Source organism: Salvelinus fontinalis, chromosome 17 (genome assembly GCF_029448725.1).
Source record: "Salvelinus fontinalis isolate EN_2023a chromosome 17, ASM2944872v1, whole genome shotgun sequence".
Classification (NCBI taxonomy): domain Eukaryota; kingdom Metazoa; phylum Chordata; class Actinopteri; order Salmoniformes; family Salmonidae; genus Salvelinus; species Salvelinus fontinalis.
The window spans coordinates 20,620,100-20,763,683 of NC_074681.1; the positions used below are offsets into that span (position 1 = coordinate 20,620,100).

The 143,584-nt window shown below is 43.6% G+C and overlaps 5 protein-coding genes across 12 annotated transcripts; 4 read left to right on the forward strand and 1 right to left on the reverse strand.

Annotated features, from left to right (window-relative positions):
- Window positions 1-28,547: 28,547 nt before the first annotated feature.
- Window positions 28,548-46,194, forward strand: LOC129813939 (nuclear receptor ROR-beta-like). Of its 2 annotated transcripts, XM_055866594.1 has the most exons (10): window positions 28,548-28,972; window positions 29,735-29,833; window positions 39,034-39,119; window positions 39,328-39,469; window positions 40,974-41,489; window positions 41,763-41,890; window positions 41,979-42,111; window positions 42,709-42,816; window positions 42,954-43,177; window positions 43,945-46,194. In XM_055866594.1, the coding sequence occupies exons 4-10, from the start codon at window positions 39,361-39,363 to the stop codon at window positions 44,107-44,109; spliced, it is 1,383 nt and encodes a 460-aa protein (XP_055722569.1). In that variant the 5' UTR covers window positions 28,548-28,972; window positions 29,735-29,833; window positions 39,034-39,119; window positions 39,328-39,360; the 3' UTR covers window positions 44,110-46,194. The 2 variants fall into 2 exon arrangements, with proteins under 2 accessions (XP_055722569.1, XP_055722568.1); XM_055866593.1 differs by lacking the exon at window positions 29,735-29,833.
- A 2,615-nt stretch (window positions 46,195-48,809) lies between these two features.
- On the forward strand, window positions 48,810-73,352 carry LOC129813940 (endophilin-A2-like). Of its 2 annotated transcripts, XM_055866596.1 has the most exons (9): window positions 48,810-49,212; window positions 64,740-64,808; window positions 64,936-65,152; window positions 65,353-65,486; window positions 65,601-65,759; window positions 67,128-67,231; window positions 67,371-67,501; window positions 67,632-67,679; window positions 68,838-73,352. In XM_055866596.1, the coding sequence occupies exons 1-9, from the start codon at window positions 49,168-49,170 to the stop codon at window positions 69,020-69,022; spliced, it is 1,092 nt and encodes a 363-aa protein (XP_055722571.1). In that variant the 5' UTR covers window positions 48,810-49,167; the 3' UTR covers window positions 69,023-73,352. The 2 variants fall into 2 exon arrangements, with proteins under 2 accessions (XP_055722571.1, XP_055722572.1); XM_055866597.1 differs by lacking the exon at window positions 67,632-67,679.
- An 8,486-nt stretch (window positions 73,353-81,838) lies between these two features.
- On the forward strand, window positions 81,839-103,770 carry LOC129813938 (semaphorin-4E-like). 5 transcript variants are annotated; one of them, XM_055866591.1, is made up of 15 exons: window positions 81,839-82,509; window positions 94,700-95,080; window positions 95,372-95,517; window positions 96,462-96,521; window positions 96,660-96,758; window positions 96,860-96,959; window positions 97,319-97,429; window positions 97,627-97,778; window positions 97,908-98,083; window positions 101,035-101,191; window positions 101,404-101,626; window positions 101,712-101,827; window positions 101,925-102,088; window positions 102,213-102,265; window positions 102,338-103,770. In XM_055866591.1, exons 2-15 carry the CDS (start codon window positions 94,972-94,974, stop codon window positions 103,009-103,011), a joined length of 2,340 nt encoding a protein of 779 aa, XP_055722566.1. In that variant the 5' UTR covers window positions 81,839-82,509; window positions 94,700-94,971; the 3' UTR covers window positions 103,012-103,770. The 5 variants fall into 5 exon arrangements, with proteins under 5 accessions (XP_055722566.1, XP_055722567.1, XP_055722563.1 ...); XM_055866592.1 differs by lacking the exon at window positions 81,839-82,509 and adding an exon at window positions 92,725-93,104 and having other exon boundaries at window positions 94,314-95,080; window positions 101,964-102,088; XM_055866588.1 differs by lacking the exon at window positions 81,839-82,509 and adding an exon at window positions 92,727-93,104 and having other exon boundaries at window positions 94,314-95,080.
- A 345-nt stretch (window positions 103,771-104,115) lies between these two features.
- LOC129813937 (splicing factor Cactin-like) lies at window positions 104,116-112,386 on the reverse strand. The gene is made up of 10 exons (XM_055866587.1): window positions 112,000-112,386; window positions 110,379-111,063; window positions 110,140-110,235; window positions 109,877-110,022; window positions 109,540-109,702; window positions 107,810-107,924; window positions 107,342-107,534; window positions 107,094-107,213; window positions 106,649-106,989; window positions 104,116-106,543 (listed from the first exon to the last, which is right to left on the reverse strand). The coding sequence occupies exons 1-10, from the start codon at window positions 112,287-112,289 to the stop codon at window positions 106,053-106,055; spliced, it is 2,640 nt and encodes an 879-aa protein (XP_055722562.1). The 5' UTR covers window positions 112,290-112,386; the 3' UTR covers window positions 104,116-106,052.
- Window positions 112,387-112,907: 521 nt separating this feature from the next.
- Window positions 112,908-119,147, forward strand: LOC129813942 (ubiquitin-conjugating enzyme E2 R1-like). Of its 2 annotated transcripts, none has more exons than XM_055866599.1 (5): window positions 112,908-113,677; window positions 114,051-114,137; window positions 114,327-114,439; window positions 115,997-116,125; window positions 116,251-119,147. In XM_055866599.1, the coding sequence occupies exons 1-5, from the start codon at window positions 113,492-113,494 to the stop codon at window positions 116,462-116,464; spliced, it is 729 nt and encodes a 242-aa protein (XP_055722574.1). In that variant the 5' UTR covers window positions 112,908-113,491; the 3' UTR covers window positions 116,465-119,147. The 2 variants fall into 2 exon arrangements, with proteins under 2 accessions (XP_055722574.1, XP_055722575.1); XM_055866600.1 differs by having other exon boundaries at window positions 114,327-114,424.
- The last annotated feature ends 24,437 nt before the right edge of the window (window positions 119,148-143,584 follow it).

The window sequence follows — 143,584 nt, forward strand, 5'->3', positions numbered from 1 at the left end:
AAAGGGTAGTATGCAGTGCAATAGAGATTGCATCATCTGTGGATCTGTTGGGGCAGTATGCAAATTGGAGTGGGTCTAGGGTTTCTGGGATAATGGTGTTGATGTGAGCCATGACCAGCCTTTCAAAGCTCTTCATGGCTTCCGATGTGAGTGCTACAAGTCGGTAGTAATTTAGGCATGTTACCTTAGTGTTCTTGGGCACAGGTGGTCTGTTTGAAACATGTTGGTAATACAGACTCAGTCGGGGACATGTTGAAAATGTCAGTGAAGACACTTGCCAGCGTACATGTCCTGGTAATCTGTCTGGCCCAGCGGCCTTATGAATGTTGACCTGTTTTAGGTCTTACTCAAGTCGGCTACGGAGAGCGTGATCACACAGTCATCCAGAACAGCTAATGCGCTCATGCATGTTTCAGTGTTACTTGCCTCGAAGTGAGCATAGAAGTAATTTAGCTCGTCTGGTAGGCTTGTGTCACTGGGCAGCTCGTGGCTGTGCTTCCCTTTGTAGTCTGTAATAGTTTGCAAGCCCTGCCACATCCGACGAGCGTCAGTGCCGGTGTAGTACGATTCAATCTTAGTCCTGTATTGATGCTTTGCCTGTTTGATGGTTCGCCAGAGGGCATATTGGGATTTCTAATAAGCTTCCGGGTTAGAATCCTGCTCCTTGAAAGTGGCAGCTCTACCCTTTAGCTCAGTATGGATGTTGCCTGTAATCCATGGCTTTCCTGTTGGGGTATGTGCGTACAGTCATTGTGGGGACAACGTCATCGATGCACTTATTGATGAAGCCAGTGACTGATGTGTACTCCTCAAAGCCATCGGAAGAATCCCAGAACAGATTCCAGTCTGTGCTAGCAAAACAGTCCTGTAGCTTAGCATCTGCTTCATCTGACCACTTTTTTATTGACCGAGTCACTGGTACTTCCTGCTTTAGTTTTTGCTTGTAAGCAGGAATCAGGAGGATAGAATTAGGGTCAGATTTGCCAAATGGAGGGCGAGGGAGAGCTTTGTACGCGTCTCTGTGTGTGGAGTATAGGTGGTCTAGAGTTGTTTTCCCCTCTGGTTACACAGTTAACATGCTAGTAGAAGTTAGGTAAAATGGATTTAAGTTTCCCTGCATTACAGCTTTTCCCAATTGTTAACATACTACATCTCAGGTACTCAAAACTCTAAACACAAAACACAAAACTGTTAGCCAATTTCCCCAAACCCCACAGACATCTTGCAAAATGAAACACAGCAATCAAAATCATGTATTCCCTGCTCAAAAGGAAACTGCATACAAATGAGACACACACACACATGAAATTACTCTAACTTGGTGACAACCGAGATCACAATTCTGTGACATATTAAAAACACTACTATCAGAACCTATTGCATTGTAAAGACTAAGATGATGTTGTTATACTGTATTGTTTGTGTATTCAAACAAGAAACATTTTAGTTTTATATTTCAACATGACTCAATACATGTCAAACAGCATACTTTAAGCACACAAACAGTAAAAATGCAAACATACAGTAAATATATTTTGCATATGCAAAAGAAGAAAAATAGGCATATTTGTACTACAGTACCGTATGTTAGATAATTGTAAGCAATAGATAAAGAGAAATACAGTATAAGTACAGTAAAATCTAAATCATAAGTCAAGAAACAAATACTCCATTGCGTAAACAAAATCAGTCATGTCTTGAGTTTTGGTCCGTCTAGAGATTTTCACCTTCACCTCCACCTCTACCTCAACCTCCACCTCCAGCTCCACCTCCACTTCTACCTCCAGCTCCACCTCTACCTCCATCCCACCTCCACCTCCTCCTAGACCTCCACCAACTCCACCTCTACCTCAACCTCCACCTCCATCTCCACTTCTACCTCAACCTCCACCTCCATCTCCACTTCTACCTCCACCTCCACTTCTACCTCCAGCTCCATCCCACCTCCAGCTCCACCTCCAGCTCCACCTCCAACTTCTATCTCTACCTCCAGCTCAACCTCCATCCCTCCTCCATCCCACTTCTACCTCCACCTCCAGCTCCACCTCCATCCCACTTCTGATCCACCTCTACCTCCACCTCCAGCTCCATCTCCACCTCCATCCCACCTCCACTTCTACCTATATCTCCACCTCCACTTCTACCTCCACCTCCACCTCCAGCTCCACCTCCACTTCTACCTCCATCTCCACCTCCATCCCACCTCCATCTCCACCTCACCTCCACTTCCACGTCTACCTCTACTTCCATCCCAACTCCACCTCCACCAAACCTCTACCTCCAGCTCCATCTCCGCTTCTACATCCACCTCCATCCTACCTCCAGCTCCAGCTCCAACTCCATCCCATCTCTCTCTACCCATACCTCCACCTCCACTCCAGCTGGAGGTGGAGGTAGAGGTAGAGGGGGAGGTAGAAGTGGGATGGAGGTGGAGGTGGATGTGGAGGTGGAGGTAGAAGTGGAGGTAGAGGTGGCGGTGGGAAGGAGGTGGAAGTGGGATGGAGGTAGAGGTAGAGGTAGAGGTACCTCCACCTCCACCTCCAGCTCCACCTCCATCCCATCTTCACCTCCACCTCCATCCCATTTCTACCTCCACCTCCATTCCCCCTCCACCTCCACCTCCATCCCACCTCCACCTCTACCTATACCTTCACCAACATCCCCTCTCCACCTATACCTCCACCTCCACTTCTCCATTCCACCTCCACCTCCACCTCCACAATCCCACCCCCACCTCCACCTCTACCTCCACCTGCCAAGTTTGCTTCTATTGTTCTCCAAACAAAGGAGCACTCACCTTTGGCCTTTTTATCCATACCAAAGGTCTGATTGCAAAATGAACATTTACGCATGTTTGCACATATGAAAGTGAACAATTGCTAATTGAGCTTAGCTTGTTGAAACCTGTTGTTTTTCATTTGCACACAATATATTTTTGTTGTGAAAGCTATGCCAAAGGTGGAGAATTGTGTGTTGTGTTTTGCCAAATGTTTGTTATGTAATTGCAATCTGAATGTAAAAGAAAGCATGTGCCAATAGTATTGCAGATGTGGTTCTGGTTCTGCTAAATGAGTTAAAGGTTTGGGTGATTGTGCCTCATGGGCCAGTAGTATTGCAGATGTGGTTCTGGTTCTGCTAAATGAGTTAAAGGTTTGGGTGATTGTGCCTCATGGGCCAGTAGTATTGCAGATGTGGTTCTGGTTCTGCTAAATGAGTTAAAGGTTTGGGTGATTGTGCCTCATGGGCCAGTAGTATTGCAGATGTGGTTCTGGTTCTGCTAAATGAGTTAAAGGTTTGGGTGATTGTGCCTCATGGGCCAGTAGTATTGCAGATGTGGTTCTGGTTCTGCTAAATGAGTTAAATGTTTGGGTGATTGTGCCTCATGGGCCAGTAGTATTGCAGATGTGGTTCTGGTTCTGCTAAATGAGTTAAAGGTTTGGGTGATTGTGCCTCTTTGGCCAGTAGTATTGCAGATGTGGTTCTGGTTCTGCTGAATGAGTTAAAGATTTGGGTGATTGTGCCTCATGGGCCAGTAGTACTGCAGATGTGGTTCTGGTTCTGCTAAATGAGTTAAAGGTTTGGGTGATTGTGCCTCATGGGCCAGTAGTATTGCAGATGTGGTTCTGGTTCTGCTAAATGAGTTACAGGTTTGGGTGATTGTGCCTCATGGGCCAGTTTCAGTGTGGAAACAACTGGGAAAAACAGTACATGGATCAGTGTTAAATTTAGGGTAATGAAAATAATTAAACGTTTTAGTTTCAAGATTTAAGTTTGCACAAGTACAGTGAAATGCCTTTCTTTCAATCTTTAAACCCAACAAAGCAGTAATCAATATAAATGTAGTACTAAAATAACATAAGGTAGATCAAAAAAACACCCAAGAAATAAAAAAACAAGAACATGAGAAAGTAAGTAAGCTATATGCAGGGTCAATGCCAATACCATATTTACAATGTACAGGAGGGATGAGTGATGGTTGTAGATATGTATAGGGTAAGGTGACTAGGCATCAGGATATATGATAAACAGAGTAGCAGCAGTGTATAGGATGATTGTATGTGAGTGTGTGTGCGTGTGTGTAGAGTGTGTGCATGTTATGTGTCTTTGAGCATATTTTTGAGCATATTAAGTGTGTGTGTGTGTGTGTGTGTGTGTGTGTGTGTGTGTGTGTGTGTGTGTGTGTGTGTGTGTGTGTGTGTGTGTGTGTGTGTGTGTGTGTGTGTGTGTGTGTGTGTGTGTGTGTGTAGAGTCAGTATAAATATGTGTGCATGTTATGTGTCTTTGAGCATATTAAGTGTGTGTGTGTGTGTGTGTGTGTGTGTGTGTGTGTGTGTGTGTGTGTGTGTGTGTGTGTGTGTGTGTGTGTGTGTGTGTGTGTGTGTGTGTGTGTGTGTGTGTGTGTGTGTGTGTGTGTGTGTGTGTGTGTGTGTGTGTGTGTGTGTGTGTGTGTGTGTGTGTGTGTGTGTGTGTGTGTAGAGACAGTGTAAAAATGAAAATTCAGTCTGTGTCCATTTTGTTAGCTATATAGTGAAGTAAATTGCTGTTTTAGCAATTGGAGGGAAAATTGGACGGATAAATTACCTGTGACAAGCAGCCTTAAAGGAAATAGGTCCTGCTCTCAAAGTGTGTCACTCAGTGGCATGTATTCATGGGTGCCAAGGGAAGCCAGGCTTCCCCAAATATTTGACCAATAAATACATCCAAATGATTAAATAATTTTGCTTTCATCTCTCTGTGTTTTAATAATTTTCCGTCAATAATTTTCCTCTCTCAGTATGTGTAGCCCATGTATCTGATGATGTCTGGACCAATAGAGTACAAGATATTGCCGCCGTAGCATTTGATAGATTGATGCCAGCAAGTATTTGGCCAATCAGCGTTGATCTGAGCTCGAATGTGGGTTGTCCTGGCGCAGCAAAATGCCCCCCCAAGGCAGGCCAGTTTGGATTTGGCTTCAGACCAATCAAATCAATTGCCTTGCAAAATGTCATTTTCAGAAAAACGTTCTGTTTGTGTTGATGTCCTTCAGTAGCTAGCTTGCTAAATCGGCCCTTTCCTAAGCCACAGATGGAGATGGGGATTTGGACTTGTGGTTTTGACTTAACTCTCTGTACAGTCCAATGATAATGACTGTGATTCTGATCAACCATAAATGAATATGTTGTGCCACTGGACTGAGATGATTGAAGTTCAATATGTAGCCTAGTAGGCTCATTTTAACTAGCTAGCTAACTTAGCTGGTTCACTGTTGTCAATGCGAGGAAGTTAGGCTAGCAAGCATTTTATCTAGGTAGCCTATGACAACAAAAACTAAAGTGTACTGTATGATAGAGACATAGACTGTTTAGCCAACATGAAAGAAAGGAGGATGGCATTGACGATCAACTAGTCTACACACACACACACACACACACACACACACACACACACACACACACACACACACACACACACACACACAAACACAGAGAGATCAGTACCATGTTATTTAGCAACATTGATTGGACGAAATAATTTTTGGTATCTTTAAGTTTGTTTTCTGTGTATTAAACAAAGCATTAAGCCTTGTCGACTTGACGATGTTTAAATGTTTATGTTGAAATTGTGCTGAAATAGTGGAGACAGTGCTCCTGTTGTCTTTGTGCTGTTTTGCGGTAACTCTCTGTGGTTCTAAGTCAGTAGTTGTTAAGTAAACTGTCAGAAGCACTGACTTGTGTGATTGTCACGTTCGTCACAACGAGGAGACCAAGGCTCAGTGTGAGATGTATACATTCTTCTTTATTAAAACGAAGAACACTAAACAAACTAACAAAAATAACAAAACGAACGTGGCGCTATAAACACGAGTGCTGACATGGAACTACACATAGACAATAACCCACAAAACCAAAATGGAAAATGGCAACCTAAATAGGATCCCCAATCAGAGACAACGATAAACAGCTGTCTCTGATTGGGAACCAATTCAGGCCACCATAGACCTACATTTACCTAGACAATACCAAAACCCCATAGATATACAAAAACCCCTAGACGAGACAAAACACCCATACCACCCTCTTCACACCCTGACCTAACCAAAATAATAAAGAAAACAAAGATAACTACGGTCAGGGCGTGACAGTGATCATGCTGCAGGTTATGTAACTGTTTGCTACATGCAATATTTGCTTTGTGGACTCCACCTGACAGATGTTGCACTCCGGTTCTGTGATGAAACAAACATTATGTGTAGTTGTATTTATTCTACCACTGTGTGTCTTTTTGTTGTCACGGCCTTATTGTATATCACGGTGACGTGTGAAGAAATGGGTTATAGCTCAAACCACGCAATTATCAAAACAGGTTGTAACATGGCTTGGCTTGGCTTCCTCAGTCTTTTCCCCCCACACACCGCTACTGGTGTCACTGTGTAATCTTCTGTCCCTTTCCCTCTCTACCACTATTTCTTTTTCTCTCTCTCTCTCTCGCCCCCGATCCATGTATGGTTCGTTTAAATCATATCCGAACTTAAACAACGGAAAATGATAATCATTTCGGCTACATGAATTCATTTTTCTGTCGTCCACAATATTGAATTAATGAACAGAGACGTATGGGCACAGATAGAACAATGAGCCAGATATTTCACCGGATGTATAAATGTGAAGCACCCGGTTGGCGTTTCCACTCACTACCAAATATGGTATCTAGAGAAAACCCAGCGGCCGGCAGTGGGAGAGGATGGAACGAGATGGATTTTGGCCGACATTCTGGACATTTTCTCATCGATGAAACGTTTCATCTCTGTACAGTTTTCTGTTTCCAAAACTAGAATCTGTAGCAAGCAGTGTGGACTGCGTTTTGTAGACTTTACCCTTTGCCAAAGTTTTTTTTTAAGTGCGCTGTTTAGAAGGCGTGCAATGGCAAATTCCCGAATGGAAATATGTGCATAAATGCTAGAACGTGCCAATAGGATCTCATTAGCTTATGCTTAGCTCTGCCCACCTCTTTTCTTGTTTTACCCACTATGATTAATTTGCTCCCATTTGAAACGACAGGCTCTGGTCTATCTTGGGTTAGTAAAATCTTTGGTGTGGTCGTGGAGAGGAGGGGTTGCCACAGGATGCGTGTTCTACTTTGCTGATCATTACTCCAGCCAGCTAGCTTTCACCGGGTTAGTTAAACAATAAGGGCCAACAACAAATAATGTTAGTTAGTTAGCCAACTAGCTATAGCTGCCTTCCTTCAATGCTTGGTAGCTTTACTGACAGACAAGACAGGAGGGGTTACTAAGCTGACATATGGAATTGTTTTAGGATGGTCATACTATAGATCATTGAGCTATTTGATTTTACATTTTAGAACCCCTTTAGGTATCAAAAAATAATGTATATTTTTTTGTATAAAATATTGAATTTGGCCTTTACTACTATAGCCCAAAGAAACACATTGAATAACACATTCATAAATGGCAAAACATGTATCTTAAGGAATAAGATTTTAAAAGGGCCATCCTATATCTAGGAGATAAGAAAGCTCAGGAAATATTTACGTTTTTTTTGGCACATATTTAAATAACCATACCAAACGTAATATTTCATACTAATTAGTGTCCCGGATTTACATTTATTAGGTTTTGTCTAGTCTGTGAGACCAGGCTAGTAATGTGCATGCCCACTGGCATGTGGACACGCCCAACCACTGCCCCCAGCTATGGGTTAATAGCCAGTTAAAGAGCTCCAAGCATCAAAGGGTGGAATACAATGGCCGGAAGCAAATGTCAGGAGGATCTGTTCCCCCTGATCTACTCTGATGCTCCAGGACTTGGGCAGATTGAGGGGGGAAAAGACGGTAACTGTTACCCTCTAGTTTTCCAATTGTAAAAAGTATCAATTGTCCTTTTTTATTCCTATCCTTATTGCCATTTATATGCCTTGTTTCTATCAGTTATCATTCATGTTTGTTTTGGTCTGTTTTAAGCTGCCGGGAGGAAGAGGCCTCTTCCCTCAAGAGGGTTTAGAGGAAGATAGAGTAAGTGGTTCTTGCAGCTGACTCCCTTCCTGCAGTGGTGGCCTCTGTGTGTAGGTCACACTGTAATCGTTTGTCATTTATGTTTAATTTAGCTGATAGTCCTTGTACATCCAAAAGGACGTGTTAAAAACACAGATTTAGCAACATTAGAGACAAGAACTATAGAAAGTACAGTACTTTACTCCCTTGTTCAGCTTCCCAAGACAGGCCTGTGGTCCTAAATCATTTGTGGTCGAATCAGAGGAAAAGGTTCAAGTTTAATGGACACCTAAACCATGTTGTCCTGTCTTATTTGGTGAAAGCCAGTTGAAAGTAGGCTCAGCAAAGTATTGCATTCAGAAACCAGATCATACAGGCATAGTGTTACATTAACTTAGAACTTTATCCTTACAAATGTGTGGGGTGATCACATCAGAGCCAAAGCAAACTAGCAGTTACACTCATGGATAAAGTTCTTAACAGAAAAAGCATGGAAAATATACAATTCATTAAATAATAAATGTTATTTTATTCCACCAAATGTAACTCTTGCTGTTGCTATCGCAAAAGAGTTGATTGGTATTTGTTTCAGTGCAGCTCATACAAACAAAACTAGTAGGCAGTTAAAACAGTATCACAAAATAAAATACAAAACATCCATAAAAACAGAAGAGTATTGTCCTCACTAATGTGCCTGTGAGAGGAAGTTACTAGACTATTGAGACACAGCCACTGTGTGTATCCTTCACGTTAAGTCATGTTGGAAACTTAGGGGTCAGTGGTTTAAGAGTAAGGGGCTAAGGTGAGAGTAGGGGGTAATGGTAGGGTGTAGGGAAAGACTCATTTGTCACCTTTCTGTCCAGGGACTTGCATCTACATGTCCTCCTCCCACACTAGATCACTCTTCAGAAAACACTGGCTTATCATCCCTCAGCTCTGACACACAACACACATACACACAAACATGGAAATAGGGGAACATTACTAATAGTGTGTGTGTGTCTGTGTGTGTACCTGTGTACCTGTGTGTATTTGGGGCGGGAGCACCAAGAGCCTTATGTTGACGGGAGAGCCCACCTGCACACGGCTGGCCAGGTGCCTAAACAGGAACAGGATATGACATCACCCGGTTGTCCTGGGTTTCTCTGGTGTAAAATAACTTTGTGACAACTGCTGATGTAAAAAAGGCCAGATGGGACTCGTCTGAAGGCAACCTATACAAACGAATGCAAACGAATGGAAGTATGGTGGTAGTTTTGTGCCAACAAAAATAAGGGGTTTAAGGATTGGACCCTTTTTTTCAATTTCCGCCTAAAATGACATACCCAAATCTAACTGCCTGTAACTCAGGACCTGAAGCAAGGATATGCATATTCTTGATACCATTTGAATGGAAACACACTGAAGTTTGTGGAAATGTGAAATTAATGTAGGAGAACATAACACATTAGAGCTGGTAAAAGATAATACAAAGAAAAATACAAGGGTTTAAAGCTTTTTTTATCATCTTTGAAATGCAAGAGAAAGGCCACAATGTATTATTCCAGTTTAGGCACAATTAACATTTTAGCCACTAGATGGCAGCAGTGTATGTGCACAGTTTAGACTGATCCAATGAACCATTGCATTTCTGTTGGTTTGGTTTGTTAATACATTTTCAAGTTCATAACTGTGCACTCTCCTCAAACAATAGCATGGTATTATTTCACTGTAATAGCTACTGTAAATTGGACAGTGCAGTTAGATTAACAATAATTTAAGCTTTCTGCCCATATCAGATATGTCTATGTCCTGGGAAATGTTCTTGTTACTTACAACCTCATGTTAATCACATTAGCGCACGTTAACTCAACCGTCCCGCGGGTGGGGGGGGGGACACCACTCCTGTAGAGGTTGACCCTTTTAGCTAACCCTTCTCCTATGCCTTACCTTAACCCTTTAACCCAAATCCTTAACTTAACCCTAACACCTAACCCCTAAACCCTAACCCCTAGCCTAGCTAAAGCTAGCCATCTAGCCACCTAGCTAGATTTTGTAAGATATCATATGTTTAGAAAATTCGTAACATATACTACGTGTTGCAAATTCATAACATATTGTATATTTTGCAAATTCGTAACATACCATACGTAATGGGTGTGGTGGAAATGTAATATTCAGTACATACTGTACTGTTTTATAAGACCTACTATGCTGTTTCTACTTAGGGAATTGTCCATTGTTACATGTTAGTATTTTTTGCTGATACAGGCTTCTCTTACGTGACTTAGTCATAAGTCGGGGTGTACAGATAAGAGCCGTTTGGGTGCGACCTCAGTATGTGGGCTCCCGAGTGGCGCAGCGGTCCAAGGCTCTGCATCTCAAGCATCACTACGGTCCCTCGTCCGAATCCAGGCTGTCTCACATCCAGCCGTGATCGTGAGTCCAATAGGGCGGTGCGCGCCCAGCGTCGTCCGGGTTAGGGGTAGGCCGTCATTGTAAATAAGAATTTGTTCATACCCGACTTGCCTAGTTAAATGTAAAAGGTCTTTATAAACACATTTGATTGATTGGAGGTGAGGAGGCAGACTCTCCTTGAAGGAAGGCATCCAGCTAGTTTGCTAACTAACTACTTGTTGGTGGCCCGTATTATAACTAACCTGACGAAAGCTAGCTAACTGGAGTGATGGTCAGTTAACATTAGATAGTGAAAACTGTTAACACATGTATCCTGTTGCAGCCCCTCCTCTCAACGCCCACACCAACTGTTCATTAATTCAATCTTTTGGACTACATTAGAAAAATGGATTAATGCAATCAAAATGATTATCCGTTGTTGTTTAAGTCCGGATATTGTGTAACGGGTGTCGTAATCCTCCTCCTCAAACGAGGAGAGGAGAGAAGGATCGAAAGACCAAAATGCAGCGGGTTGTGAATACATAATGAATTTTAATAAACAAGACGAAACTAAACACACGAAGAACACTTGATACTTTACAAAACAACAAAACGAAGTAAACAGACCTGGACACGAACTTACATACAACGTGAAGAACGCACGAACAGGAACAGACTACAAATACCTAACGACAATGAAACAGTCCCGTATGGTGCGCACATACACTGACACGGAAGACAATCACCCACAAACAAACAGTGAGAACACCCTACCTTAATATGACTCTCAATTAGAGGAAAACGCAAAACACCTGCCTCTAATTAAGAGCCATACCAGGCAACCCAAAACCAACATAGAAACAGAAAACATAGACTGCCCACCCAAAACTCACGCCCTGACCATCACACACATACAAAACAACAGAAAACAGGTCAGGAACGTGACAGAACCCCCCCCCTCAAGGTGCGAACGCCGGGCGCACCAGTACAAAGTCCAGGGGAGGGTCTGGGTGGGCATCTGACCACGGTGGCGGCTCAGGCTCCGGACGCTGTCCCCACACCACCATAGTCACTCCCCGCTTCTGTATCCCCCTCCCAATGACCACCCTCCAACTAAAACCACCTAAATGAAGGGGCAGCACCGGGATAAGGGGCAGCACCGGGATAAGGGGCAGCACCGGGATAAGGGGTGGCAGGTCCGGGATAAGGGACTCTGGCAGGTCCGGGCTGAGGGACTCTGGCAGGTCCGGGCTGAGGGACTCTGGCAGGTCCGGGCTGAGGGACTCTGGCAGGTCCGGGCTGAGGGACTCTGGCAGGTCCGGGCTGAGTGGCAGCTCATGACTGTAGGGCAGCTCATGACTGTAGGGCAGCTCATGACTGTAGGGCAGCTCATGACTATAGGGCAGCTCATGACTATAGGGCAGCTCATGACTATAGGGCAGCTCATGACTATAGGGCAGCTCATGACTGTAAGGCAGCTCATGACTGTAAGGCAGCTCATGACTGTAAGGCAGCTCATGACTGGAGGGCAGCTCATGACTGGAGGGCAGCTCATGACTGGAGGGCAGCTCATGACTGAAGGGCGGCTCTAGCGGCTCCTGACTGACGGACGGCTCTAATGGCTCGTGGCAGACGGACGGCTCAGAAGGCGCTGTGCAGACGGATGGCTCAGACGGCGCTGGGCAGACAGATGGCTCAGACGGCGCTGGGCAGACAGATGGCTCAGACGGCGCTGGGCAGACAGATGGCTCAGACGGCGCTGGGCAGACAGATGGCTCAGACGACGCTGGGCAGACAGATGGCTCAGACGGCGCTGGGCAGACAGATGGCTCAGACGGCGCTGGGCAGACAGATGGCTCAGACGGCGCAGGGCAGACAAATGGCTCAGACGGCGCTGGGCAGACAGATGGCTCAGACGGCGCTGGGCAGACAGATGGCTCAGACGGCGCTGGGCAGACAGATGGCTCAGACGGCGCTGGGCAGACAGATGGCTCAGACGGCGCTGGGCAGACAGATGGCTCAGACGGAGCTGGGCAGACAGGCAGTGCAGAAGGCGTTGGGCAGACGGCCGACTCTGCCCTGCTGAGGCGCACAGTAGGCCTGGTGCGTGGTGCCGGAACTGGAGGTACCGGGATGACTGCACGCACTTCAAGGCTAGTGCGGGGAGCAGGGACAGGGCACACTGACTTCTCGAAGCGCACTATAGGCCTGGTGCGTGGTACCGGAACTGGAGGTACCGGGCTGAGGGCACGCACCTCCGGGCGAGTGCGGGGAGAAGGAACAGTGCGTACAGGGCTCTGGAGACGCACAGATGGCTTAGTGCGTGGTGCCGGAACTGGAGGCACTGGGCTGGAGACACGCACCATAGGGAGAGTGCGTGGAGGAGGAACATGGCTCTTAAAACGCACTGGAAGCCTGGTGCATGGTGTAGGCACTGGTGGTACTGGGCTGGGGCGAGGAGGTAGCGCCGGAAATACCGGACCGTGTAGGCGTACTGGCTCCCTTGAGCACTGAGCCTGCCCAACCTTACCTGGTTGCATGCTCCCCGTAGCCCGTCCAGTGCGGGGAGGTGGAATAACCCGCACTGGGCTGTGTTGGCGAACCGGGGACACCATGCGTAAGGCTGGTGCCATGTAAGCCGGCCCAAGGAGACGTACTGGTGGCCAGATATGTAGGGCCGGCCTCATGACATTTGGCTCAATGCCCAATCTAGCCCTACCAGTGCGGGGAGGTGGAATAACCCGCACTGGGCTATGCACCCGTACAGGAGACACCGTGCGCTCTACTGCGTAACATGGTGTCTGCCCGTACTCCCGCTCTCCACGGTTAGCCTGGGAAGTGGGCGCAGGTCTCCTACCTGCCCTCGGCCCACTACCTCTTAGCCCCCCCCAAGAAATTTTTGGGTAGTACTTGCGGGCTTCCAGCCTTGCTTCCGTGCTGCCTCCTCATAACGTCGCCTCTCCGCTTTCGCTGCCTCCAGCTCCGCTTTGGGGCGGTGACACTCCACTGGCTCTGCCCAGGGTCCTTTACCGTCCAGGATCTCTTCCCATGTCCAATCCTCCTTTTCCCACTGCTGCTGTCGTTGCTGTCCGTTAACCCGCTGCTTGATCTGGGTTTGGTGGGTGATTCTGTAACGGTGTCGTAATCCTCCTCCTCAAACGAGGAGAGGAGAGAAGGATTGAAAGACCAAAATGCAGCGGGTTGTGAATACATAATGAATTTTAATAAACAAGACGAAACTAAACACACGAAGAACACTTGATACTTTACAAAACAACAAAACGAAGTAAACAGACCTGGACACGAACTTACATACAACGTGAAGAACGCACGAACAGGAACAGACTACAAATACCTAACGACAACGAAACAGTCCCGTATGGTGCGCACATACACTGACACGGAAGACAATCACCCACAAACAAACAGTGAGAACACCCTACCTTAATATGACTCTCAATTAGAGGAAAACGCAAAACACCTGCCTCTAATTAAGAGCCATACCAGGCAACCCAAAACCAACACAGAAACAGAAAACATAGACTGCCCACCCAAAACTCACGCCCTGACCATCACACACATACAAAACAACAGAAAACAGGTCAGGAACATGACATATTGATTGAACGAATGGTACACGGATCAAAAATAAACCCTTTAATATACGTACATTTTTGTGACTTGTTGCGTTATAAAGAGTGTAGTATGGTTTGGTTGCGTTATAAATAGTGTAGTATGGTTTGGTTGCGTTTATAAATAGTGTAGTATGGTTTGGTTGCGTTTATAAATAGTGTAGTATGGTTTGGTTGCGTTATAAATAGTGTAGTATGGTTTGGTTGCGTTTATAAATAGTGTAGTATGGTTTGGTTGCGTTTATAAATAGTGTAGTATGGTTTGGTTGCGTTATAAATAGTGTAGTATGGTTTGGTTGCATTACTCAATAGTGTAGTACGTTTTAGAAGAAAAGTTTCTGTCATTGTTTAATAGTTTGTGATTACTGGCTAGTAGTGGCTACTGTGAATCTTACAGTAAATTTGAACTGCGGACCAAGAATGTCATGTTGCCAGCCATGACGAAAGGTAAGGCAAGGATGTAATGTGAATTGAAAAGTAGAATTCTCTTTCGCCACCAAGCCCCGTTGTGGAAACAGGGCCTATGTATAAAGCGTGTGAGACTATGGGTGCTGATCTAGGATCAGTTTTGCCTTTTATAGTAGATCATGATGAATAACATTACATGGACAGGGGGGACCTGATCCTAGATCAGCACTCCTAAACTTGAATACAGGTCTTAAGCTCCTCTCCCTAGTCAGTTTTGGCCTTATGCTGTTAATTTTAACAAGAAGGCAATTAGAACCAGGAGAACACAACAACAACAATAACAACAACACATTAGAGAATCTCTCTCTCTCTTCCCCTCTCTCGTATATGTGTGCAGGCAGTGGTGGAAAAAGTACCCAATTGTCACACTTGAGTAAAAGTAAAGATACCTTAATAGAAAATGACTCAAGTAAAAGTGAAAGTCACCCTGTAAAATACTAGAGTAAAAGCCTAAAAGTATTTGATTTTAAATATACTTAAGTATCAAAAGTAAATGTAATTTCAAAAATATACCTAAGTATCAAAAGTAAAAGTATAAATCATTTCAAATGCCTTATATTAAGCAAACTAGACTGCACCTGTTCTTTATTTAGGGATAGCCAGCAGCACACTCCAACACTCAGACATCATTTACAAACGAAGCACGTGTGTTTAATGAGTCTGCCAGATCAGAAGCAGTAGGCATAACCAGGGATGTTCTCTTGATAAGTGCATGAATATGACAATGTTTCTGTTCTGCTAAGCATTCAAAATGTAACGAGTACTTTTGGGTGTCAGGGAAAATGTATATAGTAGAAAGTACATTATTTTATTTAGGAATGTAGTGAAGTAAAAGTAAAAGTTGTCAAATATATAAATAGTGCAGTACAGATACCCTAAAAAACTACTTAAGTAGTAATTTAAAGTATTTTTACTTAAGTACCTTACACCACTGTGTGCAGGTCTCCTCTCCACATGTGTACATATAAACATAGTCTGCCCTGAGGTGTTGTTTGTGGACATGCAGGTAATTGCCACTCCCTGTGTAAACCGTTTTATAAAGCATTTAGAGACTGTTTAGATACATGGACAATATAGACACATGGACACGAGCCTTTGTATGGTGTGCTGTAGATATATGGACCTTACCCCTTCATTTAGGTCACATCAATGTTCCTGGAAGTATTACCTCAGGCCAAACCACTGACTGTGAGCTCAAAGCCAACTTAATTAGGCTTTCTACTATTCTGTTTATGTGTCGGTGCTTATGTGTGTACTCTATATGTGTGTGTGTGCACATGGAATGCACCCCAAGGGAATTGAGGTTTAGCTACTGTAAGTGTTTCATAATGTAAGCTGGTAGCTTTTACTGTACTTGACACTGTCCGGCTTTAGGATGTGTGACTGGCTCGATTACTTTAAACCCTGCAGCGCACTTACTCTCTTGCCCTGTTTATACCTGGCACTAACATGCATATTTTGTCTTGATCTTGTCCACATTCTGATTGAGCACACATTTTCAGGTATGCATATACACATGGTATTAAAAATGTGTCCACTGTGTCCGCGTTGTGACCAGATTTCCTGGTCCCTCCCTGTTTGCAAATTATTTGACAGATATTCATTCTAAATAATATGAATGTATTTATTTTAAGATGCGTATTGATGTCATCAGTCAATGGTGAAGCCTGTCAATGATTTTAGAAGGAGGGATACTGATGATTTCAATGGTTTCCTTCTCCAGATCCGTCTACACTTGTAAGATATCCAGACAAAATGTGTGTTTGACTACCGTCAAAGGTGGTCAGGAAGATTTGATCACAATGAGATCATAATGTGTACAGTGCATTCGGAAAGTACTCAGACCCTTTGACTTTTTCCACATTTTGTTACATTACAGCCTTATTCTAAAATGTATTAAAATGTTTTTTCCCCCTCATCAATCTACACACAATACCCCATAATGACAAAACAAAAACAGGTTTAGACATTTCTGCTAATTTATAAAAAATAAAAAACTGAAATAATACATTTTCATAATTATTCAGACCCTTTACTCAGTACTTTGTTGAAGCACCTTTGGCAGAGATTACAAGCTTGGCACACCTATATTTGGGGAGTTTATCCCATTCTTCTCGGCAGATCCTCTCAAGCTCAGTCAGGTTGGACTGGGAGCGTCGCTGCACAGCTATTTTCAGGTCTCTCCAGGGATGTTCATAATGTGTATTTATATCGTCAACCCCTGTCTACAAATGTGGGCACAATCAGGACTTGGTCACAATCAGGACAAAGGGCACATGTTTGCACCAGACATAAACGAAGCTTCTGTGTGTTACAGGTCAGGAGGTTAGTTACCGTGGATGAGCACGGCAGGGTGCTCCAACTCTCGTCCTGGAGAGCTATACTACTGGGTTTGTCCTTGTAATGCACATCTCAGGGACAGTGACAGTGAGGTAACGGATAGATGTAGGGAGAGAGGGGTGGGAACAGCGAATGAGAGGAGGAGAGAAGGACAGATTTTGGGAAGGAGAGAGTGGTGCATTTAGGAAGTAAGGGGAAGAGTGGATTTAGTTAGAAAGGGATGAGAGGAGTGCAGTAGAGGATTGAGATTATTGGATGATGGTGTGCCTTGGCTAGTACAATACAGTGGAGATTAGGATTATGACAGGGTGTGTTGCTGCAGGATTTTAGGAGTTTATAATGACGTAACAACAATCACAATAGGCATCATCACACTGTAGCAGATGGCAGTTTGTTGTTACTTAATCTCTAAACCAAAGATTTTCTCTTTCCCCAACAGCATAAGAACAAACGTATCAATGGCATTCAGTAAGACTTTCAAATCAAATGTTGTTTTATTTTTCACGTGCTTGGTAAACAACAGGTGTAGACTAACAGTGAAATGCTTACTTACGGGCTCTTTTCGAAATATGCAGAGTTAAAGATAAATATAAGAGACACATTAAAGTAAAGACAAAAAATATCAAATTAAAGTAAAGATAAAAAATCAATTGGAAATAGAAATAGCGACATGAGGAATACAAATAACATGGCTATATACAGGAAGTAGAACAAAACATGGCTATATACAGCAAGTAGAACATAAAATGGCTATTGACAGGGAGTAGAAAATAACTTGGCTATATACAGGAAGAAAAAAGAAGCAAAAACATTTGGTGTTCACCAAAAGGCATGTGGGAGACTCCCCAAACATATGGAAGAAGGTACTCTGGTCAGATGAGATTAAAATTGAGCTTTTTGGCCATCAAGGAAAACGCTATGTCTGGCGCAAACCCAACACCTCTCATCACACTGAGAACATCATCCCCACAGTGAAGCATGGTGGTGGTAGCATCATGCTGTGGGGATGTTTTTCATCGGCAGGGACTGGGAAACTGGTCAGAATTTAAGGAATGATGGATGGCGCTAAATACAGGAAAATTCTTGAGGGAAACCACAGGTGTCTTTTATACAGGAAACGAGTTCAAACAGGTGCAGTTAATACAGGTAATGAGTGGAGAACAGGAGGGCTTCTTAAAGAAAAACTAATAGGTCTGTGAGAGCCGGAATTCTTACTGGTTGGTAGGTGATCAAATACTTATGTCATGCAATAAAATGCTAATTAATTACTTAAAAATCATACAATGTGATTTTCTGGATTTTGGTTTTAGATTCCGTCTCTCACCGTTGAAGTATACCTATGATAAAAAATTACAGACCTCTACATGCTTTGTAAGTAGGAAAACCTGCAAAATCGACAGTGTATCAAATACTTGTTCTCCCCACTGTATGTGTCTCTAATATGGTCATACATTTGGCAGTTAGGAAGTGCAGCTCGGTTTCCGCCCATTTTGTGGGCAGTGTGCACATAGCATGTCTTCTCTTGAGAGCCAGGTCTGTCTTCGGCAGCTTCTCTCAATAGCAAGGCTATGTTCACTGAGTCTGTACATAGTCAAGGACTTCCTCAATTGTGTGTCAGTGACAGTGCTCTGTTTTTTTGTTAATTCCTTCCAATATGTCAAGTAATTATCTTTTGTTTTCTCATGATTTGATTGGGTCTAATTGTGTTGCTGTCCTGGGACCCTGTGGGATCTGTTTGTGTTTGTGAACAGAGCCCCAGGACCAGCTTGCTTAGGGGACTCTTCTCCAGGTTCATCTCTCTGTAGGTGGTGGGTTTGTTATGGAAGGTTTGGAAATTGCTTCAGTATGTGGTTGTAGAATTTAACGGCTCTTTTCTGGATGTTGATAATTAGCTGGTATCGGTCTAATTTTACTCTGCATGCATTATTTTGTGATTTACGTTGTACACAGAGGATATTTTTGCAGAATCTCAATTTGGTGTTTGTCCCACCTCACAACCATAAAGGGTTTATGGGTTCTATAACTGTTTAGAGTATTTTTCGGAAAATCTTAATTGGTATGTCAAATTTTATGTTCCTTTTGATGGCATAGAAGGCCGTTCCTGCCTTGTCTCTCAGATCAATCATAGCTTTGTGGAAGTTACCTGTGGGCGCTGATATTTAGGCCGAGTTATGTATATTTTTTTGTGTGGTCTAGGGAAACGGTGTCTAGATGGAATTTGTATTTGTGGTCCTTGCAACTGGACCTTTTTTGGAACACCATTATTTTTGTCTTACTGAGATTTGTTGTCAGGGCCCAGGTTTGACAAAATCTGTGCAGAAGATCTAGGTGCTGCTGTAGGCCCTACTTGATTGGTGACAGAAGCACCAGATCATCAGCCGGGTGCGGCAGACTGTTCTAGTGCCCCTGCCAATTCGTTGATATATATGTTGAACAGGGTAGAGCTTAAGCTGCATCCTTGTCTCATCCCCCGGCCCTGTGGAAAGAAATGTGTGTGTTTTTTGCCCATTTTAACCGCACACTTGTTGTTTGTGTATATGGATTTAATAATGTTGTATGTTTTTTTCTCTCTCGCTCTCCTCCTCCTCACTCTTGCTCTCCTCATGTCTCTCTCCCCTCTCCCTCCTCTCTCTCTCTCCCTCTCTATCTCTCTTCCTCCCCTCTCTCTCTCTCCTCCTCTTTCTCTCTCCCCTCTCTATCTCTCCTCCTCCTCTCTCTCCCCCTCTCTCTATCTCCTCCTTCTCTTTCTCACTCCTCTTTCCCTCTCCCCTCTCTCGCACTCTCTCCCTTTTCACTCACTCTCCCCCCTCTCTCTCCCCTCACTCTCTCTCTCTCTGGCTGTTTGATTGTCTGTCTTATCGTCAGTCTCTCCCTGTGGCTTTGATTTTCTCTCTCTACAGTATCGACCTGTGTAACTATCTATTACTAGAACTGTTTTTTTTTGTCAATATACATTTTATTTCATCAATATATTTGTCACTTAGTGGAGGGGGGCATCAACTGAGACACACCGCTGTATCTAGGTCAGTTGAGACACAGCCCACTCTCCCCTTTCTGTGCCTCTTACCCTCCCTTTCCTTTTCCCCTTCTTTCCCCTCTTTCTCTCCCTCTCTCCCCATTTTCTCAGTTCGCTGACTCTGACACAATGCAGACCTGCTGCAGAGTCACGATTCTTCATTTTCCTCTCTTTCTTTACTTGCTCAATCACAATAATGTAAACTAATATTTTATTTAGTTCAGTTAACCATGCTGCAACTGACGACGTAGACTTTTCAAAACAATCTTCTATAAAATGCACATTTAGAACCCTTTCGAAAAGCGTTCCATCCAAACTTCTCCTGTATTTCCAGTCTATTTTTGTAAAGTAAAAAAATTACATAATCTCCTCCCATCATCCATATTACATAATGGTGTGTTGGGGTTTGCTGTTTCTGGACAGACTCAGCGAGCGAGAGGGGAGAGAGAGAGATGGGGGGAGAGAGAGAGAGAGACAGGGGGAGAGAGAGAGAGCAAAAAGAGAGCGAGGCGAAGGTCAAATGCAAACCTCAGAAAGTTTGTCAATCACTCCTATTGTGTTTGGCCCATATTCCTTTAGGAGACTCCTTGTGTGTTGTGGCCACATACCCTTTAAATTCACCACTCAAAGGCCATAATTGCAGATATTGAGAAAACAGTTGGAAGCGCATCTAAAACAATACTGCTTATTGACACATGTAGATGTTGGTGTAATCTATTGAACGTACTCAGTTATCTAACAGATAAATATTGATCATAACATGTTACGTAAGCACTGGGTGTAATTTCCACTCACGACCACTAGGTGTCTCTATTTTCCCCTCTGTTACAGCCAAACGAGCTGCACTGTCAATCAGTCTATACATCCATCTAAATAAGATTCCAAGCAGAAATAAAAGGGGCCTTTATCAATAATCTGTGAATATACAATGTGTGCAAGCATACAGAGTATATAGTGAACATGTGGTATATTCTGATTGTGAATGTGATGTTTGGACAGAAATAGAATATCCGTCACACTGTCACACAGATTTAAACGTGGTATTGGAGGGATTGATGAAAGATAATAGTGAATGGATTAGACTGTGGACACAACTGAAAAATTGAAAGTGAAGCTTCAGCAAGTTGAAAGTTTCAGCAAAGAAGATGGAGCGATTTAAAGAGCTGTGAGGGACGAGGAGTCCATTTTCTGTCTCTGTGACAAGAAAAAGACAAAATGGCATACAGAAAACTACTGCAGGAGAGCGGATTAAAGAGGGAAAGATGGCACTTAACCCTAAGGCACTTAACCCTAAGTCGAACTGGAAAGAGCGTCTGCTAAAATGACAACATTTCACTAAACACTCCTACCACCCACTTCCTCTGAACAGAACAGAGGTGTGTGTTATGTATCTAAATGTGTGTATGTGTTACGTGTGTGTTACGTGTGTGTGTATCAATGCCTATCTATAGGTGGGTCAGGAGAATCACATGGCAGAGCATGCTGACTCCCAGCAGATAAACACACCGTCTAGTCTCCATGGTGAGCTCGCTATATCTTTCCTATGAATTCACGATTGTCTTTCATCCATCCATTTGTCATGTAATTTATAAGTTAGCACCATCAGCTTTTCCAACTCCCATCTACTGTATTCAATATTAATCGACACATCATACATTCGACTTATATTAAAGTGTGGGGGTGTGACTGTGAATATTTTTTCCATATGTTCCTCTCAATGTGGTGTTTGCCTTTGCATGTACCCACACACCAGCTTTATTCAATAACAAGGTAGAAGGGAGAGCGAGACAGACAGACAGACAGACAGACAGACAGACAGACAGACAGACAGACAGACAGACAGACTGAGTGAGTGAGTGAGTGAGTGAGTGAGTGAGTGAGTGAGTGAGTGAGTGAGGGAGGGAGGGAGTGAGGGAGGGAGGGAGGGAGGGAGGGAGGGAGGGAGGGAGTGAGGGAGTGAGTGAGTGAGTGAGTGAGTGAGTGAGTGAGGGAGTGAGGGAGTGAGTGAGTGAGTGAGTGAGTGAGTGAGTGAGTGAGTGAGTGAGTGAGTGAGTGAGTGAGGGAGTGAGGGAGTGAGGGAGTGAGTGAGTGGGTGAGTGAGTGAGTGAGTGAGTGAGTGAGTGAGTGAGTGAGTGAGTGAGTGAGTGAGTGAGTAGTCTGGCTATAGAGACCGGTCATCACAGGCAAACCTGGCTGCCCAGAAAGGACAGGCTGTGCTCACTCTGCTCCAGGGGAGAGGTAGAGACAGAGCTGCATTTCCTATTACACTGTGACAAATACTCAGAATCTTTCTTTCCCAAAATTATCATTCAGTACAAAGAATTTGAAACGGTAAAAGTTGAAGAAAAAATCTAATATTTAATGGTGAAAATCCAAAATGTGCAGTTTTGGCAGCCAAATATGTGTCCTCCTGCCACAACCTGAGGGACAGCCAGTGCAAACTGTTTTGGCTTCCCTACCATGTCATGTGGCTTCTCAGTCAGGTTGAGACTGGTCTACAACTATTGCTTTCATGTAATATTATTATTAATATTGTTGGAGCTGCTGTTAATGGTAATCCCATTTCCACTAAACTATTATTATTGCTGTTGGTCCCACCATTTTTGTTGTATGTATACTTTGACAACAGAAGTAATTTAACTTGCCATGTTAAAAAAAGTATATTGAATTAAAATTGAATTGAGAGATAGACAGAGAGAGAGCTGGAGAAGGAGAGAGACAGAAAGAGAAAGAGAGAGAAAGGGGGAGAGAGAGAGAAAGAGAGAGAAAGGGGGAGAGAGAGAGAGACTTTTTACCAAATTATCGTACGACAGACCACGCATTCATCCTGCACACCCTAATTGACAAACAAACAAACCAAAACAAAGGCAAAGTCTTCTTGTGCTTTGTTGATTTCAAAAAAGCTTTTGACTCAATTTGGCATGAGGATCTGCTATACAAATTGATGGAAAGTGGTGTTGGGATAAAAAAACATACAACATTATGAAATCCATGTTCACAGACAACAAGTGTGCGGTGAAAATGGGCAAAAAACACACATAATTTCTTTCCACAGGGCTGTGGGGTGAGACAGGGATGCAGCTTAAGCCCCACCCTCTTCAACATATATATCAACAAATTGGAGAGGGCTCTAGAACAGTCTGCAGCACCCGGGCTCACTCTACTCGAATCTGAAGTCAAATGTCTACTATTTGCTGACGATCTGGTGCTTCTGTCACCAACCAAGGAGGGCCTACAGCAGCACCTAGATCTTCTGCACAGATTTTGTCAGACCTGGGCCCTGACAGTAAATCTCAATAAGACAAAAATAATGGTGTTCAAAAAAGGTCCAGTTGCCAGGACCATAAATACAAATTCCATCTAGAGAAAACAAAAAGATAATTACTTGTCACATTGGAAATAATTAACACAAAATCAGAGCAAACTAGAATGCTATTTGGCCCTAAACAGAGAGTACACAGTGGCAGAATACCTGAGCATAGCCTTGCTATTGAGAAGGGCCGCTGTAGGCATACATGGCTCTCAAGAGAAGACAGGTTGTGTGTACACTGCCCAAAAAATGAGGTGGAAACTGAGCTGCACTTCCTAACCTCCTTCCAAATGTATGACCATATTAGAGACACATATTTCCCTCAGATTACACAGATCCACAAAGAATTCGAAAACAAACTCAATTCTGATCTACTAGGTGAAATACCACCGTGTGCCATCATAGAAGCATGATTTGTGAAAAGGGCAACCAGTGAAGAACAAACACCATTGTAAATACAACCCATATTTATGTTTATTTATTTTCCCTTTTGTACTTTAACTATTTGCACATCATTACAACACTGTATATAGACATAATACGACATGAAATGTCTTTATTCTTTTAGAACTTCTATGAGTGTAATGTTTACTGTTAATTGTATTGTTTATTTCACTTTTGTTTATTATCTTCTTCACTTGCTTTGGTAATGTAAACATTTGTTTCCCATGCCACTGAAGCCCTTAAATTGAATTGAGAGATAGAGATAGAGATAGAGAGAGGGCGAGCGAGAGGGAGACGGAGCGACGGAGAGAGAGTGAGAGTGGGGGAAAGGCAGAGAGACAGAGAGAGACTGTCTCCATGTTATCGTTTCAAGGTAGTCTGGACAGAGGAGAGAAAATAAGGGTGTGTTGTTCTATATGGTGTTGCCTTGTTCACGTCTGACTAGAGGGCTGTAGGTTACCTGCTTGAAGGGGGTTCATTACCATATAAATGCTGTAAAACTATAGAATACGTTGGTTACCACAATCTAGGGACTAGATTGGGCTCCCGAGTGACACTGCGTTGTAAGGCACTGCATCTCAGTGCAAGAGGCGTCACTACAGACCCTGGTTCGTATCCAGGCTGTACCACATCCGGCCGTGATTGGGAGTCCCATAGGGTGGTGCACAATTGGCCCAGCGTCGTCCAGGTTTGGCTGGGGTAGGCCGTCATTGTAAATAAGAATTTGTCTTTGAAAGACTTAGTTAAATAAAGGTTAAATAAAAAGTAAAAATTATAGGCCTACTTACTCCGTTGTACACTATAACTAGTTGTACAATGTGTTGTTATTGATATTTACTGTGTAGTTAGTTACATGTTAGTTACAATTGAATCTAACTGCATGGTATCTGTGCAATTTGGAGACTGAAAGCAACCATAACATTAGTGATTTGTGTGAAATAATAATGAAGCAATCACTGCAAGGCCTTAGTTTGGATAGGTAAGCACAGGACCAACTCTCCAGTCCAATGATCAAAACATTGTCGTTTGTCATATAATGTTTGTAATAAAAAAAAATATTTTCAGGAGAGTAGCAGTGTGGGGACACTGTGTTCTCTAGCTGTGTGTGTGTGTGTGTGTGTGTGTGTGTGTGTGTGTGTGTGTGTGTGTGTGTGTGTGTGTGTGTGTGTGTGTGTGTGTGTGTGTGTGTGTGTGTGTGTGTGTGTGTGTGTGTGTGTGTGTGTGTGTGTGTGTGTGTGTGTGTGTGTGTGTGTGTGTGTGTGTGTTATTGATGAGAGTTTGTGTTCCTACTGAACTCAACCATATCCATCTGATAAATCTTTACAATGGAACACCGAGTCACTGAGGAAAGAGAGAGGAAAATTGGAAAGAGAGGAGGGATATATGAAAGAGGAGGACGAGAGGAGAAGGACTGCAGAGTAAGAGCAGCTGAGGAAAGGAAGGAGGAGTGGAGTGCGTAAATTAGAGATGAAGAAGAAGAGAAGAGAAAATATGGGAGAGGGATTAACAGAATGAGAAAGAACTGGGAGAGGGATTAACAGAATGAGAGAGAAGTGGGAGAGGGATTAACAGAATGAGAGAGAAGTGGGAGAGAGATTAACAGAATGAGAGAGAAGTGGGAGAGAGATTAACAGAATGAGAGAGAAGTGGGAGAGGGATTAACAGAATGAGAGAGAAGTGGGAGAGGGATTAACAGAATGAGAGAAAAGTGGGAGAGGGATTAACAGAATGAGAGAGAGGTGGGAGAGGGATTAACAGACTGAGAGAGAGGTGGGAGAGAGATTAACAGAATGAAAGAGAAGTGGGAGAGAGATTAACAGAATGAGAGAGAAGTGGGAGAGAGATTAACAGAATGAGAGAGAAGTGGGAGAGAGATTAACAGAATGAAAGAGAAGTGGGAGAGGGATTAACAGAATGAGAGAGAAGTGGGAGAGAGATTAACAGAATGAGAGAGAAGTGGGAGAGAGATTAAAAAGAATGAGAGATAAGTGGGAGAGAGATTAACAGAATGAGAGAGAAGTGGGAGAGAGATTAACAGAATGAGAGAGAAGTGGGAGAGGGATTAACAGAATGAGAGAAAAGTGGGAGAGGGATTAACAGAATGAGAGAGAAGTGGGAGAGAGATTAACAGAATGAGAGAGAAGTGGGAGAGAGATTAACAGAATGAGAGAGAAGTGGGAGAGAGATTAACAGAATGAAAGAGAAGTGGGAGAGAGATTAACAGAATGAGAGAGAAGTGGGAGAGGGATTAACAGAATGAGAGAGAAGTGGGAGAGGGATTAACAGAATGAGAGAGAAGTGGGAGAGGGATTAACAGAATGAGAGAGAGGTGGGAGAGAGATAAACAGAATGAAAGAGAAGTGGGAGAGAGATTAACAGAATGAGAGAGAAGTGGGAGAGGGATTAACAGAATGATTAACAGAATGAGAGAGAAGTGGGAGAGAGATTATACCCCTGCGGATGGCAGGATCCTGACATAATCTCTGTGCAATATACACTCCCCAGAGTTCTGTTTGTGTGTGTGTGTGCTCAAACCAGTTCAAAACATTGCACCTTCCATTCCTTAAAGAATGTTCACCTACTTTTCACCACCCAATTCAAAACTCTTTCCCATTTGTCTAATGCAGCATCAGTGAAATTTCAATAAAATTGTTTGTCTCCTGGGATATGGAGAGGTCACTAAAAAAGAGAATATGAAAAACTCCAGACCCCTAAAATGGGTTGTGATCATGAGCCCTTAGCAGTTCTATCGCTGTTATTCATTCATTCTCTATAGATATAGTTCTGATATAGGCCATTGTCTACACATGATTTCATTCCTGATTTAAACTGATGGACAAACAGACAGAGCGACAAACAGACAGACAGAGCGACAGACAGAGCGACCGAGCTCTCTCTTCTCTGTCTCCATACAGTATCAAGCTATGCATCACTCAGTACTGGCATCACTAAGTACTGGCATCACTCAGTACTGGCATCACTCATCTGTTTATGTGATATCTGTTTTCCCTGTGACTGTCTGTCTGTCTGTTTGTCGCTCTGTCTATTTGTCTGTCTGTCTGTCGCAATGTCCATCTGTCTGTCTGTCGCTCTGTCTGTCTATCGCTCTGTCTATTTGTCTGTCTGTCTGTCGCAATGTCCATCTGTCTATCTGTCGCTCTGTCCATCTGTTTCTCTGTCGCTCTGCCTGTCTGTTTGTCACTCTGCGTGTCGGTCTGTCTCTCTGTCTGTCTCCCTGTCTGTCGCTATGTCCCTATGTATGTCTGTTTGTTTGTCTGTTGCTCTGTCCGTCTGTTTATCTGTCTGTCTGTTGCTCTGTCTGTCTGTCTGTTTATCAGTCTGTCTGTCGCTCTGTCTGTCTGTCTGCCAAATACGTCAGTGTCTGTTCTGTTTGGGTTATTTTGCAGCTGCTGATAATCTTCAAATAACACTCCCCCCCTCTCTCTCTCTGTCCTTCTGGTTCACTCTCTCTATCTCTCTCTCTCTCTCTCTCTGTCCTTCTGGTTCACTCTCTCTCTCTCTGTCCTTCTGGTTCCCTCTCCCTCTCTCTCTTTCTGTCCTTTTGGTTCCCTCTCTCTCTCTCTCTCTCTCTCTCTCTCTCTCTCTCTCTCTCTATCTCTGTCCTTCTGGTTCACTCTCTCTCTCTCTCTGTCCTTCTGGTTCACTCTCTCTCTCTCTGTCCATCTGGTTCCCTCTCCCTCTCTCTCTCTCTGTCCTTCTGGTTCCCTCTCCCTCTCTCTCTTTCTGTCATTCTGGTTCCCTCTCTCTCTCTCTCTCTCTCTCTCTCTCTCTCTCTCTCTCTGTCCTTCTGGTTCACTCTCTCTCATTTTCTATATTTTCTCTCTCTTTGCATATTTCTCCCTGTTTATTTCACTCTCTTTCTCTCCTTTTCAACAGACTAGAAAAACATGTCTGCTTGCATGCCTCCCAGTCATGTTGGAGACATCTCCCTCCCTCCCTCCCTGCCTCCCTCCCTCCCTCCCTCCCTCTGAGTTGTTATGTGGTTATGTAAGTCTTCAGAACAGTGTGTCACCACGGTTGTCAAGGGAGACAGAGAACAGAGGGGCTATGGAAGAGGGTCAGGAGAGAAGGGAGAGAGAGAGAATGAGAGCTGGAGGATAGAGAGAAATGAATGAAAGATACAGATGAGTGAAGTGAAAGAGAGATGTATGATTATGCTATAAAAGTTGGAACAATACACATGATGTAATATCAGTAACTGAAATGTAACATCTAAAGGAGATAGAAGACAGAAAGAGGAGATAAGGACAAGAGTTGCCTAGAAAAGAAGATCAGAGATATTAAATAAACATGAAACAATCATTTTTTTAAACACAGAAGGGATACATAGAGGAAGGAAATCAAGGGATGAAGCTGGAGGAAGGAAATAGAGGGGAGGTGGAAATGAACTAACTGTGGGTGTAGGGAAAACAGAGAGAGTGGAGGAGAGAGTCACATATAGAGAGAGTGGGAAAAGGAGGAGAGAAAGACACAGGTATAGATAGGGCTGAGGGTTGTGCGGCTGCAGGCTCCACGCACTCCAGTGTTGCTCCTCTAACCTACTTTGATGTATCTGCCGTCCCCCTGTTTCATAACTAAGCTGCCAGAACCTTGCATCACATAGCACAACCCACACTCAGCTCTAACACTGTGAACGGCACCGAATCAGAAGGAATCATCACAACATAATGTTTTTCTTATCATAACACTGCCCATTTTACCGTAACACAACATGTGATACAAGTGCAGAATAAACTGGTTAGTCTACATACTGTGTCGTCCGTGCCTTGCAAAAACAAATGCTGATTTATGAAAAACGAGGGCAAAAAAAATGTTTTTAAAACCCACATGACTAAATGAGAGTTAAAGTGTTAATTGTTGTTGTTGTTTACAGTGGGTCATAGATACGTCGTTATGTTCGCTCCATTCTGAACAGTTCCCATCTCCAATCCTCCTTAAAACTCGATCCCGCGTGTGCGCGGCCACGAGAACTACGAGGGGACCTCGGGAGTGAGTTCGTCCACGCGTCGAGAAGTAGGTTAGCAGGGTAGACTGAGAACCTTGCAAGAACCTTGGAACCTTGCAAGCCAAGCTAAACCACCGTGGGAGTATTCTGTCAAGAAGTTACCGAAATAGTGCATCGAGACAAACAGGAAAACATGCAACTTGAACTGTCGAATTTCTTTGCATTTAATTAACTGTCGCAAGACTCTCCTCGCTGATTTTTGCCTTATTTTCGGAAAAAGTCGTTTCTAGTTCATTAGGCTAAATAAGTTTTTTTTGCGTGCCAGCAAATGCTGGTCTTTCAACAGTTTTACAGATATTTGTATTCAGTTACAACCCACATGAAGTCAAATTCATTGATCCAGAAACGATAAATATTCAACATGAGAGGTAAATGAATTATTATCATTCATATTCAAATGACCATACTTTGTAGACTTTTCAATGTCTCATATATCCTATGTTCATTTTGCCGAGAAACAATGTATCGAAAGCTATTGAAATGTAAATAACTTTAGCTAAAAGTGCAACTGCTTTCCTTTTCAAGTGCGTAGGCTATCACCTTAATCGCTCCTTCTGCTTTAGCCTGCCTGGATTATCTGGTTTCTCTTGCCAGGTGCGCCACTGCCTCGGAATATTATAGGAATTCCTTGGCTGTAGGCTGGAGAGTTTTCTGTAACTAGTGAAAATGCTTATAATATATATATATTTTATTCATAATAAAATACTGTTTAAGTTAAATGTGTGAACAATGTTGTAAAGGGTTGTAAAGTCTGGTTAATTAGGCTGTTATACACAATTTATTGGTATACAGCCTGAAACATGTTTGTGCAAAATCGTTTAAATGTTCCTTACAAGCCTGAATGTTGAATAAAATTACATTTGAACTTACATCCCATGCTTAATACGGGCAAAACTAAATACATGTTGTTTTCAAATTGTCATAAAATTGTCTCAAATTGATTACAATTTCACTCATTGGATATAATATAATCGAATGAGTGATAATATATATAATATAACTCATATAATCGAACCGGCCCTGCATACAAATACCTTGGTATTTGGATTGACGATGATTTAACATTTAAAACATATGAATGAGCTTGTTAAGAAGCTAAGATTTAAATTGGGCTTTTTTTTCTTTTACAGAAACAAAGCTTACCTCACTATTCAACAGGAAGCAGATTTACAAATGAACCCTGCACAAAGAGCCTTTAGTCTCAATATGACTTCTCTGTTGAAATAAAGGTAAATAAACTCTACCTGTTGTCTGTGAGGGCTGTCTTTCAGCTGCTCGAAATTTGAGACAAAAATATCCACAGGAAAGTATTGTTTACTTGACTTTTTGGGGGATATTTGGTTTTCTTTCATCAATAGCAAATGAACCAAGCATCCCATGACAGTGAAAATGGAATATTCTCAATCAGGGAAGGATAGATAGTTTTTTTTAAATGTTACTTTTTTTTGATGATTGAAATCTGAATTGATTTTTTTTTTTTTTTACACCAACAAAAAATGTTCTCCATCCTCCCCCTGATTCAGAATATACCATTATCATAGAATGCTTGATTCAATAGCTTTTAACAAGAGAAAACTGAATAACCAATAAAAAACTAACTTTACCTTAGTGCCTAACCAACCAAATACCTACCAGCTCTAAAAAGTCAGGTTAACAATACTTTTCTGTCGATATTTTGTCTCAAATTTTGAGCAGCTGAAGGACAAGCCGCACATACAACTGGTAGAGTAAGTTCAATGTAATTTTATTCTTCACGTGCTTTGTAAACAACAGGTGTGGACTAACAATGAAATGCTTGCATAGGGGCCCTTCCCAAAAATTCAAAAAGAGAAATAAATTATAGAAAAGTGAAACACGTAATAATAGATACACAATGAGTAACGATAACTTGGCTATACACAAGGGGTACCATTTATATAACTAGGAATAAAGTGACAGATAGTAAACGGCGGCAGCAGCAGCGTATGTGATGAGTTAAAAACTTTATTGCAAAAAGGGTCAATGCAGATAGTCCAGGTAGCTATTTGGTTAACTATTTAGCTAACTAGCAGTCTTATGGCTTGGGGCAGAAGCTGTTCAGGGTCCTGCTGGTTCTAGACTTGGTGCATCGGTACCACTTGCAAAGGTGCCATCAAGGCAAAGGGTGGCTACTTTGAAGAATCTGAAATATAAAGTATATTTTGATTTGTTTAACACTTTTTTGGTTACTACATGATTCCGTATGTGTTATTTCATAGTTTTGATGTCTTCACTATTATTGTACAATGTAGAAAATAGTAAAAATTATGAAAAACCTGGATTATTTTTTTTTTTTTTACCGTTATTTTACCAGGTAAGTTGACTGAGAACACGTTCTCATTTGCAGCAACGACCTGGGGAATAGTTACAGGGGAGAGGAGGGGGATGAATGAGCCAATTGTAAACTGAATGAGTAGGTGTGTCGGAACTTTTGACTGATACTGTATATATCGTGAATCACCCATAGACCATATTGCCCTCCTCCCTATTGGCTGTCTCATTGTCATCAGTGATTTTTTACATTTTTTGTATTAAACTTTATTTAACTAGGCAAGTCAGTTAAGAACAAATAACTTATTTACAATGATGGCCTAGGAACAGTGGGTTAACTGCCTTGTTCAGGGGCAGAACGAAAGATTTTTACCTTGTCAGCTCGGGGATTCGATCTAGCAACTGGCCCAATGCTCTAACCACTAGGCTACCTGCCGCCCCAAATCAGATCAGGCCTACCACCATCATGTCGTTGGCAAAATTTATGATAGTGTTGGAGTTGTGGGTGAACAGGGAGTACAGGAGTGGACTAAACGCACACCCCTGAGGGGCCACTGTGTTAAGGGTCAGTGTGACGGATGTGTTGTTGCCTACCCTCACCACCTGGGAAGTCAAGGATCCAGTTGCAGAGGGAGGTGTTCAGTCCCAGGGCCCGTAGCTTAGTGATGAGCTTGGAGTGCACCATGGTGTTGAACGCTGAGATGCAGTCAATGGACAGCATTCTCACGTAGGTGTTCCTTTTGTCCACATCATCTGTGGATCTATTGGGGCGGTATACGAATTCAAGTGGGTCCAGGGTGTCTGGGATGATGGTGTTGATGTGAGCCATGACTATCCTTTTAAAGCATTTCTTGGCTACATATGTGAGTGCTACAGGGTGATAGTCATTTAGACAGGTTACATTGGCGTTCTTGGGCACAGGGACTATGGTAGTTTGCTTGAAACATGTTGGCATTACAGACTGGGTTAGGGAGAGGTTGAAAATGTCAGTGAAGACACTTGTCGGCTGGTCAGTGTATGCTCTGAGTATGCATCCTGGTAATCTGTCTGGCTCTGCGGCCTTGTGAACGTTAACCTGTTTAAAGGTCTTACTCACAGCGGCTAGGGAGAGCGTGATCACACAGTCTTCTAGAACAGCTGATGCTCTTACGCATGGTTCAGTGTTTCTTGGCTCCGAGGTATTTAGCTTGTCCGGTAGGACCGTGTCACTGGGTAGCTCGGGTGTGGGGGGAGGGGAGGGAGAGAGGGAGGGAAAGAAGGAGGGACGGAGAGCGAGAGGGAGGGAGGCAGAGAGAGAGAGAGACAGCCAAAATAGTTGACATGATTGAAAAAAATTCACAAACAGAAAGATTGTGATTAAAAAGTTCTGATTTGCGGCAATGTTCAGCTGTTGCTACTTTTGTTGCTGATTGTCTTCTCAAGATGCTGCCTCTAAAATTGCAACAATGTTACTGCAATCAAAAGGCATACCAAGACATGTTACAATTACAGTCTGCGGCTGTCTCAACAATGTAACAGCACAGTAACAGATAGACATATATTGCTATTGTAGCATATAAAATGTATATTTACTTTTATGAATTATAGTATTTAGTGTTTGTTTGGATTGGGGGCTTTTGGCATAGTGAGGGTACTCTGTTCCTAATCTGTTTGTAGGGGGGGGGGATTTTCTGGGCCTATAGAGGGTGGCTGGCAGGATATCGAAATGTAAACAACCCCAGTTCTTTGGCTCACTGGACTAAAAATACAATTTTAAGAAGTCTCTCGTTTGCTGAGACCTAAAGAGAATTCCTTTTGTTTTTTGTTTGTATAGTTTTTTTAAAACCTTTTGTTTGTCTACGGAATCATTTTGTCAAAGTATTTATTTTGCACTTTTTTTTTTATTGTTAATATTTTTATTGTGTGTTGTTATTCCTCTTTTTGTGATTACAGTGACTAGTTTTTCACTCTTTTACATGTCATTAACAATCTATCACCAGCACAGCTTCACACAGCTTCACACCTGTGCAGTAATCCCCCTCTAATGGATTTTAGTTCTACTTGGTAATATTTGCATTCCATGTCAGATCAGAGTTTATTTAAATACTTATTGCACAGCCAAAGTGCAAATAATCATTTGTTTTGTGAGTGGAGAGTGAGTTGTAAACTTACCTCCATTAGGAAATGATCTGTTACACTGTCCTTCACCTTGTGTGACACAACAGGCAACAACCTCCTAGGGACTTGACTAGAGGGGCCTTGTATGCAGCAATAACTGCTCATTATGTTTCATGTAATATGATACTGTTTGGTTAGCCTACAGAGGGGTGGCCTAGAAGGCAACACCATCTCTGTTTTCTATGGCCTCCTGCACTGATTTGAAAACACAGGAAATATGCAAGCAATATGAATACCTACTGGGAGTTGGCTTTCACAAGTCCAGTTCTTTCCCATCAGTGTTGGTTGAGGGAAATGGAGAGGAGAAAAGGAAGGAAGCCACTTCAGACAATTGGGACACACCCTAATGTTGAATGATTCATTTGTAATAGAGTTCCACTTCCCTCAGATCAAAGCTTTTCACAGGCATTACATAACATTTACTGTAACATGCCCTGCCCAGAACTGTAAAAAAAATAAGTAAAAGCACAAAAGTGGTTCAAGTTTGTTACTGGAGTTGAAAAGGTTTATTGAGCGCACTGTTGCCTGTCTGTTGCCTGTGTGTATTGTACTCATAAGCCTAAGTTAAATGTGTGAGTGTTAAGAGTCAATTAGAACGTCATCTTCTCAAAGTAGACCTTTGGTCGACATAGATTGTATTATCTCCCTCGTTCTATGTCTCTGTGTGTGCACTTGCGTGTTACTATGAAAAACGAAGTGAAATGTGGCTGGCTGGGTCGGTCAGGAGGATCGGTCACCGGTGAAAGGGAATTGATCTGGCAGCCAAAGCTGAGTGATGATGTCCCCAGTCTGTCGGCCCCTGACGACACCCAACTCTCACCAGTACTCCAGCTCTGCGTTCAACACCATAGTGCCCACAAAGCTCATCACTAATCTAAGGACCCTGGGACTAAACACCTCCCTCTGCAACTGGATCCTGGACTTCCTGACGGGTCGGCCCCAGGTGGTAAGGGTAGACAACCACACGTCTGCCATGCTGATCCTCAACACTGGGGCCCCTCAGGGGGGAGGTGCTTAGTCCCCTCCTGTACTCCCTGTTCACACACGACTGCGTGGCCAAGTACGACTCCAACAACACCATTAAGTTAGCTGACGACACAACAGCGGTAGGCCTGATTACCGACAACGATGAGAAAGCCTATAGGGAGGACATCAGAGACCTGGCAGTGTGGTGCCAAGACAACAACCTCTCCCTCAATGTGATCAAGACAAAGGAGCTGATCATGGACTACAGGAAAAGGTGGGCCGAACAGGCCCCCATTAACATCGATGGGGCTGTAGTGGAGCGGGTCGAGAGTTTCAAGTTCCTTGGTGTCCACATCACCAACGAACTATAATGGTAAAAACACACCAAGACAGTCGTGAAGAGGGCACGACAACACCTTATCCCTCTCAGGAGACTGAAAAGATTTGGCATGGGTCCCCAGATCCTATAAAAGTTCTACAGCTGCACCATCGAGAGCATCCTGACCGGTTGCATCACCGCCTGGTATGACAACTGCTCGGCATCTGACCGTAACACGCTATGGAGGGTAGTGTGTACGGCCCAGTACATCACTGGGGCCAAGCTTCCTGCCATCCAGGACCTATATACTAGGCGGTGTCAGAGGAAGGCCCAACATATTCACAAAGACTCCAGTCACCCAAGTCATAGACTGTTCTCTCTGCAACCGCACAGCAAGCGGTACCGGAGCGAAAAGTCTCGGACCAAAAGGCCATAAGACTGCTGACCAATTAATCAAATGGCCACCCGGACTATTTACATTGACACCCACCCCCCATTTGTTTTTACTCTGCTGCTACTCGCTGTTTATTATCTATGCATAGTCACTTTACCCCTACCTACATGTACAAATTACCTTGACTAACCTGTACCCCTGCACATTGACTCGGTACCGGTACCTCCTGTATATAGCCTTGTTATTGTTATTTTATTGTATTACTTTTTATAATTGTTTACTTGAGTTTATTTGGTAAATATTTTCTTAACTCTTTCTTGAACCGCGTTGTTGGTTAAGGGCTTGGAAGTAAGCATTTCACAGTAAGGTCTACATATTCGGTGCATGTGACAAATAAATTTGATTTGATCTTGTAGTGGTTACCACAGCATTTCTCAGTGCTTTATAATGCAAAATTGATTATTAATTATTTTGCAGAACATGTCATGCTTTAAAACAAGATGCAGTTCTGTAGATAAGGCTTCAGATGTCTCTTATTGTATCTCTCGCTTTAGCAAAGCAGAAGAGTCTAAATACATATGCTAATATTTGTTATGGCAGAACTGTTACAAATGGAGGTCTGTGTTATTCTGATCTTCTGACTTGCCTTAAACTGGGAACAAGAACCTAATTAGTTGAAGCAGAAGCTCAATTTCAGAGAGAGTAGTCAGATTAGATAGCAGATATGATACTGCCATACAGCTGATAGTTCATAGTCCTACTGGCACCAAGCCAGCTACAGTACAGTACCTAGTGGCTTTATGGATGTGTCCTTCGGTTGTCTTTCATTTCATCCCTTACGTAGTGTTTATCAAGTCTTCCCTCTCACTCACGCTTATCGAGCTGAAGAATATCAGTGGTAACTACAGTAATAAGAATCATTTTCATTTGAGCACTTTCAAACAACTGTTTAGAATTAAGATTTTTATTGTATCATTATTTATTTATTTTTTTGCTGAATATTAAGTAGACAGCTGTGCTTTGAGCTGTGCATTTCGGAGGCTCAGTCTAGTTGAGTTCCACCTTAAAACCTGGGGTAGAGAGCCCTATTCACACAGTGTGAAAGCGCCTGACTAGCCCCTGCTTACCCTCCCCTCAGTGAGAAAGTGTGTCAGTAGGACAGAATTGCATGACAGGCTACTGCGTCTGACTGATATCCCACACAACCAACCCCCGACAGGCCCTGCCCGCCCCCCAGCCAATGGGAGCTGCAGCGGCAGAGAGGAGGCGGGGCGGTAGCTAGAGTGACCTCCCCGAATGAGTATGTTTATGAAATGCTAGCAGACAAGAGTTATATAACTGAGCGAGTGTGTTTGTGAAATGCTCGCAGACAAGAGTTATATAACCGAGCGGAGGATTGGAGAGAAAAGAGAGGGCGAGGGCAGAAGGCAGGAGATACTTTTCCAATACATGCCTGCAGCTAGGGCTGGGCGATATGTCCTAAAAATCATGTTGTTTTTTCCCCTCAAATTTACGGACGATTCACGATATATATATATATATATATATTATTATTATATTATTATATATTGTTTAATGTTTTCTCCAAATAAGCTTTGTTGTACAATTAAAGGTGAAATACACTGCATTTCAAACAGTCAGCAATAATCTAATGAATACAGGACTTGTGAAATTATACATAGGCTAAATTATAAACCTTTCACAACCATAAGACCCACTAATAATGCTATTATTTTATCAACATAGTTTAACATGCTTTTTTTTGCAATAATCGTTGATCTGGCTTTAAAGTCAGTCTATGATAATGCCATTTTTTTTACAAATTTAACCAGAACCGTGCATTATGCACATTCACTAATAATAACTAACTTCTTGTAGCAGGCATTATAGAAAATTAACACAGGTGTCATGAATAATTTCTCAAACACAAGCCCATGTGCTAGTGAGTAGCCAGCTAATCTTTATATTTAAAGTTCAGTCAAATTTGATTTATTTGCTAGCTAACTTGGCAGAACTAGCTACCTAGGCATTTTAATAGTTATGAACACACTCTTCTGCCTGTCTCCAACTGTTTGAGTAGCATGCTAGCCTGTCCACTTTGTTCCCTTCTGTCTGTCTCCAACTGTTTGAGTAGCATGCTAGCCTGTCCACTTTGTTCCCTTCTGTCTGTCTCCAACTGTTTGAGTAGCATGCTAGCCTGTCCACTTTGTTCCCTTCTGTCTGTCTCCAACTGTTTGAGTAGCATGCTAGCCTGTCCACTTTGTTCCCTTCTGCCTGTCTCCAACTGTTTGAGTAGCATGCTAGCCTGTCCACTTTGTTCCCTTCTGTCTGTCTCCAACTGTTTGAGTAGCATGCTAGCCTGTCCACTTTGTTCCCTTCTGTCTGTCTCCAGCTGTTTGAACAGCATGCTAGCCTGTCCACTTTGTTCAGATGTTGAAATCAAGTGCCCTACCTTATTTCTCAGAATGCCAATTCAAACCAAATCAAATTGTATTTGTCACATGCACAGAATACAACCGGTGTAGACCTTACAGTGAAATGCTTACTTACAAGCCCTTAACCAACAATTAAGTTTTAACAAAAAGAAGTGTTAAGGAAGTATTTACTAAAATAAAATGAAGTAAAAAAATAAAGAAAAAAGAAAACATTTAAATTAATGAATTAAAAAGCAAAAATGACATAACAGTTGTGAGACAATATACAGTGGGTACCGGTACAGAGTCAATGTGCGGAGGCTATATACAGGGGGTACCGGTACAGAGTCAATGTGCGGAGGCTATATACAGGGGGTACCGGTACAGAGTCAATGTGCGGAGGCTATATACAGGGGGTACCGGTACAGAGTCAATGTGCGGAGGCTATATACAGGGGGTACCGGTACAGAGTCAATGTGCGGAGGCTATATACAGGGAGTACCGGTACAGAGTCAATGTAGAGGCTATATACAGGGGGTACCGGTACAGAGTCAATGTGGAGGCTATATACAGGGGGTACCGGTACAGAGTCAATGTGCGGAGGCTATATACAGGGGGTACCGGTACAGAGTCAATGTAGAGGCTATATACAGGGGGTACCGTTACAGAGTCAATGTGCGGAGGCTATATACAGGTGGTACCAGTACAGAGTCAATGCGGAGGCTATATACAGGTGGTACCAGTACAGAGTCAATGTAGAGGCTATATACAGGGGGTACCGGTACAGAGTCAATGTGCGGAGGCTATATACAGGTGGTACCAGTACAGAGTCAATGCGGAGGCTATATACAGGTGGTACCAGTACAGAGTCAATGTGGAGGCTATATGAGGCTGCTGTGAAGTAAAATAGCCAACCGGCTCCGTCTGTTTAAACTAAAACATGTTTTTCTTCACATACGACTGCCCTCCATTTTAGGCCCTTATATGGGCGAGGGAAAGATAGTGTGTGAGGGGACTGGGTTTCTGACACATGACTCTGTCTATTTCTGTCTTTCACCTCACTGGGTCCACAGACAGACTGACAGCATGAGAGACACACGGCCAGGTTTAGTTTCAAAGTCACTTCAATCAAATAATTTCCCCACTCTTTTTTATTGCATACTATGTTTACTTGTATTATTCTCTGTGCTGGGGCAATCTGTGTTAGTATGAAATATGGCACATAGATAAGGCATGATTAAAGTCAATATTTGTCCATTTGAATACCTTTCGGTCTGCTGCTATGACACTCAGAGCATGCAGGGCAGAGCCAACCTGACAGCCTGCCTCTCACTTCACAAGATGTTGATCATTGCCACATGCCAGGTGGAAACCTGTAAACCTGTTGCAAATGCCAATATTCAATCAATCAAACTGTATTTATAGAGCACATTTCTTACAAGGGATGCATTTTAAAGTGCTTAACAAATAAAATAGAGACGGTGAGAAAGATAACGCAAAAGGTTTTCTAAATGAGACATATTAAAATAGTCCTCCCTCCGTCGTATCAGAATCTTCCAGTGCTAGCCCTGCAGTGTGTCTATATAATGTATGTGTGAACGTTGCAACACATTATGCAATGAAATCTGGTCATGATCTGAGCTCTTGGCCGTGCCCCAAGAGAGATTGGCCTCAGCAGGGGTGTTACTCAATAGTGAGAGTTGTTTGTGTGTGGCCATATTAGTCCCAACCCATATCCTTATTTTGAGATCTACTAGCTGTAGACTTGGCAGGGCAGTAATATTTTTATGGATTCTCATTCGTTTTTAATACGGGTTTAATAACTCACTTGATGGGTTGAGCTTCACAGCTTTTGTAATATACCCCCCCCCCCCCTCTCTCTCTCTACAGCTCAAATAGAAATAATACCCTGCAAGATATGTGGGGACAAATCCTCAGGTATCCACTATGGTGTCATTACCTGCGAAGGTTGCAAGGTGAGCTAGTAGTAGTATTAGTTGGGTTTCTTCTTTACCTTTTTCATGTGTTCTTTAACAATATGAAACAAAGACAAGCTGCAATTGAAAATATCCTTAGTTGTGATCAATGAAATAATTATTCAATTTTGTAACATCTAGGTTTATGATACTGGAATTCTATACATTATGTAATCATTTGACTCATCCTTTGTGTTCCTTTGTGTAGGGATTCTTCCGCCGCAGCCAGCAGAACAATGCCATGTACTCGTGTTCCCGCCAGAGAAACTGTCTTATTGACCGAACCAACCGCAATCGCTGCCAACACTGCAGACTGCAGAAGTGTCTGGCTTTGGGCATGAGCCGGGATGGTGAGTCACACACACAGACGTGCGTGGAGCCCAGAAGAAAACTCATGACAAGTAGTCAACACTTGTTTCCACACAGATTTACTGTATATACAGTGCATTTGACTTTTCCCACATTTTGTTACGTTACAGCCTTACTCTAAAATGGATTAAATAAAAATAAAATGTCCTCTTCAATCTACACACAATAATCCATAATGACAAAGCGATAACAGGTTTTAAAAAAAAAAGAATTCAGACCCTTTGCTATGAGACTCGAAATTGAGGTCAGGTGCATCCAGTTTCCGTTGATTATCCTTGAGATGTTTCGACAACTTGATTGGAGTCCACCTGTGGTAAATTAAATTGATTAGACATGATTTGAAAAGGTACACACCTGTCTATATAAGGTCCCACAGTTGACAGTGCATGTCAGAGCGAAAACCAAGCCATGAGGTCAAGGGAATTATCCGTAGAGCGCCGAGACAGGATTGTGTCGAGGCACAGATCTGGGGAAGGGTACCAACAAATGTCTACAGCATTCAAGGTCTTCAAGAACATAGTGGCCTCCAGCATTCTTAAATGAAAGAAGTTTGTAACAACCAAGACTCTTCTTAGAGCTGGCCAAACTGAGAAATCAGGGGAGAAGGGCCTTGGTCAGGCAGGTGACCAAGAACCTGATGGTCACTCTGACAGAGCTCCAGAGTTCCTCTGTGGAGATGGGAGAACCTTCCAGAAGGACAACCATCTCTGCAGCACTTCACCAATCAGGCCTTTATGGTATAGTGGCCAGACGGAAGCCACTCCTCAGTAAAAGGCACATGACAGCCCACTTGGAATTTGCCAAAAGGCACCTAAAGGGCTCTCAGACCATGAGAAACAAGATTCTCTGGTCTGATGAAACCAAGATTGAACTCTTTGGCCTGAATGCCAAGCGCCACGTCTTGAGGAATCCAGGCACGCTCATCACCTGGCCGATACCATCCCTACGCTGAAGCATGGTGGTGGCAGCATCATGCTGTGGAGATGTTTTTCATCAGCAGGAACTGGGAGACTAGTTCCTGACTAGACTGAATGTTCTTGAGTGGCCCAGCCAGAGCCCGGACTTGAACCCGATTGCACATCTCTGAAGAGACCTGAAAATAGCTGTGCAGCGACGCTCCCCATCCAACCTGACAGCGCTTGAGAGGATCTGCAGAGATGAATGGGAGAAACTCCCAAAATACAGGTGTGCCAAGCTTGTAGCATCATATCCAAGAAGACGTGTGTCTGTAATCGCTGCCAAAGGTGCTTCAACAAAGTACTGAGTAACGGGTCTGAATACTTATGTAAATGTGATATTTAGTAAAAATGTATAAAAACCAGTTTTTGCTTTATCATTATGGAGTATTGCGTGTAGATTGCTAAGGGGGGAAAAAAATAAGGCTGTAATGTAACAAAATGTGGGAAAAGTGAAGGGGTCTGAATACTTTCCGAATGCACTGTATATAGATACTTACATTCTGATTCTTCTCTTGTCTCCCTCCAGCGGTGAAGTTTGGCCGTATGTCTAAGAAGCAGCGAGACAGCCTGTACTCTGAGGTTCAGAAGCACCAGAAGAACCAGGAGGTTCTGAACCAGGAGGTTATGAACCAGGGGTGTCTGAACCAGGGTTTGTCCCTGACCGGGGAAGATGTGGCAGGGGGAGACAGTGAGGGGGACAGGCACAGGGAGCTTAGTCACTCCTACAGCAGCGGCGGCTCCAGCTCCACCCTGAGTGACCTGGATGACATCCCCGACCTGTTTGACCTGCCCTTGACCCCGGAGGAGGCCCACAAGTACTGCAGCCTGGAGCTGCTGGGAGGCCACGGAGGAAGCACCGGGAACACCTCAAACTCTTCATCGTCATCATCCTCTAACAATTCGTCCAATCAGAACTCGCCGCAGCAGAATCTGCTGGATGTCACCGACGCCAATGGAATCAAACATGAGTACCAGATGTTGTCGCACACACAAGCCGCGCTGCTGGCGCCACTGGCCGATGACTGCACTCTTATGGAAAAAGGTACGAAATCTATTACTATTTCTATATCTAACATCACCATCAAAATTTCCCAATATCAAGTAAACATGTTATCTGTAGTGGTCTTGTATTCATATGGTCCTGTTTTGTTTCAGGGCGTATCACCCAGAGTGTTTTTCTGTTTCAGAGCGTATCACCCAGAGTGTTTTTCTGTTTCAGAGCGTATCACCCAGAGTGTTTTTCTGTTTCAGAGCGTATCACCCAGAGTGTTTTTCTGTTTCAGAGCGTATCACCCAGAGTGTTTTTCTGTTTCAGAGCGTATCACCCAGAGTGTTGTCAAGTCCCACTTGGAGACGAGTCAGTACAGTTCTGACGACCTGAAGAGGCTGACAAACAGTGGGATTCATTACTCACCTGAGGAGACCCGCAACTTCCAGTGCAAGGTGAAGACACACACACACACACACACTGCTACTCACTAATGTCTTGAATTATTGTTGTATTAAATTATAATTTCTCTATTTCTCCCAGTCTGAAGAGTTTATGTGGCAGCAGTGTGCCCACCACATCACCAATGCCATCCAGTACGTGGTGGAGTTTGCCAAACGCATCACTGGCTTCATGGACCTGTGTCAGAACGACCAGATCATTTTGCTCAAAGCAGGTTCGTACCTTTATACATGCACACATCCAGATTACACGTACCGCTCAAACCACTTTAGGACATGCACACACTGATTGTTATGTGAACGCTCTTTCTTACACACACATATACAAATAAACATGGATCAAACCCTATAACATTGAAGCACATTCCTGTAATGAGTGAAGAAATGGCAGAAGTCCTTTATCTTGTCCTTTTTTCCAACCTTTGTGCTCTTTATGTTTTTTACAAACCACACATCACTGCTCCGACCATTTCACTAAACCGTCTCTGAAACATCCATTTAACTAAACCGTCTCTGAAACATATTTATACCATTCAACAACCATTATATCTGCACACACACACGTTGATTTGACGATAACTCAATTAATGTTTGAAACCCCCTTTTGATAAGTTCTTGATAATCCGTATTGCCCTGCTGACTTTCAAATTGTTCAAATGACTTACATCTGTGATCCTCCAATCCGAAATGTTTAACTTTCCGTTGGGTGTTTTTTCTTCTGCATGTTGTAACATCTTCTGTGCTCTCGGTATCCCCCCTTCCACTCACTTCTCTTTCTCCATTTCTGTGGCTCTCGATGGTTGCCTTTGCAGGCTGTCTGGAGGTACTGTTGATCAGGATGTGCAGAGCGTTTAACGCTAACACCAACACCATGTTCTTTGATGGCAAGTTTGCTTCCGCCCAGCTCTTCAAAGCCCTCGGTAAGCGTCTCAGATAGGTTAGCCTGCCCCTTGTCTGATAACAGTATCAGCTTTATACATTCTAAATACTGTAACTACTCCAAATACAATTCAGTGGAACATGTGTGCATATCTAATATTGTGATTTTTCTCTGCAGGTTGCGATGACCTGGTCAGTGCCGTGTTTGACCTGGCTAAAGGTCTCTGCCGCCTGCAGCTGACCGATGAGGAGATGGCTCTGTTCAGCGCCGCAGTCCTTCTGTCCCCAGAGCGACCATGGCTGACCGACAGCCAGAAGGTCCGGAAGCTGCAGGAGAAGCTCTTCCTGGCTCTGCAACACAGTCTGCACATGAGCGGGGCCGCCGACGACAAACTAGACCAGGTAGAAGGGATCCAGATTTTGTCAAATTAACAGATTTGACTTTTTGTTGCAGGTTTGGAGAACAAATTTAGCAGGTTAAGAGAATGGGGTTAAGTTTAGGAAAATGGTTAGGGTTAGCCAAAATGCCCCAAAATTCTACTTTTGAGGTTAGTTTGATAAAAACTAGATCTCTTCTAGCCATGAGCGGGAATACTCAGCACACGGCACGATGACAGAACACAGCTTCTAGCCATGACCCAGTTGTCATTGGCTGAGATCCACCATATGGGAATCACTGGTGTAGCAGACGTCTCCTCTCCAAGAACTTTATGATACGGTCCTCTACAGAATATTCCAAACAGCTGCATAAGCATATTTTATGGGGCCTTAAGGCCTTGTGCTGTAGAGTAAACCAGTGGTTCCCCAACTCCAGTCCTCCAGTAACCCCAACAGTGCACATTTTTGTTGTAGAACCGTACAAGCACACCTGATTCAACTTGTCAACTAATCATCGAGCCCTCGACAAGTTGAATCAGGTGTTTGTCCAGGGCTGCAACTAAAATGTGTACTGTTGGGGGTTCTGGAGGACTGGAGCTGGGAAACGCTGCTGTAGACATTCTTTAAGACAAACAGTTAAACAGTCTAGTGTTGTAAGCCGGATCTATCCCTTGCAACTTAGCTTAAGTCCATACACATTTCATGTGTTCTCTGGATTTCTTCCATCCCACCATGTCCATAAATATTGAGTGTATTTTCCTGACTTATCCCGGTGTCCTCTTCTCCTGTAGATGGTGTCCAAGCTGCTGATGATGAAGTCCATCTGTAATCTCCACGTCAACAAGCTGGAGTTCTTCCGTCTGGTTCACCCCGAGACCGCATGCAGCTTCCCACCACTCTATCGGGAAGTGTTCGGGAGTGAGATCTCTCTACCCGACTCTACAAACAGCTCCTAGAGAGAAATATGGAGTGAATGTGTTAGAGGCAGGTTAAGAAAAGTGGGGAGATTGAGTGAGGGATATAAATATTGAACTCAGAAATAACCAGCAGTTAACTAGACAATCCAGGACTTAAAATACTCAGTTTCCCAGCATGCTGTGGCGTTATTCCTCCACTATCCTAGCAGGCCATGCATCTTACACTACAGACTTCACCTTCAGGGTCCTTTTGTACTGTAGCACTTTGGACAAACTAATGGGCAATATGCATATTCTACAGTGTGAACAAAGATCATTTAACATTAGGACATCGATGCTCCCCAAACCCGTCATGAATGTACCTCACTGACAACCACCAATGCACCAGCCAGAACCACACACCGAATGTACGTATTAACACTCTGGGACAGTTTGACTGGTTGAATTAGAATCATTGTAATGCTATGGTTCTACTCAACAGATACAGGGTTCTTTAATTTATAGTCCCAAAGACACAGTTATCAGTGGTACACATATGTAGACTGCATGTATGTTGGACATGTATGTTTTCACCAGCCCCATGAGACCAAGATTATCATTCAGTTATTTCTCTGTTACAAATGAGGATATAAACATGTATGACATGCCACACTACTTGGTCATGGCCTTATTGGTCAATTATTCTTTATTGATCGTCTGCCGACAGGTTTGTAGCAAACTCACAGGATGGTCACACACTCAGACGTAGGCACTTGTTCTGACAGTGTTTGGTGCTGCCCTTTGTAGACTTAAAAAATGCAATGAGAAACCTCAGTCGCTCACCTACTTCCCTTGAGAGAGAGAGAGTCAGGTTTCCATGGCAACACCCACCCCCATAGCAACCCAATGGGGTTACGCAATGTATGTCATTTGACCATTCGGGAGGCTGAACACTCTTTGCATAGTGAACACTGCCAAGGTAGGCAGCCCAATCACACGAAGGCAAAGGAGGGTCTCTAGTAGAATAGCCCAACATTGTCAATGAAACGGACTCTTGCCTCATGAGACCGCGCTGGGTGAAAGAAACAGCAGAAGACAGAACATAAGAAGAGACGAGGACACTTTATGAACTCTGAATAACAAAGTGACTTGAGGAGAACAGCTCCTCTGTGAGAGTCCTTAACCAGCAACATCCAGCCAATAGGAATAGTCTCCCATTCACTAATGCCTTGTCTTTGGGTTACAGTTAAATTGTCTGTGTGTAAACTCTCTTTGCTGGTTGGATCAACTGTATTATTTTTTGTACATTGATGTTTCCGTGTCATCTACTCCTCACCAAATGTCAAAGATCGTTCCTATCCACTATCCCACTGGGAGAGCACAAATCTAAGGATGGCCCGAGCTACCAGCTACCCCCCTGAGTTAGACATAATTTGTATAAGGTTTATGAGTCAGACAGGGCATCTCTTAACCCTTTGAGGAGCATGGACAGACAACATATCCTGATTCTACTTGTTCTTAATGAACTGTAAAGTTCCACAACAGAATACTGAGAATAAGGTTCTATGAACTCACTCCACAAAGGGCTAAAAGTGACTCGTAGCCACTCAGGGAGCTAGCTATGTTCTGTCAGTCTCTTCTAGCAGTGTCTTCTACTAGCAGTGTTTTCCTCTCACCTTGCAGCTAAGACAAGACCCATAACCTTGATCACTGTGTACGTAATCTTTGTCTGTGAATGTTACTCACACAGTGTCAGAGACCTTTCCCCTTTCTCAATATTATAACACAATCTGAATTTTACAAGACACAATCTAAAAAATATACATATTTTTAGAACATGTTATTCTTGGGATTTAATGTTGCTTTTGTTGTGAGTGTTATTTCTGTTGGTCTTTGATCTTTTTCTTTTCCTCCTGTTATGTCATCACATTTTTGTCTTGTAAAATAAGTGATCTATTTTTTTAAAGAAAACCTTAAAAAAAAACAGAAACTTTTTTTCCTCTCTATTCCCTGTAAGACAAAATGTACAATAGGTATATTGTCAGTCAAAGAGTAAACAAGTTACTCAGCTCAATGTATATTCTTGTATGTTGGAATACTTTACATGTGCTTTAAAGAATATAATAAAAGTATTTCTTTTGAATATGTGAAGTGTCTGTCTTAAAAATGTTAACTCTCTCATCACACACTTGGTTTAGTTACATAAAAAAGGATAATACCACTTACAGCATACAGAATAGTGGTAATAGTATGGAAACATTATTTGCCTAGATACCCCTTAATTTCAAAATCATATACTTGTTTCCGGGTAATACACCACATACAGTGCATTCGGAAATTATTTAGAACCCTTAATTTTTCCACATTTTGTTACGTTACAGCCTTATTCTAAAATGGATTTAAAAAATAATCCCCTAATCAATCTGCACATAATACCCCATAATGACAAAGCAAAGCTGTTCTTTTGAAATTTTTGAAAATGTATTAAAAATACAAAACTGAAATATCACATTTACATAAGTATTCAAACCCTTTACTCAGTACTTTGTTGACGAACCTTTGGTAGCGATTACAGCAGCAAGTCAGGGTGGCAGGTAGCCTAGTAGTTGGGCCAGTAACCAAAGGGTTGCTGGATCAAATCCACAAATCTGTTGTTCTGCCTGGTAGGCCATCATTGTAAATAAGAATTTGTTCTTAACTGACTTGCCTAGTTAAAACATTTGTTTAAGTATTCATGGGTATGACCCTACAAGCTTGGCACACCTGTATTTGGTGAGTTTCTCAAATGTAATCCATTTTAGAATAAGGCTGCAATGTAACAAAATGTGGAAAAAGTCAAGGGGTCTGAATACCTTCCAAATGTACAGTACATTGTGTGTAACCATAGCTACAAGAACAATATCTGAAAGGAACAAATAGATGTCAGTATTATCGTGATGGCTCCCCCTAGCTTTCCAATAAGCTCAGTGGAGTTTCTGCCATATTTCTCTCATGGATCCAGTCCATCCAGATCTGTGAACACTGAAGTGGTAGGAGCTGGATGATAGGGCTAGGGACCAAATGGAACCGGGCCTCAAATCAAATCTATTTGTCACATACACAGTTTACAGCAAGTATAAAAAGTGCAGCCAAATGGTTATGTGCTAGCTCCCTCAACAATGCAGTACGCTAATCAATAATCAACAATAATAACAATGAAAAGAGTTGAGAGTCTTATGTATAAGACATTAGCCTGGTCCCAGATCTGTTTGTGCTTTTACAAACTCCATTGTCATTGTTTTGGCATGCCATTTCCATAAGGAGTTGGCTAGAGAGCAGAGTCAGACTGGGACAAGGTTAAGAACACATCACACTCCTAACTGCAGAGGGGGACCTGGATCATTCAGGATGGCACCACATTGTAAAACGTATCGCGCTGAACAGACATGATTCTCTGCAATAAGAAAAGGTATAACATCAGCACCATACATTTTTGTATATATTCTGCAGCATTGTAAATATTGTACCTCTCTGAATAAGGCTCAAATGTTGCCAAAAACATTCACGCCTTGGGAAAGGAAAAGGAGCCGACTGGGAAAAATCCATTGTCCTCAGCAGAGCTGTCACTGACTGCCACCCCTGTGGCCCACAGCTAGTCCCTTCCCCGATGCCTCTTTTCCTTCTCCGGCAATGCTGTAGGGGGAGGGGATTGGGTAAAGGTGAAAGAAGATTCCCGTTGGCATCCACCTTTAATTCAAAAATACCGGTCCTCTCACAGATCTGCAGATAAAGAAGATGAGATTAGGAGAGGAATCGAATGCTTCTGAAATACAATAAGGGCCAGTTTCCTGGACACAGATCATTTCAATAGAGATTTTCAGTCCATGACTAGGTTTAGCCTAATCCGTGTCTGGGAAACTGTCCAGATGTCTTCAAAAAATAAATGGCCTGTCATCACATGGGGACATCACTGAAAATCAATCAGAGCAAATAAATTAGGATAGAATATCTTATCCCCTGAGTGTCTATAGACAAGCAGGCAGGCAGGCAGGCCTACAGAATCTGTTTCCAATCAATTACTTGTTTTCCCCGTTATCTGCTTGAAAAATAGCAGGAACTGCAAATCCAGTTTATATACACTTAACAATAATATAAACGCAACATGTAAAGTGTTGGTCACATGTTTCATGAGCTGAAAAAAAAAATAGCAGAAACTTTCCATATGTACAAAAAGCTTCTTTCTCTCAACTTTTGTGCACAAAATTGTTTATATCCCTGTTAGTGAGCATTTCTCCTTTGCTAAGATAATACATCCACCTGACAGGTGTTGCATATCAAGAAGCTGATTAAACAGCATTATAATTATTACACAGGTGCATCTTGTGCTGGGGACAATAAAAGACCATTTTAAAATGTGCATTTTTGTAGCACAACACAATGTCACAGATGTTGCAAGTTTTGAGGGAGCGTGCAGTTCACATGCTGACTGCAGGAATGTCCACCAGAGCTGTTGCCAGTGAATTGAATGTTAATTTCTCTACAATAAACTGCTTCCAACATCGTTTTAGAGAATTTGTCGGTACCTCCAATCGGCCTCACAACCACAGACCATGTGTAACCACGCCAGTTCATGGGGGGGTGCTGAGAAGTATTTTTGTCTATAATAAAGCCCTTTTGTGGGGAAAAACTCTATCTGATTGGCTGTGCCTGGCTCCCCAGTGGGTGGGCCTATGCCCTCCCAGGCCAATTTATGGTTGCACCCCTGCCCAGCCATGTGAATTCGATAAATTAGGTCCTTGTGAATTTATTTCAATTGACTGATTTTCTTATGTGAACTGTAACTCAGTAAAATATTTGAAATTGTTGCGTTTATATTTTTGTTCAGTATAGCAGAAGCTTCTATGCCTTGCAGGAAGTAGACTGGTTGCCAGGCAAGTTCCACTCGCAAAGGAAAACTAGCTTGAGGGAGAGTATGATCCACTGTTGAGGACTTAACTCCACGGTGAAGGAAGTTTAGTCTGCTGCGGAGAAAACGACGCAGAAGAAAAACTTAAGCGAGCTATTCCTATAATCAAACGTTCAGCAATTATTTAAAAGCAACTTGCACGTAAAGAAATAAGCTTATATCCTGCATCAAAAATGTCAGTCGCAGGCTTCAAGAAACAATTTTACAAAGCAAGCCAGGTCAGTGAACAACTTTTTACTTCGGCTAAAGTTATATTGTATGTTAGCTAGCTAAATTAGCTGGATAGCTAGCGACGTTAGCATTACTTGTGCAATATAGCCAACTAGTTAAATGTGCCTTTAGACAAGGAAATATCTGACCCAAATGTTTTATTTATTGGCTAAATGATTGAACTTTTACATTTGTTTAATGGCTAACCTACAGTGGCCTGAAAAGTCCTCGCAAAGTTAAATCTGCATAGTTCCAGTGAGTTGGCTATGCTAGTAGCTGGCTAGCTGTCAGTTCAGCACAACGTTACTTTGTCGTGTCGTAATTGACACATTGTTTCAATTTACTATAAAAACAGTGTTTGAAAACAGCGCCATTGTTTCGGTGTGTCATATCAATTTTTTTCTACGCAAACATAAACAAACTAACGTTAGTGAGTTTCGTATCAGAACGTTTACATGACTCATTTTAAATACTCCCCCCTCTCTTTCTCTGAGTTTAGCAAAACATTTTCTTCCTTGGAGGAATGGATAAAGCGGTGTAGACTAGAGGGGAATTAATCTAGCTGTATGTGATAAACCCTTTTAATTTGAGCTCAACCAATCAGTTATTTTGTGTCAGGATGATCTCATTTCATGGACATTGCATTACGATAACACAGTACCAGTCAAAAGTTTGGACAACTACTCATTCCAGGTTTTTTTTTTTTTTTTTTTTTTTTTTTACATTGTAGAATAACTGTGACGACATCAAAACTATGAAAAAACACACATGGAATCATGTAGTAACCAGAAAAGTATTAAACAAATCAAAATAGATTTCTGATTCTTCAAAATAGCCACTCTTTGCCTTGACAGCTCTGCACACTCTTGGCATTCTCTCAACCAGCTTCATGAGGTAGTCACCTGGAATGCATGTCAATTAACAGGTGTGCCTTGTTAAAAAAAAAATATTTGTGGAATTTCTTTCCTTAATGTGTTTGAGCCAATCAGTTGTGTTGTGACAACGTAGGCGTGGTATACAGAAGATAGCCCTATTTGGTAAAAGAGTCCATATTATGGTAAGAACAGCTCAAATAAGCAAAGAGAAACGACAGTCCATCATTACTTTAAGACATAAAAGTCAGTCAATCTGGAAAATTAAGAACTTTGGAAGTTTCTTCAAGTGCAGTTGCAAAAACCATCAAGCGCTATGATCAAACTGGCTCTCATGAGGACCGCCACAGGAAAGGAAGACCCAGAGTTACATCTGCTGCAGAGGATAAGTTCATAAGCGTTACCAGCCTCAGAAATTGCAGTCCAAATAAATGCTTCACGGAGTTCAAGTAACAGACACATCTCAATTATCGACTGCATTAATTAGGCCTTCATGGTCGAATTGCTGCAAAGAACCCACTACTAAAGGACACCAATAAGAAGAGACTTTATTGGGCCAAGAAATGGACATTAGACCGGTGGAAATCTCTCTTTTGGCCTGATGAGTCCAAATTTAGATTTTTGGTTCCAACCGCTGTGTCTTTGTGAGACGCAGAGTAGGTGAATGGATTATCTCCGCATGTCTAGTTCCCAACGTGAAGCGTGGGGGTGCTTTGCTGGAGAGGCTGTCAGGGATTTCTTTAGAATTCAAGGCACACTTAACCAGTATGGCTACCACAGCATTCTGCAGTGATACACCATCCCATCTGATTTGTGCTTAGTCCCACTATAATTTTGTTTTTCAACAGTACAAAGACCCAATACACCTCCAGTCTGTGTAAGTGCTATTTGACCAAGAAGAATAGGGATGGGGTGCTGCATCAGATGACCTGGCTTCCACAATTACCTGACCTCAACCCTTGGTTTGGGATGAGTTTGACCACAGAGTGAAGGAAAAGCAGCCAACAAGTGCTCAACATATGTGGGAACTCTTTCAAGAATGTTGGAAAAGCATTCCAGGTGAAGCTGGATGAGAGTGCCAAGAGTGTGCAAAGCTGTCATCAAGGCAAAGGGTGTCTAATTTGAAGAATCTTATATATACACTGCTCAAAAAAATAAAGGGAACACTTAAACAACACAATGTAACTCCAAGTCAATCACACTTCTGTGAAATCAAACTGTCCACTTAGGAAGCAACACTGATTGACAATAAATTTCACATGCTGTTGTGCAAATGGAATAGACAAAAGGTGGAAATTATAGGCAATTAGCAAGACACCCCCAAAAAAGGAGTCATTCTGCAGGTGGTGACCACAGACCACTTCTCAGTTCCTATGCTTCCTGGCTGATGTTTTGGTCACTTTTGAATGCTGGCGGTGCTCTCACTCTAGTGGTAGCATGAGACGGAGTCTACAACCCACACAAGTGGCCCAGGTAGTGCAGTTCATCCAGGATGGCAATGCGAGCTGTGGCAAAAAGGTTTGCTGTGTCTGTCAGCGTAGTGTCCAGAGCATGGAGGCGCTACCAGGAGACAGGCCAGTACATCAGGAGACGTGGAGGAGGCCGTAGGAGGGCAACAACCCAGCAGCAGGACCGCTACCTCCGCCTTTGTGCAAGGAGGTGCACTGCCAGAGCCCTGCAAAATGACCTCCAGCAGGCCACAAATGTGCATGTGTCAGCATATGGTCTCACAAGGGGTCTGAGGATCTCATCTCGGTACCTATTGGCAGTCAGGCTACCTCTGGCGAGCACATGGAGGGCTGTGCGGCCCCACAAAGAAATGCCACCCCACACCATGACTGACCCATCGCCAAACCGGTCATGCTGGAGGATGTTGCAGGCAGCAGAACGTTCTCCACGGCGTCTCCAGACTCTGTCACGTCTGTCACATGTGCTCAGTGTGAACCTGCTTTCATCTGTGAAGAGCACAGGGCGCCAGTGGCGAATTTGCCAATCTTGGTGTTCTCTGGCAAATGCCAAACGTCCTGCACGGTGTTGGGCTGTAAGCACATCCCCCACCTGTGGACGTCGGGCCCTCATACCACCCTCATGGAGTCTGTTTCTGACCGTTTGAGCAGACACATGCACATTTGTGGCCTGCTGGAGGTCATTTTGCAGGGCGCTGGCAGTGCACCTCCTTGCACAAAGGCGGAGGTAGCGGTCCTGCTGCTGGGTTGTTGCCCTCCTACGGCCTCCTCCACGTCTCCTGGAGGAGACACATGCACATTTGTGGCCTGCTGGAGGTCATTTTGCAGGGCTCTGGCAGTGCACCTCCTTGCACAAAGTCGGAGGTAGCGGTCCTGCTGCTGGGTTGTTGCCCTCCTACGGCCTCCTCCATGTCTCCTGATGTACTGGCCTGTCTCCTGGTAGCGCCTGCATGCTCTGGACACTACGCTGACAGACACAGCAAACCTTTTTGCCACAGTTCGCATTGATGTGCCATCCTGGATGAACTGCACTACCTGAGCCACTTGTGTGGGTTGTAGACTCCGTCTCATGCTACCACTAGAGTGAAAGCACCGCCAGCATTCAAAAGTGACCAAAACATCAGCCAGGAAGCATATGAACTGAGAAGTGGTCTGTGGTTACCACCTGCAGAATCACTCCTGTTTTGGGGGGTGTCTTGCTAATTGCCTATAATTTCCACCTTTTGTCTATTCCATTTGCACAACAGCATGTGCAATTTATTGTCAATCAGTGTTGCTTCCTAAGTGGACAGTTTGATTTCACAGAAGTGTGATTGACTTGGAGTTACATTGTGTTTTTTAAGTGTTCCCTTTATTTTTTTGAGCAGTGTATATATTCCAACACTTTTGGTTACTACACGATTCCATATGTTTTGATGTCTTCACTATTATTCTACTATGTAGAAAATAGTTTAAAAAAAAATAAAATAAAAAAAATAGAAACCATTGAATGAGTAGGTGTGTCAACTTTTGACTGGTACTGTATATAAGTATCTGTAGTTTGACCTATCTGTACCGCCTTCATTGTCATATCAATGGATCAATGTCATGAATAACACAGAATGCACCTCTGAAGTTACTCTCACTTGTCCGTTTGTTAGGAGGGACGCAGGGAAGGTTTGGTGTTTCTGGGAGGGAGATGGACATTCCATTCCCTCCAGTGCCACCACACTGGTCTCTTCCTTTCCCCCTCTCCCATTCCCTTCACCTGTCCATCTTCATGAGAAGTGATATGTGTTTGGAGTGATTGTGCCAATTTGCAGATGAGTCCATGATTGATGGTTCCATGGCTAGGCCTACCAGCCATGGCAGGTGTATTCCTCACTCACACACTGATTAGCACCTACTCGCCGGATACAAACATGCTTATTACCTTTATGTGGAATGTATCTCCTGTTTAGGAGGTACTTAACTTAACAGGTGTAAAATAAATGTCTGAAACTATATTCCTTACATACTGGTCTTGGGGGAAAGACTGTTGGGAGGTTCTCTTCTGCAATGTTCAACCAATCCAGTAAATGTGAAGGAGGAGTTAAGATGAAGTGTCGCCTTGTTAACGTCCAAAAGCGGATGTTGCTTCACAGGCTATATTTTTTTTTCATATCCCCTGAAAACCGGAGGCTAGGAAGTACTAGTGGTGTAACACAAATAAAAGGGTTGTTATTGCATTGGATGGATCTGAGATACATTATAGCCTTTGCAGATACTAATACGATCGGCCACAAGTGAAGTAGTTACAGAACAGGTTGTAAGTAGTCCTAAGGAAGTCATCTGACAGCTTTGAGAGGCCAATTTTTGACAGTTTCTATTTGATCTTTAGTAGTAAATACTCTCGAGGCCTCCATAATTAGTGATGTAACACAGCGTGTTGTGTGTGAACTGAAATGGCCTGACTGTCCCACTCACCTCACTACTATAGAATAGTCTGACTGGTTTTTGGGTAAATGGGCACGAAGGCACCTAGTAGGCAAGGCCTAGACACTCTCAAACCCCTGTCATTAAATATCTCTGGGAGAAATGAGGGCGTGGGTGTCTGAGTGTACTGACCCTTATTATGAGGCCATCTGCTATGTTATAGGGGCCTGTTTTGGAAATAGGTCAGTCTGTTGGTGTGTTGTTCACACAGCTGTGAGTGATTGTTTGGTGAGTTGTTCTCCTGACTCTGGTGTGCTTTGGAATCCTGGCAATGTTGCAGTAGTGCCCAAACCGGATTCCTGGGTTGTTATTAAGCCAGGAGAACAGACTCGGTCAACAGCCTGCCGGTAAACACACACTCATTTCCTCACATGGGATTATCTAATGGGTTGTTCCACTAATTTGGGGCCTTTTTTGAGAAGTGTTAAAAAAAGAGCACATGTTCAACTTCATAAACACATTTTCCCATCTTGAGGTTACATTTTTTTTAAAGATAGGGATGCACGATATATCGGTGAACATATCGAAATCGGACGATATTAGCGTAAAAATGCCTACATCGGTATCGGCCCGATGTATAGTTTAACGTCAAAGCTGACATGCATACCTGTAAGTACAATACGCAACGTAAAATTTCGCGCTACACTTGCAACACAGTATTCCTAACCTAGCCCACAATGTCTGCTGTGTGGATCGAGCAGTCATTTGAAAGAGTAAGAAAATTTCAGCGAGACAACTCAAAAGGCGAAATCCATTAACGCCAGGATAATGGAATTCATTGTCCTTGACAATCAACCTTTCTCTGTCGTGGGTGATGTTGGCTTTCGCGACTGATCGAGCACCGGTACACACTAACGTTACCAAGTGCGCTATTTTTCAGATGTTGCCCTACTAGAGTTACACTGTAATAGCGGCACTGCTATTAGCTTCACGACATTCTATGGAACGCCGTTTAGGTCGTTGCGTGTCAAAGATACATGTCAAATAACACTATTCGGCAATAACAGTTCTATTATAGAATGTTTTGTGTTCTAAATTTGCTCTTGCAAGCCAAGTGCCACCACTACTATCAGTAGCTCTATCAAAGCTGTACAAAAACGTCTGCAAACAAGCAAACACCGGCCACGAACGATGTGTTTACAATACAGCTTTGGTAATAAAGCATTATTTGTTCGACCGCAACTTCTGGGGTAGCTAGCTAGCTTTAGATTGTTACCTAGCTAGCACCAACACAACCAGCCTGAAAACAATGACCAGTAGAAACTGCAGTCATTTTCATTATTCTTAGCAATGATTTAGGAATTCTTGTGTTTAAGTATTAGGGAGATAGTCACTTGTTGTTCGCCTATTGAAATTGAACTTCAGTTCATGAAAATAAATAGCTAGCCAGCTACTTAACCCTGTTGCCCAAAGCTAACGTTATAAGCACCCAGCTAGCTTCATCTGGCTAGTGATGCTCGACCAGACCGGATTATGTGTTGTGAAGCTAGCCACAATAAGGATTCGACACAATAGTGGAATTTGCATTTTGCCTTCAAAATAAAAGTACCTCTTTGAAAGTAATGTAGAAGGTTAGAATTGGTGGAATCATGCCATATTTAGACTAGATAATGTTATACAAGGTTGGAATGCGAAGCAATGAACTGGGGTATCAGTCTACTCAGTGACACCAACAGAACACAACTGAAGAGTTTTCACAAATATTTGCGTTGTAGTTTTTATCACGGGACTGTGACTGTGTGAAATCACCTCTCCAGTCAGCCTATTGTGTGTGTGTATTGACGTTCATGTTGCACTGTACAGCTTGCCCTGGGGTTCAATGAAATGGGGTATCAGTCTACTCAATAGCCAAGCAATTTTTTCCCTACGTCCTCCTCAGTTATCAGACTCCAAAACATTTGTGCAGTATTGTTTTTTCTCGGGAATAGTGTTCAATACACATAGGTTGACAATAAATGTGGCTCAATTCACAGTTGTTTCAGAGTCCCGCAATAAGAGCTACAACGCTAATGTTCTCTGGGTGTCACTGAGTAGACTGATACCCTGTGTCATTGATCCACAATCCATAGGTAAGGCTGTAAAGTGAAATATGTATGCCCCCAATGCAATTCTAAAGTAAAATAAATCCAGTGTGATTTCAGCAGATTAACAAATTGTCTTTTGTTGATTTTATATAACATTCCAACCTTGTTTAGCATAATCTATTCAATTATGCCATAATTCTACTATTTGTATTCATTTGCATCACTGTCAATTACATACTTTTATTTTGAAGGCTAACTGCAAAGTCTGCTATTGTGGCTAATCCTTATTGTGGTTAGCTTCACATAGATGGTTCTGACCAGCATTAATCAAATAAGAACTGTCTTATAAATGAGGGTTATTTTAGATGATGACACCTACCTATATAATTAGCTAGCTAACTATAGCTACTGAAACAGATTGTTTTGCTATGTTTTTGGGGAAGAACATTGTTTGCATCCATGAGCTCACCAGCTTTTTTTTTATGACCAGGACTGTAGGTACGTGGGAACTTTACCAGCATCATAGCATACGTATCAATGAATCATTGTGACATATGAAATACGAGTGATAGTGTAATCAATGTGTAATAACTACGTAAAAAATCGATGAACTCGTTAAATTGTGATGTGCAGTCATATTCAGGTCCTGATTGGTCAACAAGCTTATTTGACATGTCAAATAGTGTTATTTGACATGTGTCTTTTTTGACATGCAAAGACCCAAACTGCGTTCCATAGAAATCCTGGTTGAGAATGAAACGACTAAACAAATTAACAACGAAATAGTACAGCAAGTAAGTGAAAGAAATAGGTTTTACTGGTAATGGGGATATGCATAAATGCCAACAAAATAACTTTTTGGTCAGGTGTGTGTGTGTGTGTGTGTAACCTTAACTAGGCAAGTCAGTTAAGAACAAATTCTTATTTCCAATGACGACCAAACCCAGATGACACTGGGCCAATTGTGCGCCGCCTTATGGGACTCCCAATCACGGCCGGATGTGATACCGCCTGGATTCAAACCAGGGACTGTAGTGATGCCTCTTGCGCTGAGATGCAGTACCTTAGACCTGCGCCCGCGTGTGTGTGTGTTAACACTTTAACTGTTCTAGAATGCTTAAAAGGCCGCTCAAATTTTAAATATCGTTATTGTTTTTTTGGGGCAAGGAAAATATTGGTATCTGCTAAAAATGTAATATCGGTGCATCACAAAAAAATGACTAGTAATTGCCAACTAAAGAGGGTTGAAGATGTATTCTTAAAGCAGCCATGAATCCCCTTGTAACAGGGGGAATGGAAGCATGTTGTGTGCAACAGGGAGTGGCAATTGAATGCAAGCTTCATCCAGGCTAGAAATGTTCATTTCATTTTTTGATTAACAGGTTGATGTGTTGACACTCAGTTTTCCACCAGAAAATTGCCAGAAAGAGTAGAACCATCTGAACTGCTTTTATTCTGATTTGTCTTTTCTATTTTTATTTTTCAAATGTTTCAAAAAAAAATCTAATCATAAGGAATGGTTTTAACATATTGAAACCAAAGTTCAGTTTATGTAACAGGGTTGACCTTAAAATGAGGGACAGATGTAAAATGAATCACTAATCACATGAAATAAAAGAGAAATCTTCAGAAATCACTGTCAAAGCAAACAAAATAACTAGGACTTTACAGTAACCATGTTTCCATCCAACCTTTTTATGTGAGTAAAATACATGACAGCCCTGATGGAAACAGCAAATTTATCGGTAAACTTTCCAAATGTTGACAACTTTACGCTCGACAAGGTGGGATCTTTTTATTTGTAAAATTAAGTATGCAAGAAATTATGGTAAAAATGCCTTTTATGAGTAAACATTGTTATAATAACCATATGTTGTGTGGTCCTCCCACTATGACTCGGTAAAGCATGCAGTTTATTAGGCTACAGATTAAATGTTTTGATGAACTTCACAGCGTGCTGAAAGTGCACGGTGACGAGCTTGATGCTGCTTTACATTAAATATTGAGGGTCTTATTCTGCTGACATAATGATCGATGCTTGGCTGCCGTTTGACAAATAAAAAGGATCTTGCTCTTTTGTCTGAAATAGAAATCTCATCATGTAGCCTAGGTAGCCAGCACTGTATCTGCCAGCTGTTGGTTAGAGCGCACGCGCAAAGACCAGAGTGGGCTCATTCCCTATACATACAATTAATAATTTGTATATAACAAGTTGAAAACGCGATGAAAACAATAAATGTGCACCAATTGTCGGGAGAGAAGGCATTCTGGAGAGAGAAGTGCATTGTGAATCTGGGCGCAGCATGGTCAATCCGACATCTGCATTGGCCATGCAGCATTTATGGTGATACGGCCTCTGCAGAAGTCAGGGCATTCATACTTCTTGCGCTCCACGGAGCAGCGCAAAGCAGTTGTGAAGGAAGTTTTCAAGGAAATGAATGTGTTTATACAGGATGATTTGGCCTCTGCATGCCTCCGGAGGCTTCACAATTGGTCATACCCTCCATTTGGATCCACTGGCCACATTTTCACATCAAGCATAAATTGGCTTTTAGTCTAGGCCTCCAAGTGATTAGTTCACTGAGATAGGCGTGTATGTATGTGTGTGTGTAATATATATATATATCTCACACACACACACACACTACCGTTCAAAAGTTTGGGGTCACTTAGAAATGTCCTTGTTTTTGAAAGAAAAGGTTATTTTTTTGTCAATTTAAAATAACATCACTCCCTTCACAGAACAGTGCAAACTGGCTCTAACGAGAATGGACAGAGGAGTGGGAGGCCCTGGTGCACAACTGAACAAAGGGACAAGTACATTAGAAGGCCAGCATCCCATAGTCGCCTCTTCACTGTTGACATTGAGACTGGTGTTTTGCAGGTACTATTTAATGAAGCTGCCAGTTGAGGACTTGTGAGGTGTCTGTTTCTCAAACTAGATACTAATGTACTTGTCCTCTTGCTCAGTTGTGCACCGGGGCCTCCCACTCTTTCTATTCTGATTAGAGCCAGTTTGCACAGTTCAGTGAAGGGAGTAGTACACAGCGTTGTACGAGATCTTCAGTTTCTTGGCAATTTCTCGCATGGAATAGCCTTAATTTCTCAGAAGAAGAATAGACTGACGAGTTTCAGTAGACATTTCTTTGTTTCTGGCCATTTTGAGCCTGTAATCGAACCCACAAATGCTGATGCTCCAGAAACTCAACTAGTCTAAAGAATGCCAGTTTTATTGCTTTAAACAGCACAACCGTTTTCAGCTGTGCTAACATAATTGCAAAAGGGTTTTCTAATGATCAATTAGCATTTTTAAAGTAATAAACTTGGATTAGCTAACACAACGTGCCCTTGGAACACAGGAGTGACGGTTGCTGATAATGGGCCTCTGTACGCCTATATAGATATTCCATTAAAAATCAGCCGTTTCCAGCTACAATAGTCATTTACAACATTAACAATGTCTACACTGTATTTCTGATCAATTTGATGTTAATGGTAAAAAAATGGATAAAAAAACAAAAAAACAATGACATTTCTAAGTGACCCCAAACGTTTGAACGGTAATATATATTAACACTGCAAAAAAAAGAAACGTCCACTCACTGTCAACTGCGTTTAGTTTCAGCAAACGTAACGTGTAATTATTTGTATGAACATAACAAGATTAATCAACTGAGACATAAACTGAACAAGTTCCACAGACTAACAGAAATTGAATGTGTCCCTGAACAAAGGGGGGGACTTACTGATAAGTCAGTATCTGGTGTGGCCATCAGCTGCATTTAAGTTCTGCAGTACATCTCCTCCTCATGGACTGCACCAGATTTGCCAGTTCTTGCAGTGAGATGTTACCCCACACTTCCACCAAGGCACCTGCAAGTTCCCGGACATTTCTGGGGGGAATGGCCCTAGCCCTCATCCTCCAATCCAACAGGTCCCAGACGTTCTCAATGGGATTGAGATCCGGTCTCTTCGCTGACCATGGCAGAACACTAACATTCCTGTATTGCAGAAAATCATGCACAGAATGAGCAGTATGGCTGGTGGCATTGTTGTGCTGGAGGGTCATGTCAGGATGAGCCTGCAGGAAGGGTACTACATGAGGGAGGAAGATTTCTTCCCTGTAACGCACAACGTTGAGATTGCCTGCAATGACATCAAGCTCAGTCCGATGATGCTGTGACACACCGCCCAAGACCATGACGGACCTCCCAACTCCAAATCAATCCTGCTCCAGAGTACAGCCCTCGGTGTAATGCTCATTCCTTCTACGATAAACGCGAATCCGACCATCACCCCTGGTGAGACAAAACCGCGACTCGTCAGTGAAGAGCACTTTTTGCCAGTCCTGTCTGGTCCAGCGACGGTGGGTTTGTGCCCATAGGCAACGTCGTTGCTGGTGATGTCTGATGAGGACCTGCTTTACAACAGGCCTACAATCCCTCAGTCCAGCCTATTGTGGACAGTCTGAGCACTGATGGAGGGATTGTGCGTTCCAGGTGTAACTCGGGCAGTTGTTGTTGCTATCCTGTACCTGTCCCGCAGGTGTGATGTTCAGATGTACCGATCCTGTGCAGATGTTGTTACACGTGGTCTGCCACTGCGAGGATGATCAGCTGTCCGTCCTGTCTCCCTGTAGTGCGGTCTTATGTGTCTCACAGTACGGACATTGCAATTTATTGCCCTGGCCACATCTGCAGTCCTCATGCCTCTTTTCAGCATGCCTAAGGCACGTTCACACAGATGAGCAGGGACCCTGGGCATCTTTCTTTTGGTGTTTTTCATAGTCAGTAGAAAGGCCTCTTTAGTGTCCTAAGTTTTCATAACTGTGACCTTAATTGCCTACCGTCTGTAAGCTGTTAGTGTCTTAACGACCGTCAAGCAGGTACATGTTCATTAATGCTTAATGGGTCATTGAACAAGCATGGGAAACAGTGTTTAAACCCTTTACAATGAAGATCTGTGAAGTTATTTGGATTTGTATGAGTTATCTTTGAAAGACAGGGTCCTGAAAAAGGGACGTTTATTTATTTTTGCTGAGTTTATTCTACTGCTCGACAATTTTTTTTATCTTGGTCGACCAAAGTCCTATCGACCGAACAATCAACCTGTCGACTAATTGGGGTCAGCCCTAACAAAATCGCAATAAAATTAGTATTGAATCGCAATACATATTGTATCGAAACAGTATCGTGATAATATCGTATCGTGAGGTGCCTGGCAATTCCCAGCCATAATGGTAACTTGTAGTTTCACATCAAAAATATTGCTGCCCCAGTAGGACTGAGGGGGTGGGTATTACACACAATATAGCCTATTGCGCACTGATCAGTTTGAATTTAATTGGTATGGTTGGCAATGGGCTTGAAGTGTAGTTGAATCAGGTGTGTAAAACTGCTGGTATGGAGCAAAAGCCTGCACACACTGTGGGTCTCCATGACTTAATAACTTCTTATGGCTGCAATTCCGCTAACGGGATGATATGACAACAGCCAGTGATAGTGCAGGGCGTCAAATTCAAAAAAGAGAAATCTCATAATTAAAATTCCTCAGACATACATGTGTCTTATACCATTTTAAAGGTAATCTTGTTGTTAATCCCACCAAAGTGTCCGATTTCAAATATGTTTTTCAGCGAAAGCACTACAAACGATTGTTAGGTTACACCAAACCACAATAAGCATAGCCATTTTTCCAGCGAAAGATAGCAGTCACAAAAAGCACAAATATAGCTAAAATTAATCACTAACCTTTGATGATCTTCATCAGATGACACTCATAGGACTTCATGTTACACAATGCATGCATGTTTTGTTTGATAAAGTTCATATTTATTTAAAAAAATCTGAGTTTACATTGACGCGTTACATTCACTAGTTCCAAAATCATCCAGTGATAGTGCATAGCCACATCGTTTCAACAGAAATACTCATCATAAATGTAGATGATAATACAAATTATACACATGGAATTATAGATATACCTCCCCTTAATGCAACCGCTGTGTCAGATTTCAAAAAAACTTTACGGAAAAAGCAAACCATGCAATAATCTGAGACAGAGCTCAGAACAATAGTAAAATTAGCCGCCATTTTGGAGTCAACAGAAACCAGAAAATATATGATAAATGTTTCCTTACCTTTGATGAACTTCATCAGAATGCAGTCCTAGGAATCCCAGGTCCACAATAAATGCTTGATTTGTTCGATAATGTCCGTTATTTATGTCCAATTAGCTACTTTGGTTAGCGCGTTTGGTAAACAATTCCAAAGTCACAAAGCGCGTACACTATAACGTGATGAAATGTCCAAAAGTTCCGTAACAGGCAGTAGAAACATGTCAAACGATGTATTGAATCAATTTTTAGAATGTTGTTAACATACATCTTGAATAACGTTCCAACCGGAGAATTACATTGACTTCAGTTGAGCGATGGAACGGAGCTGCCTCTCACGTGAACGCGCGAGTTCAATGCATGGTCACCTCATGGTAGTGGTGAATCATTCCTGTCTCCTTCGGCCCCCCTTCACATTAGTCATCAGACAAAATTCTATTGACTGTTGACATCTAGTGGAAGCCGTAGGAAGTGAAAACTCATCCATATCTCGCTGTAATTTCAATGGGAGCTTGGTTGAAAATCTACCAGCCTCAGAAAAAATCCAAACAGGAAGTGGAACTTCTCAGGTTTTTGCCTGCCATATGAGTTCTGTTATACTCACAGACATAATTCAAACAGTTTTAGAAACTTCTGAGTGTTTTCTATCCAATACTAATAATATGCATATATTAGCAACTATGACTGAGGAGCAGGCCATTTACTCTGGGCACCTCTGTGCACCTTTCATCCAAGCTACTCAATACTGCCCCTGCAGCCATAAGAAGTTAAAGAACACTGTTATAAAGATGGCTAACCCATCTGCTGTGTTCATGTAGTGACATACAGTGCATTCGGAAGGTATTCAGACCACTTGCCTTTTTCCACGTTACGTTACAGCCTTATTCTAAAATGAATTAAATATACACAATACACCATAATGACAAATTTTGCAAATATATTAAAAATAAAAAAACACCTTATTTACGTAAGTATTCAGACACTTTGCTATGAGACTCGAAATTGAGTTCAGGTGCACCCTGTTTCCATTGATCATTCTTGATGTTTCTACAACTTCATTGGAGTCCGCCTGTGGAAAAATTCTATTGATTGAACATGATTTGGAAAAGAACACTGTCTATATAAGGTCCCACAGTTGACAGTGCATGTCAGAGAAAAAAAACAAGCCATGAGGTTGAAGGAATTGTCCCTCGAACTCAGAGACAGGATTGTGTCAAGGAACAGATCTGGAAAAGGATACCAATTATTTATTTTTTTGCAGCATTGAAGGTCCCCAAGAACATAGTGGCCTCCATCAGTCTTAAATGGAAGAAGTTTGGAACCACCAAGACTCTTTCTAGAGCTGGCCGCCCGGCCAAACTGAGCAATGGGGGTTGAATGGCCTTGGTCAGGGGTGTGATCATGAACCCAATGGTCATTCTGACAGAGCTCCAGGGTTTGTCTGTGGAGATGGGAGAACCTTCTAGAAGGACAACCATCTCTGCAGCACTCCAACAATCAGGCCTTCATGGTAGTGGCCAGACGGAAGCCACTCCTTAGTAAAAGGCACATGACGGCCCGCTTGGAGTTTGCCAAAAGGTACCTAAAGGACTCTTAGACCATGATAAACAAGATTCTCTGGTCTGATGAAACCAAGGTTAAACTCTTTGGCCTGAATGTCAAGCGTCACGTCTCGAGGAAACCTGGCACCACTAAGGTGAAGCATTGTGGTGGCAGCATCATGCTGTGGGGATATTTTTCTGCGGCAGGGACTGGGAGACCAATGCAGGATCGAGGGGAAAGATGTACGGAGCAAAGTACAGAGATCCTTGATGAAAACCTGCTCAGGACCTCCTACTGGGGCAAAGGTTCACCTTCCAACAGGAGAACGACCCTAAGCACACAAACAACACAACACAGGAGTGTCTTCGGGACAAGTCTCTGATTGCCCTTGGCCCAGCCAGAGCCCGGACTTGAACCCGATCTAACATCCCTGGAGAGACCTGAAAAAAGCTGTGCAGTGACACTCCCCATCCAACCTGACAGAGTTTGAGAGGATCTGCAGAGAAGAATGAAGAAACTCCCCAAATAACTCCCCAAATCGCCAAAAAATTCTCAATCCTGTTTTTGCTTTCTCATTAGGGGGTATTGTGTGTAAATTGAGGGGGGAAAACATTTTTTTAATCGATTTTAGAATAAGGCTGTAACGTAACAAAATGTGGAAAAAGTCAAGGAGTCTGAATTCTTTCCGAATGCACTGTATAGCCTAGGCCCTGAAGATAGCTGCACTGAGTCACATGTTGAACAAATAGGCTCTACAATGAGTCTGTTTTGATGACCTGCCAATAAACCCAATGCTTCTGGTTCTTGTTTGCGTGCGAGTTCCTCTCTGTGAAAAAGTGTTCCTGTCTGTGACTGCGTTTGTAACTGTATAAAAGGAAACTGTCTGTGGTTAGGTCTTCTCTGCTGATACAGGGCTAACCAGAGTAGAGCTGCTACAGAGGAAGTGCTACTGTTCTGTCTGAATTAGGAACGGCTTTGTTGTGATGGAAAAGTCATGTCCTGTGCAGAATACATGTAAAAGACTTTAACTTATTATTCTCCTTCTGCCTGGTCCTTTTGTAGATGGTCAGTGAGAAGGTCGGAGGTGCAGAGGGAACCAAGCTGGATGAAGACTTCAAAGATCTGGAGAAGGTAAGTGATCTCTCCCCAACGCAAAAAAACATACACTCCTATTAACCTAAGATTGGATTTTCCTATCGATCCATTTTGTCAGAGTAGATTGTACATTCGCTGTCTCTCCTTCTTCACTTCCCCACAGAGGGCAGATGTGACCAGTAAAGCGGTGGTGGATGTCATCTCTAAAACATCGGAGTACCTGCAGCCCAACCCAGCGTCCAGGGCCAAGCTGACCATGCTGAACACGGTGTCTAAGATGCGGGGCCAGGTGAAGAGCCCTGGCTACCCCCAGGCTGAAGGGCTTCTGGGGGAGAGCATGGCCAAGTTTGGACGAGAGATGGGAGAGGACACCAACTTTGGTAAGAAAGAGATTGATTTCATAAACTACCATACGTTTATTTTACCTTTGTGCCCTAGCCTTTGGCTCTCAGAATACTGAATTCCAGGTGCGTTTGTGTGTGAAGTAGGGACCACGTACTCGACAGAAGAACCTTGTCCTTTATTGTGGCCGGTGACGGGATTGTGTGCCCATTCTCATGTAACAGTCTTTGTCCTGTAGGTGGCGCCCTGGTGGACGTGGGCGAGTCCATGAAGAGGCTGGCTGAGGTCAAAGATTCCCTGGACATCGATGTCAAACAGAACTTTATCGATCCACTGCAGGCCGTTGTCGACAAGGACATCAAAGACATCCAGGTAGAGACCTAGAATGAGATGAATAAGGGATTCTCAACTCTCCCTCAACGTTACACATTTTATTTTCTAACCCTTCACAATCAACTAATGGAGGACTCTCTCCTCCCTCCTCAGTACCATCTGAAGAAGTTGGAAGGCAGGCGTCTGGACTACGATTATAAGAAGAAACGCCAGGGGAAGATCCCAGACGAGGAGCTGAGGTCAGCCCTGGAGAAGTTCCACGAGTCCAAAGAGATGGCAGAGAGCTCCATGCACAACCTGCTGGAGACTGATGTGAGACATACCTCAGGGGTCAAGGGTTAGAGTTGAGGGATCTGGGGAATAATGCCAGAGATGGACAGCAACAATCAATCTTATTTTATTCGTATGTTGCTTCTTACAAATGAATTAGTCGCAAGTGCTTACTTTCACAGCAACAAATGGGCTTAAACTCATCGAAAGCAAGTAGAAACAACAGTAGCAAGGAAAATCTCTTTAGTTAATAAGAAAGAGGCTATTTTCCATTGGTTGGGTGGGTAGAAATTCAGGATTCAGGCTTCATACTCCCAAACTATAATACCCAGTAGGGGCTTCAACATCTGTTATCATTGGCATTGGCATTAGTAGTAGCACTGGCGCTAGCATTGGCAACAACGTTAGCATTAGCGTTGATGAGTATTTCAGGACCAGTATGCAGTCAGCTTGCCACGACTCCATAGCTAGTGAGTGGAACAGTTATGTAATGTCACAATGTGTAATAGGTGACGATTCTAGTTTTCCACTATGACTCTGCAACCTAAGAACGTGCCAAACCAGTCTTAGATGGCCTGTCTCTGGTAATGACCTTTTATTTCATCAGATGAGGGGACTGAGTACAACATGTGTTAGTGCCATGTTAATCAGAAACAAAGCAGTTTCGAGAGTCGGAAAATTGACCTCGGGGTGGTGAGGGGGGGGAAGAGAGAACAGAAGTGTAAATTAACCATAGTAATGGCGTTTCTAGTCTAGTCTCCCTGGTAATGGCGTTTCTAGTCCAGCCTCCCTGGTTATGGCGTTTCTAATCCAGCCTCCCTGGTAATGCCGTTTCTAGTCCAGTCCCCCTGGTCATGGCGTTTCTAGTCCAGTCCCCCTGGTCATGGCGTTTCTAGTCCAGTCTCCCTGGTCATGGCGTTTCTAGTCCAGTCTCCCTGGTAATGGCGTTTCTAGTCCAGCCTCCCTGGTAATGGCGTTTCTAGTCCAGCCTCCCTGGTAATGGCGTTTCTAGTCCAGCCTCCCTGGTAATGGCGTTTCTAGTCCAGCCTCCCTGGTCATGGCGTTTCTAGTCCAGCCTCCCTGGTAATGGCGTTTCTAGTCCAGCCTCCCTGGTAATGGCGTTTCTAGTCCAGCCTCCCTGGTAATGGCGTTTCTAGTCCAGTCCCCTTGGTAATGGCGTTTCTAGTCCAGTCTCCCTGGTAATGGCGTTTCTAGTCCAGTCCCCCTGGTCATGGCGTTTCTAGTCCAGTCTCCCTGGTAATGGCGTTTCTAGTTCAGTCCCCTTGGTAATGGCGTTTCTAGTCCAGTCTCCCTGGTAATGGCGTTTCTAGTCCAGTCCCCCTGGTAATGCCGTTTCTAGTCCAGTCCCCTGTATTAATGAATCTGACTGGTCTCTGTGCTTGTCTCTAGGTAGAGCAGGTGAGTCAGATGGCTTCTCTGGTCGAGTCACAACTGCAGTATCACAAACAGGCTGTGCAGATTCTGGAGGAGCTGACGGACAAACTCCGAGACAGGTAGGTCAGCTGTGTGTGTGTCTGTGTGTGTGTGTGTGGACTTCTACAATTCAGTTGAAGCTGTTTGTGTTGGTTGTCGTTGTTTTTATTTGTGTGTATTTACGTGTGACTGATTCATCCCCTCTGCTGTGTGTATCAGGGTGAACGAGGCCCAGTCTCGCCCCAGGCGTGAGTACACTCCTAAACCCAAAGCCTCCTTTGACTACGAAGAGCAGGAGCATTCAAATGGAGAGTACTCCCCCTCTGCCAACCCCCCTTCATACTCCTCAGGTAAGACTGGCCCTTAGCTGTGTGTGTGCCTCTGTGTGTTTCTGTATGTATCTATCTATTGCAGTCTTGTCTCACCAGTCCAAAACTGATCTTTCTCTATGTATAAACCCCCCCCCCCCCCCCCCCGTAGACGTCACGTCCTTCCACAGAACACGGCCCATGAAGAACAGTCGACACTGTGAGTCTGTGATTGAGGGTGAAAGAGTGGCAATTAACATGGTACTTAATCGACTCACTTCATTCCAGGAGAGTTTTACTAACATGGAATGGTGTGTGTGGGAAGCTTTAACCCCTTACTCACTTCACTTCATTGTTGCAGCAATTCTGTCATTTTTTCTCTGCAGTTTCAGGGTATCTAATTGGTAGTTAGTCTTGTCCCATCGCTGCAACTCCCATACGGCTCGGGAGAGGCGACGATCGAGATCATGCGTCCTTTGAAACACGAACCTGCCAAGCCGCACTGCTTCTTAACACAATGCCCGCTTAACCCGGAAGCCAGCTGCACCAATGTGTCGGAGTAAACACCATACACCTGGCGACCGTGTCAACATGCATGCGCCCGGCCCGCTACAGGAGTTGCTAGAGCGCGATGGGACAAGGACATCCCGGCCGGCCAAACCCTCCCCTAACCTGGACGACGCTGGGCCAATTGTGCTCCGCCGCATGAGTCTCCCAGTTGCAGCCGGCTGCGACTCAGCCATGAGATCAAACTTGGGTCTGTAGTGACGCTTTTAGCACTGCGATGCAGTACCCTAAACCGCTGCGCCCCACGGGAGTCAATTCTGACATTTTGCATGGCAAAATGAGAAAAAAAAATCGAATTACTTACGCTGACGAGTGAAAAAGTTTGTTGACGTGTGGCTTGATTGAACCATATTATGCGGTAAATGTGCAGTAATTGGTTGATTTTTGCAAGCCCTCTTTTTGTACTGTGATGATGGGTCAGTTTTATGTGAAAATATTGCTGTGATTTGACTGTTTAATTGCGGAACTAGTGCAGTGATTGGTCAAATTTGCAAGCCCTCGCATAATATGCGGGAATTGTTGATTTCTCCAAAAGAATTGCGATAACAGAATCCTAGAATCCTGGAGGGACTAAACTAACCCCGCACACTGGATCTGGTAACAGGTAACATCTCCCTTCAACCCTGTGAGCCCAGCGGTTTGGACGTTTATGAAGTGTTCTGGTCCCTTTCCTGCCTCTCACTTATCTAAACTCTGGAAGTGGTTCTGGTTTGAAAAGCAAAGCTGCTGAATACGTTTCTGAAGAATGTCAAATTAAAGTTTATTTTCTCTTTCCCTCTTCAACACATTCCTCCCCCTTCCTTCTCCCCAGCCTCTGAGCCGTGCGCTAAGGCCCTGTATGACTTCGAGCCAGAGAACGAGGGTGAGCTGGGCTTCTGCGAGGGCGACATCATCATGCTGACCAACCGCATCGACGAGAACTGGTTGGAGGGCACTATCCGCGGCCAATCAGGATTCTTCCCCAACAACTATGTGGAAGTGGTGGTGCCCCTGTAACACTGACAGAACAAGAGGAGCGGGAGGGAGTGATGAGGAGCGGGAGGAAGGGATGAGGAGCGGGAGAGATGAGGAGAGGGTGGGAGGGCTGAGGAGAGGAGGGAGGACAGCGGTAGATGACGGGGGGCATCTCAAAAGTCTAAAATGACTTCCTCCTGTTGATGATCACTGATCTAAATAAATCAGGACAAGGAAATATCAGTGTAAGAAAATAAAATGAGGTCACCTTAGATTGAGATTCACCTAAAGATGGATGGATGGAAAAAGTGGGAGGAAGATGTTGATGGAAAGGTTAGCACAAGGAAGGTGTATCTTCGTTTTCATTCTCTTTACACTTTCTACACTACACCTCCCTTAACGGGACGTATGGAGATGGGGTTACTAGAGGAGATGTTTGTCATTATGGGTGACCTGTACCCATGAACACTACCAGATGTGTGCTTTAAGCAGACCTAGAAAAAAAACTGCAACAAATTGCCTTGATGTTGTTACCTTTAATCACCTATTTACTTTATTGCCCTTAATTCTAGGGAAAATGGTTAAATATGTTTTGTTCTTCCACAATTGGGAATCTTTGCATGATATTCTGGTTAATTTTAATGCACACTCTTTTTCAAAATCCATACACACCAATTATTTTCCTCCCTGGCATGGAGAGTTAGATAGATCTTGGCTTTAGCTGTCCTATGCTGCCCTCTGATGGTCTAAGCCTGTTATTCCTTCAGGAGTAGGATGAAGTTGCCCATAGACTGATCTAAGATCAGTTTAGTATGTTTCCCACTTATGGTTAAGGTTAGGATGTACGGACTGTAAGCTGATCCTAGAACTGTGCCCAGGGGCTTGTCCTGCATGGACATCAGTACTGATTTTTGTTTCTTTTATGGTCCTTTTTCTAATCCATCCCATACCTGGTAAATGTGATTGTTCAGCTTTTCTCTGGGTCTAAACTTACGTGAAGAGTTGGCCTGTTTGCTTACCTGTTTCTACTAAAGCCAACGTCGCCATTTCCTTGGCAAGGCAAATATATGTTGTTGGAAACAGTTGGCCACCTAGGCTAGTAAATAACTGTAGTGAATGGTTATTGTCTGTTGGCATACACACAGCTCTGCAGGCCAATTATACTATGTCTCTAAACACTATAACACTATTTATAACACTATCTCCGTTTAGTACTGTTACAGCTGCAAGGCTGCCTTTCATTGACTGGGAAGATCTCAATTGCTTTCTCCTCGTCTCCTACTCAAACCCATTGGATGAGAAATCCAGCCGGTCTGTCCCCTCTGACCTTTTCTTGAGATCTTCCTTTTGTCTGCTATACCCCTTTGCCTTCCTCTTCTCTGTCTCTCTCTTATTTTTGCTAACTCTTATATGGTCAAAAGATCAAAAAGGAAAACTTTCCATTGCCCACCCAAGTTCTTTGTTCTGTTTGTGTTGTGTTCTAACTTAGATTTGAAGCCATCTGCTCCTTCTGGCTTAACCCCGTGTGCCTGAGGGCTGAAGCCAAAGTAAGTGAGTGTAGAGTGACCTCCTATTATTCACTTGCTACAGTCAGTTTGCATACAGTGTGTTAGTGGTGCTTGGATCAGCTGTTTTAACACCCCATCCGCAACCGCCTGACTATGTCATAAAGTGAACGTCCGAGGCCCAACCCTAAACCGCAAATATAGAAAAGGCACTATAGGCTAGTCAAAGACTGCAGGAATATTTTTTTGGGACAGAGGGTGCGGGGATTTTTTTTGCCTTATTTAGACATGTTTCTGCTTATGATTTCTGACATTTTGGTAGGCTATTTGTTAGTCAACTTGTCTATAATTATATACATACAGCTTCTCTTCTGTCATATGTTGCCCAGGAAGACTAACTAAACCCTTGCTTTCTAGAATGTCATAAATCAATAGAATGAATGCTTCAATCTAGTTGACATCGATAAAGTTTCACAGAGCAAAAACGTTTAGGGATTGGGGAGAAAATGCAATAACAGAAGATTTATATTTTTTACAGTTTTATGTGCAAGATTCCCAAATGACATCAGTTTGACTAGGAAATAGAAAGCTGTGAACGACCTAACATGTTTTTGATAAGGTTTCAGTTCGGCTTGGATGCAAATTTTGTAGTTTGAAATTGTAGCAGGCACATTCTCTCAAGATGCTGGGAAAAAATATATAATTTCTCCAGCCCTGTTCCCAAGTCCACATTTTTTCTACATTTAGTGTATAATTTTACTGCAAGACATGCTTAATTCTGCAGGAGTTCATATTAAGTATGAGAGGTTATAGACCTGCATACAGGCAGTGTCCAGATTTCAGTTTCAATTTAACCCATCTAAACAGTAGGCTACAGTTCCCTTGAAGTGCCATAGGCCCATTTGAAGGCCGTCTTGGCTGACATTTTTTTTTTTGTGCCTCACAATCATCACATGTATAAACTCTCAGCAATTTAATGGGTATTTACCAACGTTTTAGGAATCACTGTGCCTTCCTCCTACCCTTAGGTGATGCCGAAACGTTGGTAAATACCCATTAAATTGCTGGGAGTTTATACATGGAGTGTGCAACTTTATTTTGATAGTTTATAGTTTATTCGGCGTTAGTCAGTTTTTTAATTCCCAATCATCACATAACATAGCTGCCACTATCCTCTTTTACTGCTTCACCACATCTTTCCCAAACAGGACTTTTCTGGCCCTCCCTTCTCTTTAGTTTCAACTCTCCTTTCGTAGCTTTTCTCTTATTGAAACTCCAACATTGTCCTTTTTGCCTCCATAGATCGACTTTTTTTCTGCCTGTTCTTAAAAGTGATTGGTGTGTAGGCTATTTGCCGCGCGTACAAGTAGGCCCTAAAGTTTAGGCTTATGCACTAATGCCAGATAGCCTAAGATAATGAAAGAAATACCTTAATGTAGCCTAAAGATAAAAATTGCACAAGAATGATACATTTATGGATTTTTTTAAGGTATTATTTTCTCTTTATTCAACCCACCCGCCTACAACCTGCCCTTCATCCACACAATATTTAATGGCCCTAAACCCATCCATTCAGAGGATATAACCGCAGGGACTGTGTTCGATCCAACCCGCTGCCAAAAGGGGATTTGAAAGAAGGGTCGTTTTTGTATTTACGTGTCACCCCATGGTGTGGGTGGGAGAGAGAGGAAATAGGACTGTATATGACCATGGATTTTATTAGTCTTTCTGGGTGTTTCAATTCCAGCTACGCCTTTTTACCCAGAGCCTCAGAACTGTGATGAGCCCTACCCACAGCCGATAACTGTCTATCCTCGTTATCTAGTTGCTACACTCCTTCACGGCACCCGTGGAATTGTATCCGGAACAGACGCATTTTTTTTTATGTCTAAATAGGCACAGGACAGCTTTACCCTACCCCCACTCACTGGCTATCTGCCCCCATTCCGCTGCCCCCTCGCCTCCTACCCCTCTCACACCTGCCCCTGTTCTCCTCCCATTTTCATCCCTAAACCCCCTTCCGACATCTCTTAATCCACCCCCTCAAACACTGTCTCTCAAAGATCACTACATAACCCCCCCCCCCCTCCCATCTCCCTCTCCACTACTACCCTCCACTCCTTCCCTAGAACATGCAGCTCTACCAAAAAAAACAAATATCCTATGTGCATAAAGTAAACGCGTTCCTCCTAACTTAATGTTTACATGTCTCTTGGGCTATATTTGTTGTGTTAACATGGTTTGGGTTTTAGTGCCTCTGTAGGTGATTAATGTTTAGGTTCCGGTGTGGGTTACCACGTCCCATTAGCCTAAATAAAAGGAACTAGGCAGGCAGGGGGGAAAGGAGCTCCAGTTGTCTAAGTACCTTGTTTACCGGTGTCTATGAGTAATGTAACAAAGGGCTCAGATCAAGCATGTCCGTTTTTGCGGACTGGTGTCGTTGTCTTCAACTATTCTAATGCCGTTGGTGACAATCTATTTATGTTTTTCACACTACATTTGAAGATGGGTATTTCTACCAAATCCCACAGGAGTATCATATTATTTTGATATTACGAGTATTATCTTACTTAATAATAGCTTTATTTTAATATACAGAATCATTTTGTGAAGTGTCCATTGTAAATTGCTCGTTGCCTGCATGTGTCTATAGGTTATGCGTCTTGCTTCAGCGATGATGCCTTATTTTGAGGCTCCGTGTTTTTGGTAATTTACGCTGTCTGTGGATCGATGTTTGAACCAAGGCAGGATTATCTTTATGTGGATTCTCTTTTATCTTTGTATTGTCATGTATTATATATTTTTGCGACGATGTAAATGAGGAATGTTGTCTGATCGCTTCTTAAATAAATATGAAGGAAAGTGAAGTGGCCCTCCGTCTGCTGGATGTGTCTTCAGGGGGGATGTGAATGATACCTTCATTTACATATAAATTACAATTTCCAGAAAAGTCAATCGCATATTCATTCTTTCATTGTAGTTGTCTATTGCACACCCATTTTCATTTACATGCTCCTGTAGGTAGCTAAAATTAATAGGACAATCTAATCAGTGGTTTCAAAAACAAGTCGGTTGTCAAAAATACATTGATCTGTCAGGCTTTGAAATACATTTCCAAGCAGGTGTGTTAGAATATTCAAGCAATAGATATCACAACCAATCACTCACCCTACTGAAGAAGCCTAACTAACTCAATCAACGCGAACTGCACAATAAACCACATGACATCTCCTATACTGACTGACACGTCCATCATAAGGACTTGCACAACAGCCAGTTTTTGGCGGATATCCATGGCAATATTACATTTACATTTAAGTCATTTAGCAGACGCTCTTATCCAGAGCGACTTACAAGTACATACATTCATATTTTTTTGTACTGGTCCCCCGTGGGAATCGAACCCACAACCCTGGCGTTGCAAGCGCCATGCTCTACCAACTGAGCCACACGGGAATATCTCATAAAAGGAAGGCGTGCCCTTTTCGGTTTGCCCAGCCAGTCGGCTATACTCATGGCTGCTCCACGTAAGAAAACAGCTCTAGGGGCCGGAGGGAACCAGGGCGCAGCTCCCGCCCTGCTACTACGAAGGATACTTGGAAAAACGGGACTGAAAGAAAAGGTTATTGCATTGCATGCTGTGTTGAAGTGAGGTCGGCATTGATGTTGGGAGATTAGGCCTGGCTAGCAGTTGGTGTTCCAATTCATCCCAAAGGTGTTCAATGGGGTTGAGGTCAGGGCTCTGTACGGGCCAGTCAAGTTCTTCCACACCAATCTCGACAAACCATTCTTTATGGACCTCGCTTTGTGCACGGGGACATTGTCATGCTGAAACAGGAAAGGGAATTCCTCAAACTGTTGCCACAAAGTTGGAAGCACAGAATCATCTAGAATGCCATTGTATGCTGTAACATTAATTTCCCTTCACTGGAACTAAGGAGCCCAAACCATGACAAACAGCCCCAGACTATTATTCCTTCTCCACCAAACTTTACAGTCGGCACTATGCGTTGTGGCAGGTAGCGTTCTCCTGGCATACACCAAACCCAGATTCGTCTGTCAGACTGCCAGATGGTGAAGCATGATTCATCACTCCAGAGAAAGCATTTCCAGAGTCCAATGGCGGCAAGCTTTACACCACTCCAGCCGACACTTAGCATTGCGCATGGTGATCTTAGGCTTGTGTGCGGCTGCTCGGCCATGGAAACCCATTTCTTGATGCTACTGACAAAGAGTTCTTGTGCTGAAGTTGCTTCCAGAGGCAGTTTTTAAATCCGTACTGAGTGTTGCAACTGAGGATGCTTCAGCACTCGGTTGTCCCGTTCACAATAACAGCACTTACCGTTAACCGGGGCAGCCTAGCGCGGCAGAAATTCAATGAACTGACTTCTCGGAAAGGTGGCATCCTATGAAGGTGCCACGTTGAAAGTTACTGAGCTCTTCAGTAAGGCCATTCTACTGCCAATGTTTGTCTATGGAAATTACATGACTGTGTGCTCAATTTTATACACCTGTCAGCAACTGGTGTGGCTGAAATAGCCAAATCCACTCATTTGAAAGGGTGTCCACATACTGTGGTGTACTTCACTTGCTTCTTGCTCAGAAGTGATTTTTATTAAAGAAGACTGAACTGGAGTCTGAATTAATTAAGCGCCTAAGCATACCACTATTAGCCTAGGGTTGGACCAATGACTGTACGGTTGGACACTGAACTAGATTGGATAACACTGCAGAAATGGCCCAGTGATTTATAGCCGAGTCAAGGCAGGATCTGTCATTATGTCAATAACAACAAAGAATGTACAGGCAGGCCTATTCTATAGACCAGGGATGGGCAACTTTGATGGGGGTGGGGGCCACAAAAAATGTTAACTCATCAGGAGGGGCGCATTTGCTCGCCGGTCTGTGCTCGACACGTCACATTTTTTTATTTTAGAGTTTATTTCGTACAATTTAAAAAAAATTGCCATGGGGCTGTAGAAAATGCTGCAAGTTTGCTGCAATTCAACACATTTTGCCATGGGGCGGCAAGGAGATTTAGCAATTTTATAACTAATTTCCTGCAATTATACTCATTTTGCTATGGGTCGGAGAGGATAATGAGCTGTTTTACAGCTAATTTCCTTCAATTGTACACATTTTGCCTTAGGGTGTAGAGAAATGTTAGCAGTTTTGAATATATCTGAGTGAGACTGACTAACAAGATCAATGGGGTTCCCCAGGCTGGTAATTAACCATGATTACTAACTTAGTCTAGCGGCCAGATAACTTACCAATCGAAAAAAAAAAGACGGCTGTCAATGTTCAGCTCAAAATTCTGACTGAATGTCACAAGCATTCCTAACCTTTGAACTGTCATTGAAAAGGCAATGAAAATGTGCCTGTAAGAGGAGGATCTGTCACTTCTTGTTGCCTACGCTTGAATATAACTCCCTTTTGGCATAGGCATTTTTAGTCTATTCATCCTTTTTTCCTAGAATCCAAGAGCCGTTTCCTTTACACAGTAGCAAGTCTAAATGACCTTACTAGTGAATTGATTGTAGAAATGCTTTTAACATGGCCATCTCTATCTCTGAGAGATGGTGCCACTGTGCTATGGTGTTTTGGAGATGAGCGAAGCATGGTGTTGTCAGTGGCTGCATTTTAATAACACTGCCTGGCCACAGCTTGGAGGGAGGTAACGCCGGATGTTTGGGACTGGGGTTCAGGTGCACTTTATTGAATGGAGGATCACATGCCCACGGATTGACAACAGCTGTGGTGCAGAATCATCCCCTGGGATCATTATAGAGCCCCAGATTGGAGGTGTCATAATACCCATAAAACCTAGCAGTCAAACAGGGAATGGTTCAAATCGTTTTTCCGCCATTCATTTTTCCAATAGGGGATTAAAGAAACACTTAAAATACAGGCTGTGTTTTGTGTAGGCTTACCCTGGCGTGACGTTTTGATAACGATGTAAATATCTCGCGGACAAGATGGCTTTCATTAATATGTTCAGCTTTATTTACTCTCAGATATGAAAATGCTAATTAGCATCAAAGAAGACATCGTTCAAGACTATAAATCCCTGCAAACTCCTGCATGTCATCTCTAGCTGGCTCCTTTGCTAACAGTTACATTTAAGGAATGTAGCCTATTTATTAATTACTACATTTAGCTAACATTAGGTAGTTAATCCAGAGATTCTTACCTTTGCCTTGATTCGACATTCTCGTCCAGAAAATCTTGGCGTTTGTAGTTCTTTATGATAGCCACATTAGCAGCCCATTAGCATTTCATTTGTTGGGGGTAAATACATGCGAATACATTGATAAGTCACCTTGTCCGAGAGAGATTTCCACAGTTATCAAAACGTCACACCAGGATAAGCTTACACGAAGACCGCTCTTATTTGAAGTGTTTCTAAAATCCCCTATGGAGGAAAAATGAATGGTGGAAAAACAAGGTTTTATGGGTGAGAGAGACTGAGTATGAGGTAACAATGTACGATAATGTTAAAAGATTTTCCAGTGAAAATACTGGTATGCAGCTCCAATATGTCTCTGATTTCCTCTGAATCTCTCTGCGTATCTCTGTCTGTGTGTGCGTACAGATCTCTCAGCGGCTGTGGACCTGTCTGTGTGGGAACACTATTCTTCTTCAATAATGCCAAGGACACTCACGTAACTGTTACACACTAAGTCTGATATGTCATTGCGTTTGTATGGTTGCTATATGTTGCAGTATGTGGAGAAGATGGACCTCAGTGGCTTTGTCTCACTGAAAGACGACTGCAGCCGAGACAGAAACCTGGAAGCAGCTAGAATCATCCTACGCATGACGGATGGAGAGAACTCACAGTTAGAAAACACGGGCACGCACAAACAGTGCCTTCAGAAAGTATTCAGACCCCTTGACTTTTTACACATTTTGTTACGTTATAGCCTTATTCTAAAATGTATTAAATAGTTTTTTTCCCCTCATCAATCAAAACACAATACCCCACAATCACCCCCCCCCCCAAAAAAGGTAAATCACATTTACATAAGTACTTAGACCCTTTACTCATTACTTTGTTGAAGCACCTTTGGCAGCAACTACAGCCTTCTTGGGTATGACGCTACAAGCTTGGCACACCTGTATTTGGGGAGTTTCTCCCATTTTTCTCTGAAGATCCTGTCAAACTCTGTCAGGTTGGATGGGGAGCGTTGCTGCACAGCTATTTTCAGGTCTCTCCAGAAATGTTAGATTGGGTTCAAGTCCGGGCTCTGGCTGGGCAACTTAAGGACTTTCAGAGACTTGTCACGAAGCCACTCCTGCATTGTCTTGGCTGTGTGCTTAGGGTTGTTGTCCTGTTAGAAGGTGAACTTTTGCCCCAGTCTGAGGTCCTGAGCGCTCTGGAGCAGGTTTTCATCAAGGATCTCACTATACTTTGCTCCGTTCATCTTTGCTTCGATCCTGGCTAATCTCACAGTCCCTGCTGCTGAAAAACATCCCCACAGCATGATGCTGCCACCACCATGCTTCACCGTAGGGATGGTGCCAGGTTTCCTCCAGACGTGACGCATTCAGGTCAAATAATTCAATCTTGCTTTCATCAGACCAGATAATCTTGTTTCTTATGTTCTGAGAGTCCTTCAGGTGCATTTTGGCAAACTCCAAGTGGGCTGTCATGTGCCTTTTACTGAGGAGTGGCTTCCGTCTGGCCACTCCACCATAAAGGCCTGATTGGTGGAGTGCTGCAGAGATGGTTGTCCTTCTGGAAGGATCTCCAATCTCAACAGAGGAACTCTAGAGCTCTGTCAGAGTGACCATCGGGTTCTTGGTCACCTCACTGACCAAGGCCCTTCTTCCCCGATTGTTCAGTTTGGCCTGGCGGCCAGCTCTAAGAAGAGCCTTGGTGGTTCAAACTTCTTCCATTTAAGAATGATGGAGGGCACTGTGTTCTTGGGGACCTTCAATGCTACAGAAATGTTTTGGTACTCTTCCCCAGATCTGTTCTTTGACACAATTCTGCCTCAAGGCTCTACAGACAATTCCTTCGATCTCATGGCTTGGTTTTTGCTCTGACATGCACTGTCAACTGTGGGATCTTATATAGACAAGTGTGTGCCTTTCCAAATCATGTCCAATGAATTTAATTTACCACAGGTGGACTCCAACCACATTGTAGAAACATCTCAAGGATGATCATTGGAAACAGGATGCACCTGAGCTCAATTTTGAGTTTCATAGCAAAGGGTCTGAAAGCTTATGTAAATAAGGTATTTCTGCTTTTTATTTTGTATAAGTTAGCAAACATTTCTACAACTGTTTTCACTTTGTCATTATGGGGTATTGTGTGTAGATTGCTGAGAATTGTAAAAAATGTAATACATTTTGGAATAAGGCTGTAACGTAACATTTGGAAAAAGTCAAGGGATCTGAATACTTTCCGTAGGCACTGTCCAGACATAAAGTAATAACCTCTCCTCTGTTCTCCTCTTATCCAGGTTACCAATCTGGAGGCTCGAGAGCTGTGGAAAGATTTCATCTACTCTGTCATAGATGTAAGTCAGACACCCTACATCACAGTATAACCCTGTCTGATTGGCGGTTGCTCCCTGACCTCACAGTAACCCCCTGCGTGATTGGTTATTGTAGCTGAGTGTGCCCAGATGTCTGATGTTGCTGCCGGGGCAGGTCCAGATGCTGAGAAAGGTGGTGGACAGAGAGCGGAACAGACACAGAGTAACATGTGCCCCCCACCATGAGAAAACACGAGGGTCTCTGAACCTTCAGTAGACCTATAAACAGCAGGAAAATAGTCTAAAACAGTCAATTGAAAGCCTTGCGACTTCTCTGTTTTTTCCACAGAGTTGTTCACAGTGAAGAGTGTTGGTTAAAGTCTGGGCTGAGGAAATGTATCTCACATATACAGTGCCTTCAGAAACAATTCACACCCCTTGACTTTTTCCAAATGTTGTTGTGTTACAGCTTGAATGTAAAATGGATTTAAAAAATATTTGTCACTGGCCTACACATATTGTCAAAGTGGACTTATGTTTTTAGACATTTTTACAAATTCATTAAAAAGCTGAAATGTCTTGAGTCAATAAGTATTTAACCCCTTTGTTATGGCAAGCCTAAATAAGTTCAGGATTAAAATGTTGCTTATCAAGTCACAATAAGTTTCATGGACTCACTCTGTGTGCAATAATAGTGTTTAGCCAGATTTTTAAATGACTACCTCATCTCTGTACCCTACACATACAATTATCTGTAATGTCTCTCAGTCAAGCAGTGAATTTAAAACACAGATTCAGTACAGGGAGGTTTTCCAATGCCTCACAAAGAAGGGCACATATTGGTAGATGGGTAAACATTTTTAAAAAGCAGACATTCCTTTAAACATGGTGAAGTTATTAGTTACACTTTGGATGGTGTATCAATACACCCAGTCAATACAAAGATACAGGCGTCCTTCCTAACTCAGTTGCCGGAGAGGAAGGAAACCGTTCAGGGATTTCACCAGGAGGCCAATGGTGACTTTAAAACAGTTACAGAGTTTAATGCCTGTGATAGGTGCAAACTGAGGATGAACCAACAACATTGTAGTTACTCCAAAATACTAACCTAATTGACAGAGTGAAATGGAAGTATGCACATAACTCAAATATTCCAAAACCTGCATCCTGTTTACAACAAAGTAATACTGGCAAAAAACTGGGCAAAACAATTCACTTTTTGTCCTGAATATGAAGTTTTTGTTTGGGGCAAATCCAATACAACACATTAATGAGTACCACTTTTCATATTTTCAAGCATAGTGGGTGGCTGCATCATGTTATGGGTATGCTTGTAATCGGTAAGGATTGTGTGAATACTTATGTAAATGAGATATTTCTGTATTTCATGTTTAATACATTTGTAAAAATGTCTAAAAACATTTTAACTTTGTCATTATGGGGTATTGTGTGTAGATGGGTGAGAGAATGTAATCGATTTTGAAAATAGGCTGTAACAACAAAATGTGGAATAAGTGGTATGAATACTTACTGAAGGCAGAGATTCTAATTTTTTAAGGTAAACATTTACTATAATTATATAAAACATACGATCAAACATCTGGAGATTGTGCTACACTACAATCAATACACTCAACGTGAATGTGAAAGTTTGTCATTATAAAATAAAATAAACTTTCTTATTCTCTCATTTCTCTCATGTAACCAGATGCCTGTGAGCTCACATTGGACCCAATCACAGCAAGCAGAGAGCTGTGTCTGTCTGAAGGCAACAGGAAAGTAACAATTATGAGAGAGAAGCAGCCTCATCCTGATCACCCAGAGAGATTTGAAGACTGGTGTCAGGTGCTGTGTAAAGAGGGCCTAACTAGGCAGTGTTACTAGGAGACAGAGTATAGTGCTTGGGCTGGTATAGGAGTGGCATATAAAGGAATCAGCAGGAGATGAAGTTTTATTGACTGTTTGCTTGGATACAATACCAAGTCCTAAGTGCTTTGATAAGTTACACTGCATGGCACAATAATGAGTACTGCCATGCCTGCTCCCTCCCCTCAGTCTCACAGAATTAAAACACTCCTACATTGGCCAGCTGGTAATGTGTCCTTTTACAGTGTCTCATCAGACACACTGACCCACCTGCACACATTCCACACCACATTCGTCTATACAGAGTTTTGGTTTTGGTGGTTTGACACATCAGCATCCCTGTGTAACCTGGAATAACCTAAAAAATAACTGTACTACACTAATGATAAGTACACAAACATGATTGATACTGTAGTCACATTGCTCACTCTGTTAGAGGTGAAAGCATATACTGAACAAAAATAGAAACGCGACACATAGGTCACATTTTTCATGAGCTGGAATAAAAGATCACAGAAATGTTTCATACACACAAAAAGTGTATTTCTCTCTTTACATCCCTGTTAATGAGCATGTTAGGCCTAATTTATTTACACTCAGTAAAATCTTTTAAATTGTTGCATGTTGCGTTTTATATTTTTGTTCAGTGTTAATATAACTAACTATATGGGATAACTGTCTTCAGAATTTGACAAAAAGTAATTCTGATATGCTCCCACCGTGGTATATTGAGATACACACAACGTTGACAATGTGATCATCCCACGGGAAGCTTTGTCTGGTCGTGAAAACCTGCAGTGTTTTTATAGCAATTACATACTTTATGTAGGGTTAAATATTATATATGGTCAAACTCATTTATTTAGACATTTTCCCTTACTACATGCCAGACATATTGTAATGCATCACTGTACGACAAAGTACAATTTGGCAAATATGCATTCTTTTTTTTGTTGTACTAGTCCTGGGGTGTAAAGGCATAATGTACAGACAAGGGTATGGTAGGATGTGAGTACAGTGGAAGTAAACCTATGCGTTACGTGACGATGAGAGAGGTTTCGTCTCTGGAGGCATCAATCTATTTGAGGTCTCAGCATGTGTGTGGGGTGGGACGAAAGAGCTATCTAGGGCTTTTTGAGTGGGACTGAGGGCTCTACAGTGAAATAAAACATTAAGAACTAGCCAAGACAGCAGTAGACAAAGCATATTGACAGTCATAAAGCAATCACAGGAGTTGATCGGGAGAGCTAAGACAACAACGGGTAAATGGCGATGAATGGGCAGAGCGGGTCAGTTAGGTACATACAGGACCTAAGTTCGAGGCTGGTGCCAGCAGGTAAACAAAGTTATGTACCGTGTTGAAACAGTCCAGGGGGCATCAGCTGTGTAGCCGAGTCATCATAGGGTCAAAAGAGCAACAACAGGTGAGTCAGGGTGCTGTTCGGTTGTCACTAGTAGCTGGGCGAACAGGGAACACAGCGTTCAGAAAAGCTAGCGGGCCTGGGCTAGTAGATGGTTCTGCGGCGATATCGTAACAGAATAGCCTGTTGAGACCACATCGGGGGATCACGTCGGCAGTCCAGTCGTGATGGATCGGCGGGGCTCCGTGTCGACAATAAAGGGTCCAGGCCAATTGGCAGAGGAGGTATTGTAGCCCTAGAAGTAGCTGGTGAGTTTAATAATAACGAACATGGACCAATACAAAACAAGCGAAGCATCTGGACATGAAAACAGAACCAATAATGCCTGATTCATGAGGCTACAGAGTGCTAGTGTAACGGATGTGAAATGGCTAGCTAGTTAGCGGGTACGCGCTAATAGCGTTTCAATCAGTTACTTCACTTGCTCTGAAACCGAGAAGTAGTGGTTCCCCTTGCTCTGCAAGGGCCGCAGCTTTTGTGGAGCGATGGGTAACGATGCTTCGTGGGTGACTGTTGTTGATGTGTGCAGAGGGTCCCTGGTTAGCGCCCGAGGTCGGGGCGAGGGGACGTACTAAAGTTATACTGTTACACTGTTACACTAGATAAAGGGGAAGTAATGAAGGTAGTGATGAAGTCCTGGTGTGCATAATGATGGGGTGCAGGTGAGTGTAATGATGGGTCACCAGGACAGGTGGTTAGTAAACCTGCAACGTCAAGCGCCGGGGTGTAAAGGCATAATGTACAGACAAGCGTATGGTAGGATGTGAGTACAGTGGAAGTAAACCTATGCGTTACGTGACGATGAGAGAGGTCACAAGGGTGAACTCTATTTTCTTAATAAATCATTGCTTATTGTGATAGTCACATTATGTGAGTTAGAGGTATGTCCTAGTGTGAGATCCTATTTCACTGTCATGGGTTTCCTTGCTGGGCTTACTACCCACCACATACAAACGGGTATGAGGAAAATATTTATATACGTAATGTAAAAAAAGCCATGTCTGTCCCATTAGGGTGATTTCTACCCTTCTCAGGGCTGCGTTCAGTACGTTTTCACATTCTGGAACGTTCAATCAAATGGGAAGATTGCGCGTGCATCAAAAAAACACAAAGTCCTTCCTTTTGTAAGCTAAAGATTTATCTACAACACCTATATAAACCCTTCAGTGGAAGTGTGTGTTTTAAAAAGCAAACAAACATGTGACCAATTAGGGACATTTAGTTAGTCCCCATGAGGTCAAATGCTATTTCTAGGGGGTTTAGGTTTAAGGTTAGAATTAGGTTAAGGGTTAGTTTTAAGGTTAAAGTTAGGTTTTTGGGTTAGGGGTTAGGGAAAATAGGATTTTGAATGGGACTGAATTGTGTCCCCCCACATGGTTAGCTGTACAAGACTGTGTGTGTGAATACTATAGTGTATGGTGATGATGAACATAAAAGTCCTGGACAGAGGTATGCACAATGTTCTTTCCAGACAGCCTGTGGTGAGTCAGACGAGCTCCAGCTAGCAGTTTTCTTCACCTAATAAATGTTACAAATGTTGTACCCTCATCTTGCTTCATTTGTTCTTGTGTGTGGTTATGAAAATAAATGACTTTATTTGTTTATTTGCAGTGGCGTGTGCATTCATAGATGCCAAGGGAAGCCAGGCTTCCACAAATATTTGACCAATAACAATTATATTGTTTATTTACAATTTATTTTTCGTCTCTGGGTGTAAAAAAAAGGCCGGCCTTCAATCAGGGTGGCCTTCAATCAGGGTGGCCTTCAATCAGGGTGGTCTTCAATCAGGGTGGCCTTCAATCAGGCCGGCCTTCAATCAGGGCGGCCTTCAATCAGGCCGGCCTTCAATCAGGGTGGCATTCAATCAGGCCGGCCTTCAATCAGGCCGGCCTTCAATCAGGCCGGCCTTCAATCAGGGTGGCCTTCAATCAGGGTGGCCTTCAATCAGGGTGGCCTTCAATCAGGGTGCATGGGTGCATTCCAGAGCTCAGCCCGCACACCTCAAATCAGAGCATGTTCACCTGCCGCCTCGAGAAGATGCAAGTTGTGTAGTGACGGACTCTCACATGCTGTTTTCTATCTTGAAGTGTTGTGTGTCCATCATACAGTAACTACAACATCTATATAAACCCTTCAATGGAAGCAGCTGTGTGTGTGTGTGTTTGGTAATGGTTACAATTAAGTGTGCCTCTGCATGATGTTCTGACCGGACAGCAGAACCAAAAGCAATCAGCATTAAGTACTAGCGGGTGAGGGCATTCACAACTGACAATCAGCATTAAGAACTAGCGGGTGAGGGCATTCACAACTGACAATCAGCATTAAGAACTAGCGGGTGAGGGCATTCACAACTGACAATCAGCATTAAGTACTAGCGGGTGAGGGCATTCACAACTGACAATCAGCATTAAGTAGTAGCGGGTGAGGGCATTCACAACTGACAATCAGCATTAAGTACTAGCGGGTGAGGGCATTCACAACTGACAATCAGCATTAAGTAGTAGCGGGTGAGGGCATTCACAACTGACAATCAGCATTAAGTAGTAGCGGGTGAGGGCATTCACAACTGACAATCAGCATTAAGTACTAGCGGGTGAGGGCATTCACAACTGACTGCTCAGACGAGCTCCAGCTAGCAGTTTTTTTTTACTGTGTTTTCATAATTTTCCTTAAATTCCCTGAATCTATCTCACCTGGAGAAATCATCCAAGCGAGGGAAACAGTGCCCCTCTGTCTCAGTATGTGTAGCCTATGTATCTGATGCTGTCTGGATAGAAAGAGTATGACATGTTGCCGCTGTAGCATTTCATTGATTGATGCCAGCAAGCATTTGGCCACCCTTGATAATAAAAGGAAGTATGAAATAATTAGCCAATCAGCGTTGAGCTGAGCTCAACTGTACGTAGTCCTTTAGCTTGAACTCTTCCTACTTTGCAGAACGTCTTGTACTGAACAACATGTATCCCCAAGACGTTCTTGTACATTCTTGAATTGACTTTGAGGTACGTTTTCTCCTGTTTGGTGGGTGTAGTGAGGTGTGGCTTGAAGCAATGAGTGACGTGCAGTGGCCACACCGACAGCTTTCCACAACCCAGCCCCTCACAGTTTTTAACTGGTTGATCAGTACAGCAACATTTCCGTTCAATTGAATGTTCCAGAATGTAAAAACGTATGTTTTTCAATTTGTGCACGCACACACACAAATCAGTACCATAAACATTTAGCAACATTGATTGGACTAAATTGTTTAGTCCAATCAAGTCCAATTATCGACTGTTGTCGTTTAGTTCTCTCGACTATATTGTAGATCACGGTGGCGTATGAACAAATTATAGAGCAAACAATGCAATTATCACAACATAGGTTGTAATATGGCTTTTTTTTCTCTGGGTTGGCTTCCTCAGTGATTTGACCCACACACCGCTACTGTTTATTTGTGGTAATAAAAGTACTTCCTGTAGGTTGCTCAGATGCATGCATAGTGTTCTTGCCCTCTCAGCTGTGGTTGTACCAATGTATACCAGCAACTAGAGGCAACAGCAAACATGAATGGGAGAGTCATAATCTAATGGCTTCAAAACATATTGTCAGTCTGTTTTGTTTGTTGTGCCATTGTTAGGCTATAATATCACATTTCAAACAATAATGAATGCCATGTTACATTCCTTACATGGGACTAGCCAACTAAATGGACTAATCTTAAGTGTAGGTTGAGGGGAAAATGTCATCTTATAGTGAAAAGAAGAGAATCAGGAAAATGGAGGAAAGAGAAATTGGTACCAGAATATGCACCATAATCAATGCACAGTTCATCCAGTGGTGAGTACAATGGAGACCACTGTGCATAGTGTTTCACCACTGCAATGGGGGGAAATCCAGTATAGGTACTGTGTTAAGATCATGTTTGCGGTGTTAGATTGCATGATATTAGAGTAGGATGGTCATTCGCTGTGTTAATAATTAATGGAACATTCTTCTGCGGAGGGAGTGACTCCGTCTGGACTCTGGACTACGTCTTAAGCTGCCCTGGTTTTTGTAAGGTCCACAAGAACTTTATGGGAAAACACTTTATGCACTCAAGCATGATATAAGCAAACAGTTAGCAGGACAGATACAATTGTTAGTTGCTTCAAGATGTAGTTAGGCTATGCTAAATGTTTTGGATCAATGATGGAGCATTAAATTATTTTTCTGCCCTACGGGATAGGTCCCCGTACCCCCTGCCCCCGCTGTACTGCCCACACTTGACTTGAGTACTAACCTACACTAAACTGCACAAAAGAAATGGGTGTGCGTATAATGCAAAACATCTAGCAACCCAAAGGTTGTGTGTTTGAATCTCATCATGGACAATTTTAGCTAATTAGCAACTTTGCAACTACTTGGCATGTTAGCTAACACTAACCTTAACCCTTTAACCTACCTTTTATTGAACCTTTATTTAACTAGGCAAGTCAGTTAAGAACAAATGTGTATTTACAATGGCTGCCTACCAAAAGGCGTCCTGTGGGGACAGGGGTCTGGATTAAAAATAAATTAAAAATATATCAAATATAAGGCAAAACACACATGATGACGAGAGAGACACCACAACAATACATAAAGAGAGACCTAAGACAACAACATCAAATCAAATTGTATTTGTCACATACACATGTTATTGCAGGTGTAGCGAAATGCTTGTGCTTCTAGTTCTGACAGTGCAGCAATATCTAACAAGTAATATCTAACAATTTCACAACAAATACCTAATACACATAAATCTAAGTAAAGGAATGGAATTAAGAATTAAGAGCAGCATAGACTATGATACAGTAGATAGAATACAGTATATACATATGAGATGAGTAATGTAAGATATGTAAACATTATTAAAGTGGCTAGTGTTCCATTTATTAAAGTGGCCAAAGATTTCAAGTCTGTGTTTGTAGGCTGCAGCCTCTCTGTGTTAGTGATGGCTGTTTAACAGTCTGATGGCCTTAAGACAGAAGCTGGTTTTCAGTCTCTCGGTCCCAGCTTTGATGCAGCTGTACTGACCTCACCTTCTGGATGATAGCGGGGTGAACAGGCAGTGGCTCGGGTGGTTGTTGACCTTGATTATCTTTTTGGCCTTCCTGTGACATCGGGTGCTGTATGTGTCATGGAGGGCAGGTTTTTCTACATTGTAATGGACATGGCTCAACCTTTGGTAAACTGCTGGTAGGCTATTTGGCTATGCTACAGCAATGCCAAGTCAGCCAGTACTCATGCCTTGGTTCTCACAGCTCACAGTGAAATGATAGGCTACAATGACTTTGCTCATGATGCACGCAGCAAATTACATGTAACAACACCCTGAGCGCATCGGACAAAAAACGAAACACCAATACAAATGTAACAACAGCACAAAATAGATTAACAACTTTGTGGAATTTTCTTTCTTTTCATTATAGGATAGACACTTGTGACTTTTAGCTGCACCAATCAAAGCAGTGGAGCGTGGTCAAAACCATTCATCTTGGGGGGAGTGGGGTTCCAAAATACAATCATTTCACACGCAATTTTACCATTTTATAAAAATTTTATATACATTTTGAATATAAACTAGCTAAAATACTATGTGAAACTTGACAAATTATCCAATGGATTGTGATAATTTGCTGGTAAAAAAATGGAGGTGCAAAAACACAAGTTTGCACCCCCATTTGAATTTGCTCCATGGCTCAGGCGGCCATGTGTCGGCTACAGAGAAAAGCTGTTTGGCTCTTCCAGAGATGATCTATAATATTGCTCAGATCAGTCAATACTCGCCAAGAGTAAGAACTTTGCCGGTGTTTCTGATTAATAAGCAATGCCATGCTGGTGGGTGGTAACATTCAAGTAAAACCCAGCCCTGAAAATAAACGTAGACTGAAAAGTATTAACACCTCCCATCATAGGGGAAACACGCTATTGACACAGAAAATATCTGAATTTATCACTTCGGATTTCCCACTTCAACCCCAAATATATCATACCTTGACTAAAACGATAACTTATTGACTTAAATTGTTGTGCAACATCATGGGTAAACTATGAGCACTGTCTTTCAGCTGGAAAAAAGTGCATTTTTGCTAAAACTGGGTATTTAAAACTGCTAAAATGTCTCTCCACAAAATTGCAGGAAATTAGCTGTAAAACTGCAATTTTTTCTCTCTGCCTCATGGCAAAATGAGTAGAATAGCATTCCATTTGTTATAAAATTGCAAAATGTTCTCTCCGCCCCATGGTAAAATGTGTAGAATTGCAGGAAATGAACTTGAAAACTAAAATGTTCTCTCCGCCTTCAAGCGAGGGTCCACTAAAATGTTTTGCCGTGAGATGGGGGGGGGCCCCCAACAAAATCTCACTTAGGGCCCCAAAAGGACTAGAGCCGGCCCTGCCAGAGACAGAAGGCCAACCAGGGACAGCTGTTTAGGTGGTAGACAGAGAGAGAAACAGAGGCAGAGCACACACATCCCGTGCCCCCACCCGCACTGCCCCTTCACCTCTATCTGTACCTTTCCTGGGGGAGATACCATTGTGAATCATGCATCCACACACACACACACAATAACTGTTCTGTTTTCCCAAGTGTAGAGAGATGGAAACAGAGTAGAATGGCTGTCCCCTCTCATTGAAGCTACAGAGGTTCATCGCTGACCAAGGTACTGAAGGCATTGTTAGCAGAAAACAGGATCCCCATTATAGTGAATGGGAAAATGGCAATCTCCGTGCATATATAAAAAAATCTAAGACAATCATGGTAACCAATAATTGCTTCTGATATACCAGATTTATGTCCTTGAACTGATTATTTTCACAGAAGAAGTTATAAGGATAATTTAGTTGATCAATCAATCAATCAATACATGTATTTATGAAGCCTTTCTTAGATCAGCTGATGTCACAAAGTGCTGTACAGAAACCAATCCTAAAACCCCAAACAGCAAGCAATGCAGGTGTAGTTGATATTGCCAGCCTGCAGTACCCCAGTCGGTCTTCAGCTTAAGTTACTCAATAAGAGAGGCAGCACTGAGCTAGCCTGCATTGTCACTTCTTGGAGTAGCTCAAACTGGGCATGTTAGGTCTCCATGAGAAGCGATCTTATATTAAAAGGAACATTTAATAAATGGCCGTGTGCAGTGGAGTAGATATTTGTGGGATATACTCAGCCTTGTCTCAGAGTAGTAAGTTGGTGGCCTGTTGATACACTACTGGTCAAAAGTTTTAAAATACCTACTCATTCAAGGTGTTTCTTCTTATTTTACTACTTTCTACATTGTAGAATAATAGTGAAGACATCAAAACTATGAAATAACACATGGAATCATGTCGTAACCAAAAAAGTGTTAAACAAATCAAAATATATTTTATATTTGAGATTCTTCAAATAGCCGCCCTTTGCCTTGATGACAGCTTTGCACACTCTTGGCATTCTCTCAACCAGCTTCATGAGGTAGTCACCTGAGCCCTACGACCATGCCTCAGGACTTCCTGGCCTGATGACTCCTGGCTGTCCCCGTCCCCAGTCCACCTGGTCGTGCTGCTGATCCAGTTTCTGCTGTTTTGCCTGTGGCTATGGAATCCTCACCTGTTCACCAGACGTGCTACGTTGTTGTGCTGCTGCTCCAGTTTAAACTGTTCTGCCTGCGGCGATGAAACTCTGACCAGTTCACCGGATGTGCTACCTTGTGCCAGACCTGCTGTTTTTGACCCTCTCTTAACATTTTGCTAATTGTCTGTTTATTTTGTTAAGAGTATTAGTGTGCAGGGTTTGTGCATTTACATTTTATTCCAACTCATAACTGTCTGGTTGGAGACAACTACACTGACTAAGTGAAAGTTAAGTTGAGGGAAAGTGTTACCTTAAAGAAAGGACAATGAGGAAATGGAAGAGAGAAAGGCTGAGTAATGAAAGCATGGCAGGTTATGCAGCATAATCAATGCACAGTTCACCCATGCAGTGAGCAGGTGAGTACAATACAGACCACTGTGCATAGTGTTTCACCACTGCAATGGCAGGGAATTCCATTATAGGTACAGTATTAAGGTAATGTTTGCGGTGATGGATTCCATGATATTAGAGTAGGATGGTCATTCACTGTGTTAATAATTAATGGAACATTCTTCTGCGGAGGGAATGACTCTGTCTGGACTCTGGACTGCATCTTAAGCTGCATTGGTTTTTGTAAGGTCCACAAGAACTTTATGGGAAAACAAGTTATGCACTCAAGCATGATATAAGCAAACAGTTAGCAGTACCAATACGATTGTTAGTTGCTTCAAGATGTAGTTAGGCTAAATGTTTTGGATCAATGATGGAGCATTAAATGATTTCATATTTTCTTTCCAACAAGATAGGTCCCTAAAACCCGCTGTCCCCACAATTACACTGCTGGAAAAAGTGTCCAATTGTCATACTTGAGTAAAAGTACAGATACCTTAATAGAAAGTAAGTTAAGTAAAAGTGAAAGTCTAAAAGTATTTGGTTCTAAATATTCTTAAGTATCAAAAGTAAATGGAATTGGTAAAATATATTTGGTACCAAAAGTAAAAGTATAAATCATTTCAAATTCCTTATATTAAGCAAAGTGGATGGCACCATTTTCTTGTTTTTTAAATGTACAAATAGCCAGGGGTACACTCGAACACTCAGACATAATTTACATTTGTGTTTAGTGAGTCTGCCAGATCAGAGGCAGTAGGGATGACCATGTGTTCACTTGATAAGTGCTTGAATTGGACCATGTCCCTCTCCTGCTAAGCACTCAACATGCAAGGAGTACTTTTGGGTGTCAGGGAAAATGTATGGAGTAAAAAGTACATTATTTTCTTTAGGAATGTAGTGAAGTAAAAATTGTCAAAAATATAAATAGTAAAGTACAGATACCACACAAACACTTAAGTAGTACTTTAAAGTATTGTTACTTAAGTACTTTACACAACTGCTGTACTGTCCAAATTTGACTTGAGCACTACACTAAACTACACGAAAAATATAATTATTGTTGTCGGAACTGTCTTCATTAGCATTTGTAGTGTTGTGTTGTTCAAGAGGAGTGTGATATTTCAGTCATTTTTATGTCAGACCTGTTGGGACTCGCCTGTTTTTTTTACGAGAGAGCGCGCTCATCTTTTCTACCTCGCTCACAGCCTGGTCTCATAGACTAGACATAACATAGTAAATGTAAATCCGAGACGCTCAAATTAGTTTGATATGTTACGTTTGGTATGGTTCCATAAGACAGATGGTTACTTAAAACCTCTTAAGGATCTGCCTCTTTTTTTTTCACCTGAAATGACATACTCAAATCTAACTGCCTGTAGCTCAGGCCCTGAAGCAAGGCTATGCATGTTCTTTGTACCATTTGAAAGGAAACACTTTGAAGTTTGAATGTGAAAGGAATGTAGGAGAATATAACACAATAGATCTGGTAAAAGATAATACAAAGAAAAAAAAACTGTTTTGAATTTTTTTGCACCATCATCTTTGAAATGCAAGAGAAAGGCCATAATGTATTATTCCAGCCCAGGTGCAATATATATTTTGGCCAGTAGATGGCAGCAGTGTATGTGCTACGTTTTAGACTAATCCAATTGCATCCAATTGCAATTGCATTTCTGTTCAAATTGTTGTATCAAGACTGCCCAAATATGCCTAATTTGTTTATTAATAACTTTTTATATTCAAAATTGTGCACTCTCCTCAAACAATAGCATGGTATTATTTCACTGTAATAGCTACTGTAAATTGGACAGTGCAGTTAGATTAACAAGAATTTAAGCTTTCTGCCAATATCAGATATGTCTATGTCCTGGGAAATGTTCTTGTTTCTTACAACCTCATGCTAATCGCATTAGTCTATGTTAGCTCAACCGTCCCATGGAAGGGACACCGATCCCGAAGTTAAGGCAAAAACATAAGTAGCTTGGTTGGTCAGGGTGGATGGGTGGGCCTATAACCCAAAGGTTACGAGTTCAAATCTCATCATGGACAACTTTAGCATTTTAGCTAATTAGCAACTTCAACTACTTCCTACTTTTTTGCTACTTTGCAACTACTGAACATGTTAGCTAACCCTTCCCCTAACTTTAACCCTTAACCTAACTCCTAAACTTTACCCTAACCCCTAGCCTAGCTAACATATCACATGTTTTGCACAGTGGAGGCTGGTGAGAGAAGCTACAGGAGGACGAGCTCATTGTAATGTCTCAAATGGAATAAATGGAACGGTATCAAACACATCATACATATGGAATCCACCTTTGACTCCATTTAATGTCTTCTATTCCAGCCATTACAATGAGCCCGTCCTCCTATAGCTCCTCCCACCAGTTTTTAAGCACGTTTTACAAATTTGCTACATATTGTACATTTTGCAAATAGTAACATATAAACGAAATTGTAATTCATAGCATATTATGCAAAATGGGTGATGGACATCCACAAATTAATACATACCATACGAAATGTAACATATTATACTAAAAGGAATTGAACGGAATGTATGTACAGAATAATACGAAATGCTCAGAGACCAGGTTGCTCAATCAGAGAGAATAATCTGGCTTGCTGACGGAGCCATAGCAGCAGCGGTATCTATTCAGGTCCTTCACCGCGGGATCTGAGCGCCTTAACTTTTCCCAACAATATAGCCGACAACAACAGTCCCTTTCAACGGATCCGACAGAGACAGAAGGGGGGACAAGGACAGCCGTTTAGCCACTGCCTCTTTGTGGAAAGCGCTTGGCTGTGGGTTTGTACTGTGTTTGAACCAAAGAGCAACCAGACCTGGGCAGTTTCTTGTACACACTCGAGAAAGAACACCTTTCATTTTTAAAGGTAGGTTTAGTCTCTGATTAATATTTTTTTTAAGGGATATTTTTGTTACATTTTTCATAAATGTATAGTGGGCCTAATGAATTTGAGCCTTGACACGTGTGAACAAATTATAAAATCTCACAAATGCTAAACGACTGCGTACATTTATTTGTGCCCTTATGCACCAGACAGGTGAGTGATAGGGGGACAGAAGTAGAGTAGTTGTTTCCGGTTTTGAGTTACGCAATAGTTTATTACGTTAACTTGTTTGCCAACAGTTGAGGTATTAGGTATGACATTTTATAATAATATGTTTTTAAAATGTATTTTAAATGTAACTTTTATTTAACTAGGCAAGCCAGTTAAGAACAAATTATTATTTACAATCACGGCCAAACCCGGACGACGCTCGGCCAATTGTGCTCGGCCCTATGGGACTCCCAATCACGGCCGGATGTGACACAGTCCACAACGTTACACCATTCACTGCTAAAGTTTCTCAATATGCCAGGGTATAAACTATTTGGACAAAGAAATGCATTAAACTACACAGGAAGGTTTTTTTCTGCAGTTGCACCACTCACAGACATGCAAACAGACCTGTCTCTTATTAGAGATGTGTCTAAATATGAATGACATTGGTGTAGCCGCAGCATGTGTTTGAACGAATGGAGCCTCTTGCCTCAGGGGTAGATATATGAAACATCTGTGACATGCTGTGGCTAATCAGCTACACAACCAGCACTCTGACTAATGACACACCTGGACACACCCACCGTAGTGGGGAAATCCGATCCTCAAAAGGATTGAGTTGCAACATTGCAACATTTAACAGAACAAGATTGTACAACTGCCAATGTTGTTGTGATGGTAGACCTGGGTTAGTTGTATTTGTGTGTGTGTGGACATGTTTAACTACACTTGTGGGGACCAGAAGTCCCAACAACAGTAGCACACAAACCAAAATTTGACCAACGGGGGGCATTTCTCCAGCCCCTACAAGGAAAAGGGCTATTTCTAAGGGGTTTAGGGTTAGAATTAGAGTTGAGGGTTAAAGATTATGTTAGGGTTAGGGAAAATAGGATTTTGAATGGAATCAATTGTGTTAGTAAAACAAGACTGTTTGTGTGAACTGAACAATATGTGTTTTTCACATTTTGTACTGCTATTTCCCCTGTCCACACAGGATTTGGTATTCTGTAAGGATTTCTTTTTGTGTGGTTGTGTTAGGTCCAGACGAGCTGAAGTCGACACTCCTGCACCCCACTGAAAGCCTTTCATGCCCTCACATTACCATCACTATGGCTGTGACAGAGTTACTGCTGCGCAGACCGTAGCTCACTCCACGCTCTTTAACCATACCTCTCTCTAGCTCTTCTCTTTCTTTCTCTCCATCAAAATATGTCCCCCCTCTCCAGTGTTTCTCTCGCTTTCTCTCTCTCAGATGGGCCAAAGCAGTTAGCGGGCCAGTGCCTGTGCCTTTTCCCCATGCTATCCATCTTACCATAGATCCCCCCCCCCCCCCTCTCTCTTTCTCTCTCTCCTCCCGCTCTCTCTCTCAGGCCCATGCTATCCATCTTACCATAGACCCTCCCCTCGCTCTCTCTCTCTCTCAGGTCCGTGCCATCTATCTTACCATGGACTCACTGCTGACAGAGGCCTGTAGAGGGATCAGAAGCCTGTGCTGGAGATTGGCTCAATCACACAGCCATCTATCCTTTGAACACAGAGTAGGCCTAACACTTAGCCTGACTCTATAAGTGCCTCCTGCCTTCTCTCTACCGGACTGGATTCAACACAAACTGGACTGGATTTAACACAAACTGGACTGGATTTCCGTTTAAGAGCCATTTGAGGAACTAAATTACATTTTGACAAGGAACAAGCCATGTTTCCTCTAGTGGTCGTAAGTTTCTTTTGGCTCCTCCCTCTCGCTCTGACGCTGGATGCCCACTCGCCACTGGACTGTGTTCCGCGTAAAACTGTACCCTATCATAGTAAGTACTGCTCTTGCATTTAAGTGCGTCCATCAATATTTATTCACTGCTTCTGTCTATACTGTTTGTGTAACTCAGGTGAATATATCTACATATTATATTACTGCTACAGCTACAACCAGGTGTAATTTGGATTAAGGGAAGGTATAAGTTTATGTAACTGTCATATGTGTCAAAAAAAGTGTACATAACTATCATCCTGTGTAACTGCAGGTGTCTTTGTGAGTAACTATTGGTGTCACTCCGTACAACTTCCTGTATCATTCAATGTCACTCATTCTGCTGTACTAGGAGAGAATGGTCGTATGTTCGCTGAAGAGGGTGTGTGGAACTACTCCACCATGCTGCTGAGAGAGGACCTGGGTCTGTTGCTGCTGGGAGCCAGAGAGAACATCTATGCCCTGGACATCAACAACATCTCCAACAAGAAGTCCTCCGTAAGAACACTGAACAATTACAGTTTAACAGATTGCTTTGGCACTTACACTGACAGCTATGAAAATATGTCCTGGAAGACTCATGTCTCATGTTCAACATGCCTTTGCAGCAGCTACTCTTCCTGGTGTTGGGTTCTAAATGAAGAGTAAAAACTCTTGGACGATTAGAAAATCTCAAACCAAGTTTATTCACCCAATGGGTCACACAGCTGCATAAGACCAAGACATTCACACAAGCACTGGTATTTAACCCTTCCTCCTATGCTGAGTCTCCTCCTTACACATCTGAACAGCCAATACACCTCTGTTGCTAGACAGAACTTTAGTGATATCTGTTCTTCCTCACTTCATCTGACCTGACCTCAACCCAAATTCCTCACTCCTCCCCAACTCACGGCTGTCCTTTTGACCTGTACCAGATTGAGTCCCTTCTCCTTTCCATAGGATCCCCGGTGTCTAACAATAACATATTCTGACAGTTTAAACACTTTTTAAAAAACATTACAATACATTCACAGATTTCACAACACATTGTGTGCCCTCATGCCCCTACGCCACCACTACCACATATCTACAGTACAAAATCTATGTGTATATGTGTGTGTATACATGTGTCTGTGCCTATGTTTGTGTTGCTTCACAGTCACGGCTGTTCTATAAGGTGTATTTTTATCGTTTTTAAAAAATCTAATTTTAATGCTTACGTCAGTTACTTGATGTGGAATAGAGTTCCATGTAGTCATGGCTCTATGTAGGACTGTGCGCCTCTCATAGTCTGTTCTGGACTTGGGGACTGTGAAGAGACTTCTTGTGGCATGTCTTGTCTATGCATGGGTGGCCGAGCTATGCACCAGTAGTTCAAACAGGCAGCTCGGTGCATTCAACATGTCAATACCTCTCGTAAAGTGTTCATCTTCCAACTTTATCTTCCACATCTTTTTCAGGTAAGTTGGAAAGTGACAGAGAAGCAGCAGAAGGAGTGCAGCTCCAAAGGGAAAAATCAGGTAGGTCCAGACCAGTCAGTGAACTGATGCTTTCTCTGCATATTTCATGGTCCTTTCCCGTTTCATTTGGATGGAGCCTTGTATTTAAATATGTGCATTCCATTGCAAATATCTAAATAACTAGATACTGTGTTACAGATAGAGTGCCAGAACTACATCAGGGTCCTGCATACGATGGAGGATGGTAGGATGTATGTGTGTGGGACCAATGCCTTCAATCCAGAGTGTGACTACATGGTGAGTCAATGGAAACACAACACTCCTTATGATCAACTCCGGTCATAACCTGTAATAGTAGATATCATTCACAAGTGTACCGCTCATCTCTGTCCTTGCAGTCGTACAAAGACGGAAAGTTGACTCTGGAAAATAAGGCAGAGGATGGCAAAGGGATGTGTCCCTTCGATCCATTCCAGAGATTTTCTTCCGTCATGATCGGTGAGTAACTACTCCGGAATTCTGTCAGGAATCTGGGAATATCAATCTCCTTAAAGTCAGAAAAGGCTAGGTTTAGTGATGCAGGTCTGATATTCCTGATCTGATGGCTTGTTTGAGTTGAACCCTCTTTACTCACAATGCTATCAGGTGAGGACCTGTACTCAGGTCATGTCTAGATGGTATACAGCTTTTGTCAATTTGACGTTAAAAGTGTTCTAATGTTTTAAGCTAACCCAAACCCTTTTCCTAAACTTAACCTTCTCCTCAAACCTGCTATGTGAATTATTTTTACCTGATGCGTAAGTTCTTCCAACCTGCTACAAAAAGTCAGTTTTTGACAAAAGCTTTATCTCTTCTAGACAAAACCCTCTACTCAGCCACCTCAATGAACTTTCTGGGTTCTGAGCCTGTGGTGATGCGCAGCTCTCCCTCCTCCATACGCACTGAGTTCAAGAGCTCCTGGCTACACGGTAAGACAGTCTTCTTTCAACTTCCTTTTCTTTGTTTTTCAACAAGAGTTAAGTCTTTATAGCCTGGTGCCCGATCTGTTTGTGCCATCTTGCCAACTCTTATAATGGAAACATAAGGAGTTGACAAGACAGCACAAACCGATCTGAGAACAGGCTGAAGTCTTTAGGTTGATGTCTTCTATATTTGTCTTTGTCAGAGCCCAACTTCATCTCCATGGCCCAGATGCCAGAGAGTAGGAACAGCTTAACGGGTGACGATGACAAGGTCTACCTGTTCTTCACTGAGACCGCTGTGGAGTACGACTTCTACAGCAAACTGGTGGTGTCCCGCGTAGCACGTGTCTGCAAGGTGTGTGTCCCACGGTGGTATTGAGAATTACTTCTCTGCTTAAGGGGTTTTTGGGTGCTTGTATTCTATGAAGATATACCCTTATTGTCTAATGGCAGCTTCATGTAAATCTCTGTCTCTGTGTCTCAGGGGGACCTTGGGGGCCAGAGGACCCTGCAGAAGAAGTGGACGTCATTTCTAAAGGCCCGTGTGGACTGTCCTGTTCTGGAGTCCCAGCTACCCTACATTATACAGGACACCTACCGCTGGTGTGAGGAGGGAGACTGGAGAAGCTGTGTGTTCTATGCTGTATTCACATCACAGTCGTAAGTTGAACTCTGAAGTGTGTGTATGAGTGTGTGTGTTTTGCTTATGTGAGCACCACGACGGATGGACCTGACTGTTTGTGTGTGTGTCTCTCTAATGCTCTGTGTGGTTGTATTCCAAGGACAGGCTGGACCTCTCTGCAGTGTGTGTGTGTCTAATGCTCTGTGTGGTTGTATTCCAAGGACAGGCTGGACCTCTCTGCAGTGTGTGTGTCTAATGCTCTGTGTGGTTGTATTCCAGGGACAGGGTGGATCTTTCTGCAGTGTGTGTGTCTCTCTAATGCTCTGTGTGGTTGTATTCCAGGGACAGGGTGGATCTCTCTGCAGTGTGTGTGTCTAATGCTCTGTGTGGTTGTATTCCAGGGACAGGGTGGATCTCTCTGCAGTGTGTGTGTCTAATGCTCTGTGTGGTTGTATTCCAAGGACAGGCTGGATCTCTCTGCAGTGTGTGTGTCTAATGCTCTGTGTGGTTGTATTCCAGGGTCAGGGTGGATCTCTCTGCAGTGTGTGTGTCTAATGCTCTGTGTGGTTGTATTCCAGGGACAGGCTGGACCTCTCTGCAGTGTGTCTCTCTCTAATGCTCTGTGTGGTTGTATTCCAGGGACAGGGTGGATCTCTCTGCAGTGTGTGTGTCTAATGCTCTGTGTGGTTGTATTCCAGGGTCAGGGTGGATCTCTCTGCAGTGTGTGTGTCTAATGCTCTGTGTGGTTGTATTCCAGGGACAGGGTGGATCTCTCTGCAGTGTGTGTGTCTAATGCTCTGTGTGGTTGTATTCCAGGGACAGGGTGGATCTCTCTGCAGTGTGTGTGTAATGCTCTGTGTGGTTGTATTCCAGGGTCAGGGTGGATCTCTCTGCAGTGTGTGTGTCTAATGCTCTGTGTGGTTGTATTCCAGGGACAGGGTGGATCTCTCTGCAGTGTGTGTGTCTAATGCTCTGTGTGGTTGTATTCCAGGGACAGGGTGGATCTCTCTGCAGTGTGTGTGTAATGCTCTGTGTGGTTGTATTCCAGGGTCAGGGTGGATCTCTCTGCAGTGTGTGTGTCTAATGCTCTGTGTGGTTGTATTCCAGGGACAGGGTGGATCTCTCTGCAGTGTGTGTGTCTAATGCTCTGTGTGGTTGTATTCCAGGGACAGGCTGGACCTCTCTGCAGTGTGTCTCTCTCTAATGCTCTGTGTGGTTGTATTCCAGGGACAGGGTGGATCTCTCTGCAGTGTGTGTGTCTAATGCTCTGTGTGGTTGTATTCCAAGGACAGGCTGGATCTCTCTGCAGTGTGTGTGTCTAATGCTCTGTGTGGTTGTATTCCAGGGTCAGGGTGGATCTCTCTGCAGTGTGTGTGTCTAATGCTCTGTGTGGTTGTATTCCAGGGACAGGCTGGACCTCTCTGCAGTGTGTCTCTCTCTAATGCTCTGTGTGGTTGTATTCCAGGGACAGGGTGGATCTCTCTGCAGTGTGTGTGTCTAATGCTCTGTGTGGTTGTATTCCAGGGTCAGGGTGGATCTCTCTGCAGTGTGTGTGTCTAATGCTCTGTGTGGTTGTATTCCAGGGACAGGGTGGATCTCTCTGCAGTGTGTGTGTAATGCTCTGTGTGGTTGTATTCCAGGGTCAGGGTGGATCTCTCTGCAGTGTGTGTGTCTAATGCTCTGTGTGGTTGTATTCCAGGGACAGGGTGGATCTCTCTGCAGTGTGTGTGTCTAATGCTCTGTGTGGTTGTATTCCAGGGACAGGGTGGATCTCTCTGCAGTGTGTGTGTAATGCTCTGTGTGGTTGTATTCCAGGGTCAGGGTGGATCTCTCTGCAGTGTGTGTGTCTAATGCTCTGTGTGGTTGTATTCCAGGGACAGGGTGGATCTCTCTGCAGTGTGTGTGTCTAATGCTCTGTGTGGTTGTATTCCAGGGACAGGGTGGATCTCTCTGCAGTGTGTGTGTAATGCTCTGTGTGGTTGTATTCCAGGGTCAGGGTGGATCTCTCTGCAGTGTGTGTGTCTAATGCTCTGTGTGGTTGTATTCCAGGGACAGGGTGGATCTCTCTGCAGTGTGTGTGTCTAATGCTCTGTGTGGTTGTATTCCAGGGACAGGGTGGATCTCTCTGCAGTGTGTGTGTAATGCTCTGTGTGGTTGTATTCCAGGGTCAGGGTGGATCTCTCTGCAGTGTGTGTGTCTAATGCTCTGTGTGGTTGTATTCCAGGGACAGGGTGGATCTCTCTGCAGTGTGTGTGTCTAATGCTCTGTGTGGTTGTATTCCAGGGACAGGCTGGACCTCTCTGCAGTGTGTCTCTCTCTAATGCTCTGTGTGGTTGTATTCCAGGGACAGGGTGGATCTCTCTGCAGTGTGTGTGTCTAATGCTCTGTGTGGTTGTATTCCAGGGTCAGGGTGGATCTCTCTGCAGTGTGTGTGTCTAATGCTCTGTGTGGTTGTATTCCAGGGACAGGGTGGATCTCTCTGCAGTGTGTGTGTAATGCTCTGTGTGGTTGTATTCCAGGGACAGGGTGGATCTCTCTGCAGTGTGTGTGTCTAATGCTCTGTGTGGTTGTATTCCAGGGACAGGGTGGATCTCTCTGCAGTGTGTGTGTCTAATGCTCTGTGTGGTTGTATTCCAGGGACAGGGTGGATCTCTCTGCAGTGTGTGTGTTTAATGCTCTGTGTGGTTGTATTCCAGGGTCAGGGTGGATCTCTCTGCAGTGTGTGTGTAATGCTCTGTGTGGTTGTATTCCAGGGACAGGGTGGATCTCTCTGCAGTGTGTGTGTCTAATGCTCTGTGTGGTTGTATTCCAGGGACAGGGTGGATCTCTCTGCAGTGTGTGTGTCTAATGCTCTGTGTGGTTGTATTCCAGGGACAGGCTGGACCTCTCTGCAGTGTGTGTGTCTAATGCTCTGTGTGGTTGTATTCCAGGGTCAGGGTGGATCTCTCTGCAGTGTGTGTGTCTAATGCTCTGTGTGGTTGTATTCCAGGGACAGGGTGGACCTCTCTGCAGTGTGTGCATACAGGGTGTTGGACATCGGCAGGGTGTTCTCTGAGGGGAAGTACAAGACCCCCGTAACCGTGGAAACGTCCTTTGTGAAGTGGGTGATGTACAGCGGTGACGTGCCCTCCCCCAGACCTGGAGCTGTGAGTCAGACTGACTCTTCTTTTCCTTTTGTCTTCTCTCTCTTTTCCTGTCACATTTCTTTCATTATGACTTTTATTCACAGGCTATCCCTTCAGATTATCTATAGATTTTCAACAGACCAACGTAACCTTGAAAGTTTTCTGATAAAAGTTGTACGTTCTTCCAGGTTTGAATAAACCCTCCATCCCTTCTCTCCCACTCCCCTTTCCAGTGTATCAATGACGAGGCTCGTAACCAGGGCATCAGTCAAACTCTGGACCTGCCAGACCGGACCTTGCAGTTCATTAGAGACCGGCCCCTCATGGACCAGGCTGTTTTGCCCATGGGAGAGCGCCCCTTGCTGGTCAGGAGAGGCACTGCCTTCACACGCATCATAGTACACAGAACACAGGCCCTGGACAGGAAGAAATACCATGTCATGTTCATAGGCACAGGTGTGTGTGTGTGTTTAATAACTCTGAACAGCTGTCTTAGTTGCCCACATACAGTATCAGCACTGATGTGTGTTTCGTGTCTCAGAGGGTGGCAGCGTGTTGAAAGCGGTTAACTACGATAAGGAGATGTTCATCATCGAGGAAGTGCAGCTCTTCCAGCCCCGGGAGCCAATCAAAGTCCTCCGTTTCTCCAACACAACGGTAACGTAAAGCACTATTTCTTGTCTGTCGGCAGCTGAAATCTGCTGTACAGTATGTATGGCAGTGTAAAGGGTGTGTGTAACGTGTGTGTGTGTAGGGTCAGCTGTACGCAGGCTCTGAGTACGGTGCTGTTCAGATGCCGTTTAGTAGCTGTGGTCGTTCTCGCACCTGTGTGGACTGTGTCCTGGCCAGAGACCCTTACTGTGTCTGGGACAGAACTACAGCCCAATGTATCGCCCTGTCTACAGCTAACACAGACAGGTATGGTGCTGCAGAAACCAATTGTACTTTTTCCTTTGATTACTTTTAACCCATGTAGAAGAACAGAGATCTGATGTACTGTTGGTTAACTCTGTCCCTGAACACCTTCCCGTTTCTGTCTCAGTGAACTGATCCAAAGTTTATGGGCTGGAGACTTCTCTCTCTGCCCCGCCTCAGGTGAGTGTGTCTATTCTATCTTTTCTGTGTGTGTCTGTTTGTGTGTTTTCTAACCAATACATTCTCTTCCAGACTCTGTGAAGACTGTTAATCAGACCGTGTGGCTGGGTGGCAACGTGAAGCTCCAGTGCCCCCCCACTTCCAACCTGGCAGAGACCCACTGGGTGCAAGACTCCCTGCCCCTGCCCTCCTCGCCCCGCAACCAGATCCTCCGAGACAGCCTCCTTATCCTCAACGCCTCTGCCTCTGACACTGGCCGCTACCGCTGTCTGTCCATGGAGCGTTCCCACAGCGGGAAGTACACCACCACCGTGGCTGAGTACCAGCTTAGAGTAGGTCTAGAAGGGCTCCCACTCAGACCTGAAGCCCGGACTGAGAGCCCTTCCCTGGCAGCGCTGCAGGTGTCAGTGGCCTTCCTGGCGATTCTGCTGGCTGTCCTGCTGGGGTGGAACCTGTACAAGGGACATCTGCCCCTGCCTGGGCCCTGTGGGAGAGTGATAGGAGCAGGGAGAGGGCAGAACCAAGGTGCCCCAGAGGGGGCTGCTCACATTGCCGTGGTCCACCTAGAGGTCTCAGAGCCTGGGGAGGCGGAGAGCAAGGCCCTGGTGTCTGGAGAAGGAAACTGCACCAGTAATAACAACCACTCTACTGGGGAGGTGGCATTAGGAGTGGGTGAGGAGGGGGAGAGTGAAGCCAGAGTTACTTTCCCCTCATTGCAGTTCATTGATGATGAATCAGAGATATGATTTTACCGCCAATGGTATTTCAGTTTGCTTTATTTTTTGACTGTATGCAGTCAGTATTCAATGAGACTGAACAGTATGCAGCAGATAAACTGTGACTAGATCAGACCAACACACCTGTAACGTTTTGTACAAAGTGGTTGGAAGAGAACTGTATTGTTTGTGAAACTATGGTTGCGTTCTGCTGACGTTGCATGCATCAACCAATGGTTGCGTGCCACATCATTGACTGTGTCATCGACTGACAGATTGCTATAACATATGTTAAATACCTATCCAAGCGTTGTAAGATCTGGCAGGTGTCAGCAACACCTGAGCAGAGGAACACGCCCTATGATTCTGTTACCAGCCAATCAGACCCAGCTTTTCCTGCTCTAGTGCTGGATTGGAAAAGTTGAACTGTGGTGGAGGGGGCTGGTTATCAAACTTTTTTTAGATTTACGCGCACCTAAAGCATTAGAAACTTGTGTGACCCACTCAAATGAACAACCATCTCTGCCGGTATCCAGCACCCACATTTTGGGGAAGCAGAGCACCAACCTCTAACAAGCACTGAGAGAGAACTACAAGGATAGGTAGGAATTATCCAAATTAAATTAATAGTAAAACATTGTCATATCAATCCTATCTTATTTTTCTCAGTGAATCATCCACTTTATTACAATGTTTTGTTAGGTGGTCCCTCTCTCGTGCCATTTCTAACCTGTCTAAGTACGTGCCTTCTCTGTATCGTGTTGTCTTTATTAAAAATCTTTCTACCTGCATTGTTTTTGGTGTCACCAATGTCTCTGTATATAGAATAGCCAATAGGCTTGACAGGTTTCCATCTGGGGCAGGAGTGGACTTGCTAACATTGGGGGTTAATTAGTCTTACATGGAACAGCTGTGGATAGGACAGCGTTACAGTTAGGGCTGGATTCAATCCGTTTCGCTGAAGTTCAGCGCTATAGTGGCCAAATTTCCGATTGAGAAAACATATGCAGAGTTTATTGTGAATGAGATTACAGATGGAATCCCTCCCTTAGCCAATGGTAAATGTGATACTTTACTTACTGATTTGTTGACATCCTGATTGATGAGGCATACTTAATGCCACTGAGGAAAATGTAAGTTAGGATGTTTCTTTAATTGAATATGATTTAGACAGTTTTACCTCTCACAGCTCTGATTGCATCAAATGGAAGCCAGCTAGGAAAATAATCTTTAATATGTAATTTCGGAGACAGGTACAGTTGAATTCAGAAGTTTATATACACTTAGGTTGGAGTCATTAAAACTCATTTTCAACCACTCCACAAATTTCTTGTTAACAAACTATAGTTTTGGCAAGGAGGTTAGGACATTACTTTGTGCATGACAAGTAATTTTTCCAACAATTTACAGACATATTATTTCACTTATTCACTGTATCACAATTCTAATGGGTCAGAAGTTTACATACACTAAGTTGACTGTGCCTTTAAACAGGTAGGAAAATTCCAGAAAATGATGTCATGGCCTTAGAAGCTTCTGATAGGCTAATTGACATAATTTGAGTCAATTGGAGGTGTACATGTGGATGTATTTCAAGGCCTACCTTCAAACTCAGTGCCTCTTTGCTTAACATCATGTGAAAATAAAAAGATATCACAAAATAAAAAAATTGTAGACCTCCACAAGTCTGAGTCATCCTTGGGAGCAGTTTCCAAACGCCTGAAGGTACCATGTTCATCAGTACAAACAATAGTATGCAAGTATAAACATTATGGGACCACGCAGCCGTAATACCGCTCAGGAAGGAGATGTGTTCTGTCTCCTAGAGATGAACGTACTCTGGTGCGAAAAGTGCAAATCAATCCCAGAACAACAGCAAAGGACCCTGTGAAGATGCTGGAGGAAACAGGTACAAAAGTATCTATATCCACTTTAAAACTAGTCCTATATCGACATAACCTGAAAGGCCGCTCAGCAAGGAAGAAGCCACTGCTCCAAAACCGCCATAAAAAAGCCAGACTACAGCTTGCAACTGCACATGGGGACAAAGATCATACTTTTTGGAGAAACGTCCTCTGGTCTGATGAAACAAAAATAGAACTGTTTGCCCATAATGACCATCGTTATGTTTGGAGGAAAAGCCGAAGAACACCATCCCAACAGTGAAGCACGGGGGTGGCAGCATCATGTTGTGGGGGTGCTTTGCTGCAGGAGGGACTGGTGCACTTCATAAAATAGATGGCTTCATGAGGAAAGAAGGTAAATTATGTGGATATATTGAAGCAACATCTCAAGACATCAGTCAGGAAGTTAAGCTTGGTTGCAAATGGGTCTTCCAAATGGACAATGACCCCAAGCATACTTCCAAAGTTGTGGCAAAATGGCTTAAGGACAACAAAGTCAAGGTATTGGAGTGGCCATCACAAAGCCCTCACCTCAATCCTATAGAAAATGTGTGGGAATAACTGAAAAAGCGTGTGCGAGCAAGGAGGCCTACACACCTGACTCAGTTACACCAGCTCTGTCAGGAGGAATGGGCCAAAATTCACCCAATTTATTGTGGGAAGCTTGTGGAAGGCTACCCGAAACATTTGACCCAAGTTTAACAATTCAAAAGACAATGCTACCAAATACTAATTGTATACTAATACTAAAAGTGTATGTAACCTTCTGACCCACTGGGAATGTGATGAAAGCATTAAAGCTGAAATAAATCATTCTCTCTAGTATTATTCTGGCATTTCACATTCTTAAAATAAAGTGTTGATCCCAACAATTTTTACGAGGATGATTAAATGTCAGGAATTGTGAAAAACTGAGTTTAAATGTATTTGGCTAAGGTGAATGTAAACTTCCGACTTCAACTGTACATTGAAAAGCAGTAGCTGATCAAACAGAATTGGAAACCATTCTTTGTGACAACGGAATGGTCTGGGCTGCCATAGTGATAACAAAGAGAAAGGTTACCACTAAGACAACAGATACAAAGTACATTAACATTCCATATCTATAGTTAAAACCTGGCAGTCTGAGGTTCCCAGTCTGAGTTGGTGTTGGTCAGTTAGCCAGTTCTATCTCCTGTAGCGGTACCTCTTGAAGTGGAACCACAGCTGGAAAATCCCGTTGGCGAACTGACAGCGGAACCCATGACGGTGAGAGTACTCCCACTCGCGGTTCACGATCTTAAAGGCAATGTCCTCGTACGGCGGGCCCGCGTGGAACCGCAGAACCCCGAAGTCCTTGTTGTCAGGACTGGGTTCTAGGAAGTACTGCGGCGTGGAACGTTTGTTGATCAGGTCCGGGTAGAAGATGTTGAACTTGTAGCCCTGGACGATCTTAGGCGGAGGGTTGTCGAAGTCGTAATGCGTCTGGTTATATTTGTTCCATTCAAAGCCTGTGTGGACCCTGTTGAAGAAGCGTGGTTTCCGGGGACGGTATTTGTCGGCCCACAGGTACATCTTGCCCGTTAGGGGAAGCTCCACGCTAAACTGAGCCTCGTCCCCGCCCATGCCCTGTTTGGCGCGACGCACAAACTCATCCTCCGCATTCTCATTGGCATCACCTGGAGAACAAGAGGAGAGAGAGATAGATGAATATGACGATGGGTAGAGATGTCCGAGTGTTTCTGTATGGGTGTGTATGGGTGTGTTGATGCAAAGCCACTTACCTGTGACGGCGAGCTGTCTGCGTGAGAGGTGTAGTTTGTGTGTGTCTTCATCAGGTGTGATGGTGTGTGTGTCCAGAGGTAGCTCTGAGGGCAGCAGCAGGGTGGGACTGTAGCGGCCAGAGTCATACTCTGCCTGGCTCTGCTGGATCAAATCCTCCTCGGTCAGAACGGCCTCTACCACCTCACCCTTCTCCTCTCCCTCTTCTCCCTCCTTTTCCCCGTCTCTCTCTGTGGATGGGCCTGCCACTTGGTCATCCTTCTCTGTAGCTCTCTTCTGATTGGCGGAAGGGGAGGAAGAGGCGGCGCCAGGCTCCTTTGAGGGAGGGTTTTCTTTCTCGGTCCTGTGGAGAAGAAAAAGAGGAGGCAAAGTTCAAACCTTGTGTACATGAGCATGTAAAGAAAGAGGTTGAAGGTGAAACCTGTGTGTGTGTGCCGATGTACTCACACATCCTCGTCCTCAGGCTCCTCTTTGATAATGGGGAAGAGAGGCTCACTCTCCACTCCCTGCTCCTGTTTCAGCTTGAACAGCTTCTGACGCAACACATCCTGGTGCCTCTCTCTCAACCTACAACACAGATAGGGATGGTTAACACACACACACACAGAGAAATGCCAGAGACCGGTAGGGTAAGCGTGCATACACACACACACACACACACACACACACACACACACACACACACTGGTCCTCACCGTGCTCGGCCCATGAAGACCCTGACTTGCTGCATCAGGCTCTCCCAGTAGCCTATATCCAGGTTGGATCCTCCAGCTCTGATCTTAGTCTCCATGTTGAGGTTCAGCGCCTGGAGCTGGCTGTACGTCTTTCCCTTAAACACTATCTGAACATCGGTGCTCACTGAAGTGTTAATGCCATCACGACGGTCACCTGGGGAAGAGGGAGACAGTCAACTACCCAGAAAACATCAGACTGGGGCTGCGCAAGAAATGGCACCATATTCCCTATATAGTACACTACTTTTGACCAGGGGACCATTTTGGACACATCCTAGGAGAGAGGGACAAGGGGAGAAATGCCTAGGTGTAGGCACAGAATATAGAGGTTGATGGTGGAATGTCAAGACAGAATATGGGCCAATGAGAGAGAGCGATACTGAGATGTTACTGTAGTTTGGCCTATCGGTGGTGGCGGTGCTGCTGTACCTGGGCCTTTTCCAGATGCCTCCAGTTTCCGGAGCTTGCTGATCTCGTCCTCTGTGATGGTGGTCATGTCCCTCCAGTAGTCCACATTCTTGCCCTGCTCCAGCTCCATGTACACCTACAGGGAAAAAGCATACACAAGGTCACACAAAGACATGTCACACAGTCTCTCTCTTCCGCTACAAACCACAATTTCTAGAACCAGTTCTAAGAACATTGAACAAAGCGTCACACAAACACACACACCAGGGTTTCAGTTAGGAAAGTTTGGTGCCGGACAACCTGACAGGCAAAACATGTATTTACCAGACATCTTAATGTGTTGTCTGCGTGACGCATTAGAGCGTCCACCCAATTCATCTTAACAGAATAGAAATGAGCCTGTAAAGTTGTAAAAATATAGAACAATGTTCTTATACCAACATGACAGTTTTTTTTCTTTTTTTTTTTCTCCCCTTTTCTCCCCAATTTTCGTGGTATCCAATCGCTAGTAATTACTATCTTGTCTCATCGCTACAACTCCCGTACGAAGGTCGAAAGCCATGCGTCCTCCGAGGCACAACCCAACCAAGCCGCACTGCTTCTTTAACACAGCGCGCCTCCAACCCGGAAGCCAGCCGCACCAATGTGTCGGAGGAAACACCGTGCACCTGGCCCCCTTGGCTAGCGCGCACTGCGCCCAGCCCGCCACAGGAGCGCGATAAGACAAGGAAATCCCTACCGGCCAAACCCACCCTAACTGCGATGCAGTGCCCTAGACCACTGCGCCACCCGGGAGGCCCCAACATGACAGGTTTTATTGAAATGCAAAACATTTACCGTTGCATCTTTACCCCTTCTAGAAATCATAAATTATTTTTATTTTTTTAAAGACGAAAAAAACGTTTAGCCTAGAACAAGTTGCCTACACAGTAATAAAACTTTTAAATATAATTTGCGAGCGACCTGTCCTATAGGCTATTTGTATGATTTTTTTTATTAATAAATAAAAAACTCAGCTGTTTTCAAGTACAATCTAGGCCTCTCTAATTTAACTTTTAATTTTAAATAGGCCTAATAAATAACAACTGGGGAGAGGTGTTGGAGGAACACCAGGGTCGGTCCGCCCCACTCCCGCTGCCATTCAGCACCGCAGCAGGGAAAAGAGGCCACAAAATGAAAAATTATCCACCTGATGTTGGACAATCAAATTCGATATGTAAATAAATTCATTAAGGCTGGTTCATTGATAGAAATCTTATTGTACAATGCTCCAGTGAAGCGAGGCCCACGCCATGCATTTTTGAAAGCGCTTGTTTCCAGAGATCAAATGATATCTCTTTACAGTTCTACTAGATGATGTTAATAAATGTTTATTATAATTTGAACTATCTTGGGGTCGTGACTCATGTCATGTGTGATATACGTGGCTTATTGATAACTACTCTGTTTCCTACTACAGACAGTTGGCTGCCTAGTGATTGCAACATTTTAACAGATGTGAATAGTTGGCACACACCCTACACTAATGTCCCAGCAGCATGAGGATTTATTATGAAGTATATTTATTTACCTTAGAAGTTGGAGAAAATACACCGGTATTTCCATCAATGAATAAAAAAAAGCATTTTTTCACAATGGATGTTTGTTTGTTTTTTACAATTTGGCCAGTAACAATTTTATTTATCCGCTTTTCTTATTTTACCAAAAGTCGGCATTTACCGTCTAATGGAAAAACCTTGACACTCACACACCTTGATGTCTTCGAGCAGGTCGTCCATGTCAGTGACGGTGAGTCCATTGAGGAAGGTGTAAGGTTCATGCATCTCCACAGCCAGGTCATCATCCTCAGCACTGATGTACTTAGCCAACAGGTCTATGGGCTTAGCACGGCCGTCACGGATACGGATCTTAGACCTAAACACACAAACATCTATTAGTTAGAGATCTGCACACAAATCCACATCAGCAAACACCAGAGCAGTGAGATGTTGTTTATGTACCAGGCTGTACAAGTGAGTATATGGAACTATGTGAGGTTGTTGAGGGTTAGGGTTACAGTGGGACGGTAATGAAGGTGTCACCACTCACCGTAGCTTGGCCTGGTGCAGGTGGAAGTTATCCTCTTGCTCTGCCCAGGTTTTGAAATGCTCTGCCTCCTTCTCTCTCTGCAGCATTTCTAGCTCCGTCTCTCTCATGGCCTTCTCTCTCTCCCTCTCCAGTCGCAGCTGCTTCACCTAAACACAGACAGACCCACTTATACAAAGTTCCTGCTCTTGCATTGCATTCTCCATAAGCACATACATTCCTGAACCTATTAAACACAAACCAGCTCGTGTTGCATAGAAGCATACCTTCTGCAGTTCTCTACGATTCTCCTCCTGGATGCGTTTGTTTCTGTCTTTCAGGTCCTTCTCACCCAGATGGCCAATGCCCTTCCTGTCTAGAGCCTGACCACAACACCACCACCACCACAGAAACACAGATTATTCAGAGCCTGGTCAGATGTAACCACTCTACTTCTAAAAGGAGGATGTTGATAGTCCCACATACATCCATTTCTCAAGTGCCCACTCTCCTCTCCCGCTCTTACCTTCTGCCATTTGAAGGTGCCCAGCAGGTTGTTGTCTCCAAAGGGGTTGTCTGCATTGGTATAGCCCATGTACTCCTCACTCCAGCCCATCTTCTCCCTCTTCTTCCTCTCCTTGGCCTCCTTCTTGGCCAGTCGTCTGGCCCTCTTCTCCTCTGGGGTCTCCAGGGCCTTCAGCATCTCTCTCTGGTTCTTCTTCTCATCTCGGACCGAGGGCCTGGCCTCTCCAGACCCTGGGCTGCCTCCACGGGCCCGGCCCTCTGACCCGGAACTCTTAGACGAGTCAGAGGAGCCAGAGCGACGTCTTTTCCTATCTTTGTCCCTATCTCTGCTTCCCTCTCTCCTCCCGCGGTTTTCACTCCTCCGGCTGCTTCTCTCTCTGTCTCGACTACTCTCCTCACCTCGGCTTGGGTCCCTCTCTCGGCTTTTCATCCTCTCCCTGTCCCTAGTCCTCTCCCTGATCTGTTGTTCCCCCTCTCTGCTAGGGCTTCTGCTCCCTCTGTCTGCACTCCTCTGCCATCTCCTCTCCCGGTCAATGTTCCCCCCATCCCTCACTCTCTTCCAGTCTGCACTGGACCCTAAATCAGACTGGGACTGGCTCCAGCCCCTCCTCTTCTCTCCTTTGTCTTCTCTTCTGCCTTTCTTTTTGTCTCTTTCCTTCCTCTCCTTTGGATCATCTGAGTCAGAGCTGATGGATAGAAAAACTTAGTTGCAGACATGTGATTTCTTGATTAATATTGTACTTGTTTGACATTTTGCTGCACTGTAATGCGCTAGTAAAACAAGCAAAGTTGGAAGCACAGTTGTCTATAATGTCATTGTGTGCTGTAGCATTAAGATTTCCCTTCACTACAAATAAGGGGACTAGCCCGAACCATGAAAAACAGCCCCAGACCATTATTCCTCCTCCACCAAACTATATAGTTGGCACTATGCATCTGCCAAACTCAGATTCATTCGTCAGACTGCCAGATGGTGAAGCATGATTAATTACTCAGGAGAACGCGTTTCCACTGCTCCAGAGTCCAATGGCGGCGAGCTTCACACCACTCCAGCCGAAGCTTGTCATTGCGCATGATCTTAGGCTTGTGTGCGGCTGCTCGGCCATGGAAACCCATTTCATGAAGCTCCCAACGAAGAGTTCTTGTGCTGACGTTGCTTCCAGAGGCAGTTTGGAACTCGGTAGTGAGTGTTGCAACCGAGGACAGATAATTTTTATGGGCTATGCGCTTCAGCGGTCCCATGCTGTGTGTTTGTGTGGCCTACCACTTTGCTGTGACCCATTGCTGTGCCTAGAATTTTCCACGTCACAATAACAGCACTAACAGTTGACCGTCACAATAACAGCACTAACAGTTGACCGGGGAAGTTCTAGCAGGGCACATATTTGACGAACTGACTTGTTGGAAAGGTGGAATCCTACCACGGTGCCACGTTGAAAGTCACTTGAGTGTTTGTCTATGGAGATTGTATGGCTGTGTGTTCGATTTTATACGCCTGCCAGCAACGCGTGTGGATAAAATAGCCGAATCCACTAATTTGAAGGGGAGTCCACAACCTTTGGCCATGTAGAATACATGCACTGCGCATTTTAATTTAATATAGCTTAACCTGTAATGCTTACCTGGATCGGTCTTTTGATTTGCCCTTCAGTTTACGTCTCTTGTCGCTGTCTGAGTCGCTTCTCGACCCGGGATGGCCTCTGCTAGGGGGCCATTGTCGCCCCGGAGATCCACCACTGCTGTCCGAGCTTCCGCTCTCAGAACGCGCAATTCTCCGGGGATTTTGGTTCCGATTCACGGACCGACTCCGGCCTCTTTTCTCTTCGGGTGATCGTGATCTACTTATTTTGGACCTGTTTCGGTTCCGACTACGAGATCCAGAACGGGACCGATTATATTTTTCCGGACCCATGGCAAATGGGTTTCCAAAACGTTGTGGTCCGTTCTACGTCGCGTAAATCAGAGCTGTATATTTATTTTTGTTCGCAGCACACAACTGTAATGTATTTGAGGCGAAGAATCGTTAGGACAATTACAAACCTAATTATTAACTTAAAAAACATGACGGGATCCCCTCTCATACTAACTTTTATATTGATTTTGTTCGCATTTGTTGTTTACATTTTCAGGCATATTTAAAGCCAACCGCTGGGACTTGCATTGAGCCCCAGCGCAGTTTGTAAACGTCATATTATAATCTGATCGGTCATTTGGAGAATGGTAGCATAGAACGTCAATGTGCCTTTCCCAATTATTTTATCATGATTAATGAAATCTGCCCACTACACCCCATCTATAGGTATGTCGTCTAGGCATGTTTTAGTTTCCACATAAATTGCCATCGAAAAGGCAAAACAAGGTTCGCGTTGTTGTACGTGTCACACTATTGGTGGATTCCAGAAATGTCTTGTGTAGTTCTTAAAACCCACCCGGAAAAAAACAAGTAATAAAAAACATGCTATTCTCAATTAATTGAAATACTTTTACAATAAACATCGTGATTACAATGGATACTTTTTGCACCGCTGACATGAGAATTTTATGCAGTAGTTACATCTGAACTACATTTCCCAGAGGGTACTACAATCTTATTGACTGTTTTGAGAGGAGAGGAGACTGCTTTCAACTCCTCATTTATAGCCAGCAGGAACACATTGTTGGTGAATTTTTATTTATGTTTGTATAGTCTTTAGCTGGTCCATAACGATTTGTTGTATAACTATCAGTTTCAAAGTAACATTTAAAAAAAATATATATATTCATTGTCACTGGACCAATAGCTAGCAGCTTGCGCTAACTAGCTAGCTTCACGGCTTAGCTAGGTTGGTGAGCCTAGTTAGTTACTAAAATACCAACACATCGTTTTTAGTATGAGTTTTTTTATGAGTTATTTGATACTGATAACTAGCTAGATAACATATTGCGCGATTTCAAAACAAATCCATCTACTTGAATCAAAACAGAGATTAACTAACTAGCCATTGTGCGCATCGAGGAAATCGCAACAAAGAAAACGTTTTTTGTTTTGCTGGATCAGCTGGCTCGCGAGCTGTGTTGTAAACGACGACGTGCCCCGCCAAACGTTAGCAAGATTAACTAGTTGGCTATTTTGCCATGGCGCAACATGGTCCTGTTCACGTAGCAAGCTCACAAAAAGCATTAATGCTAGAAATGAAGAGCCTCCAAGAGGAGCCAGTCGAGGGCTTCAAAATAACATTGGTCGATGAAGCAGATCTCTACAATTGGGAAGTGGCCATTTTTGGACCTCCTAACACTCACTATGAAGGGGGCTATTTCAAGGTAAGGAAGTATAGCTAACTAAATTCACCTGTTTTGCTAACTGTCTTAGATACACTAATCCTACATGTCTAGTTTGTTTTGTTATCTAGTTAGTCGACATGCGCTATGGTCAACTACATGGTTGGATTCCGTTAGTAGTAGGCCCGTAAACGTAACATAGCATCTGCTTTCTATTGCTGTACTTCCAGCCTGCAGTGACACTGTCAAACCTATTTCTGGGTCAGGCTGTTGTTGTTCTCAGATATGTTCTACTCAACACTGGGTTGCAACATCAGGTTTACCATTGAATCGGGTTAGGTCCCACAGACACATGTTAGGACTTGTTGCTGACGACATATGTTGATATATGACTTTCTCTCCGTGTGTCCCACAGGCTCGTATCAAGTTCCCCATTGACTACCCCTACTCGCCACCTGCCTTCCGTTTCCTCACCAAGATGTGGCACCCCAACATCTATGAGGTAAGGGATCACTGACCCAATTCTAGAAAAATAGTCAAACTTAATGTAATTAATTTTCAAACAAATGTCGTGGTCCTAATCTCAATTTTTATTGCTCTATATAGGTGGCTTAATCCTAGTCACACCTGTCATTTGTGAGCATAAGTACAGTGTTTGTGTATGTTCATTTTAGCTTCTCCCTTGTGTTAGAATGGGGACGTATGTATATCCATTCTGCACCCTCCAGTTGATGACCCTCAGAGTGGGGAGCTGCCATCTGAGAGGTGGAACCCTACCCAGAACGTCAGGTACACGCCCTCTCAGTATGTTCTCTCGTCTCCTCGTCTCGCTCTCGTCTCCCCGTCTCGCTCTCGTCTCCCCGTCTCGCTCTCGTCTCCCCGTCTCGCTCTCGTCTCCCCGTCTCGCTCTCGTCTCCCCGTCTCGCTCTCGTCTCCCCGTCTCGCTCTCGTCTCCCCGTCTCGCTCTCGTCTCCCCGTCTCGCTCTCGTCTCCCCGTCTCGCTCTCGTCTCCCCGTCTCGCTCTCGTCTCCCCGTCTCGCTCTCGTCTCGCTCTCGTCTCCCCGTCTCGCTCCCGTCTCGCTCTCGTCTCCCCGTCTCGCTCTCGTCTCCCCGTCTCGCTCTCGTCTCCCCGTCTCGCTCTCGTCTCCCCGTCTCGCTCTCGTCTCCCCGTCTCGCTCTCGTCTCCCCGTCTCGCTCTCGTCTCCCCGTCTCGCTCTCGTCTCCCCGTCTCGCTCTCGTCTCCCCGTCTCGCTCTCGTCTCCCCGTCTCGCTCTCGTCTCCCCGTCTCGCTCTCGTCTCCCCGTCTCGCTCTCGTCTCCCCGTCTCGCTCTCGTCTCCCCGTCTCGCTCTCGTCTCCCCGTCTCGCTCTCGTCTCCCCGTCTCGCTCTCGTCTCCCCGTCTCGCTCTCGTCTCCCCGTCTCGCTCTCGTCTCGCTCTCGTCTCCCCGTCTCGCTCTCGTCTCCCCGTCTCGCTCTCGTCTCCCCGTCTCGCTCTCGTCTCCCCGTCTCGCTCTCTCTCTCTCTCTCTCTTTCTCTCTCCTCTATTCTCTTTCTCTCTCCTCTATTCTCTTTCTCTCTCCTATTCTCTTTCTCTCTCCTCTATTCTCTTTCTCTCTCCTCTATTCTCTTTCTCTCTCCTCTATTCTCTTTCTCTCTCCTCCATTCTCTTTCTCTCTCCTCCATTCTCTCCATTCTCTCTCCTTTCTCTCTCTCCTCCTCTCTCTCCTTTCTCTCTCTCCTCCTCTCTCTCTCTTTCTCTCTTTCTCTCTCTTTTTCTCTCTCCTCCATTCTCTCTCTCTCTCTCCTCCATTCTCTCTCTCTCTCTCCTCCATTCTCTCTTCTCCCTTCTCTCTCTCTCTCCTCCCCTCTACACTGTGGTTTACCCAGTTATACGTTTACTATAAGTCAAGTTGACAAACATTTATTTACGCAAGTTCTTAAATTAGAAGTAGTAATTCAAATCCACAATTCATTTGACACATACGCCGAATACAACGGTGTTGACCTTACTGTGAAATGTTTACTTACTAGCCATTAACCAACAATGCAGTTTTAAGAAAATATTTACTTTACAAATAATTTTTTACTTTAGTAACACAAAATAACAATAATGAGGCTATATACAGGGGGTACAGGTTAGTCGAGGTAATTTGTGCATGTAGGTAGGGGTAAAGTACGTCTTATTTTTATCAGCACTGTTTTAGGTTTATATCAACAGGTTGACATATTTCAGAAGTCTTACTTTGCAGAAATATCCTATCCTGTATCCCACAAAGCAGGATCAATGAGCCAACCAGCTAACTCTGATAGACAAAGCCTTGTGCTACTTTCTGAAACCCAACCCGGTTTGTGTATCCTGTAGGACCATCCTTCTGAGTGTAATCTCTCTGCTGAACGAGCCCAACACCTCCTCCCCGGCCAACGTGGACGCCTCCGTCATGTACCGCAAGTGGAGGGACAGCAAGGACAGAGAGTACGCCGAGATAATCAGGTCGGTAAACATATGCACAAGGACAGAGAGTACGCCGAGATAATCAGGTCGGTAAACATATGCACAAGGACAGAGAGTACAGCACACACACTTATTCAGCCCCTCTATCTCTGTGTGTGTCTCAGGAAGCAGGTATTGGCCACTAAGGCTGAAGCGGAGCGCGACGGGGTGAAGGTCCCCACAACACTGGCCGAATACTGTGTCCGCACACGGGCCCCGCCCCCCGACGAGGGCTCCGACCTCTTCTACGACGATTACTATGACGACGAGGATCTGGAAGACGAAGACGAGGACGACTGCTGCTATGATGAAGACGACTCTGGGACGGAGGAGTCGTGACGCGTTCTACCTGGGAACCTGGACGGCTGACGCGTGCGTTCCCTGAACTCTCCTCCCGTAGGAGAGACTTTTCAGGAAGAACTACTTCACATATTTTAAACCTCTCACTTTTTCTATCCTCAGAATCCAAGCACACTGTCATCTGTGCAAAGTCTGCACCTGTTATTTGCAGGAAGTATCGACTAAAATTAAACTAAACTCGGCATGCTACCTTATGACCCTGTTTGACTATCTGGAAGAAACAGGTGCAAACATTGCGCTGGTGAAAACACTTGGTAAATCAGGCACATGAGTTGGCTCTCTAAGTTTTCCCTTCCTCAACTTGCCGCCTCCAAGTTCACTCACACCTATATTCAGATAGTGTTTTGCCTGAACAGGCGACTGAAGACTTCTTCACCTGTCATGGTGTCTGTGTGAGCGACACGCCACTGAACCTACAGCAGAACTTATGTATCTCCAAGATGAGGTTCTGTCTGGCTTCTCCTCCCTTACATTTTTGTGCGAGGGAAAAACTGACTGTCAACATGGTGTTTCTGCATGTCAGACATCTTGTACACAATCATATGTGCCGGCATACTGGTTTGATTGAATTTAGAAAAAAATACTATTGTGATCATGGAGACACCAATGACTGTCTGGTGGACCCCAGGATGCGCTTGAGCTGCGGGCCAAACCCAGTTTGAATGTTTTAGCAGCGTTTCAAAAACATTTTGCTGGCCTAGCCGTAACTGTCTGAGGTATTTTTCTGTTTGAGAGTGGAGTGAGTGATTCTAAAGCACTCAATGTAACGTTGTCGTGGCAACTGGTTTTCCTGCATCTGGACAGAATTCTCTGAGACCCACACCTTTCTCCTCAAGGTTCTCCTCTGCAAAGCATGATGGAGTCAGAGACTAGTCTTTGGTATAGCCCAGCAACTGTATGGAGAGGAGGGGAAAAGTGCTTTATGGGTTTAGCGTAATGAATTGCTGTTTCCTGTTTTTATTCTCCTTTCATTGAGAATTATGCCAGTAGTCTTTGTTAGAGAATGATTTAAAATGTCCTTGGGTCATAGAGTCGATCTTTGTGGTTTTCTGTAGGAAGATTCTGTATCTCTGCTGAAAATATGTTGTGGCAGTATCAGTCAGCAAGCTTCGGGAATTGGGGAAAGAAAATGGCTGCCACTTTTGTTTTTACTTTTGTGTGTGCAAGTGGAGGGTGCTATCATGAATCTCCAAGTAGCGATGTGTGTGTATCAGCAATATTGGATGTTGCTTTTATTCTAATTTGGCTTAATTTAACTTTAACTCTCAGGATATTTAAGAATGAGAAAAAAATTAGAACTTTTAAGATAAAATGGTCTCTTTCCTGGTGGGCTTCAGATATATACTATATATACAAAAGTATGTGGACACCCTTTCAAATTAGTGGATTTGGCTATTTCAGCTACGCTCGTTGCTGACAAGTGTATAAAATCGAGCACACAGCAATGCAATCGCCATACACAAACATTGGCGATAGAATGGCCTTACTGAAGAGCTCAGTAACTTTCAATGTGGTGCCGTCATAGGAGGCCACCTTTCCAACAAGTCAATTTGTCACATTTCTGCCCTGCTAGAGCTGCCCCTGTCAACTGTAAGTGCTGTTATTGTGAAGTGGAACTGTCTAGGAGCAACGGCTCAGCCGCGAAGTCGTAGTCCACACAAGCTCACAGAAGGGGACAGCCGAGTGCTAAAGCGCATAACAATCACCTGTCCTCGGTTGCAACACTCACTACCGAGTTCCAAACTGCCTCTGGAAGCAACTGTTCGTCGGGAGCTTCATGAAATGGGTCTTCATGGCCGAGCAGCCACACACAAGCCTAAGATCATGCGCAAAGCCAAGCTTCGGCTGGAGTGGTGTGGTTTGACTGCCATTGGACTCTGGAGCAGTGGAAACGTGTTCTCTGGAGTGATGAATCGCGCTTCACCATCTGGCAGTCCGACGGATGATTCTGGTTTGGCGGATGCCAGGAGAACGCTACCTGCCCAAATGCATAGTGCCAACTGTAAAGTTTGGTGGATGAGGAATAATGGTCTGGGGCTGTTTTTCATAGTTTGGGCTAGACCCCTTAGTTCCAGTGAAGGGAAATCTTAGCGCTACATCATATAATGACATTCTAGACGATTCTGTGCTTCCAACTTTGTGGCAACAGTTTGGGGAAGGCCCTTTCCTGTTTCAGCATGACAATGCCCCCTTGCACAAAGCAAGGTCCATACATACATGGTTTGTTGAGATCGGTGTGGAAGAACTTGACTGGCCTGCACAGAGCTCTGACCTCAACCCCATCAAACACCTTTGGGATGAATTGGAGCATTGACTGCGAGCCAGACCTAATCGGCCAAAATCAGTGCCTGACCTCACTAATGCTCTTGTGGCTGAATGGAAGCAAGTTCCCCGCAGCAATGATCAAACACCAGAAGAGTGGAGGCTCTTATAGCATCAAAGGGGGTACCAACTCCATATTAATGCCCATGATTTTGGAATGAGATGTTCGACGAGCAGGTGTCCACATACTTTTGGTCATGTAGTTTACAGTAACATGTACCTTTACTGATCTGCACCTGTGGCTATATGGACCATCACTTTTTCGTTTTTACCTGTATCTTTTTTTTATTGTTTTTGGCCTATTTAAAACTGGGAAAATAAAGCTCTTTATTGGAAACAAGTTTTATTTAGTCCCTTCCCTTCTACCCCCGTGTGAAATATACAGCATGCATCACAACAGTACAAATCTCCTGTTGACCAAATTACACCAGATTTTAATTCTGCGTTAACCGAGACTAATTATAGTGTAACAATAGTGTGTACTTTCTATAGTGCATCAACCACAGATTGAAGTTCAGCTACTACTTTTTGAATAGGCCTGTTTAATTTGAATGCATTTTAGACATTCTCAATTAAGGACTTGTGCCTTTTAGCCAAAATAAATATGCAATGTAAGGAACAGGTTTACTGTAATGTAGGAACTGGATGGGTTGACTACAGCCAAGGCAAAGGGAGACCATAGTCCATGTTGTATTTTGAGTGGAATTTCCCTTTAATATAGTCTTCATAGATTGCGTCACCAATCTCGGACAACAACGAGCAACTGGGCTAGTTTTCGAAAGAAACTACAGATCATTGTGTTGAACTCTAATGTTTATGAGAGAATTAAGGTTTATTTCAGAGTTTTGGTTAAGGAGCAGCAGTCATGTCTGTAAACTACGCTCCTGGACTGTTCTTATGCGGACGCGGTGTATGCGGGCTCCCCGAGGTAAGCACTCCCGCTTACGAACTAGGTACAAAGCTTTTCGAGGATCCCCTCTAGCCAAACGTGTATGTACTACCATCGCAATATCTTACTACTGCCAATATACACGACGTTCAGCTAGTTAGCTACTATCCTAGCTCTGATGCGGCTAGACACCAAAGATAACAGTGTTTCCCCAAGCATTACTTTGTTTTTAAGGCCGCGGCCCACTGTTACTTTTGACATGTTCGGCCGTTCTCCACCCACTGAACCACACTTAAATAGAGGAGTCTAACCTGCCCTGTTCTCCCTTCTTTCGTCCTATTTTCCCATCTTCTCTGCCTCCCCCCCTGCCTTCCCCCCCATCCATTCGCTCTCTTCACCACTCTCGCTCCTTCTCCCAGTCGTTTGATCAGGGAGTCCCAGTACCTGATGGGCCACTCTGGGGCGGGCATCAACCTCTTCAGGCATACCTGACAGGAAAGACCATGGCTAATTAAACTCAAATCCAGTTGTGACTATTGGGTTGGTCTGGAGCTCTGACGTAAACGCCCAATTGTGCTGTGTAATTACATACTCTTCAACAGGTACTGAAATCTGTAGTTTTTGATAAAAAACATAATTTTATGTGACATCGGAGCTCCAGTCCACCCACACTAGTGAGTTTAGTTGGTTAGTAAGATCATGACCCTGTACCGCTCAACCGCTGAGTGCACCTCAACAGGCTAAAGAACACCTCCTATCCTTGGAGTTTGCCTTTACAAGTATATTATTATACCAGTAAAGGGCCCCAGTCTGTTCAAATATCCTACCTGGAATTGGATCAGTGATTTTTATTTAATGTTTTCGAAATGGAAGATGGAAGGATGCATTTTCAAACGATTCCAGTAAGGAAATAAATGTGTCAACACCCTCTTGTTTGACTGCAGTACCACTGTTTCAGCAGAGGGCAGTATAGCTCTGTTACCAGCGCACTGACTACTATAGGCTGGAGCTCTGTGATGTTGACTTCCACACTAATGGTCCGTTTTCTTTCATATTACAGTTCATTACACTCATTCTTATGCGCTCTTAGTCTGCTTGTATTCACTCATTTTCCCAGTATCGTGTGAGCAATGTGTGTTGTAAACCATAATATTTCATTTGTAGAGCACATTTCCCACGCTCAACATGAGGAACAAGATGAGTCTCCTCAACTCTCTAGAGGATGTCAAATTCATATTTCAACAATCTGCTTGCCTGCCTCTGTCATACTGGTTTGCATGTCTGTCTGGGAGATATGGCCTGGAATTTAATTAGTGGTCCATCACTGAAAAATCTCGGTGAAAAAGGGACACGTTCCCCCACTAAAGTCAATTTGCAGACCTACATTGCTTTTCATGTACCACAGCCCTTTTCTCCAAAAGATAAGTGTGTAATACCTGGCTACCTCCTCTGCCTTAGTGCCTGTCTCACCAAATGGCTGATTTAGCTTTGATTTGGTGTTGGGTGAGCAGAGGATGAGTCACTGTGAGAGACGGGGCTGTGTAAGTTGAGAGAATGGGAGAGGAGAATGCTAGGACTTCAGTATTCTCAGTAATTCTCGCTCAGCCGTTTGCCTAGAAATGAGTCTCTTTCCTTTTGAAGCCCAGATGTCGCTCATAACTACGGAGATGTCAAGAGATGGCTTGACAGTCTCTTGTGTGTTGTCCTTCTATAACCTTGGACAGACTGAGTGTGTGTGTGTACACCTCTCTGTGGTCCCAAAAGAGTGTGGACCGTGGAGGAGAGGGGCGAGGCTCCCCACTTTGACACCACGTTCAAGGAATCCTGGCCCAGCCTCACTCACATGGTCCTGCTGGGGTTGCAGAGAGCCAGCTACCTCAAATTCCTCATCAGCCAGAATGAGGACCACCTCCACGCCCACTCCGGCTTCCCCAGTTAACACTCCCTTGCAAAAGAGACTGGGTGTTTCTCAATATGCATAATACTGTGCTTCGAGCACGGGAGGGTTCGGAGCATAAGTCAAAATCACAGTACGCGAAACGGAGCACAGACAGCACTTCTCGGATGCGTACTCCGCTTGTAAACATTTAGAAGCAGTCGTCGATGCAAGCTTCAACCAAAAGTATCAACAGAAATATGACGCAACCACATACAAAATGATGCAACATTTAATGAAATCAGTGGCAGCCATTATTTGAGCTGAAGTGAGAGAATTTTTACTCTGACATCGGAATTAAATGTTGCCCGTTCACATCTCATATGTTGCCTGACTGAAAGCGTTAATGAATACGTTCTGTGTTCATCTTGGCATGTTTACCTGCCTACAATACCCACTGTAGTGGGTATAGTAAGTCAATAGGGCGAACTGGCTAACTACAACTGTTAGCTAGCTAGCCATGAAGAATTGTAAAATGTTTGCTTTGTGTCTATATCTTGTTTCGTCTCTATTGTCCTGGCTGGAAGAAGGTTCAGTGAATGGGGAGATTCAGCGTAAGGGAATACAGTGGTGGGAGTGGGAGGTAATACAGGTGGGGGAGTGGGAGGTAATACAGGTGGGGGAGTGGGAGGTAATACAGGAGGGGGAGTGGGAGGTAATACAGGAGGGGGAGTGGGAGGTAATACAGGAGGGGGAGTGGGAGGTAATACAGGAGGGGGAGTGGGAGGTAATACAGGAGGGGGAGTGGGAGGTAATACAGGAGGGGGAGTGGGAGGTAATACAGGAGGGGGAGTGGGAGGTAATACAGTAAGGGGAGTGGGAGGTAATACAGTAAGGGGAGTGGGAGGTAATACAGTAAGGGGAGTGGGAGGTAATACAGTGGTGGGAGTATGAGGTAATACAGTGGTGGGAGTATGAGGTAATACAGTGGTGGGAGTATGAGGTAATACAGTGGTGGGAGTATGAGGTAATACAGTGGTGGGAGTGGGAGGTAATACAGTGGTGGGAGTGGGAGGTAATACAGTGGTGGGAGTATGAGGTAATACAGGAGGGGGAGGTAATACAGTGGTTGGAGTGGGAGGTAATACAGTAGGGGGAGTGGGAGGTAATACAGTAGAGGGAGTGGGAGGTAATACAGTGGTGGGAGTGGGAGGTAATACAGTGGTGGGAGTGGGAGGTAATACAGTGGTGGGAGTATGAGGTAATACAGGAGGGGGAGGTAATACAGTGGTTGGAGTGGGAGGTAATACAGTAGGGGGAGTGGGAGGTAATACAGTAGAGGGAGTGGGAGGTAATACAGTGGTGGGAGTGGGAGGTAATACAGTGGTGGGAGTGGGAGGTAATACAGTGGTGGGAGTGGGAGGTAATACAGTAGGGGGAGTGGGAGGTAATACAGTAGGAGGAGTGGGAGGTAATACAGTAGGGGGAGTGGGAGGTAATACAGTGGGGGGAGTGGGAGGTAATACAGTGGGGGGAGTGGGAGGTAATACAGTAGAGGGAGTGGGAGGTAATACAGTGGTGGGAGTGGGAGGTAATACAGTGGTGGGAGTGGGAGGTAATACAGTAGGGGGAGTGGGAGGTAATACAGTAGGAGGAGTGGGAGGTAATACAGTGGGGGGAGTGGGAGGTAATACAGTGGGGGGAGGGGGAGGTAATACAGTGGTTGGAGTGGGAGGTAATACAGTAGGGGGAGTGGGAGGTAATACAGTAGAGGGAGTGGGAGGTAATACAGTGGTGGGAGTGGGAGGTAATACAGTGGTGGGAGTGGGAGGTAATACAGTGGTGGGAGTATGAGGTAATACAGGAGGGGGAGGTAATACAGTGGTTGGAGTGGGAGGTAATACAGTAGGGGGAGTGGGAGGTAATACAGTAGAGGGAGTGGGAGGTAATACAGTGGTGGGAGTGGGAGGTAATACAGTGGTGGGAGTGGGAGGTAATACAGTGGTGGGAGTGGGAGGTAATACAGTAGGGGGAGTGGGAGGTAATACAGTAGGAGGAGTGGGAGGTAATACAGTGGGGGGAGTGGGAGGTAATACAGTGGGGGGAGTGGGAGGTAATACAGTAGAGGGAGTGGGAGGTAATACAGTGGTGGGAGTGGGAGGTAATACAGTGGTGGGAGTGGGAGGTAATACAGTAGGGGGAGTGGGAGGTAATACAGTAGGAGGAGTGGGAGGTAATACAGTGGGGGGAGTGGGAGGTAATACAGTGGGGGGAGTGGGAGGTAATACAGTAGGGGGAGTGGGAGGTAATACAGGAGGGGAGGTAATACAGGAGGGGGAGGTAATACAGTAGGGGGAGTGGGAGGTAATACAGTGGGGTGAGTGGGAGGTAATACAGTAGGGGGAGTGGGAGGTAATACAGGAGGGGGAGGTAATACAGTAGGGGGAGTGGGAGGTAATACAGTGGGGGGAGTGGGAGGTAATACAGGAGGGGGAGGTAATACAGGAGGGGGAGTGGGAGGTAATACAGTAGGGGGAGTGGGAGGTAATACAGTAGGGGGAGTGGGAGGTAATACAGTAGGGGGAGGTAATACAGTAGGGGGAGGTAATACAGTAGGGGGAGTGGGAGGTAATACAGTGGGGGGAGTGGGAGGTAATACAGTGGGGGGAGTGGGAGGTAATACAGGAGGGGGAGGTAATACAGTAGAGGGAGTGGGAGGTAATACAGTGGTGGGAGTATGAGGTAATACAGTGGTGGGAGTGGGAGGTAATACAGTGGTGGGAGTGGGAGGTAATACAGTAGGGGGAGTGGGAGGTAATACAGTAGGGGGGGGGGGGTAATACAGTGGTGGGAGTGGGAGGTAATACAGTAGGGGGAGTGGGAGGTAATACAGGAGGGGGAGTGGGAGGTAATACAGTAGGGGGAGTGGGAGGTAATACAGTAAGGGGAGTGGGAGGTAATACAGTAAGGGGAGTGGGAGGTAATACAGTAAGGGGAGTGGGAGGTAATACAGGGGGGGAGTGGGAGGTAATACAGTGGGGGGAGTGGGAGTTAATACAGTGGGGGGAGTGGGAGGTAATACAGTGGTGGGAGTGGGAGGTAATACAGTGGTGGGAGTGGGAGGTAATACAGTGGTGGGAGTGGGAGGTAATACAGTGGGGGGAGTGGGAGGTAATACAGGAGGGGGAGGTAATACAGTGGTGGGAGTGGGAGGTAATACAGTGGTGGGAGTGGGAGGTAATACAGTGGTGGGAGTGGGAGGTAATACAGTAGGGGGAGTGGGAGGTAATACAGTAGGGGGAGTGGGAGGTAATACAGTAGGGGGAGTGGGAGGTAATACAGTAGGGGGAGTGGGAGGTAATACAGTAGGGGGAGCGGGAGGTAATACAGTAGGGGGAGCGGGAGGTAATACAGTGGGGGGAGCGGGAGGTAATACAGGAGTGGGAGGTAATACAGGAGGGGGAGGTAATACAGTAGGGGGAGTGGGAGGTAATACAGTGGGGGGAGTGGGAGGTAATACAGTAGGGGGAGTGGGAGGTAATACAGGAGGGGGAGTGGGGGGTAATACAGGAGGGGGAGTGGGAGGTAATACAGGAGGGGGAGTGGGAGGTAATACAGGAGGGGGAGTGGGAGGTAATACAGGAGGGGGAGTGGGAGGTAATACAGGAGGGGGAGGTAATACAGTAGAGGGAGTGGGAGGTAATACAGTGGTGGGAGTATGAGGTAATACAGTAGGGGGAGTGGGAGGTAATACAGTAGGGGGAGTGGGAGGTAATACAGTAGGGGGAGTGGGAGGTAATACAGTAGGGGGAGTGGGAGGTAATACAGTAGGGGAGTGGGAGGTAATACAGGAGGGGGAGTGGGAGGTAATACAGGAGGGGGAGTGGGAGGTAATACAGTGGGGGGAGTGGGAGGTAATACAGGAGGGGGAGGTAATACAGTAGAGGGAGTGGGAGGTAATACAGTGGTGGGAGTATGAGGTATAACAGTGGTGGGAGTATGAGGTATAACAGTGGTGGGAGTATGAGGTAATACAGTAGGGGGAGTGGGAGGTAATACAGTAGGGGGAGTGGGAGGTAATACAGTAGGGGGAGTGGGAGGTAATACAGTAGGGGGAGTGGGAGGTAATACAGGAGTGGGAGGTAATACAGTAGGGGGAGTGGGAGGTAATACAGTGGGGGGAGTGGGAGGTAATACAGTGGGGGGAGTGGGAGGTAATACAGGAGGGGGAGGTAATACAGTAGAGGAAGTGGGAGGTAATACAGTGGTGGGAGTGGGAGGTAATACAGGAGGGGGAGGTAATACAGTAGAGGGAGTGGGAGGTAATACAGTGGTGGGAGTATGAGGTATAACAGTGGTGGGAGTATGAGGTAATACAGTAGGGGGAGTGGGAGGTAATACAGTAGGGGGAGTGGGAGGTAATACAGTAGGGGGAGTGGGAGGTAATACAGGAGGGGGAGGTAATACAGTAGGGGGAGTGGGAGGTAATACAGGAGGGGGAGGTAATACAGTAGGGGGAGTGGGAGGTAATACAGTGGGGGGAGTGGGAGGTAATACAGTAGGGGGAGTGGGGGGTAATACAGGAGGGGGAGTGGGGGGTAATACAGGAGGGGGAGTGGGAGGTAATACAGGAGGGGGAGTGGGAGGTAATACAGGAGGGGGAGTGGGAGGTAATACAGGAGGGGGAGTGGGAGGTAATACAGGAGGGGGAGTGGGAGGTAATACAGGAGGGGGAGGTAATACAGTAGAGGGAGTGGGAGGTAATACAGTGGTGGGAGTATGAGGTATAACAGTGGTGGGAGTATGAGGTAATACAGTAGGGGGAGTGGGAGGTAATACAGTAGGGGGAGTGGGAGGTAATACAGTAGGGGGAGTGGGAGGTAATACAGTAGGGGGAGTAGGAGGTAATACAGTGGGGGGAGTGGGAGGTAATACAGGAGGGGGAGGTAATACAGTAGAGGGAGTGGGAGGTAATACAGTGGTGGGAGTATGAGGTATAACAGTGGTGGGAGTATGAGGTAATACAGTAGGGGGAGTGGGAGGTAATACAGTAGGGGGAGTGGGAGGTAATACAGTAGGGGGAGTGGGAGGTAATACAGGAGGGGGAGGTAATACAGTAGGGGGAGTGGGAGGTAATACAGGAGGGGAAGGTAATACAGTAGGGGGAGTGGGAGGTAGTACAGTAGGGGGAGTGGGAGGTAATACAGTAGGGGGAGTGGGAGGTAATACAGTGGGGGGAGTGGGAGGTAATACCGTAGGGGGAGTGGGAGGTAATACAGTAGGGGGAGTGGGGGAAGGTAATACAGTAGGGGAGTGGGAGGTAATACAGTAGGGGAGTGGGGGAAGGTAATACAGTAGGGGGAGTGGGGGAAGGTAATACAGTAGGGGGAGTGGGGGAAGGTAATACAGTAGGGGAGTGGGAGGTAATACAGTAGGGGGAGTGGGAGGTAATACAGTAGGGGGAGTGGGGGAAGGTAATACAGTAGGGGAGTGGGAGGTAATACAGTAGGGGAGTGGGAGGTAATACAGTAGGGGGAGTGGGGGAAGGTAATACAGTAGGGGAGTGGGAGGTGATACAGTGGGGGGAGTGGGAGGTGATACAGTGGTGGGAGTGGGAGGTAATACAGTAGGGGGAGTGGGAGGTAATACAGTAGGGGGAGTGGGAGGTAATACAGTAGGGGGAGGGGGAGTGCTTCTCAAATGTAATGTTTTATGTGTTCTCCACACTCTCGTCCTCATTAGAACGGACTCAAGAGATTGCCCTCTGAGATTGCCCTCTGAGAATGAGTGTGTGCTGCATCTCTAGGTTTTTCCTGGATATCTAAAGGAAGAAAAAAAAATGGGCATAAAATGCATGAAAGCTAGTCTGCATCCTGGGGCGCAGAAGCACCTCCTCTTCTTGATACTGGAACACCATCACTGGAGCTAGGTCTGAATCCGGCTCGAAGGACCATGAAAACAAACAGGTAGCTGGAGCGGTTGGCTTCTGAGCCCTCATTCGCTGACCGACTGCTGATATACTTGGTTCTGATTCGCTACAGGCTCTCCTGCTACAACAGTACGGATGCTTCTCAGTCCAGGACTTTTATTTTCATCACCACCACACACTATAGTATTCACAATCAAACACAGAAATCTTCAGTTTACAGAGAATGGACTATGGGAAAGGAGAAATTTATACATATTAACTATAGTAAAGCAGCAATACAACAGGATCTGTACATAGCCTAGTAGAATGACATTACATACACACATCTCGCCATAGAGAGAGAGGGAGAACTAATTACTTGGACAGGCAAGATTAATAGCCCTCTCTCTCCAGCCTATTGTAGATTTATCTGATCTGTCTCTGGTGACAGAGTCGTAAATCAGACTTGCTTGAGCTTCAGGACCGTCTCTGAAACTGCTATCAGGTTCTAGAAACTTGCCATGGCATAGCACTAGCGCCAACTGAATGTGCAGTTGGATACACTACAGGATATACATTAGCCATTTCTAAACTAACATATTCAGCAGAAATAATCCCACAACAATGATATACACAATATGCACCAGCAGTAGGCCATCCAAAATATACAAAGGAATTAGATGCAGGGTAACAGTAGTACTACAATACAGTTACAAAATGTAGGAAAGGACCTATAAGCAACTATTAAATAGTTAAACATCGCTAAACACCATAGAACCCCCCCCCCCCCCCCCCCAACTCACTTTATGGTTGCACGCACAATCTTCCTAATATAAAGAGTCAACTTGGTTGCTAGCCAGAACTTGTCTTCTTATGACTACTAAAACGTTATTACCTTGAGTGGGAGGGGTCAGAGTCCAAATTTGCATTCGGGCACACTGATTGGTGCAAACCAGGAGGCTGTGATAGACGGCTGAGAAAGGGAGAAATCCCCCCAACGGGACTGTGGGGAAAGTCACGCACAGGCATGGTCTTTTTTTTTCTTTTTTTTTTACACTAGCCCAATGTAACACTACAATCATTCTCTGAACAGGACCTGTATTTATCAAGCGACTCAGAGTAGAAGTGCAGTTCCAGGATCATTTTTGCGTTTTAGATTATGGATAATAGGATTCTAATGACAGGAGGGACCTAATTTCTAGTTTATCTCTCCTACACTGAGAGACTGCATTTACACAGGCATCCCAATTCTTATCTTTTGCCGTTAATTGGCCATTTGACCAATCACCTCACATCTTTCCAATATTTGTGTAAAATCTCAGTATTTGGCTGCCTGTGTAAACACTGCCTTCATGAATAGAGGCCTTGGTCTCTATTGTGAAAAGGATTTACGAAGTTAATGCTCAAGCAGGAGTCTTCAGGTTTCAGAGACTTGTTACACGAGCAAAAATATAAGCACAATATGCAACGATTTCAAAGATTTTACTGAGTTACAGTTCATATAAGGAAATTGGTCAATTTAAATAAATGAGGCACTAATCTATGGATTTCACATGACTGGGAATACAGATATGCATCTGTTGGTCACAGATGCCTTAAAAAAAAGTTTCATGTAGGGGCGTGGATCAGAAAACCAGTCAGTATCTGGTGTGACCACCATTTGCCTCATGCACAGTGACAAGTCTCCTTCGCCTAGAGTTGATTGTGGCCTGTGGAATGTTGTCCCACTCCTCTTCAATGGCTGTGCGAAGTTGCTGGATATTGGCGGGAACTGGAACACGCTGTCATACACATCGATCCAGAGAATCCCAAAAATGCTTAATTTGTGACTGCAGGCCATAGAAGAACTGGGACATTTTCAACTTCCAGGAAGTGTACAGATCCTTGAGACATGGAGCTGTGTTTTATCATGCTGAAACATGAGGGTCATGGCGGCGGATTAATGGCACGACAATTGGCCTCAGGATCTCGTCACGGCATCTCTGTGCATTCAAATTGCCATTGATAAAATGCAATTGTATTCGTTGTCCGTAGCTTATGCCTGCCCATATCATAACCCCATCGCCACCATGGGCACTCTGATCAAAATGTTGACATCAGCAAACCGCTGGCCCGCACAACACCATACGTCTGTCATTTGCCCGGTACTGTTGAAACCGGGATTAATCCGTGAAGAGCACACTTCTCCAGCGTGCCAGTGGCCATTGAAGGTGAACATTTTCCTCCTGAAGTCGGTTACGACGCCGAACTGCAGTCAGGTCAAAACCCTGGTGAGGACGACGAGAATGCAGATGAGCTTCCCTGCGACGGTTTCTGACAGTTTGTGCTGAAATTCTTCGGTTGTGCAAACCAACAGTTTCATTAGCTGTCCGGGTGGCTGGTCTCAGATGATCCCGCAGGTGAAGAAGCCAGATGTGGAGGTCCTGGGCCGGCGTGGTTACACGTGGTCTGTGATTGTTAGGCCAATTTTGAAATTACTGCCAAATTCTCTAAAACAACGTTGGCCTCCAACGTTGGTAGAGAAATGAACATTCAATTCCCTGGCAACAGCTCTGGTAGACATTCCTGCAGTCAGCATGCCGATTGCACGCTCCCTCAAAACTTGAGACATCTGTGGCATTGTGTTGTGACAAAATTGCACATTTTAGAGTGGCCTTTTATTGTCCCCAGCACAAGATGCACCTGTGTAATGATCATGCTGCTTAATCAGCTTCTTGATATTCCACACCTGTCAGGTCGATGGATTATCTTGGCAAAGGAGAAATGCTCACTAACAGGGAAGTAAACACATTTGTGCACAATTTGGGACAAATAAGCTTTCCGTACGTATGGAACATTTCTGGGATATTTTTTTTCAGCTCGTGAAACATGGGATCAACACGTTACATGTTGCGTTGATATTTCTGTCCAGTGTAGCATTCATGGAATTGGAACGGTTACAGCTAGAGAGAAAACATGTCAATTCCCACGTTGTATGAATCCGTTCGGAACGTTCCAAATTGGAACATTAGCAATCTATTGTATGAATAATCTATTTTGTTCCTGGAAGATGTTACTGAGCAGTGGAAACCATTCAATACATGAGCAGAAGAATATCATTATTCCAATCCATATGGTAATGAGTTGAGAAGGAAATGATAAACTAAAGTGCTCCACTCCTTCTACACCCTCATTTACATTCATATGAATTGTCTTTCAGTAACATACTCATGAAATAATCTCTCTCTCTCTCAGGGATCTGCTGTCTGAGTTGCATGGGAACATGTCTGTGGAGGAGTGAGGGAAGTATGACAGGTGCGTCAGTTCAAACCACTTTGTGTAAATGATATCACACATGAAGCACTCAACAAAGACAGAAATGTGAATGAAAGTGTACTGAAACACACTTCAGCCTATCTTCATCAAATCAAAACAAGCTTTATTTAAACAGCACATTTCAGACATGGAATGCAACACAATGTGCCTCACAGGAAAAACTAATAAAAACAATGAAAATAAAAGATGCTAATACTTACTACACAACATAAATAAAAAGAACCCGAATGAAAAGCAAAGCTAAAAAGGTGTGTTTTTAAGAGCTCTTTTAAATATGTCCAAAAATGAATATTTTGTGTGCTCTCAAATGGTAAGTTCATTCATAACCCTCTGTCGTTGTCACACACACACACACGTCATTTAAAAGCCAGATTGATTAACCCTGTACTTTTAATTTATGCCAATTCTACCAACACGGTTTGCCTAACTCATCTGTCAATCTGACAAAAAGAAAGAACTTCTGTCTTTCCATATGTTAACAACCTGAGGCAACTCGGGCAAGGACGGCTGACTTCAAAGCGGGGCCGCCATTCCAGCAGCATACTAATAAAGTAGTAGGGATGACTTATCTAACCTTCAGAAACCATCTATTAATAGGGATGACTTATCTAACCTTCAGAAACCATCTGTTAATAGGGGTGGCTTATCTAACCTTCAGAAACCATCTGTTAATAGGGATGACTTATCTAACCTTCAGAAACCATCTGTTAATAGGGATGACTTATCTAACCTTCAGAAACCATCTGTTAATAGGGATGACTTATCTAACCTTCAGAAACCATCTGTTAATAGGGGTGGCTTATCTAACCTTCAGAAACCATCTGTTAATAGGGATGACTTATCTAACCTTCAGAAATCATCTGTTAATAGGGTTGACTTATCTAACCTTCAGAAACCATCTGTTAATAGGGGTGACTTATCTAACCTTCAGAAATCATCTGTTAATAGGGGTGACTTATCTAACCTTCAGAAATCATCTGTTAATAGGGGTGACTTATCTAACCTTCAGAAACCATCTGTTAACAGGGGTGACTTATCTAACCTTCAGAAACCATCTGTTAATAGGGGTGACTTATCTAACCTTCAGAAATCATCTGTTAATAGGGGTGACTTATCTAACCTTCAGAAACCATCTGTTAATAGGGGTGACTTATCTAACCTTCAGAAACCATCTGTTAATATTAATAGGGATGACTTATCTAACCTTCAGAAACCATCTGTTAATAGGGGTGACTTATCTAACCTTCAGAAACCATCTGTTAATAGGGATGACTTATCTAGCCTTCAGAAACCATCTGTTAATAGGGATGACTTATCTAACCTTCAGAAACCATCTGTTAATAGGGATGACTTATCTAGCCTTCAGAAACCATCTGTTAATAGGGATGACTTATCTAACCTTCAGAAACCATCTGTTAATAGGGGTGACTTATCTAGCCTTCAGAAACCATCTGTTAATAGGGATGACTTATCTAGCCTTCAGAAACCATCTGTTAATAGGGATGACTTATCTAGCCTTCAGAAACCATCTGTTAATAGGGATGACTTATCTAACCTTCAGAAACCATCTGTTAATAGGGGTGACTTATCTAACCTTCAGAAACCATCTGTTAATAGGGGTGACTTATCTAACCTTCAGAAATCATCTGTTAATAGGGGTGACTTATCTAACCTTCAGAAACCATCTGTTAATAGGGGTGACTTATCTAACCTTCAGAAACCATCTGTTAATATTAATAGGGATGACTTATCTAGCCTTCAGAAACCATCTGTTAATAGGGGTGACTTATCTAACCTTCAGAAACCATCTGTTAATAGGGATGACTTATCTAGCCTTCAGAAACCATCTGTTAATAGGGATGACTTATCTAACCTTCAGAAACCATCTGTTAATAGGGATGACTTATCTAGCCTTCAGAAACCATCTGTTAATAGGGATGACTTATCTAACCTTCAGAAACCATCTGTTAATAGGGGTGACTTATCTAGCCTTCAGAAACCATCTGTTAATAGGGATGACTTATCTAGCCTTCAGAAACCATCTGTTAATAGGGATGACTTATCTAGCCTTCAGAAACCATCTGTTAATAGGGATGACTTATCTAGCCTTCAGAAACCATCTGTTAATAGGGATGACTTATCTAACCTTCAGAAACCATCTGTTAATAGGGATGACTTATCTAGCCTTCAGAAACCATCTGTTAATAGGGATGACTTATCTAGCCTTCAGAAACCATCTGTTAATAGGGATGACTTATCTAACCTTCAGAAACCATCTGTTAATAGGGATGACTTATCTAGCCTTCAGAAACCATCTGTTAATAGGGATGACTTATCTAACCTTCAGAAACCATCTGTTAATAGGGGTGACTTATCTAGCCTTCAGAAACCATCTGTTAATAGGGATGACTTATCTAGCCTTCAGAAACCATCTGTTAATAGGGATGACTTATCTAGCCTTCAGAAACCATCTGTTAATAGGGATGACTTATCTAGCCTTCAGAAACCATCTGTTAATAGGGATGACTTATCTAACCTTCAGAAACCATCTGTTAATAGGGATGACTTATCTAGCCTTCAGAAACCATCTGTTAATAGGGATGACTTATCTAGCCTACAGAAACCATCTGTTAATAGGGATGACTTATCTAACCTTCAGAAATCATCTGTTAATAGGGATGACTTATCTAGCCTTCAGAAACCATCTGTTAATAGGGATGACTTATCTAACCTTCAGAAACCATCTGTTAATAGGGATGACTTATCTAGCCTTCAGAAACCATCTGTTAATAGGGATGACTTATCTAGCCTTCAGAAACCATCTGTTAATAGGGATGACTTATCTAACCTTCAGAAATCATCTGTTAATAGGGATGACTTATCTAGCCTTCAGAAACCATCTGTTAATAGGGATGACTTATCTAGCCTTCAGAAACCATCTGTTAATAGGGATGACTTATCTAGCCTTCAGAAACCATCTGTTAATAGGGGTGACTTATCTAACCTTCAGAAACCATCTGTTAATAGGGATGACTTATCTAGCCTTCAGAAATAGGGATGACTTATCTAGCCTTCAGAAATAGGGGTGACTTATCTAACCTTCAGAAACCATCTGTTAACAGGGGTGACTTATCTAACCTTCAGAAACCATCTGTTAATAGGGATGACTTATCTAGCCTTCAGAAACCATCTGTTAATAGGGATGACTTATCTAGCCTTCAGAAACCATCTGTTAATAGGGATGACTTATCTAGCCTTCAGAAACCATCTGTTAATAGGGATGACTTATCTAACCTTCAGAAACCATCTGTTAATAGGGATGACTTATCTAGCCTTCAGAAACCATCTGTTAATAGGGATGACTTATCTAGCCTTCAGAAACCATCTGTTAATAGGGATGACTTATCTAGCCTTCAGAAACCATCTGTTAATAGGGATGACTTATCTAGCCTTCAGAAACCATCTGTTAATAGGGGTGACTTATCTAGCCTTCAGAAACCATCTGTTAATAGGGATGACTTATCTAGCCTTCAGAAACCATCTGTTAATAGGGATGACTTATCTAGCCTTCAGAAACCATCTGTTAATAGGGATGACTTATCTAGCCTTCAGAAACCATCTGTTAATAGGGATGACTTATCTAGCCTTCAGAAACCATCTGTTAATAGGGGTGACTTATCTAACCTTCAGAAACCATCTGTTAATAGGGATGACTTATCTAGCCTTCAGAAACCATCTGTTAATAGGGATGACTTATCTAGCGGGCATAACAACATCAGCGGAGCACCATCAAATATTTACAGCAACCATCTCACACACTCTTTAACCTCTCTGAAATGTTTGTTCAGAGATCTGTTTTGATAAGTCACCTGTTAGGTGGCTCTACCCATCAGAGTTCTAATATTGAATTCTGTGGCACTGCCTCACTGAATGTCCTTGATCAGTAGCTTGAGGTGAAAGGCATCACAGGTTCTGATGGGTTCAGGCCGTATCTGCGGGAAAAAAGTGATTGGTGTGATGGGGCTGAAACCAACTGTAAAATACTGTGAGGAGGTCTGCTCAATAGGACTCAGGACCTGCAGATAACACACACACACACACACACACACACAGAAATGCTATCATGCATATGGGCTGGTTGGTTGCAGGTAATGATTATGGGTAATGACGTTTTGTGTTTCTCTGTCTGTGAAGGCGGGCCGACCTGGCGCTGTCTCTGGCTACATCTCTGCAGATCTTTTATATTTTTTAAATTGAACCTTTATTTAACCAGGCGCGTCAGTTAAGAACAAATTCTTATTTACAATGACGGCCCACCCTGGCCAAACACTATCCCGGGCGATACTGGGCCAATTGTGCGCCGCTCTATGGTACTCCCAATCACGTCCGGTTGTGATACAGATCAAGCCCAGAGGAGACCTACCCCTCCTCACCAAACGCAAGGTGGTCATCGTCAACCTGCAGCCCACCAGACAAGTGAGTCACAGACACATGCGCTTGCTCACACACACATTCACAAAACCTCCAACTTACAAAACATGAGTCACACACTCATATGCTGAATACCTAATTATACGTGATTAACACAAACACACAAAACATGAGTTGTAAACATGAACACAATAGCTTCCATTTTCCGCGAATGTGGTTGAAAGAGAATGAGATGTAAATTGTTTCCACAGTTCGACCCAATTAACCCCCGGTTGTATCAAATCAAATTGTATTTGTCACATGAGCCGAACACAAACGGTGGAGACCTTACAGTGAAACTCTTACTTACAAGCCCAAAACCAACAACGCTTTAAGGAGTTAAGTAAAAAAATATAGAAAATAAAAGTAACAAATAATTAAACAGCAGCAATACAATAACAAGCAAGGCTACATACAGGGGATACCGGGTACAGAGTTCATGTGCGGGGGCACCGGTTAGTCGAGGTAATTGAGGTAATATGTACATGTGGGTAGAGTTAAAGTGACTATGCATAGATTATAAACAGAGAGTAGCAGCAGCGTAAAAGAGGGGTCTGATTAGCCCTTTGATTAGCTGTTCAGGAGTCTTATGGCTTGGGGGTAGAAGCTGTTAAGAAACCTTTTGGACCTAGACTTGGCGCTTCGTACCGCTTGCCGTGCAGTAGCAGAGAGAACAGTCTATGACTAGGGTGGCAGGAGTCTTTGACAATTTTTAGGGCCTTCCTCTGACACAGCCTAGTATAGAGGTCCCGGATGGCAGGAAGCTTGGCCCCACTGATGTACTGGGCCATACCCACTACTCTCTGTATTGTGTTGCGGTCGGAGGCTGAGCAGTTGCCATACCAGGCAGTGATGCAACCGGTCAGGATGCTCTCGATGGTGCAACCTTTTGAGGATTTGAGGACACATGCCAAGTCTTTTCAGTCTCCTGCCGGGGAATAGGCTTTGTCGTGCCCTCTTCACGACTGTCTTGGTGTGTTTGGACCATGATAGTTTAGAGCCTATTATCTTCAGAACTCTCCTTTTGTCACATACAACTGTGTAGTTCTAGGGTCGGGTGTTCTAGAGAAGGGCTGTAGGGACCGTGATAGAATTAGAAACCAGCTGCATGAAAAATTCAGCCACAGTGGTCAGTGACTCACTGAGAGATGGATAGACCTGCACATGATTCATGACTTTACACATTCTCACAGCTAATCCCATGGCAGGACCTTTAGAATGTTTGAAGGCGATTCATCCATAAGGAATACAAAGGCCTAAGTAATTAGTATCTTTAGAATGTTTACATACTCTTTACAATGTTTACATACTGTTTAAAATGTTTACGTACTGAACGTCTGCAGAGGCAGTATCGTCTTGATGTCTAATCCTGCCCATGTCTGGGTGGTTTCACCTTTTGAAGGTGGACAAGTTACATTTTCACAAGTGAATGATCTTATTTTGAAGCCAGTAGTTTTTCTGGGTTTACATGGTAAGTATAAACTCCTGGCCTTTCTGTAATTTGTGGTGCCAGTCCAATCAGTCTGGGGAGCTTCAGCCATACTGCTCACATCTAGCCTGTTCTTTCAGTTCTGCAAACTCAGGTGGTAGGAACTAGCTTGTTGTTTCTGTTCGAGGTCTCATTCTCATGTTTGATTCTTTCTGGCAGGACAAGCACGCGCACCTGTGTATTAACGGTTACATGGACGAGGTCATGAATCAGCTGATGGAGCTGCTGGGAATGGACATTCCAAAAGGGGAGGGGCCCACCTTCTGCGAGAGCTTCACCCCTGACCAGAAACCACTTCCTGCCATCGCAGCACAGAAGGAAGTGAAGAGGGGGGTGAAGAAAGAGGGTGAAAGGGAGGGGAGGAAAAGACTGGCAGAACCAAAGAAGGACGGGGAGGATGAGAATGAGCCCTGGATGAGAATGAGCCTGTAATAAGCCCTGGTCCAGTCTCAACACAGAACCAGGCTCCCCATCCCTCTACCTCTAACAGTGCAGACAGCCCCCTATAGCAAAGATACAACCATCATCTTACTAGTGTCCCCCAACCCCTCAGTTGTTATACAGACTGATCCAGAACAGTGGTTGCAGTAGCCGGCTGCCTGGGACCAATGCAAAGACCTCTGTTTAGGTGAGAATGTTTACCTCTGTCAGAACATACAGTAGGGATGGACGATTACGTACCAGGAAGAGACTAGAACCAGCAGGACTGTGGCTCTCTAGTGGACATGTCTCAGAAATACAGATCTAGGAAAGGGAAATAAGCACCTTTAATATAATAGGAATCTGACCAGGAAAGACAGTTCACTAGCCAGAGCAAGGCCACCCAACACCACACATCAACAATACTGAAAACGTTTACATGCATGACTGTAAGCCTCTATAGACAAAAGTGTCTACTAAATGACAAATCTAATATTATTCAGAGTAATGACACTTTATTGGGGTGATGGTCATAACACTGGGATTTCTAATGCAGCCTAATTTTGCAGACATTCTAGAATTTTTCTTTGCCTCGCAAATGGGTAACTCCTATCTTTGCCAGTAAGCAAATCAAAATGTTGGGTCATCGTTGCATAGTCTCTGCTCCCTGTCCTAGTTTACTTTCTCCTGAACTTCTTATTTATTTTGAAGAATGATGTTTGTTGTAACCTGTTTTATTCTGTAAATTTTTTTAATGAACACTGAATTAGGGTTAAGTGCCTTGCTCAAGGGCACATCAACTGGTTTTTCACCTAGTCATCTAGGAGATTCGAACCAGCGGCCTTTCGGTTACTGGCCCAATGCTCTTAACCACTAGGCTACCTGCCACCCCAGATTTAGGGGTAGAGTCTTCATGCTCAGATCACATAAAGAGTTTGCGATAGTAGTTTTGAAAAAGGTATTTTTAATGATTTAACTCCCAACCGCTTGTGGGCCATTTAATTTTTAGGCACGTATAAATAAATCACAGTTACATATTGTAGCTAGCTAGACATTTTCAAAGGAAAGTAGACAATGAATGCAGGGTGTTCCAGCAAGAGTGGACATCGAAATATTTCTTTATTGAGGTATCAGGGAAAGCTGTGTGCTTAGTGTGCAGAGAGAGCATCACTGTCTTGAAAGACTACGACTTGTCCCAACACCTCCAGAAGAAGCATGCAGAGAAATATAAGAATATGTCTTCTGAGCAGAGGACAAGTGCATCAAAAGACTTGCTTTCTCAGTTGCAAAAGCAGCAATGACTTTTCACAAAACTGCTTTCAGCAAACAACCGGATTGCTCAACTGTTAGTGGAATTAAATAATTCCTCTAATGTACTCATTAATTAAATTCAATCTGTCTATTTATAAGAATTTGTAAGATAGTTATTAACATAAAATAGACAGGATACAGTCTTATTAAAATTAGATAATAGTGTTTATTCTCGGAGCACGCTGCCATTTGATCATAAACACAGGTTTATATACAAGATATGACGTCATAGGTTACAGAATAAGTCTCATTGTCCTGACAAATAGAAAACAGGTTCAAAAGTTCATTCCAACTTCACAGCACACACACATGACACATAATATAATCAATTATCCTGAAGGCTCACTATAATTTATTACCACTTTAGCAGACAACTCAAGATAATGGAAGACCTAAAAAGTTACCCACAGCCTTATCTAAACATCTCAGGGCTAAATTGGGTCAGTTCAACCATAGTTTAATGACCCTTTCTGCTTATTTTATAACCCACAACACAAATCTCTTTTCACCAGGCGCGCAGAGGTCAATTAGTTATAGTTTTATCTAAAGCTAGAATTTGTTTGAACTATTTATTAACACAATTCCTAACATCAACACAGTAAGCCATTCGCTGGGGGCAGCAATACTTTGCCCCGACAAGAAAGAGCTGTTTGAAAATGTTTCCCTGTCAAGATTAACAGTGACATGGCGTGTTGAGGACATTGCAGAGAATATGGAACAACAGTTGAAAGACAAGGTAAAGGATTTCACCTATTTCTCCTTGGCCCTGGATGAGAGCAGTGATGAACGTGACCCTGCACAGTTGTTGATATTCTTACAATGCATAACCCCAGACGTTGAAATTACAGAGGAGCTTGCTTCAGTGCAGTCAATGAAGAGCACAACCACAGGGAAATATTTATTATAGGAGGTTAATAAGTGTGTGACAAAGCTGAGTTTTGAAAAGTTATCCAGCGTGACCACTGATGGGTGACCGGACAAAACGTTGGCCTTTTGAAAAGGATAGAAGATCAAGTAGCTGTGCTGAACCCAGATCAGAAAAGTATTTTCCTGCGTTGCATTATTCATCAAGAGGTGCTCTGTAAATGTGTTCTGAAAATGAGCCATGTTGTGGATACAGTCACTAAAGTGGTAAACTTCATAAGAGCAAAAATCTTTAAAGCACAGGCAGTTTGACTCACTGTTGGAAGAGACAGAGTCGGGTCATGCAGATCTCCCCTACCACACAAATGACTGAGTTTGGGGAAGGTGTTTAAAAGGGTGTGGGAACTGAAGTCGGAGATTGCTGAGTTTTTGCAAATGAAAGAAAAATATGTGGAATTCCCTCAACTGCAAGATACAGAATGGTTGGCTGATTTTGCCTTCACCGTGGACATCATGGTCCTCATGAATGAACTGAATTCCAAATTACAAGGGAAGGGCCTTTTTGCACATCAGATATACAGCCTTCAAGGGAAAATTGCTCCTTCTGACCCGCCAAGTAGAAGCCAACAATCTCACCCACCTTCCAACACTACTAGTCTGTTCCCTATCAGATGACCAGCGGGAGAAGTATACATCGCTGCTGCGTGCTTTGAACGGTGGGTTTTCTAGTCGCTTTGAGGATTTCAAAGTGTTGGAAAATGACATGCTGTTGGTTTCCTCTCCTTTCACCTTCAAAGTGGATAACACTCCCACTGACCTGCAATTTATCGTTCTTCAGTCTGATGCAGTGATTGGAGAACTATTCAAAACAATGTCACTGACAAGGTTCCATGCATCTCTCGATGATCAAAACTTTCCAAAGATTAGGATCATGCTCAGAAGATGTTTGTACTGTTTGGGTCGACCTATGTATGTGAACAGACATTTTCAGTGATGAAATGTAACAAGTCAAGGCACAGATCATCTCTTACTGACTCTCAGCAATCTTGTGCATAGCGACATCAGAAACTATACCTGACTTCACTGCTCTAGTCAATGCCCATCAGAGACTTCACTCCTCACACTGATTGAGTAGTTTAAATGTAATGTTGAGCTCTCTCTCTTTCTTGTGTTTTTGTGCATAACTACCCGTTAACAAGAGTTCTGTCCGTGGTGCTGAATTCACAGTGTACTTTTCCCTCCGTGTAGTTCATTGTATGTTTAATAATGGAAATACCCACCAAAAGGAGAACATGGATGTGGTTTATTTCTGTGCATGTTAAAACGTTAAATAAGTAGCATATCTGGACATGATTTACAGTAGATATATCTGTCAACACAGTCATACACATGATGTATAATCCTGTAATAAGATTCTGGCCCGTGATGGCAAAAATATATTCTAATGTGGCCCTCCATGGAAAATAATTGCCCAGGCCTGGTCTAGGGGGTAGGGGTTGGGGACTAGATACACCATATTGGGTAGGGAGTAGGGGCTCCCCCAGGGAGCTCCAAAGCAATCATCTATTAAGAATGCTATGATTTCACTGTGTTCACACACACACACACACACACCAATTTTCACTGTACTTGTGCACATGATAATAACTTGAAACTTTAAGGGATGAAAGAGTGATTATAAGCAGCTCTCTGTCCATCTCTCAAGACAGTTGTATAAGCAGGTACATTGATGGGAAGCATGTGATCTGACTCCTCAACTCATTTAGTGGGTGGAGGAGAGATGAGATGCCTCTCCACGCTCCCGTTCTTTCCAGAGCTCCTCTTGCAGTCCTTGCTGTTGTTTAGATGACTAATGGTCTATAGCGGTTTCCCAGACTGCTTCCCAGAGATATTCTAACCAGTTTAAAGAAACATCAGCGAAGGAACAGTTTCTGTGTAACTGTTGGAGAGAAAGGGTGAGCAGCTGAAGGCACCCTGATCCAACTATCCTGCTGTGCAGAAACGAGTGCTAGACTCGCTGCGCCACTAAAGCCTGGGCCTCATAGTGGGTTGATTATTCTGTTGTGTTTAGTATTCATGCAGGTGTATTCATGCACAGAGAATGGTAGCGATGGAGGACAGGGGAGTGGGAGAGAGGTAGAGAGACGTACATGTTAAATAGATTTCCTCTACAGGTGTACTTAAATTACAATTACGTATTTTTTTCTGTATAATTTCGTAAAGAAGGGAACAAAGGACCTATAATTGAGCTACAGTTGTAGGATCTTTATTTGAGCCAGTTTTTCACAGCAGGAAAATGATCATGCAGCAACAGGAAATGTGAATTATGTGGATTATAATTCATGGACATTTTTTGTAGGGGTTGATACAAATCAGGGCAAATCAAGTCAGACATTTTAAAGTGGAAATTGCTAACTTTAGAAGCCTTCTTAATCCTCGAATACACTACAAGTTTGCATTTCCTGCAAAATAGTGATCAAATTAAGATCCCACACCTGTATCTTTGTAGTGCATTGCTCCTGCCATATTCTAAGTACTCAACTTGGAAGTGATTGACATCTCACTATAGGTAATTGTAATCTGAATCAAAACAGTTTTTTATTAGACTACTTTGGAAGTTTCTGTCTTTGAGTGATGATAATCAATGATAGTTAACAGAACTGGTAGCTTGTGAGAGCAGGTCGACCCCACTTATCGTTCACTAGGGTACATTGTAAAGATCACCAGTAAACAATTTTTGTCATAACTTTCTCAGGCCTATTCATTCCTATGTGGAACATAAGGCTTCTGTGAGAGCTGAGGTGATTAGAGTATGTGCCGTTAGTCAAAGCACATTCTACTACAATAACTGCTGCCATGTCTTTTGGCCGTAAGATTTCCGGATATTGTTTTCATTCAAACTCAAGTGGATATACAATCATGGGCCATAGTCTCTGTGTGGGAGGAGAATATGTATGTTGATTATTTGTTCTTACATGACAATTCATTAATGAGACACAAACATTCATTTCAATTTTTGTCCATGCGTTGAAATGGTAACATCTCGTCCAAAACAATGTTTAATAACGATGAAATATCAATCACTACTATGATTGAGTGATTGTTTTCTGTGCGTCTCCACGCCTCTGTTTCGCTAAAAAGCTAAGAGATGGGGCGGGAGAAATGTAACCACACTCAAAATAATAGACAGAGCTATGGATGCAAGGACAGACCATCCATAATATCAAATGTATAGTTATAACCGTGTTTTGATGCTATACAGTGTTTGTTTACATTTATGTTGTTTATTAACATTGGAGTAAAACAAGCTGATATTTTGGGTTTTATTGGGGAAGGACAGTTGAACTAAGATCATGAGGCATTTCTAAATGATATTCTTCAAGAATTAATGGGTCCACAGTACCAGTCAAACATTTGGACACAGTGCCAAGAGTGTGCAAAGCTGTCATCAAGGCAAAGGATGGCTACTTTGAAGAATCTCAAATCTAAAATATATTTTGATTTGTTGAACCTTTTTTGTTTACTACATGAGTCCATATGTGTTATTTCATAGTGTTGATGTCTTCACTATTATTCTACAATGTAGAAAATAGTAAAAAATAAAGAAAAACCCTTGAATTAGTAGGTGTCAACTTTTGACTGGTACTGTATATCCTTCATTTATTAGTCAAGTAAAATTGATGTAGCATCCATAGTTGCTATCTTAAATCGATAATAATCACCTGTTTATAATTCATGTGCACGGATCTGTAAGATTACCTCTCTGAGCATGGCATTGTTTTTTTTATCTTTATACAGTGTCATCAACATAATTGTTTTTCCTCGAAAGGAAATGCATTATCTGTCTACTATGGATGTGTGTCTAATGGGGTTTTCACAACAGAGAGAACACATAGAAAATGCTAAATAAGCCTTAGCCACCACAGGTACATATCCTGTCCCCTTTAATACGTCCGCTGGTGCTCATACAAATGTCATCCACATCCGACCCCATTAATGAAATTAAGCCCAGACTCAAATCTGCCAGACTGACAATGGCAGAAGGAAGCCCACTGTGAGTGGAGGTACAATCAGTTGACTGTATAAGGCTGCTGCTGTGAACTTGAAAAGAAGAGAGGTTTACACAATTGAGTTGGCTTGTTATATGGCAAAAATATTGTTACATCAGATTCAGGGATAAAGCACGGGGTCTTAGCTCTGATTCCTGAGGGGTGCAGCGTCTGCTTAATCCTTGA

What these genes read in the sequence shown, in the direction of transcription:
- LOC129813939 (XM_055866593.1), top strand. An exon ending in TTACCTGCGAAGGTTGCAAG is followed by an intron (nt 39,120 to 39,327) that starts GTGAGCTAGTAG and finishes TCCTTTGTGTAG; the next exon opens with GGATTCTTCCGCCGCAGCCA. An exon ending in CCCGCAACTTCCAGTGCAAG is followed by an intron (nt 41,891 to 41,978) that starts GTGAAGACACAC and finishes TATTTCTCCCAG; the next exon opens with TCTGAAGAGTTTATGTGGCA.
- LOC129813940 (XM_055866596.1), top strand. Translation starts at nt 49,168, where the DNA reads ATGTCAGTCGCAGGCTTCAAGAAACAATTTTACAAAGCAAGCCAG. An exon ending in AGGACATCAAAGACATCCAG is followed by an intron (nt 65,487 to 65,600) that starts GTAGAGACCTAG and finishes CTCCCTCCTCAG; the next exon opens with TACCATCTGAAGAAGTTGGA. An exon ending in CCCCCCTTCATACTCCTCAG is followed by an intron (nt 67,502 to 67,631) that starts GTAAGACTGGCC and finishes CCCCCCCCGTAG; the next exon opens with ACGTCACGTCCTTCCACAGA.
- LOC129813938 (XM_055866591.1), top strand. Translation starts at nt 94,972, where the DNA reads ATGTTTCCTCTAGTGGTCGTAAGTTTCTTTTGGCTCCTCCCTCTCGCT. An exon ending in CAAGAGCTCCTGGCTACACG is followed by an intron (nt 97,430 to 97,626) that starts GTAAGACAGTCT and finishes TGTCTTTGTCAG; the next exon opens with AGCCCAACTTCATCTCCATG. An exon ending in GCGTAGCACGTGTCTGCAAG is followed by an intron (nt 97,779 to 97,907) that starts GTGTGTGTCCCA and finishes TCTGTGTCTCAG; the next exon opens with GGGGACCTTGGGGGCCAGAG.
- LOC129813937 (XM_055866587.1), bottom strand. Translation starts at nt 112,289, where the DNA reads ATGGGTCCGGAAAAATATAATCGGTCCCGTTCTGGATCTCGTAGTCGG. An exon ending in ATCGTAGAGAACTGCAGAAG is followed by an intron (nt 110,023 to 110,139) that starts GTATGCTTCTAT and finishes GTCTGTGTTTAG; the next exon opens with GTGAAGCAGCTGCGACTGGA. An exon ending in GTCTTCATGGGCCGAGCACG is followed by an intron (nt 107,214 to 107,341) that starts GTGAGGACCAGT and finishes TCTGTGTTGTAG; the next exon opens with GTTGAGAGAGAGGCACCAGG.
- LOC129813942 (XM_055866599.1), top strand. Translation starts at nt 113,492, where the DNA reads ATGGCGCAACATGGTCCTGTTCACGTAGCAAGCTCACAAAAAGCATTA. An exon ending in GGCACCCCAACATCTATGAG is followed by an intron (nt 114,138 to 114,326) that starts GTAAGGGATCAC and finishes CCCTTGTGTTAG; the next exon opens with AATGGGGACGTATGTATATC. An exon ending in GTCAGGTACACGCCCTCTCA is followed by an intron (nt 114,440 to 115,996) that starts GTATGTTCTCTC and finishes TGTATCCTGTAG; the next exon opens with GACCATCCTTCTGAGTGTAA.